Below are 116,711 nucleotides of genomic sequence, written 5' to 3' on the forward strand. Positions count from 1 at the left end.
AGGCCCAGGAATAGCTGGCCTGTTTTGACGGGCGCCGAAAGCCCACAAGAAAGTACATTTCCATGTGTGTGACACCCTTCTCTTTCCTCACCTACATCCTAGAGGCTTGTAAGGAAGTATTCAGCCCTACCTTTTAAAGCTATCTTGCTTGTGTTCTAGATATTGGATAAAGTTAAAAAAGAAAAAAGAATAACAAATGTTGGAAGAGATAAAATCCAGAGCAGTTCAGCTTTTCCTGCCTCCAAGATCTATGTGAGTTTTTTCCAGTTGCATAAATAAGTCACTGTGTTATCTGTAGTAGTAACCCACCACCTTTCCCAGTTCTTCCAACCACAGTGCCCTGGCACAGGCAGCCTGTAGGGTCCTCAGCATAGCCTGGTTTAACCCTCAGTTTGGGACTGAGCTAGCAGTGAGGCCTTCCAGAGTTTCAACTGACTGCTCTTCAGGCTTCTCAGAACATCTCGTAAACCTGCTTAACTGATTTTCCATTCTAAGCATATAAAATCATAATTGTGGGGGCCGGTCCAGTGGCGTAGCGGTTAAGTGCATGTGTTCCGCTGCGGCAGCCCGGGGTTCACAGGTTCAGATCCCAGGCAGGCACCGGCACACCACTTGTCAAGCCATGCTGTGGTGGTGTCCCATATAAAAAGTGGAGGGAGATGGGCACAGATGTTAGCCCAGGGCCAGTCTTCCTCAGCAAATAAGAGGAGGATTGGCAACAGATGTTAGCTCAGGGCCAATCTTCCTCACAAAAAAATAAATAAATAAATCAAATTGTAATTGTGATAAAGCAATAATAATGTAAGGGAAATAACAAAGATTGAATTTAATTGTTCATGCAACAATAAATGACCCAGGAGAGTAAGGATATGAAGTTATATATTCAATCCTTATTTAAATCTGGACTTTGAGGCAAAAGTGAATCATTACCTATTCTCACTATAACAAGGCAGTCTAGCCACCAAGAACATTCAGACTCCCTTTAAAAATATTTCTTTTCATCTCTTTATAAAAGCATATAAATTATTTTTTAAAAAGTTTAATGTAAAAGCAAAAGGCAGAAAATAATCACCTATATTCCCACTAGTCCACAATGTTAACATGTTAATGAGTACACATCCAATGTTCTTGTTGTTCATGGCAGTCTCTCTTTTTTTTTTTTTTTTTTGGTGAGGAAGATCAGCCCTGAACTAACATCCATGCCAATCCTCCTCTTTTTGCTGAGGAAGACCGGCCCTGAGCTAACATCTATTGCCAATCTCATCATTTTTTTTTTTTCCCTTTTTCTCCCCAAAGCCCCAGTAGATAGTTGTATGTCATAGTTGCACATCGTTCTAGTTGCTGTATGTGGGACGCCACCTCAGCATGGCCGGACAAGCGGTGCGTTGGTGCACACCCGGATCCCAACCCGGGCCATCAATAGCCGAGTGCGTGCACTTAACTGCTAAGCCACGGGGCTGGCCCCCATCAGTCTCTCTTTTATGTGGTTACGTGGTTTACATGTTAATTACCATGCTTATCTCTGTTTTTAAATTAGTATTTAATATTTAAGAAGCTTTAGAGTCCATTATATAATGAAACTAAATAAAACTAAATAGTTCTCCCAGTTAAAGGATTCAAGGCTGAGTTCTGTTTTGCTCATTGAAAGTGAATTATGAGACTTGACATTGACATCTTAGTGCAGAAGAAACATGTCACATGTCTAGTTTCAAACCAAAGGAATAAGAGATGGCAAAATAAAAATCTAATAATCAAATGTTTGTATTTTTCTTTTTGGTATTTTTCTATATTGAATTTAAAATATAATTTCCAGTTATAACGTAATAGTAGTGTAATTAGTATAATAGTTAAAATTAACATAAGATTATTGAACCCTTTCCCAATTGTTGGATATTTAGTGTTGTTACAAGTTTTTCACATTGGCAAATAACGTGCTATAAAAATATCTGCACATATTGCTGTTTTTTTCTTCTTGATTATATTAAAAATTTTCAGAAGTAGCACTCGCTTGGTCAAAGGGTATAATCATTTTTACATTTTACATACTTCAAAGATTAAATACTATACAAAAATATGTGGGTTTCTCCAACATGAGCTGTGTGATAAGGATGTGGTATGTTTATCATCAAGTTCTAAGCCAAAGTCACCAAATATTCAGCTAGGCTTCCTTGGTTTAAGAAAAAGATTCAAGGTAAAAATACTTCTTTCCTCAAATCAAGGATAACACTCCCAGACAAGAATTCTACTGCAGCCATTCACACTTTGGGATATTCTAGTTCTCAAACTATTTCATTCCTTGAAGTCAAGGATTATTATACCGGTTGCAAATGATATTGGATATCTAATATCTTAAGTTAGGCTTAAATTTAATGCAAGCATTAAAAGAATAAGACTTGGACTCTTATTTAGTTCTTTACGGAAAACCAGCACTTCTAGCTCTGGAATCCCTTTAATCTTAACATCCTTAGATTTACTCTTGTTACTGTGAAGATTTAATAAAATGAGAATTGGAATTCTCCATTAATTTCCTTTCTATCTTTATTTCCAAGGTCTGCAAGTAACAGCATAAAGATGGAATGCACCAAATTCTTCCTGGGGTGAATTAGGAAACTCAAAGGAATATAATCAAGAACCTTAACCAAGATACAATATGTACATGGGTACAGTGACGGCTGTTGTTTTGTTTGTTTGTTCTATCACACATGATTTCCCCAACATTCCGAACAGGACATAGTTGTCCATGACAATGGACAGGAATTTACCTTAATGAGTTGTTCTCACTTCAAGGAATGCGTAGATATAGCATAGCTCACGGTGAGTCGGTTCCTCTAGACCAGTGATTGTCAGACTTTTCTGAATGAGACCCAGAGTAAGAAATAAGATTTACATCACAATCCAGTATATGTATAATCTACTGTGTGTGTGTTTGTGTGTATGTGTCTATATGTGTGTATGTATATGTGTATGTGTATGGATGTATGTGTATGTATACACACACACATCAAGTATCACAAAACATTTACCTGATATACAATGCACTCTGATATTTTTCTATTTTTACTTTTTTAAAAATATTGGTTATCATCCCATGCCAGTGCCCACCTTCTACAAATAATGGTATTACCAGGAGTAGCAGTCACATTGAATAAATCAACAATTTACTACAGTATCTTTTTTGTGTGTTGTTGCTGCTGTTATTGTTTTTTGCATGTGTCTAAAACCACTGGATCATCATGTAGCTTATGTTGAGACTTTGTTACAAATAGGAGGTTTTTTCCTGTGTTTTGTTTTTCTCAAACCAAAGGTCTAAAGTCACAGAAATAAGTTACCTCAATGATATGTAATACAGGGGACCTTGCATTGAAAAGATCTGAATTGTGTAACTTTTTGAGGCCTCCTTCAATGCCAGAATTTAAATTATCTACTGTACTGATCAACTTTTTGTTTATTAATAACAAACAGATGGCTCACACCCCCTCAGTCCTTAGAAATATAAAATATATTGTTACATTAATTTTAAACGTTCTCTACAGACTCATTTGATTATCTCTCGTTATTTCTATATTTCTGACTAGCTTGCATTCTGATGATTAGGGAGTTTTTTGGTCACACACTACAAAAAAAACCAAACCTGGGCTCAAATCACAGTTATCCACTTAATAGCTATATGACTTTGATCAAGCTATTTAAAGTACTGATTTCCTCTTTTTGAGATGGGGATATCAACAGTACTTAGTATGGGTGTGTAGTATAGAAGAAGAATAAAGTCAAAAGTCTTTTTTTTTGCAAGTTTTTTTTTTTAATTTATTTTTTTTGTGAGGAAGATCAGCCCTAAGCTAACATCCATGCCAATCCTCCTCTTTTTGCTGAGGAAGACTGGCCCTGGGCTAAGATCTGTGCCCATCTTCCTCCACTTTATATGGGACGCCGCCACAGCATGGCTTGACAAGCGGTGCATCGGTGCGCACCTGGGATCTGAACCCGGGCCGCCTGCAACAGAGTGCGAGCACTTAACCGCTACGCCACGGGGCCGGCCCCCAAAAGTCCTAATATGGCCTCCATGGCATTCCCTGTTCTAGCTTCTGTGTACCTCTCAACCTTCACTTCCCATCACCCCACCCATGGCTATTCAGCCACTGAGGCTTCCTCTCCTCAAATGTACCAGGACCCTTCCTGCCTCGGGGTGGCCACACATGCTGCTCCCAGTGCTTGTAACAAACTTCCACAACGCTTCCCTTCAGATCGCTCCCAAAATCCCACCTCAGGGAGGCCCTCCCTGACCCCCCATAGGTGCTCTCAAAGTTCCCCGATTTTTTCTTCAGAGCACTCATCATAATTGCAATCATACCGCCACTCGCAGAATCACTCGGTTAGTGGGTCTCTGCAGCTAGACGACAAGCCCCAGGAAGGCAGGACCTGCCTCTGTGACTTAGCTACAAACACGTCCCTGCTAACTAGAACAGTGTCTGGCCCATGATGAACAAACACAAAAATGTTGGGTACTTTTTTATAAATAACTATTATATCAGGAATGAGTTCACATGCAAGCAATATATTATTGATTAATAGCTTACACTCACTGGGTTGTTTGTTTGTTTTTTACATAACAAAAAACTCCAAAGCAGGCATTCCAGGGTTTGTACATAGAGTTGTCAGATTTCGGGGGAAAAAATTTAGAGGACACAGTTAAATTTGAATTTCAGATAAACTATAAATAACTTTTTAGTATAAGTCAGTCCTAAACATTACATATTTAAAACTGCTGTTTTTCGGAAATTCAAATTTAATTGGATGTCCTATATTTTATCTGGCAACCCTACTTTAGCAGCAACACAAAAATGTCATGAAAAAGCCAGATCTTTCATCCTTGACTGTGGCCCTATCTCCTGGAGGTCACAGGAAGGCAGCGGAAGCTCCTGGCATAGTGTCAGCTATCAAGGCAGGAAGATAGCTGTAGAGAGGCACAGACAGCCACATGCCTTCCTAAATCACCCAATGGTGTCCTCAACACACTTGCCCCTATGTCTCAGGGGCCAGAACTGGCTCACATGGCCACTTCTCACTGCAAGGGAGGCTAGGAAGAGGATGTGGTGATAGATTTGGACCAATTATGATTCATTGCCTGGGGATGTTGCCACCGGAACAAAAGCCTCTTTTAGCAAGGAAGGAGGAGGAAATAGGTAAGAAACTGGCAGTGTCTACCACAACCTTTTTTTCTGCATACTCTCTCTGGCCATGGTTTTATCAAGCTTGGATTACTGTAATTCCAAATTACTGTTATCAAAACAGTAGGAATTTTTTTTTTAGAGTAGAAGTCTAAATATGATTTTTCAACCTTCATTTCCAAGAATTTCTGAGATACCTTCTTCTCCTCCACAGAGAGGCATGTCTCTGCTGATTGCAAATCGTTACCCTTGACTTTTCCCCCTGTTTCAGCATGTGAAAATAGGTCAGAGAAAGACTTTATCTTGGGGGGGGGGGCAACCTTAACAGATATTAAAAATGGAAACATTCAAATCATTTTGGGAAGAAATAAATCTTTTTGCTTATTACTATCAGTGAGAAATAAGTCCGGAATTTGAAATAAAGAACACCGGTGCTTCATTTCAGTATGTGCAGTTTCACATTATAGTTAATCTTATCAAAGCAGTTAAGGGGATATTGTATCTATTGAGAAAGGTACATGCTCTCTATATACTATAAGGGAGCAAATCTGCTGAAGTCTTTACTTTCTGTGCATAAATTTCCTCAATCCCTTTAGGATGAATTTGCTATAGGAAGGTTTCATTGTGCTTAATGTTAAACTCAGAGGAGGGAGTTTAAAAGAGGACCTCATGCATGGTCTATTACACTAAAGGGTGAGATTCAAGCCCCACAATTTACCTTTTAAGGATATGCTGGTGGTAGTACATCAAATCATAAAATGTTGGAGCAGTATCAGCTGGTCCAACGCTCTGTATTTCAGTATGGAAATCAAAACCAGAGCTGGTGCCCTGCCCAACCCCATGCAGCTAGTTAGTGGTGGGACCGGGGCCAGACCACAATCCCTACACCACACAATGCATACACACACATTTTTAATTTTAAAGCAAAGAATGGCAGAAAAATCGGCTGCTAGAATACATCATCTCTCCCTCTCTCCTTTGAAGAGAGCAAACTGAGGAGCCTGGAAAGGTGAGAGCTGTGTCAAGGAAAAATGAAGCTTTCTCTTCTGGGCTATGGCAGCCTAGCCAAGGAGGCAAGCCAGCTCATGAGGTTATCTGTGGAGCAAGGAGCAGCAGTGAGCTCGTGAGCTCCATGCCACTGTCTGGCTGTGCTGACCTTAGCTTTGTAGCTTCAGCTGTTCTTTCAATATTCCATCCCTGGTGGAGAGTTAGGAAAAAGCAAGGATATGGAAAAGGTTGAATAGGCATTACTCTCCACTTCTGTGCACACAGAAATAGATGAAAATTGCAATAGCAGCTTTGGGGTCCTAATCAAGGCAGCATGACCTGCAGATAAGAGAACACCAAAAACAGAATTTCTTACCAAAATGAGCATATCTATGCAGTCAGGCCCCTAAGTCCAGAAACATGTCATCAATGCAAAAATAGAGATATAATAATATGCTCCCTGCTAGCTTCCAGATCCCAGAGAAGTTGGGTTGTCTTCTTCAAGATTAAAAATTGAAACTAAAACTCATACAAGGAAAATCCTATTGACTCTTCCCTTCAAGCCTGCACAGCAAGTTCCTAGACCTTACTGTGACAACACTAGTGGTTCTCAAACCTCAGCATGCTATCAGAGTCACTTGGAGGGCTTGTTAAAACACAGATTGCTGGGTTCCAACCCCAGACTTTGTAATTGAGTAGGTTTGGGGTGGAGCCCGGAATTTGCATTTCTCACAAGTTCCCGGGTGACGTTGACATTGCTGGCCCGGGAACCACACTTTCAGAATTACTGCTGTATGGTGGACACATGGCAGCTTGCAGACCCAGGAGGGCCCGCACTGGCTGTTATTTGGACACTACCAGCCTGAAATTATCAGTGTTATCAGTCCCTAAAGATATTACAGAATCATTCTTGTGCCAATTATCGATTTTATTCACTCTTAGCTCCAAATTCCTCCTTGATGCCTCATCTGTAAAAATGCATCTGGGCCCTTTAAATACTTTTCCTTTGCCAAGTGGAACTAAGTTAAGCTTTGTCAATAGACAAAGCTGGAGAGACACTGCAGGGAAAGGATTTTGCAGTTTGGTTCCTGTGGGTAGGCAACTGTAGCAGAGGGCCTCTAGAGAAGCACCACCCCATGAGCGGCTTTTCCGTGGCACCCGAGAGGGTGGATTTCCCCCAAATTCCAGAGGGTGGATTTCCAACAGGTTCCTCCCATTCAGTGAGCCGTGGCAGTGCCTTCTCCAACAAGGTTTGGCTCTCAATGGAGGGGGAGCGGGGGAGGAAGGCCACACCTGTACCTTGGTGTTCCATCTCAGCCCTCAAGGATGTGGCTGTTCCTTATATCTATCTTCTTTAGAGTTTTCTTTACTTCCTAGTAGCCAATCTCTTGTTTATACTTTATTTAGATAATAAATGTGTAATTATTTATTGTTATTTATATGTATGTATTATATATTTATATTTTCTATATTTTATATTCTACACATTTAAAAATATATTTATATAAGTAAAGATATTTAAAATATATTTAATATATATAGTGATTATATATCTGTTTATTAAATTTATATACTTATTTATTAGATTTTTTTAAAATAATTATTTTATGTAAAGAATTTATAAAATTCTTTATATTAAACTTTTCTTGTTCACGTTACTCTGTGGTTTCTCTCTCCTGATTGGACCCAGATTGAAATAGCTATTGGGTATATCAATAGCTGATTTATAGAAGATGAATTTCGGCAACTGTGTGGCTGCTTTTTTTTTTTTTTATTTTGCTATCTCTTCTCTCTGGGATACTATGCTCACAGAATAAAAACATCTCGGCCAATCAGCAGGGCCACAGCCTGCAATCCTATGATCTTTATGTTACTATTCCTCTTTCTACCACAGACATTAAATGAGCTCCTGAGGGTAGCTTGGATATTCTCAATTTGATAGTAAAGTTTCTCAGGCAGGAAGAGAAGCTTGGTTTTTTGAGTGAGAATTTGAGGAAAAATTTTAAACGTGACTTGTCTTTTTTAACATAATCTACTATCTATTGGTCGGAATGTTATATAGAAGGATTTTCTTAAAACCTCAGAGTGACCATGATGAAATAATTCAACAGGAAAATAATTTCTGACAGCAATGATATTCTGTAATGTTCTCCCAAGACTTAAACTCTAGTAGTGTGTTCATCGTATTGTATGAACATTTGGACTTCTATCTAGTGGTCTAAAAGTTTACAATAATAACTCACCTTTCCTGAGCACTTACCATGTGCTACGAATGGTGTCAAGTGTTGTTAAGAAATTTTTCCAAAGCTTGGAAATAGGCAAAAGAGGTACTGCATGTCCTTCCCGGGTTATCTAAGCATTGTCTATCCTAGTCACCAAAGGATTAGCCAGTTCTCTAGGAGTATGTACCTTTGTTTGACTTGCTATTGTCTCTCGATTAGGATATTTTAAATCCCATAAGCGTAGATGTTATCTTGCAGAAACTGATGGCCAGGGTTTCTCAACTTCAGCACTATTGGCATTTGGGGCTAGATAATTCTTTTTTGTCAAGGGCTGTCCTGTGCATTGAAGGATGTCTAGCACCATCCCTATTCTCTACTTACCAGATGCTAGTAGCACCCCTCCCCACTTGTGACAACTGGAAATGTCTTCAGACATTGCCAAATGTCCTGTGGAGGGCAAAATTACCCCCCTTTGAGAACAACAGATGTTAGCAATGAAAATTAAATTTGTCCAGTAGAGATGCAGATGATTTATCTGGTAAAAAAAGATAACCCTAAAAGTTACAGTTTTATTGCCCTGTACAGTAACCAGTTTTGTATCTAAATTAGCTATGTTATTCAAGCCTTTTTCTTGCAGCCAGCATAAATGCTTTGCTCTCTCCAATTTTCTTTGAACCACTGTTACCATCTTGCCAGTTCCCTCGTTAACATGTTAAATGAATCTTTGACACATGCTCACTTTATATTTGCACAAGAGTGATGTTTTTAACTTTTTGAAAAGTATATTTTGACAGTATTTTACATACATTATTTTATCCTTATAACAACCATATAAATGTAAGGCTTTGAGAGGTAAGCTCACTACTCAAAGTCACACTGCTAACAGTTGTTGGGTCCAGGTTTGGAACCCAAGTTTTCATGACCCCAAATAGTGAGCTCTTATCCACCATGCTGTACTGTATCATGAGGCTAGTCCTAAGCTCTGTGGCCTGGCTTGCTGTTGTCACTGCTATTAGCCACCCAATTTATATACCACGAAAAGGCTTCATAGTTCACAATCCAAGAACCAGAGTAGCCTTCTAACTTTGGAATACTCTATGCTCACGTTATTACAATATCACGGAAGTCAACACAAGAGGAGGCTGAGAGAGGAATACATGGAATCTGTAGCTATTCAATTCAAGAGGCTATGTCCATTGTGCAGGCTTCTTGAAGTTGTCTCCCTGAGTGAGTTGCTGCTCTCTCTCTCTCCAGGCAAAAGAGAGACCCAGCAGACTCTGGGGACTTGCTTATCCTGGTATTCACTTTTTGTCTCTCTTCCTGTTTTACGAATGGGCGATGTGGTAGAATAAGGCGCAAAGGGAATGATGACATCAGCCCTTAAAGTTATTTTGTTTAGGTCAATGCTGATCTTCATGTCTTCTCTGTCTGGTCCGGTAATACTAATCACAGTGGGCAGCATATAAATCCCTTATTGGATTCTCTGATTAAACAATCATTTTCCTGAGTCTTGACATCCTTAGGAAGTAACTTAGCTTTATGAAAAATATATGCAAAAACTTGGTGTGTTTCCAGCTGCTGGCCTCATCCTGCACCCTCTTGTTCCCGCTGCTCCCGCCTCCCCTTGCGTTCTGCTCTGCCGTGCCCTGCTCTGAAGAGACACCTGCCATCTCCCCCAGCAAGCAGGTGCCTGCGGAGGAGGGCAGGATGAGGCTCCGCTATGCCAGGCTCTCGCAGCCACCACTGCTCTGAGCAGGAGGTCTGCAAGGGCCACAGGCTATGACCTGTACAGTGCCTATGATTATACAGTACCACCTATGGAGACAGCCCTTGTGAAAACCGACATTCAGATAGCTATTCCTTCTGAGTTTTATGGAAGAATAGCTCCACATTCTGGCTTGGCTGCAAAACACTTCATAGATGTAGGAGCTGGTGTCATAGATGAAGATTATAGAGGAAATGTTGGTGTTATACTGTTTAATTTTAGCAAAGAAAAGTTTAAAGTCAAAAAGGGCAGTCGAATTGCACAGCTCATTTGTGAACTGATTTTTTTTTTTTATTCCAGAAATAGACGAAGTTAAAGTTTTAGATGACACTGAAAGATATTCAGGAGGTTTTGGTTCCACTGGAAAGAATTAAAATTTATGCCAAGAAGAAAAAATGAGAAAATGTAGTTTTTTCTTAAAAGAAAGAGTTTTTGCTTTTAAAAAAAGAAAAATGCATGCAGTTATAAAAATAGCTATCACTTGTAGGGTGCTTACCACATACCAGGCACCATTCTAAGCTCCCTACATATGTTATCTCATTTGATATTCATTAAACTCTGTTAGAAGATTCTACTATTTTTCAGATGAAGAAAATGAGGCACAAAGAGGTTAAATAACTTGCCCAAGGCCACACAAGTAGTGGCAGAACCCAATTCAAATTTGACTTCTGAGTTCATTCTCTTAACCACTACACTCTACCGTGATAACAGGAATCGTTGACTATTCGATTGACAGGAGTGGAATGAGGGGGATAAGGGCTATGACTTCACTGAGGATATGACTGGCTGAGTGTTCTGGAGGCCAGGATATGTGGGGGATGTAAGACGAGAAATCCTCCAGACCTCTATTTTTATGTGGTCTTTACTGAAGTAGAGGTGGTCCAGGGCTCAAAAAAGGAGTCCCCTCCTATGACCACCCTGACAATACTGGATTGAGGATATATTGCCTAGCTGGTCCACAACTGCTAGAAATAGCAGATTTATTTGGTGGGAGAGTTGACGTCCATATTGGATAATTATAATTGCTTTTAGTAATAACAACATGGAGAAGTAATGTTTACTTCTTATAATTAGAAACCTTAACTCAATTCACTTATAGGCCTGTTGGTAACTTATAAGAGCAATTAGAAAGTTTGAGGCCTTTAGTAATAGAGATAATGTCTACTGCCTAAAAGTCATTTATTTCACTCAAACACATATAGGAACACAAAGTGCTTCCCATCTTTCAGGCCACCTATCCTACCACATCCATGAAAGTTAGGCTAACTGTAGGAATTATTACCCTACTTGAGAACACAGGAAAATGAGGTGCCAAGATATTATTTGGGACCACTCAAGTAGACTGCTTTGGAGCCAGACTTTTAACAAAGGTAGACATTCCTAGAGAATTGGACTTATTTCAGTATAAATTGTGAACTAGGTCTCTTTTCCAATCTAATATACTTTCCTCTGTCATCTTTTTTTCTTTCCAATAGGCTTGTAATGACGTGCTCACACACACACAGACACACAAACCATTCTTAGGATACAATACATCTGGGCCTGCAATTATAGGGTCCTCTGTGTTTTGGGGCATCCTACGCTCACAGGAGACAAAGATTAAGTCAAGGATGTAGCATGTGGAGAAAGCGGCAGCAATGATTGGTCATGCTGAAAAGTGAACCAGCCACGTGGAAATCATGGAGTTCTCATTCCAGCCCTGATGCTTGACCACGGGCATGTCATTTAACTTCTCTGAGCCCAAGGAAGCTAAGCCTCCCTCAAAGTTGAAATCATTAATATTGACCTCATGGTGTTTGGTTAGAAGGGTTAATAAATATAAAGCAGCCAGTCAAATGCCTGGCACCTGGTGAGTGTTCACTCTTATTAGCTCCATCTTTCAGTCCCACCCCTCTTGACTCCATCCTAAGATTGTTCTTAAGATCAAATAAGATTTATGAAATCAGCTGAGAAAGTCTAAAGGGCTCTGCAAACGTTAAAGATGTTAAACAATTATTAAGACAGATCTAATCCTATCACCATGGCTAGAAGTGAGTAACACATAACCTTTGGGGTTGGTTCTTAAAATTATTATTTTTTCCCTTTCAATCCTTCCCTTGATGCTCATTTTAATCATTTCACCCTATAAAAAAAATAAACAGGTATGGTGGAACATATGGTATATTTGCTCTAGGACCTAAAACTCTATATAAGAATGGTCCTCAGCCATTGCAACAATATGTCATTGAACCTATAAATACTATCCCCCTCCTCCGACTCAAAGACACCTTTTTTTGTGTGTGTGTGAGGAAGATCAGCCCTGAGCTAACATCCGTGCTAATCCTCCTCTTTTTGCTGAGGAAGACTGGCTCTGAGCTAACATCTATTGCCAATCCTCCTCCTTTTTTTTTTTCCCCAAAGCCCCAGTAGATAGTTGTATGTCATAGTTGCACATCCTTCTAGTTGCTGTACGTGAGATGTGGCCTCAGCATGGCCAGAGAAGCGGTGCATCGGTGCACACCCGGGATCTGAACCTGGGCCGTGAGTAGTGGAGCACCAGCACTTAACCGCTAAGCCACGGGGCCGGCCCTCAAAGACACCTTAATCCCAGCCGTAAAATTGTATCAAGCTGCTTCTGCCTTGCTCTCTTGGATTGCTCCATCTGAGGAAAACCAGCCACATACTGTGAGGATACTAGAGCAGCCCTGTGCAAAACTCCACGTGGCAAAATAGTAAGGCCTCCTGCCAACAGCCAGCACCAGCTTGCCAGTCCCCTAACTGAGCCACTTTGGAAATGGTCCTCCAACCCCAGTCAAGCCTTCAGCTGACCGAAGCCCAGCTGATACCTTGATTTTAACTTCATGAGAGACCCTGAGGCGGAACTATGAGCTAAGCCACTCCCCAAATCCTGATCCACAGAAACTGTACGAGGTAACTTGCTTTAAGCTGTTCAATTTTGGATATTTGGGTAATTTGTTATGCAGCATTAGATAACTAATACACAACTCACTCCAAATTGTTGGCTGAGGCTGATTCAATTTGCATTTCTGCCACTGCCAACCAAAGAAATTCTGAATAATACACCTGCTGTATCAGAATCATTTGGGATAGGTTCTGGGCATCTGTGTTTTTTAAAAGCTCTACAGATGATTCTATGTGCAGCCCAGTTAAAAACCTGTTTTGAGCCAGCCCTGATGGCCTACCGGTTAAAGTTTGGTGCACTCCACTTCAACGGCCCGAGTTCGCTTCCCCGATGTGCAACACCACCATTCATCTGTCAGTAGCCATGCTGTAGTGGCGGCTCACGTAGAAGAACCAGAAGAACTTACAACTATATGCAACTATGTACTGGGGCTTTAGGGGGGGGAAATGAAGAAAAAAAGGAGGAAGATTGGCAACAGATGTTAGCTCAGGGCAAATCTTCCCCTGCAAAAAAAAACACAAACAACAAAAAATCTATGTTTTATTGGGAAGTATAAATATTTAACATGTAATTATAACCCATTGGCTTCAAATCAGCTAAACTCCCTTCTTGCCTCTCTGATGCACTGTGCGAGTTAGGACCAGCTTTTAGGTCAATGGAAGCTCAGGTAGGCTTCTCCAACATTAGGAAAATCTGAGGGTTTTTTTTCCTCCCCTCTAACTCTAACATAGAAATGAGCAAGAAAGACTAATCTTCACTACTTTCCTCTTGGATTTCCATCTTGGCTTCACTGTTCTGGGTTAAAACCAAAGCGAGTTTATAAGAAACACTCCTGGCCAGAGAACAGTTTGCAACAACTACCATTACATTCTGTTGCCTTCCTTGCTCCTGACTCAGACATACAAACTCTTTCATGCAATATTCCAAAAATATTTATCAAGTACATATGAAAATTCCCTTTTACCCAGAGAAAATGAGGGCCATAATGAGACGCTGACGCTTCTTCCTAGTCTTCACTGATAGACATAGACCAAAGATGCTGCATTTCCAAACCTGAAATTTGAAAACAAGAGTAAATGAAGAGCTGAACACTTCTTTCTCCCCCTTTCTGTGTCTTTTTCACAAACATGCAAGCAGCCTCTATAGCAGCCACACACCAGCAAATTATTTTTTAAAAAATCTTGTTAGGGGATCTGAATTACAAAGATCTTGGCCACCAACTGATAATGGAGTCAACCTAATATCCTAGTAGTTATCCTCAATTCCTCTCTCTCCTCACTCCACTAGAGGAAACAGCCCCCAAATCCTTAGTTTTACTTAGAAATCTCATATTCAGACCTTCATCCCCATCCCTACAGCCAGAGCCTTTGTTCAGACTACCTTCATCCCCTGCCTAGTGTGTTACAACAACCTCTTATCTGGTGCCTTGACAACAACCTTCCTTTACTCCAGTTCACTGTGCACTTAGCTGCCAGAGTTATCTTTCCCAATTGTAAATTGTATCATGCCACTCCCTTGATTAAAAACATGCCATTGACATAGTGTACCCTCTAAAATGATACACCAGGAAGGGCACATCACTTCTCTGGTATTCTTGCAAAAAACGCACAGCCTCAATCTAATTATGAGATCAGATAAGCCCACTTGAGGGATGTTCTATGAAACAAATGATCAAGACTCTTCCCAAGTGTCAAGATCAAGAAAGAAAAAGGAAGACTGAAGAGCTGTCACAGACAGACACAGAAGACAAAGGAGACATAATGACTAAATGAAATGCCAGAACTTGGATTGGATTCTGGAACAATAGAAGGACACTAGTGGACAAACTGGTGAAATGCAAATAAATTCTGTAGTTAATCCTGCTCTACCAACTTCTTAGTTTTGATCATTGTACCAACATTACATTAGGTGTTAACATTAGAGGAAGCTGGGTGAAGAGAATATGAAAATTCTCTGCTCTACTCTTGCAACTTTTCTGAAGTCTAAAATTATTTCAAAGGTAGATGCAAAAGAGACCAGAAAAAAACCCCACAAATGCCATTGCATCAAATTCCAATGAACTATATAGGGTTATTGGAGAGGGAGAGAGGGATGGGGGCAGGGGGAAGAGAAAGAGAGAGACAGAGAGAGAATGCATGCCTGGCAGGTACCATGGGATGAGATGTGAATTTACAAGATCTCCCACCAGCACCCCAAATACACATATAGTATGAGCATTCCACAGTGCTAAATGTGGTTTGACTCTTTAGAAAATAAAACCCCTAAATGCAAGCCAGTTACTTCATCTGGTGCTCAACTGGAGAAACAGTGATCTGTTCCAACACTAGAGGAAAAATTGTGCTGATTTACCGAATGCGGTAGAGAATGCCTCCCAGTTTCCATCTGCCCCTTCTTCTTTAGCAATAAAAATCCTGGTTTTCAGGTTGGAACATTGTCACCTAGCTAAAAGAAATTTAAGAGTTTCTCTGTTTGCTTGGAAAAGAGTATAACGTGGTAATGAAAACCAGAGCTTTGATGTCCGTCATATAGAGCGGAATTATCTAGCTGTGTGAACTCAAGCAAGTTATTGTCTGTCTTGAGGCTTAGTCACCTTGTCTGTAAAATAGGGATAATGATAAACTTACTTTATAAAGTTGTAAATGAGAAACTTACTTTACAAAGTTATAAACTTACTTTATAAAGTTAATGATAAACTTACTTTATAAAGTTAAATTTTTAAGCCATGCAAATGCCATTTAACACAGTAATCTGCACAGGATATGTGCTCATTAAATATTAGCTCTTATTTAAAGACATGGAGAGAAAGTCTAAAATTTGTAGAAATGGAAGGTTAGTAAGAAGACATTAAAGTACAACTCTAATTGCATGCTCCATTAATCCAATAATCAATAGTTTTGAAATTGTGAGCTGGTACTTAGCTTTCTTTTTCCATTCTAGACTTTTACTCCCTTGAGAATTCTCACATTCTCTGTATTCTATCCAGCAAATCACTGAATCTCTCTAGTTTCCTAAAACTAAGAAGAATCCATCCTCTGTTCTAGCGACCAGAGAAGGGAAGCTGGAGAGGGAAGATGAATCTTTGCCTGAGTGCTAATGTCAGTCCTCTCCCTGTCAAGAGACAGCTTTATCTGTGGTACTTTTCATCTTTCTTCTTCCCTCTTCTCTTCCTTCTGCCTATATTTAATTGGTACCCCCATCAAAATGTCCTAAGTACTAAGATTAAATAGATATGCTTTTATTTTTTAAATAGCTGGAAGTTATAAACATGAGTTTCAGAATTCTAATTTATATGTATCTATACACCAGATCTTCTGCATCTATCATCCATTGATGGACAATTAGTTTGTTTCCATGTCTTGGCTATTGTGAATAATGCTGCAATGAACAGAGGAGTGCCGATCTCTCTTCAATACCCTGTTTTCATTTTCTTTGAAAAATTAAAAAAAAAGAATTTTAGCTGTATTAGGGGACCATTTAAAAGAAAAAGACAAAGAATATCTACAGTCTAAAAATATGCGTTTGCAACCTGCGGGTGAAAAACAAGGATGTTATTACTAATAAGTAGTGCTGGATTACATAAACTAAACATGAATTATGGTATCAGCAAATAAATTTCTAATGAGAAAAAAATTGTAAAAAATTCAATATTTATCATTGTAAAAAAACATCATGGTAGCATCATGTGACAAATCATGACTGTTGGACTTCTTATGCTTATTTTACCATTTAATATTTTTATTTGGAGTCATATATGACGGTGGAAGTGAGGTACCATAATCTTTCAGTACTTGGAACCTCTAGCATTCTTTATCCAGCCTAGTGATGGAAATCATAGGATGAGACTGCAGGCTTGTGGAATAGGGGCACTGGGAGGAGAAACCCACTCTCCTTACAAATTTCTATTAGTAATATCTTTGTAACTCTGGCTACAACCTTTGTCATCCCTTTTGATTCTTCTTTTTATTCATCTTCTATATTCAACTCTGTCTTTTCTTACTTTGAAAATATTATCTGGATTTATCTTAATCTCTTCCCTCCACTATTACTGTCTAGCATAAATTATTATGCCATCTCAGGATTATTTGAACAATCTGCTCATCTCGTCTTCCTGACAACAGTTTATCCCCTGACTGTTGTCTGATTAATCACTCTATAATACTACCTTCATCATATCATTCCACTGTTTCAGAATCTAAAATGAATCTCCATTGCTTAGCGACTCATCCAAGCTCTTTTGTCTGACTTTTAATGGTTCTAGTAATTTTATACCATCTGAATTATTGAAATCTGTTTTGCTCTATTTCTTCAGATGGATTATAATAAGATGGTCTTTGCCTTCCTCTCCACCTTGCTCATGCTGTTATTCTCCCACTACACCAAAGATTGTTGTACGTACTTTCCTGTCCAGAATCAATTTTACCTTTGGATAACATCACTCAGAATATCCTTTGGGAACCATCAGACCCTTACCTTCAGTCCATAGGTTTGGACTTCACAGCCAGCCTGGCTAATCAGAGAACCATAACTCCTTCGTCATAGCAATTGGTTCAACGAAGAGCGCATGACCCAATAGGGTCCAATGAGAGCTCTGGCCAGAAGCTCTGTTGAAACTTTTAGAAAAGAATAGTGCTCTTTTTTTTTTTTTTTTTTTTTTGGTGAGGAAGATTGGCAGTGAGGTAACATTTGTTGCCAATCTTCCTCTTTTTGCTTGAGGAAGATAGTCACTGAGCTAACATCTGTGGTAATCTTCCTCTATTTTTGCATGTGGGAAGCTGCCACAGCATGACTTGATGAGTGGTGTGTAGGTCTGCACCCGGGATCGGAACCTGTGAACCCCGGGCTGCCGAAGTGGAGTGTGCAAACCTAACTGCTACGCTGCAGGCCAGCCCCCAAGAATAGTCCTCTTGTAGCACTACTAGAAATAGCAACTGACAAATTCCTGATCATATACTTTGAGCTTCTGCATCTACTTCTGCCTGATCTTTTGGTTATAAGAAACAGTAAATTCTTTTTTTCCCTTTTGGCTTAAACCAATTTAAATTGGTTTGCAGAGTATTCCCACCTCTTTGCCTCTTCAAGTTAAATTCATCCTATGAGATCTAGCTCTCATGCCCCTTTCAAATTGTTCTTCCCTTTCCTTAACTCCCATTACACCTTACCTAACCCATACTGTTTTAACACTAAATCATATCAGTTGTTTAATATTTTCTAGTTTTGCTTCCCTACTGTACCATAAGCTTCTTGAAAGCTTGGACCATTAACTACATTTCTCTTGTGTTCACAACACTTAAGAATTTTTCACACTTAAGATGCAGATTGACTGATAAATTCTTAGGTAAGTTATTTTTCTTTAGGAAGTCAATGGTTAGAATCTCAAGAATAAATGAAACCTGGACAAATTGTTGCTAATCAGGGCCCGGCTATTTGGGTAATTCTTTTCCCAACTTCCTGATTTAAAAAGAAATATGGCAGGCCGGCCCTGTGGCTTGGTGGTTAAGTGCGCGAGCTGCGATGCTGGTGGCCCGGGTTCGGATCCTGGGTGCGCATCGAGGCACAGCTTCTCCATCCATCCTGAGGCCGAGTCCCACATACGGCAACTGGAGGGGTGTGCAGCTACGACATACAACTATCTACTGGGGCTTTGGGGGGAAAAAATAAAATAAATAAAAATTAAAAAAAAAAAAGAAATATGGCAGGAAAAAAGGAGAAATGATATCAGAGATGGTGGTATAAAGTCACACTTGGCATCACCTTCTGAAGATATCTGTTGGATCCTTTGGAGGGGCCCAATAACAGCTCCCTGTTTTGAAATATGGGTTTTATTTATTCATTTTTTAATGAATATTTTTTAATTTTGTTTTTATTTCTTTCTTTTTTTTTTTTTTTTTGGTGAGGAAGATCAGTCCTGAGCTAGCATCCGTGCTAATCCTCCTCTTTTTGCTGAGGAAGACCGGCTCTGAGCTAACATCTATTGCCAATCCTCTTCCTTTTTTTTTTCCCCCCCAAAGCCCCAGTAGGTAGCTGTACGTCATAGTTGCACATCCTTCTAGTTGCTGTATGTGGGATGGGGCCTCAGCATGGCGGGAGAAGCGGTGCGTCGGTATGCGCCCGGGATCCAAACCCGGGCCGCCAGCAGCAGAGCGCGCGCAATTAATGGCTAAGCCACTGGGCCGGCCCTGAAATATGGGTTTTATTATTATTCAGATATATTGAGGCCAAGATATTAGGAGAGAGCTGCCATTGAAAAGATAGTTTGTTACTCACAGTCTCTGAGAGGAGGAGGCACACCACACCATGCAGGGTCCCAAGAGGAAGTACCAGGGTCCTCGAGGAAGCAGAATGAGTGAGGGGAAAGCATGGACACAAGTCTTCATTATGGTTTCCACAGGAAAGACAAGGCAAGGCAGGGTAAGCAGGTTTAGGATTGGCTAGTTTGAATAATTTCAGCAGGCTCTGGGGTATAGGGGCTATCCTGAGTTGTCTGGTACCTGGCCCTGGGCTGATTAAGGCAGAATATTAGCTTGGTGTGTGAAAGTTTGATAAAGAAGGTAGTTGAGGGATATGGGTTCTGGATTGGTCAGTTTGCATATGAAAGCTGAAGGCGAGTTGTTTGCTGGCTCTAGGGATTAGCTAGCCCTAGCAGAGGCAGTCTCTCCTGAGCCAGTGAGGCCCTAGATGGCAGAGCATCAAGAATACAGAAAATAAGAAACTACAGTTAATACACTCCTCTCTTTCCCATGTGAATTCAGAACAATCTGAGCAATAAGACAAAGGAGAAGCAGATGACAGCAAAAATATCCCTTCTATTACTGAGAAAGCCTACCTTGAAGAATGTATCTTAACATGAGAGTGAAATCCGCCTCCTAACTCCATCCAGAATTAGTCAGACTTACACAGTCATAGGCAGCATTGGACCAGGACAACTTTTCCAACCGGGAAGGATTTTTTGGCATGAGTAACAGAAGAAATTGTGCTTACCGCAACAATTTTCCTCCCAAGAGGAAAATAATGAGGTCACGAGCTGAGTCGAGTGTGCCCAGTTTATTCTGCCCAAACGTATGGATCAGGTCAGACACTCCACCGTCCCCGGGCAGAGTGAGTAGAGCAGAGAAAGTCAAGGGGTATTGCTTGACTGACTTCCCGTTTCATGGATGGAAACATCACGAGTGGGAAAGAAACGCTACCTCCAGCCAAAATACATTGATTTTTCCAGAGATTTTAGGAAGATAGTGAAATTCTGGAAATTCCTTAGCTATGATTCTAGCTTCAAGTTTTACATTTTAAATCCAGAGTTTCAGCTAATGGATACTCAGAAGAATTGATTCAACCTCCTCACCCCTAGAGCTTCCTGGGTGGCTGCTGAGTCTGTAAAATTTAGGATGAACTTTAAGACTCTGGTGTGTGGGAAATATCCTGCTTATGGCTCTGGGTTGTGTACTGTCCTACCTACTTCCACTCTTTTTGATAGGACCAGGAAAAGGGTCAATAGGTCCAGACACTGGGGAACCATCATCTGGTAGATATATCAATAAAGAATGACCTAGAGATAATGTTTGAGGCCCACAGGGCCTTAAGGTGGTGTGGAAAAAAGGGAGAAGGATATTTATGGCAACATAAATGTTTATTCTTAACATTTATTCATCAATAACAAGGGTAGCAAATTACGTCCCACTGGCCAAATCCAGCCAATCACATTTCTTTTTTAATAAAATTTAATTGGAACACAGCCACACCTATTCCTCTACGTGTTCTGTGTGACTGCCTGCATGCTATAACAGCAGAGTTGAGTAGTTGTGATAGACTTTATGGCCTGCAAAGCCGAAAATATTTACTATTAGGTTGTCTACAAAAGTTTGCCAACCCTTGCTCTATCCATGTTCATTGGATGCTTGTAGATTGCCTACACTGTGTCAGACACAGTGCTAGGAACAGGGACAGTCTGTGCCTTAAACGAGCTCACATTCTGCTGGGGAACCAGATATTTTAACAACTAATTACAAAGCGGTGTGAGAAACTCAGTAACAGAGAGCTCTGAGGTTGTAGAGGAAGGAGTGACTCTTTGTGGGGTGATAAGGTGAGGGGGGTAGTAGGGGAGTCAAGACACATGACTAGAAAGATTGCCTGTGGCCCACTGGGAAGGATGTTATGTTATGTTAAAGAACCTAGACTTTATCCAATAGGAGGTGGAGCATCACTGAGGGATTTGAATCAGAAGAGCAACATAACCAATTCACTTTTGAAAAAGAAAATTATTTATTGAAAAAAGAATCATCTGAAGTCTTTCCTATATCTGATGCACTGGGGGGAGTCTGGAGGCTGGCAGATAAGTTAGGAAGTGTTGCAATAGACCAGATTTTTGACCTAGGCCAAACCCTGCCCGCAAATAATTGTTATGTAAGCATATTTATTAGCAAGTAAAATACATATCAGGATTTCATTTGGCATAGAGCATAGTGTACAAAAGTAAACTGAAGCCAAACATTAATTATATACACATATTTAGTTAGATATGCTTGTAGTGTGGGTATATATTAAATCAGAGATGATTTGTTCCTTAAAGAGGATTTTTGTCCCTTCTACTTTATTCTTTTCTGTTTAAACATGAAGAAGAAGTTATTATCAGTTGCCTTCCTAGCAGCAAACCCCCCCATCCCCACCACACCGTTCACCTTCTTGATAAGAGATAAAAAGAGGTATGATTGGTTTAGGTATCAGGTATCATGTGTTTCAGGATTATGAAGATGATATTAATTAGTCTAAGCCTGGCAAGGTAATTCTATATCCTTTGCCTATGATTACTTTAGAAATGGGAGTGTGCTGCACTATGGGAAGTCTGCTGGGAAGCTTCCAAGAAAAGCGTCCCTTCTGAAGAAAGGAGACAGATATAGGAGGAAACAGACTTTCTTCTTTGCTGGATTTGTTGTATCTGAGTGTGATGCCCCTGGAACTACAGCAACCATCTTGTGATTGTGAAGGATTAAGCTAACATGCGGAAAAGAGCAGAGCTGAAGGATGGAAAGGACAGGGTTGATGATGTGGATAACTCAACCTGGAGCTGTTATGCCTTGGAACTTCATGCTATTTAAGATAGTAAATGTCCTTATTATTTAAGCTAGTTTCAATCGAGTGTTCTGTTCATATTGCTAAGAGCATCCTACCTAACATAGGCCCTCAGAGAGAAAGAGGTTTTAATCTATCAGTAAAAGGATTCGTACTTGAATGTTCTGTGTTGTTTCTAAAGTTTCAAACTTTAATGTGCCTATGAGTCACCTGGGGATCTTGTTTAAATGCAGATTAAGATTCAGTAGGTGAGGCCTGAGATATTTCATTTCTAACAAACTCTCAGGAGATGTCAATGATGTTGGTAGCAAATATAGCACTTTTGAGTGGCAAATTTAGACAATAGGTATATATATACATATATATATATTTTTTTTTTTTATAATTTTATTTATTTTTCCCCCAAAGCCCCAGTGGATAGCTGTATATCATATCTGCACATCCTTCTAGTTGCTGTATGTGGGACGCGGCCTCAACATGGCCGGAGTAGCGGTGCGTTGGTGTGCGCCCGGGATCCAAACCAGGGCTGCCAGTAGCGGAGCACGCGCACTTAACCGCTAAGCTACGGGGCTGGCCCTAGACAATAGGTATAGATCATTAAAGGCTGGATAAAGGAGAGACCTCCCAGAGACTGATGAGAGTTTTAAAGGGAGAGCCAGGAGTCATGATGAGACGTAATTCCAATAGAATAGCCCAATATTATGCCTTATTAATAATTTCAGAAAAGGAACAGATGGTGAAACCAGGATAAGATCTTAGAGACGGGCTCTGCAGAGATGAGGGAAGCAGAAAGTGTCTTTCTTACTTGTATGAGGTCCCCAGACAAAGCACAAATCCAAGGTTCTGGCAGAGCCTTCAGATGACTTTAATAGGCCGTTTGCCCTGAAAATACCATGGTACTCCCATCTTCACCACTATAGGTAATTTAAACAAATAAACAAACAAAAATAGTCTGCAAAATAAGTATAAGGAAGTCCAAACAAGTTTTGATTTTTTCCCCATGATTACTTCTTTGATGCTTTTTTGGGAAGTAATAGATATATAACTCTTCCCAAAAGCTTTCTGGGTGCATTTGCTTGGCTTGTATCCTAAACATGCATGCATATGCCTATGGATTGCCTTGGCCCTGGATTTTCAAATGAGGAAGCACGGAATACTGTCAGTTCAATGTATCCTTTTAACTTGAAATGTTCCCCAATAACAAGAAAAAATGAGTAAAAGCTCATGGGTTGGAAAGAAATCTTTGTAGGGACTACTTTAGTGCTCTTGGGAAAAAATAGTGATTCCTAGAAGTAGAAAATCAATGATTTATTTTGTAAACTATGTTAGCACTTATAATTTACACAAAAATCAATTTTACTTAATTTTTAATTAAAAAATCAGCAATAAGGCCGGCCCCGTGGCTTAGTGGTTAAGTGCGCTTGCTCCGCTACTGGCGGCCAGGGTTTGGATCCCAGGCGCACACCAACACACCGCTTCTCCGGTGGTGCTGAGGCCATGTCCCACCTACGGCAACTAGAAGGATGTGTGGCTATGACATACAACTATCTGCTGGGACTTTGGGGGAAAAACAAATAAATAAATAAAATTATTAAAAAAAAAATCAGCAATAGTAATAGAATTTTCATCCCAAGTTTGAGAATAACTATTGAGAGCATTAAAACAATGTGTATACAAAATTGCAACTGGATACTGGCTCCTGTGATTAAGAATATAAAGATTCACTAAGCGTACAAAGAGACCATTTTACAGGAGTCATATCTCTAGTTCCATAGTGGAGAGTGTGTTCGTTTTGTTTTGTTTTTTGCTGAGGAAGATTCACCCTGAGCTAACATCTGTGCCAGTCTTCCTCTATTTTCTATGTGGGTCACCGCCACAGCACGGCCGCTGACGAGTGGTGTAGGTCTGCACCCAGGAACCAAACCCAGGCCACCAGAGTGGAGCACACTGAACTTAACCACTAGGCCATGGAGCAAGCCCCTGTGCTCATTTTTTTAAGACCAAATTATGGTGTCCTTAGCCTAGATGCAGCTATTAGAACAAAGTACAAAGGCAAAACTAGCTAGTTCTAAGTCAAAGACAGTACTTGGAAAGAGCAGAATTAATGGAGGTATTCCAAGAATAAAAATCATAAATCCTAGACTGATGATGATTATAAGGGAAGCCTGGTATTGAGCCAAAGAAGCCACTAGCTGCTTTCTCGTTTTTTCTTGAAGTCCTTAGATCAATAGCAGTTTGAGTCTCTGTTGACATAAAAACAAGATATTTGACATAAAGAGTAAGAAATAGTTTACCTCCATAAACATATTCCTTGGGCAATCTAGTCTCTCAGTTTTGGTCAGCAAAATACATATCTTTTCTCGCCCATGTGGAATTTAAATCACTGTAAATAACAATCATTTGCAAATTAATAAGGTTTCCAAAACTAAAAGGACTTCATGAAACTTATTTAAGGATAAGTTAAGATCAACTTCAGTAGAGGCAGTAGATCCAGTGGTTAATAGTTTCTTGGGCTTATAGACATGCTTTCAAATTTGGATTTTACCATTTAATAGCTGTATGACTTGAGTAGCTTCAAACAGAATCATAGTGATAAAAGAACATCCTTTAGCAGATTCGCTATTGAGAAGAAATCCGAAATTAAGCAAATTGAGTCCGAAGGCCTGAGAATGCGGAGGCTGATGGTATAAGTCCTGGGCTGAGTCTGAAAGTCTGAGAACCAGGAGCACCGCTGTCTCAGCTCAAGCAAACTTACCCTTTTTCTGCTTCTTTGCTCATTTTAGGCTCTCAATGAACTAGATGATGCCCACCCACAATGTGAGGACAATTTTTTTTTTCTCAGTCTACTGGTTCAAATGCTAATTTCTTCTGGAGACATCCCACAGACACACCCAGAAATAATGTTTTACCAGTTGTCTGGGCATCCTTTAGCACAGTTAAGTTGACACATAAAATTAACCATCACAGGAATGCAATGTCAGGTAGTGCTAAGTGCTCTGAAGAAAAACAAAAATGGTTAAAGGAGCTGGAGTGTACGTGAAAAAAATAAAATGCTTCTAATAAAAAATAAAGTGTGATATGTTTGTCTAAGGGATACCTCATGGTATGAAAATGAACAAACTACACTTTATACAACAACATGGAAAAAACTTTAAAACATAATGTGGAGTAAAAGAAGCAAGACATGGTACCACGAGAAAACAATCAGCCAAACCCAAAATATGGGATATTCTGCAGGTCAAATGATTGAGGAATAAAAGAAAGGAGTAGTCATAATGTTCTGATTTTTTAAAACTAACTATAAAGAGACATCTTTGAGGCAACTGGGGAAATTTGAATAAGAACTGCATATTAGATGATAAGATTTATTATTAATTTTGTTGACAGATATAATAATGATGGCTATCTTTAAAAAATTCCTTTTAGACATGCATAGTAAAGTGTGTATGGGAAAAATAATATAATGTCTGAGAATTGCTTTAAAATACCCCTACAAAAATTCATGAACAAACAATCAACAAGGTGAGGTTAGATAAAACAAGATTAGTAAATAATTGTTGATAATTGTTGAAATTGGGTGAAGAGTTATAATAACATAAGAGATTTCTTATGTTATTGTCTCTATTTTTATATAACTTTGAAAATCTCCATAATTCAAATGTTTTAAATGAGAAAAGTATTTAATTTACTTAGAAACTTGTTTTGGGCTTAAATGTAAAAATGTATCCATAAGAATAAAGTAGAAGTTACAAGTTTATGTGTCATTATACTTTTTATTTTGAGATAATTGTAGATTCATATGCAGTTGTAAGAAATAATTCAGACAGATCTCATATACCCTTCACCCCAATGTCAATATCTTGCATAACTATAGTATAATATCACAATCAGGAAGTTGACATTGATACAATCAACTGATCTTATTCAGATTTCACCAGTTTGATAGGTATTCATTTATGTGTGTATGGCGTGTATATTAATTTCTATGCAATTTCATCACATGCATAGATCTGTGTCACCACCACCATAGTCAAGATACAGAATAGTTCTATCACAAGTTTCCCTTGTGCCACCCTTTTATAGCCGCAGTCTACCCTTCCTCACTACCACCCTCAACCTGGGGCAACCGATAATCTGTTCTCCATCTCTATAATTTTGGCATTTCAAGACAAAATACGTAAGTGGAATCATACAGTATGTAATCCTTTGATATTGGTTTCTTCCCCCCCGCTCAGCATAATTCCCTTGAGATTCATCTAAATTATGGAGTCTATCAATAGTTCATTCATTTTTTATTGCTGAGTAGTATTCCCTTGTATGAATGGCCACAGTTTAACTATTCATTTGCTGAAGGACATTTGGGTTGTTTCCAGTTTTGGGCTTTGACAAATAAAGCTGCCATGAACTTTCATGTACAGGTTTTTGTGTGAACACATGTTTTCATTTCTCTGGGATAAATGTCCAAAAGTGCAATTGTTGGGTTGTATGGTATGCACATGTTCAGTTTCATAAGAAACTGTTATACTCTTTTCCTCAGTGGCTGTACCATTTCACATTCCCATCAGCAATGATGAATGTATGAATGTGTAGCTTTAACTGCTTAACTCACAGTTCTTCAGAATAACTAAAAAAAGAATTATGGTGTTTTGTGGTTACTAATTTCTGGAGATTAACTGACTTCCGTCTGATGAAAACATTCCAAAACTTTCAGCCCAATGGCTCCATGACTTGGGAAGATTTCTATAGGAGAAACTCATTGCAAAGAAGTTAGGTTAAGGAAGCGTTAAAAGTGTTTTAAAACAAGGCCAAAAACTTATTCTAAAGACATCTGAAAGGAGGAGAGAAAACATTTATTGGGCTGATATATCAGGCATTTGTCATTCTTTATCTCATTTATTCCTCCTCATGACCCTGTAAAAAAGTAATATTATATCCATTTTAGAAATAATACAATCGAGGCCTCAAGTAACTTTTCAAACAGGTCACAGTTACTAACTGGTAAAGCAAGAATGAGACGCCCATGTTTCCACCAGCTTCTAGCTGCCTTTAGGGCAGTACAAGAAACATAGGAGGCCATCAACACATTTGTTGAAAAGAATGAATGAATAAATGAACTTCAGCTCTGCTATTTATGTGTCCCTGGGCAAGAAAATTAATTTCTCTGAGTCTGTTTCTTCATTTGTTAAAGGAAGATAATAATAACACCTCCTTCAGAGAGTTGAATTAAGGAACAAAGAAGGGAAAACAATAGGGAAAAACAATTTGAAAAATGTAAAATGTTAAACAGATGTTAGACAGAATAATATTTTTTTGTGTGTGAGGAGATCAGCCCTGAGTTAACATCCTCCTCTTTTAGCTGAGGAAGACTGGCCCTGGGCTAACATTCATGCCCATCTTCCTCCACTTTATATGGGACGCCGCCACAGCATGGCTTGCCAAGTGGTGCATCAGTGTACGCCCGGATCGGAACAGGCGAACCCCGGGCCACGGCAGCGGAGCGCACGCACTTAACTGCTTGCGCCACTGGGCCGGCCCCCAGAATAATATTTTAAAAGTACAGTCAGTGTCATAATCAAATACTGATAAAATAAAGACATAAGACCTGGGTAGGTGGGCGCAGTGCCAGTAATTTACTGTGTGGCCCTATGATGATCACTTAATATGTCCGCTCCTCCAGTTTCTTCATGTACAAAATCACAATTGAGTTTAAAGCTGAGCACCTTAATGACACAGACCCTAAGATTCTCAACAAATTATGAAACAGAACCAAGAAAGCCTCTATTCAAATTAATTTGAAAATGTTTATTATACTTCCCAAGATGTTCACAAGTATGTAGCTGATTATCATTATCCACAGCATTCTGGCCTTTATCAATTAGGTCATTTGGACCTATATCAATACATATCACAAATTATGACATGTATAACTTGCGTATGTGTATATGAAAATAGTATTGGTAACAATTAATAATATGAGAATTTATACATAATTTCCAAGCACCAGTCTCTAAGAAAAATAGGCACTGGATAGAAAAATCTGGAAGAATAGAAAAAGAATCAGTATATTGTCTGGGGAGGGGATATGGGTGGCTAGGGACAGGGATAAAGAAACTCCACATTTGTAACCCTCTGCACTTTCCTTTTGAATTCTGAACTATGTATGACTTCATTACTATTCAAAAATAGACTGACATTTTATAAAAATTTTGTATAAAAATATAACATTAACATGGAACCACCACAGTATATTTTTAGCATTGTCTTTATTTCACTTAAATCGTGAAAGTATGAAGGCACTTTATTTGCAATATATCTTTTTAACAGAAATTGTGGTCCCTATGCATGTTTAACTCTTTTAAATAAAACACTCTTTCCCTTTATTTTGTGAGACTGATTTAATTGAATGGAATGAGTTATTTCCTAAGAATTACATTAAATGCAGGTAGGGCAGCCGTTTTAGCCCCGGGCCCAGAGAGAAATGAGGCAAAAGGTGAACGCAGGTGAAGAAGAGAAAGAGGTTAAGCCCGGCATCGCTAAGGGCCACGGTTAGATGCTAGTGGATGTCCCTGCGCCAATGCTGGGGCATTAAGACTCCTGTGCGCTTCGAGGGTCCTCCCCAGCACGGGTACTGGATAGAGTTACATCCCTGCATTTTCCTCATCTGCTGCCATCAGGGCAGGATTGGGACTTTGGCAGGCTCCTAAACACTGGAAAGATGATGGTGTCTCTCTCCCCGTATGTAATTAAAAATAGAAGTTTATTTAGGAAATAAAACTTAATTAGGATGAATGCAACACCTTCCTTCTAGACTTTCTGAAATAAAAATTCCCAATAAATTCATCAAAGCTGAACTTTTTTTCTGCCTTTCCCTCCTTTTCTAATACTTTAGCCTTACTCCAACTGCCTGCTCCAGAATCCAGCCCTCGCAGGCTGTGGAACCCCACCCACCTGGCTGCTCTCAGGTACCAGCCCCACCCCACCCCACCAGGAATCTCCTCCTTCGTTCCTCCCACCTGGCCATTAGCTCCGCCCACTGGGCGCATCGTCGTGACGTCAGCGCGCCGTCGCCGACGCCCGGCAGCAAATGAACGCAGGCGGCCGCGGTCCTCCGTCGTACCTTGGCATGCGCATGCGCACTCGTTCCGGGCGCTCTGAAGACCTGGCGGAGCCCGGCGCGGAGGGAGGCCTGAGGGTGGCGGGGGCGGAGCGCGCTGCGAGCTGGGGGCATGTCCGCGGCGGGCGCCGTCTAGAGGGAGGCCGAGCAGCCGCCACCACGCTTTCAGTCGCGGCGAGACGCAAGCGAGCCAGGCCGAGGGCCGCGGCGGCGATGCAGCGACGGCGGCGCCCTCCGCCGCCCGCCTCTCGGCTGCCCGAGGGCTGCGGAGGCGGCGGCGGCGGCCGCAGTGGCGGCGGCGGGAGCGAGGAGGTGGAAGTGCAGTTCTCCGCCGGGCGTTTGGGCTCCGCCGCGGCGGTTGCGGCGGCGGCGGCCGCGCGCAGCACCGAGGAGGAGGAGGAGAGGCTCGAGCGCGAGCACTTCTGGAAGATCATTAATGCCTTCCGCTACTACGGGTAAGGAGCCCGGGGCGGACCCCGGCCTAGCCCGTGGGGGCGCCCGCTGGTTGCGGCGGACCCGCCGGGACGATGGCGCCAGCCGCGCTCGCTCTCCGGCCGCCACGCCTCCGGCGCCCGGACCGGGCCGCCTGAGCTGACCTCGGGGCCCCGAGTCACCTTAGCGCCCCCCTGCCCGGGCCCTGCACGCTCGCGTGTCTGCCGCGCCGTCTGCTGCTCAGCCTCCTGTCTTCTAACCTGAGGATCAGATTAGCTCTCTTGCCTTCCACCCCTCGTTAAAGGTTTGGCTTTGAGGCCGGTGGGGTTTACTGGAGAAGTGCTATAACAATTTCAGGTAGAAGATGATGGTGGTAAAATCGTCCAGGGCACGGCGTGGTGTGTATGGGTTGTCTCCAAACTGAACACACGGAGAGCCCAAGTTCACCTACACGTGGGATGCTGTAGGACGTTTTTTCCCAAACTGTTGCCACTTCTTGTGAGAGCAGCTTAAGATTTCCACCCCACCCCCCACCCGCCTTGGCGCTGTGAACGTACAGGCACATTTGTGGTGAGCGAGTGAATGATCCCGTTCAATTTCTTTAACTGGTGGGTGAAATTAAGGTCAGAGGTGGGCCGGATGTACTAAAATTTGCTTATTATTAAGGAGGGAAATGAGAGAAGATGCAGTAAGAGTTGCCTTTATGATCTTTTATTTTCAAATATGTATCGAATTCTCACTGTGGGCTGGGCACGGTGGTAGGACTTTTAAACTTCTTGATTTCCACTTTTCATCTTTTTAGATAGATGTTAAAATAGCTTAGTCGCAAAATTATAATTTCAAGATCTGAAAGGGACTGAAATCAACTAGATTTTCGGGTTAAAGATGGCACTTTTATTCGTCTAAGACATGAGTCCGCCGACGGCTGTGTTCTGAGTCTGCCATTGGAAATCAGACAGACAGGACCTCCTACGCAAGTTAAAACTGTTCCCTTAGATGGGCTCCTGCTGTGCTTTGTGCAGACTTTTTTATGTTGCTTGACTGTGACCTCCTCAGGGACAGGGACTGAATCTTATTTACTTTTTCGTCGCCAGCCTTTGGCGTATGTTGTTGAAGCTCTGTTTTTAACAAATAAGACAAATAGTAGCAAAGAAATACGTTTGTCATTGCTAAATAAGTAGCAAAGAAATACATTTGTCATTCCTCAATAGTCTATTTGTGACTAATGGGTAAATTAGTTTGTTACTATTCTGAATTTAGAAACTTGGTTAGTAAAAGCTTCAAGTTATTTAGAAATGACATGAATTTTTGAAGTTCGAAGATCTTGATGAAATAGTTTACTCATTAAACCCAGGCCTGGGAACTGTGGACTGCATTACTTATGGAGCCCAAAAGGGAATTCGTAGTATTCGTAGTATTTAGTATCAACAGAGGGAGGAAGGCAGACAATAAGAGAATTGAATTTGATGCAAGTTTTGTGCCTGGAAGAACCAGGCGGGCAAGGAAAGTAGCTGACATTAGATAGCTAAGAGTGGTAGGTGCAGAAAAGTCGGGTACATTTTACTATAGAAAAATCTAGAAATAATATTGGAAAATGTCTTGGGAATATAGTGGACCCAATTAGTTAAAATGTGTTTGTACTCAGTTCTAATATGTTAGGACTAATTTAGAATTGATATTTGTGATTAGGTATTAGATGGGCCTTTTTTTCGGGGGTGGAGGTGGGGGGTAGCAGGGGAACTTTTACCTGGAACTGGGACCCAAGTGTGGCAATATAGAAAAGAGTGCTTGTGTGAGCCTTCTAGTGGATGTGATACCGTTTCCTATACTCTCATCCCTCTTCTTTACCAGTTAATGTGGGGTTGAGGAAAATTTCATTTTTTTAAAACAACCCTTTTTATTTGCATGGACTCTCTTGATGAAACACTTCAAATTCCTAAACTGAAAATAGTATGCAATAAAAAATATGCTTTTAAAATATCAGTTAAAGGACTGAGAGTGTGGAAAGCATTGTGTAGCAGAAAACACACTGGAATTGTTACATTCCAACATTTTGTGGTTTTCTAGATCTGCACTATCTCATACTGTAGCCACTAATAACATCTGGCTAAATTTAAGCTTAAATTAATTAAAATTTAATAAAATTTACAATTCATTTCCTCAGTCTCACTAACTACATTTCAAGTGCTCACTGGCCACATGTGGCTAGTGTCTGCTGGATTGGATAGTGCAGGTGTAAACCTTTCCGTCTTGCAGTAAGTTCTGATGGACAGTCCTATTCTAGACTTTCAGCGGGTACTTCCAAACTTTAGAGAGTTTGGTTTTACTGCTAAATGTCTTTTAAGATTAAGATTATAGGAGATTAAGATTAAAGGTCATAGAGCAAGAAATGTCCTTTGATTGATGTTTTCTCTTTCCAATGGCTTCCAATTTTGTACTTCCTACAGATTTTGCTTAGATGATGTATTCTGACTAAGGTAAAAATGATTATAGCCTTGTACTGAATAACAAAAACCGTTTGCCTTAAAATACCCCTCTTGTTGAATGAAGATACCTAGTCACATAGAAAATACTACAGTTGAAAAATCAAAGGTCTTGTCAGAAACATCCTACTTTTAGAAATAGTGGTTAGATGAGATGTTTAAAATTGAGATGTAGAGTCTATTTTTACAGGTGAGGGGATAGGCATATAAAGAGGTGAGCAACTTGCTCAGGGTTACACAACCAAATTGTGGTAGATTCTGGCCTGAAATTCAAAATTGTTCACTAAAATTTTACCCTTATTAGTAAGTAAATTACTAGTGTTAGTAAGTAGTGATAATAGTAAGAAAATTTTAACTTTGGGTATGTAATAGATATTTAAAATGGGATTGGACAGACGTTCCTTCTGAAAAGATATGCTTTTCTGTTTGCAATTCTAGAGTAGTTCAACAGGTGCAGAGGAATGGGCCTATGACCTTGGACCCTGGCTCAGACCCAGCATTGGATTGACCCTGATGAAAGGTGACTAAGTCAGAGTTGGGGTCACTGCCAACCCTTGAGGAAATATGACTGCTGACTCTACTGTATTCTCCCCTTAGCCAGCAGAGGATGTGGCCACTTGATGCTGGCTGACTTCTGAACCAAGGAGAGTCTGAAGGTTGTAAAACATTCCTTTAAAGCGGGGTTGGCAAACTTTCTTTAAAGGGCCAGGCAATAACTATTTTAAGCTCTGGGGGCTAGGTGGTCTCTGTTACAACTATTCAACTCTGCCCTTGTGTGGAAGCAACCATAGGCAATGTGTGAACAAATGGGCATGGCTATGTTCTAGTAAAACTTTCTACAAAACGGACTGAGTAGCCAGTGGGCCGTAGTTTGCTCACCCCTGTCTTAAAGCACATTGATAGCATAAGCATTTCTAGAATAATGAAGTTAGCCCCAATTTTAATAGTGTAGTAAAGATTGGACTCTTTTCTCAACTTTGATAAGACCTCACTTATTTCAGAAGAGTCCCTGTGGACATATGTTGTGGACAGCTTTGCACACCATTAAGTAACCAAGGGTTAAAGGATATGCTGCATCTTATCTTGCTTTTTGTAGTGCCATCACTTGTGTATCAGGAATTGACAGCAAGTATGTGGGGGCCTCTTCTGACCAATCCATAACGTATCTCAACTCCCCTGCCGTCATGGAAATAAGTAGTCTCCGTGGAGAACCAAAAGTGGCACTTCGGGAGCCTAGCAACATTTATCAGTTGCTTTTTACATATTCTGAAATATGGAGTTAGATAGTCACAAAGATGAGACTTGTGTTTTAGAAGAATTCATCTGATTGGAGTGGCAGGGGGAGTTAGGTTAGGACAGCATTCCTAGGTAGCAGGCCTCTCAGTAATCTTTGGGAGACATAATGAGGGCCTGGGGTAAAGAGGAGGAATAATTTGCAGCTAGTTTTATGAAGTAAAATCAAAAGGATCTCAGGCTTATTGATTGTGTGGGCTATGAGAAGAGGCATTTTGGGATGACTCGTTAGTTTCTGACTTGAATGGATATATAGTGTATCATTCATCAATATCAGCCATAGAGGAAGAAGTGCAAGTTTTTTTGGTGGGATGTGTGGTAAGTGCAGCTGAATGTGTTGAGTTTTGAGGTGTGGTGAGAGGGAGGTTGTGGGGCATCCAGTGCCCAAGAATACTAGAAATGAAGTACTATGAGACTATTTGACCTTTTGACAGTGAATTATAAACTGTTGGAACTCTTCGGTTTGCCTAACATATTATGGCGGCTTTAAATAGTTCCTTTAGTGTCATTCTCTACTGCTAGGAATGTAAATTGATACAATCTTTCTGAAAATCGGTTTGTATCAAGAGCCTTAAAAATACTTATCCTTTCTGACCTGGTAATTCTTTTGGGAATTCGTGGTAAATTTTTTTCGCTAAAATTTAGACAGATTTTGAACACAAAAAGTTCATCATATAGACAAGTGAAAGTATCTAGATGCCCAGTCTAGTTTGGGAAATAGCTAAGTAAATTTTGGTTCCATAAGATGGATGATGAAGAGTCATTATAGTCATTTGTCATATAGTCATTTGAGAACTTTTTTCTGACCTGGGGAAATTCTTCTAATAAGGATGAAGAATTACAAGTGCTTCTAAAACTTGAATGTGCATGTGAATCGTTTGGAGATCTTGGTAAAACCAAGGCAGATGACATTTCAGTAGTCTTGGGTAGGGCCTGGGATTCTCCCTTCCTAAGCACTTGCAAGTCATCTGCTGTTATGTGAACCACGTTTTGACTAGAAAGGCGCTAGGTCACTTTGTCATAAACAACAAGAACAAAACAAAGAGAAATATGCCAAAGTTAGAAGTGGTTGCCTCTAGAAGAGAGATTTTTAGTAGCTCTTTTCCCCTGAGTACTTTTACTTTTCTGCATTTTTCATATTCTCATTGTAAACATATTAATTGTATAAATTAGATATACCTGCTATCTTTGAGTGCTTGCTGTGTTTTCAGGCATGGGGATCAGTGTTTTGTGTGCATTTTGTTACATTTTTCAGTGAAACTCCATTGGGTAGGCAGAGGAGTATAATGATACCTACCTCATTGGGTTTTATGGAGATTTTTCAGAGTAATCCATGTTAAGTGACTTGGTTTAGTGCCTGGTATTTATTAAATCTCAACAAATGATCACTTCTGTAATCATCATCATCATTGTTGTTGTTATGTATTACCTAGTTTTTGTATGAGATGGTTGGGGCACAGAGAAAGGAAGTAACTTGCCAAGGGTCATGGAGCAAATAGGTGGCGTAACCTGGATTTCAATCCAGATCTGTTTGACTCCAGAGCTCACTATTACAGTATCTCCAGGGTGAAAAAAGCAAAAATCAATGCAGCCTCTGCCAATTGATCTTTTCGCATTACCCCAGTCCCCCCAGAGGATCATCGCACATAAGCTTCGAAAAACATGGCCAGATTTTTGCTTAAGTTTTGTCAAGAGCTTCTTCAGAACTTCTTTAAATATTACTGTTCAGAAATTAGACAGTGATTTGGCGTAAGAAGGTAAAAATGAGAGAATTATTTGGATGAATAGAGATTCAGGCAACCAAATGAAGAGGAGTGTTTTTCATTTTCGTTTAATATTGAATAAGTGCCAAAGAACATTTAGAAGACACATATACATTTATTTGTTTGTGTACGTAAAATGTAAAGAATGATACAGTGAACACCCATGAACCTAGCACCTAGTTTAAAAAAAGAACATTATCCTATCCCTTTCCCCTCAAAGAATATCACTTTCCTGAATTTTCATTTCCTTGCTTTCCTTGTAGTTTTTACATATGTTCAGTCCCTACAATATATTATTTTTACATAAGGTGGAATTGTGCATTACGTATTTTTCTGCAACTTGCTTTTTCTTTTCATTTTTTTTTTTTTTATGAGGAAGATCAGCCCTGAGCTAACATCCATGCTAATCCTCCTCTTTTTGCTGAGGAAGACCGGCTCTGAGCTAACATCTATTGCCAATCCTCCTCCTTTTTTTTTTCCCCCAAAGCCCCAGTAGATAGTTGTATGTCATAGTTGTACATCCTTCTAGTTGCTGTATGTGGGACGCAGCCTTCAGCATGGCCGGAGAAGCGGTGCGTCGGTGCGCGCCTGGGATCCGAACCTGGGCTGCCAGTAACGGAGCGTGCGCACTTAACCACTAAGCCATGGGGCCGGCCCCTGCAGCTTGCCTTTTCAACAAATATTTATGTTCCTGGGTTTTATCCATGTTATTATGTGTAGTTGTAATTTATTAATTTAACTGCATTCCATCGTATGGCTGTACTGTACTTTTGTCATTCAGTCTACTGCTGATGGACCTTTGGGTTGTTTCCAGATTTTTTGTTTATTTCTAACAGTGCTGTGATGAAGATTGTTCACGTTTCCTGGTGCCCATTTGCAAGAGTTGCTTGAGTATGTGTCCAGGAGTATAATTGCTAGGTTGTAGGGAGTGTGCATATTAAGCTTTACTAGGTAATGCTAAATTATTTACCAAAATGCTGATTTACTAATTTATGCACTCACCATCAATCAGTATATAAATATTCTAATTACTCTACATTTTTACCAACATTTCATATAGACAGGCTTTTAAATTTTACCCATTTGATTGATGTAAAATGGTGTTTCACTGAGTGTAATGTTTAACTTTTAAAAATGATGTTTTCAGATTTTGTAAATAGGTAGTCCCCAAAATGACTTTTAGAGTTATCTGGAAGCTTTTGGATGCAAAATGTGAAGGTGGTTGTATAAAACACTATAGAATTTCAATTTTTTATTTGTTTACTACTTTTGTAGTACATAAGATCTTTAATGGTATTTTAAAAAATTCATCTTGGTTGGCTCTTACTTAATTTCAAGGCACATTTTGTGTATATTCTAAAGTAATTTCAGAGCAGCATTCTGCTATTTGATGGAGAAATCTAAAGAATTCAGCTGGTTTTGCTGAAAATTTTAAGTTTGGAAATTGAAATCATAAAAATAAACTTATTGTACGTTAATCCTCTTTATGTTTCTGTTAATGCTCTTTATGTTTCCTTTTTTTCCCTCTTCTAATTGGTGCAGATGTTTACTTTTACTAGTTATAAAGTATTTGTCTTTTGTTTGGTTGCTTAGAGAATTTGTCATAAAGTGAAAACAAAAACAACTTTCTAAGTTGATGTCCTTTAAGAAACCAAAAGATTGTAAATGACAGGACAGTATTCAACATTATAAGGGAATAATTGTACAAAAAGACAACCTTAAAATAAGATTGTCGTCTGGTGAGAATTCTTTTGCCAATTTAAAAAACACCTTTTATGTTTTAGCACCAGTATGCATGAGCGAGTGAACCGGACAGAAAGACAATTTCGATCACTTCCAGCTAATCAGCAGAAACTACTTCCTCAGTTTCTTCTTCACTTGGACAAGATCCGGAAATGCATTGATCATAATCAAGAAATACTACTGACCATTGTGAATGATTGCATACATATGTTTGAAAATAAAGAATATGGAGAAGATGTATGTGAAAGTTTGTTCTATTTGTTTTTATTTTAGGGTTTAACCTCTATGTTTTGAGGTCTTTATCTTTCTGGATTTCATTTTTGTAGTTTTGCACAGGTCATTTGCTCTACTCAGAGAATGCTTTCACTTATATGTTCAGTCATTTGAGTAGGCTTAATAGAACAGCATTCCAGAAACTGGATTTTGTCACTGGTTTTTTTCCTTTCCTAAAAATACTGAGATAATTGTTGGCATTTTGATATGCTTTTCATGTAGTGTTCCTACTGTTCCGACATCTAGAGTTAGTGACTTAAATTTTTATAAACAACTTTATTAGCTATGTAAAATTAATTTCCCTTGCTAACCTCATTATTTTCAGTATCTTGTGTCTATTGATATTCATCTTTAAAAAATTATTTTCACTTAACAGATCTCAAGGGACTGGCAGTAGTAGAAACGGAAGTCCTCTTTTTGTATGCACGGGATGGATACGATTGGGCCACTCTAGTGTGAGCCTCTCCGTGCTGCCCCATCACTGATCAGGAGGGACTTTTTTCCCTGTTAGAATGTTCAGTCTCCATAGAGCTCAGTTCTGGTCTTCTCCTGAGTAAAGACTGCTTAATTATATGGTGGTTTCATGATTAATGGACCATAATCTATTGAGGGTAGAAGTGAGACCACCAAACTTTTCATTTAGGATCTCAAGCTGCACTTGAACCCCGGTTGGGGTAAAAGTCTAGTGATTTATCCACTAAACTGTCGGTATAGCCCCATGTCTATTTAACCATATTTAAGATTGATTACTTTCTCAGAAGCTAATAAATTTCTGTTTTTTAAACAGGGGAATGCAAAGATTATGCCAGCATCTACATTTGACATGGATAAGTTAAAATCCACATTGAAACAGTTTGTGAGAGACTGGAGTGAAACTGGGAAAGCAGAAAGGGATGCCTGCTACCAGCCAATCATTAAAGAAATTTTAAAAAATTTTCCAAAAGAGAGATGGTAAATAGTGCCTTATTTTTAACCACTTTCTTTAAGATATGTAAGCATTGAGTTTCTCTACAAGGCATTTCACAGTCTTGATTCATTTCTGTTGCTGCTGTGTGCCTGTGTTTGTTCACGTGTGGGGATGTGATGTTATATTTTGTTTTTGGATGCTTTGTGTGAGGTTGCAGTTAATGTTTTCAATAATTTTTGCTCTAGCCCTTATGGGAAATTACTCTATCTAGAAATTAAATAATGAGGTTAGATTGAATGTTCATTATCAATCATGTCTACCTTTTTATAATTTTCTTTATAGTAAAGCAAAAAGCTGCGAACTGTTTTAATTTTCCTCATTATGACATACTTGTAAGTAAAAGAGGGATCTGTAGCTTAGAGCAGAGATTCTTAACTTTTTTATGCCATGAAAACCTTGAGTAGTCTGAAGCCCATGGTCTGCTTTTTGGAATAACATTTATAAATGAATAAAATAAAATATATAGGATTACAAAGCAACTATTTTGAAATGCAGTTATCAAAATACTTAAAAAGCAAACTTGTGATACAACCTGCTTTTTATCATGTATCAGATTAAATAAAATCTAGCAGCAGGTGTTACTATATTTTGAAAATACTGAACAGTAATATTTTGAGAATCTCAACAACTAATGTGAGGTGAAAATATATGTGATTTCTATTGGTGATAAAGTCCCAGGTACTACTAATACTACTATTGTTTGCTGTCTGCATTCATTGTTGAAGAAAAAGTATCAAAGGTTCCTGAAATTAAAATGTAACTTTTTTCCCATCCCCTTCATAGATCCCGTGAATTCTGTCTGTGGGCCCATGGATCCCGGGTTAGGGACCCCTGACTCAGAGGCTTTACATTAAAGAGAACCACTGGATGGAATTCAGTCTGTCATTTAAAGGATCTTTGTAGAGAGGGTCCTTTTCCTCATCTCCTGCCTCTCTTCATTGATTGACTTCTTTAAGTTTGGGTATATCCTTCTAGAAATTTCAATACATATGTGTGTATGTCTGTTCTCTCTCTCTTTCTTAAAAACTTTTTATTTTGAAATAACTTCAAAATTACAAATAAGTTGTATGAATTGTTCAGGGGGCTCCTATATACTCTTACCTAAATTCACCAATTCTTAGCATTTTACGTATGCTTTATTATTTCCTTTTCCTACTTCTCTCCCTCCTTCCCCTACTTTATGTGTGTGTCTAGAACCACACATGCACAATTATCATTTAAACCATTTGAGAGATCAGTTTGTGTATATCATTTTTTTTACTGCTTAATACTTCAGAGTTTATTTCTTAAGAGCAATGATATCCTCTTACATAAACACAGTGCAGTTACCAGATTGAGGAAATTTAACCTTGAATACTGTTTTCCAGTCTACAGTCTGTTTTCAAGTTTCATAAATTATCCTGATAATGTCCTTTATAACACTTATTTTTCTGTCCAGTCTAGAATTCATCCAGGATATTGTATTACCTTTAATTGTAATGTCTTAGTCTTTAATCCGGAACAGTTCTTTGGCCTTTTTTTGACTTTCAAGACATTGGCATTTTTGAAGAATACAGAGAAGTTATTTTATAGAATATTCCTCAGTTTGATGCTGTCTGGTGTTTCTTCATGATTAGATCTAGATTATGTGTCCCGTTTCAAAATAATACATAGTTCATGTTGTGTCCTTTTCAGGATATCACATTCAGAGACATACAGTGTTTGTCAGCCCATCACTGGTGATTTTAATTTTGACCACCCATCAAGATGTTATTTGGTTTTCCCGCTGTTTAGTAACTTTCTCTTCTTGCAACTAATAAGCAATTTCTGGGGAGATGCTTTGAGACCATGCAATTAATATCCTACTCCTCAAACTTTCCCCCTGCTGGAATTATCATCCATTGATGATTCTTGCAGGAAATAACCTGTGTTAGGATGGTTATGGAATGGTGATTTTCTAACTCTACAATTATCAGTCAGCATTCTATTGTATCTGTATATCTAACTATTATCAGGGAGAACTCATCATTCCTATTTTATTCAAGAGGTTATAATCCATTACTGTTGTTTTTTGTTTTATTGTCTGAATTGCCTCAGATTTGGCTGGAGGAGTCCCTTTAGTTGGCTCCTATGTCCTTTTGGCATGGCATGCCCCAATCATTTTTTTGAGCACTTTTCTTAGTTTCTGGCACGATAAGATATTTCTGTCCCATCCTGTATCTTCCCTACAGCAGTTCTGTAATTGGGTATTTTTCCAAGGACCTTTTCCTGGTTCCTTTTAATGCAGAATCATATGTAGAAACAAGGATCTGGCCCTAGGCACGTTAGTTGTTACTAAGAAATCATTGCTTCTGGACCTTTCAGTGGACAGTACACACACACATTAGAAATCGTGAGTTCGTACTGATACCTCCAATTCCAATCCAAACCCATTGAGTTTCTCCTTGTCTTCCCCCATTCTCTACGTCTGTCTGCCTTTTTCCACGGTGAGAACCCTGGCTTCTGACAACATCAGTACATTTACTCGTTCATTCAATCCTATAATACAAACAAAATTGTTTCAGAATTGCTACCTCCATACCACTATGAAAAACAGAATTACTGGAAGGAGTTCAGGATTTGCTAGCAATTATTTTTCCCCCTAAACCAAGGGTATTTAATAAAAATATTCTTCATAATTTACTCAGATCAGTCCCCTTCAACCCTTTTACCCTCAGTGTGGTTGTGTTTTTTATTTGAAACTCAGTACATTTAGGTTTATGTGTTTCTCTTTGCTTTCAGTTTTAGAGTTGTCTGTCCCCCGGGGCCCGCCCCATCCTTATTGATTTATTTTTGTTTTTTGATTCGTGGACCATCAACTAGACAAAACTAGACAAAAAAAAAATGATATTCAGAAAAAGTCACATTCCCTCCCCTATTCCTTCTGTACTCTATCTCACCTCCCACCCCCAATCCCACACTCCATGTAGGTAGTAGTATCATTGATTTTTCGTTTATCCTTCTTGTTTTTGTTTTTTATGAAAGTAAGCAGATAATATGTTCTTTCTTTTTAAGTACCCCTTTTTTCATACATGAAATGTGGCATGCTGTATATTTTATTTTGTACTTTGCTTTTTTCACTTAATGATATATCCTAGAAGTAGCTACATATCTGTTCATGGAGATCTTCATCGGTCTTTTTTTTTTCCTTTATAGCTTCAGAGTACTTCAACCAATCTCCTATATTAGGTTATTTAAGTAATTGACAGTATCTTGTGATTATAAATAATGCTACAGTTAATAACCTTGTGATATGTATTTTTGTGTTGTTGGAGGTGTATCGTCAGTATAAATTCTTAGATGTGGGATTGCTGCATCTGAAAGGTAAATGTGTTTGTAGCTTGGTTAGTGGATTAGTTATCTATTGCTGTGCAACAGATTGCTACAAATGTGATTGTAGGCCCTGCCTTTTTGTTAACTGTGGGCTGGAAGCCTCCCTCATCTCCTAGAGGCCTCTCGCAGTTCCTTGTCTTCTTATGGGCTTTCACAAATGGCCACTTACTTCATCAAGCCAGCGAGGAAAATCTCTAGAGCAAACAGGCTGTAAATGGAGTCTTTTATAATATAATCACAGGCGTGACATCTGTTAGTTAGAAGCAGGTCATAGGTCCTGCACACACGCAAAGGGAGGGGGTTATAAAAAGGCGTGAACACCAGGAGATGGGGGCCACTTTAGAGTCTGTCTGCCACACTTGTTGCCACATACCCTATGAGGATTGTACTGTTTTGCCTTCCTGTCAGCAATGTGTGGAAGTGCCTGTTTACTCACAGCCTTGCCGAGCATATTGTGTTATCAAGCTTTTGAACTTTGCCAATCTAATGGGTAACAAATTGTATCTTAGCATAATTTTAATTTGCATTTCTCTTATGGGTGATTGTAACTCTTCCTATGTTTAAGGGTCATTTTATATATTTTTTTGTTTTGAAAATTATATATTCATATCTTTTTTTCCCCTCATTTTTAGAAATTGAGGTGAAATGCACATAACAAAAGTAACCATTTTAAAGTAAACAATTCAGTGGCATTAAGTACATTTCACGATATTGTGCATCTATCACCTCTGTATAGTTCTAGAGGATTTTCCTCAGCACAGAATAAACCCGTACCCATTAAGCGGTGATTCCCCATTCTCTTCACCCCACTCCCCACCTTTGTCAGCAGTTTGACTATGAGGTGCCTAGGTTTGGTTTTCTTTGTGTTTATCCTACTTGGAGATTGCTTTGCTTTTTGGGGTTTGGGTAGATATATATCACCAAATCAGAAATTCTTTGCTCTTATCTCTTCACATATTTCTCCTGGCCTTTCTCTTTTTCTTTCTTTTCTGGGACTCCGGTTAATATATACTAAACTGTTTGGTGTTATCTCTCAGGTTTCAGATGGTTCTTTTTTTATATTACTCCTCCCCCCTAATTCTTTTTATACTTTAGTTTGGATAATTTCTATTGACTCTACTTGAACTTTACTGATTCTTTATTATGCCAGTCTGTTGATAAGCCCATTGAAAGACTTCCTTATCTCTGAAACCATATTTCTAAAAAAGTTTCTAGCACTTCCATGTATACATATATTTCTCTGTGTGTGTGTGTATGTATGTATATGTTCTCTCTGAGAAATCTGGCTGAAATTTCTCGTTTGTACATGTGATCTACCTTTTCCACTTGAAACTTTAACAGTTTTTATGGCTATTTTAAAATCCCTGTCTAATAATTCCAACATATGTGCCATTTGTGGGTCAGCTCTGTTGATGGCTTCCTCTCATCACAGTGGGTTGCATATTCTTGCTTCTTTGGATGTCTCATAATTTTTTGATTGAATGCCAGACGTTGTATGTAAAAGAACAGTAGAAACTGAAGTAAATAATATTGACAACCAGAAAAAAGGCATTCCCCTTCTTCTGGCAGGCCGCTAGTGTGTGTGTGTTGGGGGGGGGGGGTGGTGAATCTCTCAGGTGTTTTTAATTTCTAATATTATATGTATTAGCTCCTTCAAACAATCACTTAAGAAAAATTTGTATGTAACCCTTGCATCTAGAAATGTGGCAATGTAGCAATATTGTTGCTTTCTAGAAAATGAAATAGTTTCTAAGTTTTCATCTGCATCTCACCTTTTACTTGCTGCACATTGATTTTAGCATCTTTCCTCCAGTAGATTAATAGGAAGATATTTGCAATATTAAGAAATGCTCAGACTCTCAAAGCATGAAAATATAGTTACTTCTTCAGCAGTAAATGAACTACTGTGTCCACAGGAAACCATTGATATATTGGTATTGTCGTCTGCAAAGGATAGGATTGAGGCTCTTTTGTTGTTTAGTGAGGCTTTAACATATAATGGCCGCTAATCCACCTTCTTTGAATACCTATATGTCTGTCTGCCGGGTACATTGTCTTCAGCTGAGTAAGTATCATGAAAATCACCCATTGTATTTCTACTTATGGCCAGTAATTTTTTGACACGCTGTGCTATAATTACCTTCTGAACACACAGTTGAAGGAATAATAGATTCATTATATACTTGTGATTCCTGTATCACTTAAAAGCGTTCATTATTTTTATTCCATTGTTGATCACAGTTATGACACTTTACTGATTTTCGATTCTGTGAATATTTCTTCAATCAGATTTACAGTGTTCTGGGTGTGAGACCCAGAAATAGCTCGGTAAGTGAGTAACATTGGAAGCACAGTTGAATTTATTATTCCAGCCATGTTATCGCTCTTGAAAAAAAAAGACCACTGCTTATTTCTGCATGTCCAAACATCTGGTGTACAAGATTCAGAAGTAGAATAGGTAATAATTCACTGACTTTTTTTTCTTGTGCCCTACTGATATAATTTAGAGAGAAGTGTTTTAGTGACGTGTTTTTCTAGAAAGGATTTTTTCATAGCCTTCAAAGCTAGGCAAATTTCAAATACTTCAACTACTGGAAATGCTTGACATATATAATGCTCATTTGACAAGCTTTTAATTTACATTTTTAAAAGTGTCCATAGACTTGAATTTTGTATTCAAGTTTTGTTAGTGAGGACACAGTATGCCTGGGGTTCCTAATTGTTTATATAGCATTGTCTCTTTTCTTCATGCTGTTTATATTCTTAATTATGTCTGGATTGAAGATGATTTGTCAGAGATGAGATTGTGTGATCTTTGACTCTTTTTTTACATGTATTAATCCTTTGTCAGATATATGATTTGCAATATTTTCTCCCATTCTGTAGGTTTTCTTTTCACTTTCTTGGTAATGTCCTTTGAGGTACAAAATTTTATAATTTTGATAAAGTCTAATTTATCTGTTTTTTCTTTTGTTGGCTGTGCTTTTCATGTCATATCCATGAAATCATTACTACATCCAATGTCATGAAGGTTTTCCCCAATATTTTTTCCTAAGAGTTTTATGGTTTTACTTCTTAAGTTTAGGTCTTTGATCTATTTTGAGTTAATTTTTATATATAGTATACCGTAGGGGGTCTAACCTCATTCTTTTACATGTAGATAACCAGTTTCCCCAGCACCATTTGTTAAAAAGGCTGTCCTTTACCCATTGAATTGTCTTGGCACTGTTTTTGAAAATCAGTTGACCGTATGTGTGAGGATTTATTCCTGGGCTCTCTATTCTATTTCATTGGTCTATATGTCTGCCCTTATAACAGTACCATACTATTTTAATTTCTGTAGCTTTGTAAGTTTTGAAGTCAGGAAGTGTGAGTCCTTCAATTTATTCTTTTTCAAGATTATTTTTCTATTTGTGGCCCCTGGCAATTTCGTATGAATTTCAGAATCAGCTTTTCCATTTCTGTGAAAAAGACCGTTGGAATTTTGTTAGGGATTGTGTTTCATATGTAGATTGGTTTGGATGATATTGACATCTTAACAATGTTAAATCTCCCTATCCATGAACACAAGATGGCCTTCCATTTATTTAGATCTTCTTTAATTTCTTTCATCAGTCTTTTGTAGTTTTCAGTGTACATATCTTTTACTGCCTTGGTTAGAGTTATTCCTAAATATTTAATTATTTTAGATGGTATTTTTAAATGCAATAGCTTCTCTTCTCTTAATTTCCTTCTTGGATTGTTCGTTGCTGATGTATAGATTTTTCTGTGTTGATCTTGTCCCCTGCATCTTTGCTTAATTTGTTTATTGGCTCTAGTAGATGTCTTGTGGTTTCTTTGGGAATTTCTACGTATAGAATCATGTCATTTGCAAATAGAGATAGTTTTTACCTCTTCCTTTCCCATTTGAATAGCTCTGGCTAGAACTTCTAGTACGATATTGAATAGCAGTGGTGAAGGGGACATCCTTATCATGTTCCCGGTCTTAGAGTGAAAGCTTTCAGTCTTTCACCATTGAGTACGATGTTAGCTGGGGGGTTTTCATAAATATCCTTTGTCACGTTGACAATTTTCTTTCTTTTCCTAGTGTCCTGAGGGTTTTTATCATAAAAGTGTGTTGCATTTTGTCAAATGCTTTTTCTGTGTCAAATGAGATGATCGTGGTTTTTTTCCTTTGTTCTATTAATGTGATATATGTTGATTGATTTTTTTTTATGTTGAACCACCCTTGCATTCCTGACATAAATCCCACTTGATCATGGTGAATAATCCTTTTAATATGCTGTTGGGTTCAATTTGTTACTATTTTGTTGAGGATTTTTACATCTATATTTATAAGGGATACTGATTTCTTTTTCTTTTGTGAAAATTCTTGTGAATTTCTTTTCTTGTGGTGTCTTTATCTGACTTTGCTGGGCTCCTAGAATGAGGTAAGAAGTATTCCCTCTTCAATTTTTTGGAAGAGTGAGAAGAATTGGTGTTCATTCTTCATTAAATATTTAGTAGAATTCACTTGTGAAATCATCTGATGCAGGACTTTTCTTTGTTGGGAGGGATCTTTGCCTCTTTGCTCATGGAATATTGAGGTGGCAACCTTGAGATATGCTTTTAATTTTTCTTTATAAGATATGAAGTCTTCCTCAATAAGACTTGTTTTGAAGACTTGTGGCTTGAGTTGGAATAAATAACTAAAAATTACATAGTTCTTAAAGGCTACCTTTGTTTACTTCAATAAATGCTGCAGTTTGTTAATTTTTATCAATGGTCCTACATTAAATATTCTACAACTATTAAAATTACGATCTAATCTCTTACATTTTCTGATTATTTATAGTTTTTACAAATAACCGGTTTAACTTTTATGAACTTTTATAAACATTGTTGCTTCAAAAGGGATATTCTTAAAGTTTCTAGTTGGTACTCTCTCTCAGTGTGTATATTTAGTGTTCTGCTCTATAAAATAATAGATAATAGTTTAGTTGCTTCTATAAACATTAAGCCCAGGTATTTCTCAAAATTCAAAATGTCTTTGTTTCTGACAAGTAAGTTGTGAGGTAAGACTCTTTACAGTTGGAATGTACCCAAGTTTGGGTATATTTGAAAGACTGAATGTCAGACACTTACGTCAGTATCATTTCTAGCACTTTAAACGTGATTTTATTCATACTCATATATTACCATGGTATCCAGTCAGCATAACAACGTCAGCCATACTGGAAGGGTGTGCATGTCATTGTTAAAGGTACTTAGTGAGCTAGCACAGAGTATTAGTTTTCTGTTATTTATCTGCTGTTATTTTTACTGTTGACAGACTGTGGACTGGTGAGAAAAGGATGAATTAATTCTCAATGGTTTTAATAGCTTATTTTTTTTTTAAAGAATAATTAAAAAATTTTTTTTAAATAGGTAAAACATTTCACGGGGTTCAAAATTTAAAAGTTTTCAAAGGATATAAAGTCTCCTTCCCATAACTGTTGCCCAGCCACCCATTTCCCTTCCCTTAAAGTAATCAATATTATAAAAGTGGACAGGATATATAAACTTTAAATGAAGCATGCCAAAATATCTATCAGACTCTTTTTTGCCGTTCTTGGACTCAATGGGAAAATTACTTATTTCTTCCTATGTCATTTGTTGTGCTTGTTTAATTTAGATTAGTTTCCTTATAGTAAATAAGATAAGCTATCAAAAAACCTTTAAAGCTAATCAAACACAATAAAATCCGTATCCATATTAAAGTCATACCTTTGCCATAAAAAGTAAGACCCAAGTCCTGGAAAAGGGACATTAATTATAGCCCTTCAAAATCCAAGTTGATTCTAGATAAATACTGGTCAAGTTTGGGTCTCAGATAAATTTCCAGGATCCTTTGTTTGTGCACAGCAAGCACATGGGAATTTGATGTCTTTATACTCAGACTGGATTTGACTCAAATTTATGTCGGCTAGCCTTTTGATTGTGTTCTTTTCTTTTTGAAATTTTAATAAAGCTCTTTTTGCTAACTGAGCTGTCTATAAAAGAGAATATACTTAAATATGTATAGAATTAACTATACTGTGAAAGTACATTTGTCTTATCAATTTATCCAGTTTGTCCCTGTTCAGGATTTTTTAAATGCTGGAGTTTCTGAGCACAAGCAGCTTTGAAGCCACAGATTGACGTCTGCATTGGGGTCTATTTGTTAATTAAGGAAATGCTGTTTCAATTGTGCTGAATGCCAAACTCTTCAGTAGTTATTAGCCTCTGGTTTGGGTTTTAAATAGATTTGGACTTTGCTCTAGTAAGCAGTTGCTCATTGCCATTAGCAATATAATTTTTCTTAATTTTAAGTGTGAGCTCAGGATTTAAACCTTTTTCTCAAATATGAACATAAGTACAATAACTTCAGTTGATGGTCTGAATAGTATTGTATTGAGAGTTTAAATTTTTTTTTTTTTTTTTTTGTGAGGAAGATCAGCCCTGTGCTAACATCCATGTAAATCCTCCTCTTTTTGCTGAGGAAGACCGGCTCTGAGCTAACATCTATTGCCAATCGTCCTCCTTTTTTTTCCCCAAAGCCCCAGTAGATAGTTGTATGTCATAGTTGCACATCCTTCTAGTTGCTGTATGTGGGACGTGGCCTCAGGATGGCCGGAGAAGCGGTGCATCGGTGCGTGCCCGGTATCCGAACCTAGGCCGCCAGTAGTGGAGCGCGCACTTAACCGCTAAACCACTGGGCCAGCCTGAGAGTTTTAATTTTTCAAGTGACTGTCTAATCACTTAAATTTAAGAATTTAGTGCAATCAAGTTTATAGTTGCTAAGGAAAGAGAGTCTTACATTTGAGTCCTATCTGAAATGAGAAATCACAACCATGTAGAATCATATTCTCTTATGAATCCTGAAAACTGCTGGACGTATTTTTTTTAGATCTTAATTTTATTAACTATTCTGTTTTAGAAGAATTTGAAGTGATATTTTGTTTATGGGGTAAAAATCCATCATGTCTTGGCATTTCAGTATATGTCTAACACTCTGAGAAGATACTGGTAGACTATTGACTAATTGAATGTATTTTTTCTTTTCTATAGTTGGGCATTAGGAAAAAATATGCTGGGTTTTAAAGAAATATTTTTCCATTTAGATTAAAATAAAGAATATAAATTATAATTTATGAAAGGATTCTTTTAGCTTTTAAAAGAAACCGTTTTAAAAGAGAAAATGGAGGAAATGTAGACTGCCAAATAATGCAAGAGTAGTTTAGAGACTGAAAATAGATTTCTCCCTCGTCTTGAAAGCCCTCTTAGACCAAAGATATATATTTCAGATTTCTTTCAAATCAAGATCTCAGGCTCCTATAATTTCAGATTGCAAGTGCATACAAATCTTGAGTAATAACTCAGTGGAAAAACAATTCAAGACTAATAACCTAGTAGAAAAGATGCTCAATCTCATGAGAAAATGTAAATGTGAAAACCACACTGAGATGCCATTTTTCACCTATTACTTTGCAAAGATTTAAAAGTTATATAACTATTACTGAAGGTGTGAGGAAATTTGTATATGTTGCTGAAGAAAGAATAAATTAGTAAAATCTTATGGAGGGTGACTTCGTAATATTTAACAAAATTTAAATGCATATCTTTTGACTTGCAATTCAATTTTCAGGAAGCTTTCTACAGATATACTCCTGCGTGTGGAAAATTATTTATTCTAAGGATATTAGTTTTAACATTATAATAACAAAAGACTGGAAACAATCTAAATGTCCTTCATTAGAGCATTTTGATACATTATCATACAGTCGTGCAGTGGAATATTTATTCAGTCATAAAAGAGGTTAAGGACGCTCTGTGGCTGATAGGGAAGGAGGTTCAAGATACTCAGATCAGGGGTTGGCAAGGTTTTTCTTAAAGGGCCAGCTGGTAAATATTTTAGGCTTTGCAGGCAGTGTGGTCTCTGGGGACTGCTCAGCTCTGTTGTCATGGGAATGCAGCCATAGTCAATACATAAATGAATGGGCACGGCTGTGTTCCAGTAAAACCTTTTTTGTAAAAACAGATGACTGGCCTGTGAATCGTGGTTGCTGACTCCTGTATTAGATGAAAGGAGCAAAGTAAAGAACTTGGTACATAAACTGTAGCAGAGGTATGAATGAAGTACTAAAAGCTTCGAGAAGTGAGTTCAAGCCTTGCCTGGGATAGTTGGGAAAGACTTCATAGATAAGGTGATAATTTAAACTGAATTTCTGTGGGTGTGTAGGAGCTCTAAAGATTAAGGTGAGAAAATGTTTTCTGGAGTTGGTGAGAAGTTGTCTGGCTGATGATGTGTGCAGTTCTTTGTTGGGAGTGGATGATGAGGTAAGTTGGGACCAAGGAGCTAGACACTAATCTGATTTTTAACCAATTTTCTACTTTGATAATTATTTCAACACCTAGCTCTATTAAATCTTGACATTTTGTCATATTTACTTCAGATTTTTTTTGTATTTGTTTTAGAAGAAACATTACAGATGCAGTTGAATCTGCCCTGCAAACCACACAGAGCACATTCTACTCTCTCTCTTTCCAGAGATAGCAACTAACATGAATTTGTTTGTTATTCTAGTCTTATCTTTCTACATTAACTACATGTTTATATACCCCTAAACAATACATTGTGTTCTGTATGTTTTAAAAATTCATATATTGGTTTGTGGTGTCCTTTCACAATTGTTTTTTGCCAAAAATAGTGTTTTTACGATTTCTCTGTATGAACCAGCACTATTCAATAGAAATATAATACAAGCCACATATATTATTTTAAATTTTCTAGTAGCCACATAAAAAGGTAAATAGAAACAAGTCAAATTAATAATATACCTTAATGACCTAGTATGTCTAAAATATTATTTCAACATATAATCAGTATATGAGAGTATTAATGAAATATTTTACATTCCTTTTTTATTCTAAGTCTCAAAGTCTGGCGTTTATTTTACACTGACAACACATCTCAATTAGGACTACCCACATTTTAAGTGTTCAGTAGCCACAAGTTGTTAGTGGCTTTTACTATTTTGGACAGTGAATTGCTGTGATTCAAACAGAACCAAACACTTTTGGTGCTTGAAAGTTGTGCATCCTGCTACCACCAGGGATCAGCTAAATGTCATCATGTTGACACAACAAGAGAAAGTTTTTTGTTGGAGTTTGCTAATGTGCACCTGCAATGCAAAGATCGTTCTGTGTACGGTAAAGGAAACGTTTCTCAGGAACAGCATTTACTGCTTGTAGAATAATTGGAGCACAAAGGGTGGTGCAAATGTGACCCACAGCCTCTTCAGACGCACGGACACTCTCTCTTCTGTCCTTAGAGATGTACTCTTCCTTCTCCATTCTTACTTGTCTTGAATAAACATTTGAAATTTTTCCTGCTGTTATCAGATAGTGTCACATTTGTAGTAAATATACTGCTTCTCCATTGTTGGACCTTAATCACTTAGGTAAACTTGTTTGCTTGCTTATTGTTTTGTTAAGAATCTCAAGCAGGCAATTTGATTACTGAGCCACATATTATATGCCTCTATTCCTGATTTTCTAAGGTTTAGCCAACTCACCATAAAGGGTTATACTTAGATTTATATTTCTCTTATTCTCCACAGAAATACCTTCATAGAAATGCCCTAGACTTTATATGGATTCATAGCAGAAAGTGCCTTTTGGAGTGCCTTAGTTTCATACCATTATAATTAGAAAGACTTTACATTTTGTTGATAATATCCCTTATATAAAGACCCAATGAAAAAAAATCTAGCTAAGAACGAAGATTTAGGGGAAAATCCTCTCCGTATCACCCATTCATTGCTTGATTCTTGATCATTTTTATAGTTCTAGAGAGTTTGTTTTAATGTCTCCTTTTATATGCCCACTGAAATGCCCCTTTTTGTCATACAAATAATTTGTAGATCTATAGTAATCTCTACTAACTCTTAAAATGGGGCTTTGATATATTCTGCATTCCATGGCTTGACGGCAGCCTTTTAATAGTAGTTTTATTCAGAAACTTTCTGCCACAAGTTGGAGATAGAAAGTTCATGGGTCTGATTAGTTAGGGAGAGTTTGATAGTAACAGTCATAAAGTTAACTTTCCATATGTTACCAAAAGGTACCATTATTAACACAACTTTCCCTTGAGATTAGCATGATTTCTAATTTCTGCGTGATAATTTTTGTGTGAATTACTTCCACATCATTCCAAATTACTGTGAATTTACTTCCAAATCATTTTGCTTTCTGTTGTATTACTTTGATTTTTTAATCTAAACTGAGAACAACCACTTGGGAAAAGGCATGTTTTAACTGGGCAAATGGGAACTGAGAAAAGAAAAGAGGTAATTTGGGAAAGGAAGGGTTTTGGTGGGTCTGGTAGGTAGTGGAAAAAGACAGAGGCCTGGGTGGGGTGCTGTACTGTTGTCCTTTACACAAGGGGTGGCAAAGAGTCCTAGAATTTTCAAATTCTAATATTAAGAACATGTATATTCTTGTTACGTAACTGATACAGATAGGCCTGAACAAAACAGGAGGATGTACCCATTCTGTTTGTTAAAAATTTAACTATTTACACACACAAACATTGTATGTAATCTGGAATGAGAAGAAAGCATTCTATTTTATTTTATTATATGGCAGCTTGGCATCAGTTTGCCCTTATCAAGTGTTAAAGAAAGAATGTCTTACTAATCTTAATATCTATTTGTCAGAAATTATTTGTAACAAATTTGGTTTATACCTTACTGTATATATAAAATTCAATAGTGAAGCAAACTAAATAGACTTTGTTAATGTTTTTATACAAATACATGTTCCATTTATAGATTTTTAAGCCTGAATGACCCTGGGCAGATTCCCATGTTACTATATTTGTAGACTAAATTTTCAAAAGCCCCATAGTTCTGTTTCTTTTTCCTTTCTAAGTGGGAAATGCAGAGGCTATAATATGAGCCACTAATAAAATGCCCTCTTACTGTTTGGAGCCCACCAAACTTAAAGACCAGGCAGTTTGAACATAAAAAAGAATTGTATGTGGGATTTGATTTATGAACTAAATTTGGGGAATACAGATAATAGTGAAATTCCTTTTTAATTGATATGATACCAGCTGATTATACACATTTTCTTGGTTTCCTGTAAGAATACCATTTTAGTTTCCTTAGGGTTATATTGATTTGCCAGAATTCCTTAGAAAGGTCCTCGCCTTGCTGAGGCTTTTTAGCAGTTTGAAAGTGGAATGGCCATGGGTCTTACAGCAAAGGAAATTTGTGATGGCAGTGTGATGCTAATAACTAGAGAACAGTTTGGTTATGAATCTCTGGTTTTGTGTGATATATTTGCCATTGTGTATGCTCAATTAGAAGGCAATTCCCCATTTCCCCAGGAGAATATGCCCCCTCCGAATTCTTTTGCCAACTGAAATATATAAGATTTAAAGATATACGTGACACGTTGAAACCTACATATATTTCATCTATTTAGTTATATAAACCATTGTGTTAGATATAGAATTTAGAAATAAATTTGTTTTACTGTTTCATATGATAAAATGATTTTGTTCAATCTTTTTGTATGTATTGGGATCCCTTTGGGATAATTTGTCTTCCCAGGACAGTTGTTCAGGTGACAGCTACTAGGAATATGAGTGTCTTCATAAGTCTTCAGATATAAGGCAACTCCCTTTTTTCTGAAAAATAATATTTTGGGGGAAAAACTTTTGTCTGATATCTGAACATATGATAATTCCTTATATTTTTATTTTTTGTTGGTAGTTAGAAGTATTTCTCAATTTTAAGAAGTCAGAGTCTTGAGTGAGCTTATTCTTACTGAATATCTAAGATTTTAGTTGTTAATGTGGATTTTGTATTTTTTTTTTTTTCTTTTTCTTTGAGGGGTTGGACATAATTGCCTTATTTCATTTCAGGGATCCTTCTAAAGTAAATATTCTGGTACCTGGTGCTGGACTAGGAAGACTGGCCTGGGAAATAGCTATGCTAGGTTATGCTTGTCAAGGAAATGAATGGAGTTTTTTTATGCTCTTTTCTTCCAACTTTGTACTCAACAGGTATTTAATTTACTTTTTGCTGGAAATAGTAATTTCTCAGAATCAGATTGACTTACCTATTTTTGAACAATTCTGAATTCGAAGATAAATACATAGTGTTTAATTATCATATATATCATGTTTCTTAAGTCAAATTGCTTATACAAATTACCGTTTTAATCAGTTGCCTAGTTAACAGAATGTTGAAACAGAATGGGTAAGTTACTTCTTAGACAGTAATTGGGCATTCTGTGAAAATGAAATGATTTCTGTCCAGAATTTCAGGGCTAAGTATGATCCAGGAAGGAGTATTTTCTCATTGTTCCTTAAACTTCTTCACCCACTTGTTTCTTCAGTGGAGTAAGAGCTCAGTGTAGCAATCATTACTCTTTTTATCAAATTCCTAGAAAATGGCCAATTATGCTCACATGACTGAGTTGGAAAGATCTCGTAGAACTTCTGTGGCCTCTTTTAGAAGGCAGTGGAAAAGAGTTATTTTTGAAGCCAGAAGAGATGTGTTAGGGAAAAAATAAATAGCTGCCTTGTTTAAATAATATGTTGTCTTGGTGGCAGTATGAGTTAGGGGATGGTGAGAAGGTAAAAAGGACAGGGTGGTACAAAATAATTAAAATAGATAACAAGCAAAACCAATACCAGTTTTTGAAAAAATAGTTGGACTGTTTTCTACTTGAGTTTGAAGTTTGGAAATATGTTTTTAAAAATTTGAAAGAACAATACATTTATATCTCTGAATTTACTTAAATTTTTTTTCTGTTTTTTAATCCATGATTAATTACTCATCTGCATGTATATGTGCATTTTCAGATAATTGGATGGAGTGTAGTGGTTACACTTTGTGTTAATGAATTATATAAATAAACTTTCAATCAAAGAGATTATGTTTTAGTGTTTAAAGTAGATTTTCTTGGTAAAATGTTTAGTTAACACTGAATTTTATGCTCATATTTTGCAGATGTTCTGAAATTAATAAATATAAGCTTTATCCCTGGATCCATCAGTTTAGCAATAACCGGAGGTCAGCTGATCAGATTCGACCCATCTTTTTCCCTGATGTTGACCCCCACAGTCTTCCTCCTGGTTCTAACTTTTCAATGACAGCTGGAGATTTTCAAGAAATATACTCAGAATGCAGTAAGTCCAAAGCAAGCATTTTAAATGTCTTGTCCTCTATTCTAAATTTAATGAGCTAATTTTATACTAAGTCAAAGTTTTAGTCAATCATTTTGATGGTGGAATATCAGGTATACTTAAGTGACAATTTAGAATATTTTCAAGGTCACGTGTAAGGCAATGATAGGAAATATAAAGAAGTATAAGATCTCACAGTTAAGAAATTTAGAATCTGTTGGGTCTATTAATATGACACCATATAAACAAAGTTCAAATGAGTGATGCAATAAAGATGAAAGTAGGGTAGTATGAGAAGGAAGTTCTTTGTGGAGAGGCTGTGACTTGAAGGATAGGGAGGAGGCACTCTAGGTAGGCAGAGGTACCGAGATGTGAATGAATAGGTAATTGGGGATGAGAACTACTTGACTGGAAGAGAAAGGGAAGTTTCTTTGAGGGTTTAATGGGACATAATGGCCAGAAAAGTAGATTGGTTCCAGATTGTGGAGGACCTTTATAATCAGGCTATGAAGTTTAGACTGGCAAACTCTTGAAGAAATTTGAGCTAGACATTAGAGAAAGGGAGATGGTAATGGGGAAAGAGGAGAGGGTGATTGGCAGTAAAAGGAAGAAGAGAAATAGAATGCTGAGGGGTCACCAAGATCATTCATTCAACAAATATTTGTTCAGCACCTGCTAAGTAGCCGGTGTGTGCTAGGCATTGGAAAGAGAGCCATGAGCAAAACAAAGCCCCTGCACACAGGGAGCTTATGTTCTGGTAGGGAGAGAAAGGCAATAACAAGTTAATATTGTGAGGAGGGAAAATAAGGCAGAGGAGAGGGGATAATGAGTGACTGGGGAGGGGCTGCTGTTTTATGTAGAGTTAAGGAGGAAGGCCTTTGTAAGAGCAGAACCTGAAAAAAAAATGTTGAGTAGAGAACCTCAAAAAAGTGAAGAAGCAAGCCATTCCGATATGTGGGGGAGAATGTTGCAGATAGAGGGAATGGAGAGGGAAGGAGGACTAGAGGGTGGGGAGGGCACTTGTTCTGCTCCAGGAAGAGCAAGAAGGTCATTTTGGCTGGGATGTAGTGAGTGGTGGGCACAGTGGTGGGAGATGAGATTGGAGAGGGTTTGCTGAGGCAGACTTGCAGGCCATAGCAAGGACTTCGAATTGTACTCTGAGAGAGATGGGATACCATTGGAGGGATTCAAGTAGAAGAGTAGCAAGATAGTCAAGTTTTTATTAATTTTTCCCTGAACTCTGACATTGGGAAAACCTGTACTCTGAAGGTAGAAAGAGAGAGATGGAAGATGTTAGGTTTTGGGGATAAGTTAGGGAGCAAGGTCTCAAAATAAGAGTGAAGTAATGGAAAACATCACTTCAACAAGTGAAAGTGACTTTCTCCTGGAGCAGGGTTTGAGAGAGGAGATAAAGGAAGTAATCTGCGCTTGGGTCATGTGCCTTTATAGCCCCAGCATGTGTACACTTCAGTCCCGTCTCTATCCCTGTGCCAGGCTGCAGCCTCCAAGAGGCAAACAGCACTGTCTGCTGGGTGCCCACCCACTGCTTCTGACTGCCCCATCCTCCCTTTTCGAAGGAGATTCTCCGAAGTACTGGTGGATGTTTAAGTATTTTGATGCCCTTCATTTCTCAGTTGGCCACAAGTGCATGCAGTCTTTCTGAAACCTTCTAGAATTGGTAGTTAATACTGGTTTAAATCATAATTTAAAATTCAAATGACTATTATTTCATCTTAACTGATGTTAATGAAGGCTAGAATTTGAATAGATTATAAACAAAACTCCTATAAATATCATTTGGTAAAGCTATGTAGTGATATAGGTGATAAAAAATGATTTGCAAATTGATTATCAAATTATTAATAAAAACTTTTATGAGTTGCGAAGTGTCTCATAAATGATTATTTGGTTACCCTGATTATAATAGTTGAGTGGAGGAGTTTAGCTTCTATATCCCTGTAGTTAAATATTCATATTCTGTAAGAAGTAACTGGTACATTTATAGAATTAATTGAAAGGCAAAATAACAAATGTAGTAATTTGATTTTCCTTGAATAGATACCTGGGACTGTATTGCAACCTGTTTCTTCATAGACACAGCTCACAATGTAATTGATTATATTGACACAATATGGAAAATACTCAAGCCAGGTGGAATTTGGATAAATCTAGGTAAGTTCCTCAGTGTTTATTAGAATTTTACATATTAATCTGACTACTTATAGCTATTCTACATTTGGTAACTTCACAGAACCAAATGTTCATGAAAATTATAGTTGTGTTGTACATGTTTTAAAACTTCTTCCGTTTCCTCCAGACTGCATCCTAGTTAGTGGTGCAGTTCCTCCAGTCCTAGCTAGTTCCTCCAAAAGTAGTGGAAGCCCCGAAACTTGTTTATTCGTACTATTCCAGTCTCACAGCAGTCGTAATTTCAAAGAGTACTATTATTAATCTGATGATAATCATCCCCTCACTTTCCCCACCCCCCGCTCCGTGGAGACAGCAGTCTGTTCTGTTAAGAAGAGAGTGTTCTTTTTTTTCCTATAATCAAACATTTGAGGGAAAGCACTTACCTCTCCCATGGAGACCTCCCCAGTACATGTACATACTGGGAAAAGAGTAGGTATGATGACTTTTGTGACTACCTTAAGTTTAAGAAAGAACAGAAATACAATTCCATTTATGCAAAGACTTTACTGCCTCCTACTGCTAGGTGCTAGAAATCAAACGCTGAGTATGACTTGGTCCCTCCCATGCAGAATCTAAGGGAAATTGCTAGTTTTATCTTCTTTCTTTAAAATAAAAAGAGAAGAATGATAATAATCAAGGTAAATATACTTGTCTTATTTTAGTGAGGTATATAATCCATGTTAAGAAAAACATGATGGTTATTATACTACATAAAAGTCAGATATACATTGTTTGAGTCTTTGGCATTCAGGATCGGTCTAGTTTTGGTGATGGGTTCTGTCACCTGCTCTCTTCTTAATGATTTGACATTATCAGAGATTCTACCAGTAGGACTAAGCCTAGAGATAGTAGTAGGTCTTTGCCAAACTTCTCTTTAGAATTCTGCAGGAAAGATGAGAGCAGCTATAAAATCTAACCATAATACGAAATAAATATCTCAAACCTTGGGTCTTCTTTAAAAGAAAAGTATTCCTTTTCCCAAGGAATGATTGAAAGATAACATTACCTACTGGGTATTTGCTCACTGTGGGTTAGGGATTGTGTTAGGCACCTATAATACCTCATTTAATCTCAAACAACCCTACATTTAATCTCAAAACAACCCTATATTGAAATGACATTATTGCTATTTTATAGTTGAAGAAACTGAGTCTTGGGTTAAGTAACTAGCAGAAACGTCCTGGAGCTTCTATATGGCAGCGACAGGTTAGAGCCCAAATCCAACCTCTTGAATGCCTAACCAGCCAGCTCTGCAGGCTCACACTGGGTCACTTTATAGTTTAGCATTAATCTGACCGTGTATTTATGTGATTAAAATTTTTGACCTCAGTTACTGTGTTATGGTAAGGTTTTGTGTATTTCCAGAGTGTTTGACTTCACTTTCATAGAAACAACTTTTCTTTTTGAACATTTATTTTATTGGTTTATTGATATTTTATTAAATTATGTAATAACAATAATTATAACTGCCTGGACCAAATGAAATTGGCCCTTGATAAGCATACTGTTTGATAAGAGTAGACATGCTGGGGCGTGGCCTGTGGTATGTTGTCATCATCAGAGGTAATGGGGCATGGTGGTTAATGGTCAATTAGGAGAGCGTCTACTCTTAGGTCACAGTTTCAAAATGATTTTGAGCACTGGAATAATGGAGAAACAGAGTCCTTAAAAATAGTTATTTGGAATGTTAGTACTTTCCAAATAAAATCCTTTGCATGTATAAGTTAAAGAATTTAAAAAATAATAATCTCAGAGTCAATTTTCCCTTAAATATTGGTGTGCTCCAGGTATCTATTCAGTGTTTTTCACTTTTTATGCCATGTGCTCATCCTTTACTCCATGTCACTCCTACCCAATCTCATGGCTTGTCCTACTCTTTCAATTCCCAGTGTGTAGCTCTGGTCCAAATATCTCTCTTATGCTCCAAGCCACTGTTTCCAACTTGGATGCACCACAGATACTTCCATATCTGCGTGTCTCAAAAAAATGATGCTTCCTTCATGCCTTTTCTGTTCCATCAGCTACTCAGATTCCCCCAACCAGAAAACTGGGAGTCCTCCTTTAGCCTTCTTCTTACTCACCATCTGCACCCAATCAGTCTACAAGTTGTATCTCCTAAAGCTCCTTAATAGCTCTTGAATCTCTTTCCCAGATTTTCTCAGCTGTGGCACTGTTAACATTTGGGGCTGGATCATTCTTCATTTGGGGGTGGGGAGGGTTGTTTTGTACACTGTAGGATGGTTAGCAGCAGCATCTTTGCCTCTACCTACTAGATTCTAGTAGTACTTCCCCACTTGTGACAGCCAAAAATGCAAAATCACCTCCAAGTGAGAACCATTGCTCTAACCTCATGCTGGTACCTTAGTCCAGGCCCTCATCGTTGCTTGCCTAGATTACTGCAGTCGTTTCCTTAAGGCTGTCTCTGCCTTCAGGTTGTCTCCAACCCTCCATCCCCTTTCAGTTCTCCATATTACCATTAGAGTGATCTTCCCACATGCAAATCTATTCCTGTCAGACTCCCTGCATGCAAGCAAGACTAGCTTTCTTGGTAACCTAAACTCTTCAGGATATATACAGTGCCCTTTGTGATCTTTCTTCTGTCTTATGTCTCAGCTTCATTTTTTTAAATTGAGGTCTGTATAATTGAAATACAGCATTATATTGGTTTCAGATGTACAACATGCTGGTTCAGTGTTTGTCTATATTTTGAAATGATCACTGCAGTAATTCTAGTTAACACTCATCGCCATACATAGTTAAAAGTTTTTTTTTCTTGTGATGAGAACTTTTAAGATTTACTTTTTTAGCAACTTTAAAATATACAATACAGTATTATTAACTGTAGTCACCATGCTGTACATAACATCCCCGTGACTTATGTGTTTTATAACTGGAAGTTATAAAGTATCCATGAGCTTGGAGGGTTTTTTTTTTTAGATTTCTATATATAAGCGAAATCATATGGTATTTGTTTTTCTCTCTCTGGCTTATTTCACTTATCATAATGCCCACAAAGTCCATCCATATTATTGCAAGTGGCAAGATTTCATTCTTTTTTATGGCTGAATAATATCCCATTGTATATATGTCCTGCAACTTCTTTATCTATTCATTCATTGATGGACATTTAGGTTGTTTTCATATCTTGGTGATTGTAAATAACGTTGCAGTGAACATGGGGGTGCAGATATCTCTTTGAGTTAATGTTTTCATTTTCTTTGGATAAATATCCAGAAATAGAATTGCTGGATCATATGATAGTTGTATTTTTAATTTTTTGAGGAATCTCCATACTGTTTTCCTTAGTGGTTGCACCAATTTACATTCCCACCACCAGTGCAGAAGGGCTCCCTTTTCTCCACATCCTTGCCAAGACTTGTTCTTTCTTGTCCTTTGGGTAATAGCCTTTCTATCAGGTGTGAGGTGATACCTCTGTGTGGTTTGGATTTGCATTTCCCTGATGGTTAGTGATGGTGAGCAGCTGTTCATTTATCAGCTTCATTTTTTTTTTTTTTTTTTTTTTTACCACCCCTGCCCTGACTTCAAGTGTCAGTCCTCTGACCTAGAAAGCCCTCTCTCCTTCCCCTCTATTTTCATCTGGCTCTTTCTTGTGTACTCTTTAACACTCAGCTCAGGTGATCCTTTCAGGTTAGGTTAAGTATTCTGCATTTCTCTTTTAGGTTCTCACAGAATCTGTCAATAGCATTTAACACATTATGGTGTCGCCCATGGTGTTGTCGCCCATATATTTTTGTTTCCCCTCCTAACCTCTGAGCTCGATGAGGGCAAAAATCTAATGCTTCCTTCTCACCTGGTACAGAGCTTGACAGCTAGTGGGTATTTGGTGACTGTTATGTGCATGAGTGAATACATAGTTTCGAAATTTGAGAGAACAAAGTAATGTTAAAATGCCGCAGAAATTGCCAAAAGAGACATGATAAAGTGGTGTTTATATTCATAAATTCATAACATTCCCATGGTTTTGGCTTCAGTCATGTGGACCTGGAAAATTAATTTTATCTGTAAACTGAGAGAGCATCAGCCGCCTGGGGATGATTTCACCCTAACCATGCTTACATAGACCAGAATGTCAATATATTTATTTATAATGAGAGATATAACTGCAAGGCATTCTGAATACTAAAAAGTTTACATTGGAAGTTAAATTATACTGAAAATATTACCCACATTGTATAAAATCAGAGTTGGGAATATTATTAACTTATAAAATGCTCTAAGGGGGTTTGAGGTACTCTTTAATCTTCCCCAGGTTAGGGGAAATTAGTGAGGAGCTATTATGTATATGTCCTTTGGGAAAGGCTATGATTTGGCAAAATGCAGAAGAGTGGCTGTGCCTCCTGTTTTTCAGTTTTTCATAATGACCATTACCCCTTAAGTGCATTTATGTGTAACTTATTTTAAAAAGCGGGGATGTGGGGGGGTTGTGTGTACGTGCACTGATAGATTTATAGTTGGGTAATGGAGAGCAGGCAGTTAGCAAAGTGAATCGAACTTCATCTGGAAAAATAAACAGGTTAAAGTACCAAAGGAGATCTTAGTAAAGTGTAAGGAGAGACAAGTCTTCACAGATTTTAAAGCATTAAAAAGCTACAGAATTTTTAAAAACATGAGAGATTTCCTATAAAAGGTGCATGATTGAACACATATATTATCTCCTCATTGAGATCTTGTTACAGTGGTAGTAAAAATATAAGAAGGTATAAAACACATGGGCAAAGAATGGCAGGGATGTCATCAGAGGACAAAAGAATGTAACAGTTAAGATGGGGTAGGTGGGTAAGTTTTGCAAAGTTTAGATAAGGTACAGTGAGGTAGGCCATGCTTACTTATATACGGCTAGTGGGAGTATAGTCGTAAAGCTTTCTTCAGGAAAAACAATTTGATATATATGGAAAAATCTTAACAATTCGTACATTTGGTCAGGGTTTGGTAAACTACAGCCCACAGGCCAAATCTGGCCTGCAACCTATTTTCATATGGCCCACCAGCACCAGCTAAGAATATTTTCTACACTTTTTTTTTTTTTGCTGAGGAAGATTCGCCCTGAGCTAACATCTGTTGCCAATCTTCCTCTTTTTGCTTGAGGAGGGTTTGCCCTGAGCTAGCAACTGTGCCAGTCTTCCTCTATTTTGTACGTGGGTCTCTACCACAGCATGGTCACTGACGAGTGGTATAGGTCCGCACCCGGGAACCGAACTTGGGTCACTGAAGTGGAGTATGCCAAACTTAACCACTAGACCATGGAGCCAGCCCATTTTTTACATTCTTAAAGGGTTAAGGGAGGCAGACACAAATAAGAATACAGGCATGCGTTGCTTGACAATAAGGATGTGTTATGAGAAATGCGTTGTTAGACTATTTCATCGTTGTTTGAACATCACAGAGTGTACTTAGACAAACCTATATGGTATAGCTTACTACACGCCTTAGTCTATGTGGTACTAATCTTATGGGATCACTGTCATATGTGCAGTCCATCATTGACCAAAACACTATTAGGCGGCACATGACTATATGTGATTGAGACTATGTAGCCTTCGAAGCCTAAAATATTTGCCATCCAGCCTATTACATAATTACATTCACTATTACATACATTTGTTAGATTAATTATACTTGTAGAAGTCTGTCAGAGGGAAGTAATTAGATATGGGCAAAGACTAAAGACTGAGTAATGGACAAACATACTCAGCAAAAACTTAGATTGAACCTAGATTTCTAATAGTAATGGAATGCATAAGTAGTCATGGGATAGCCATACAGGAAAACCATTCTCCAGAAATAATTACTGAAATAAGAAAATGTTCCTAATGAAGTGTAAGATGCAAAATTAGGTATGTAATATCTCATACTAATGCGCCAAGGAAAGACTGCAGGAAGATACATTAAGTTTTCAAGTGGTTATCTGTGAGTGTAGGATTAGAGATGGGTTTGACTTTATTTTTGTGCTTTTTCATGTTATCTCAGCTTTGGGTTCTGAGCTTACATTATATTTATGGTCCAGGAAAAGATATTTCTTTGCTCCTTCTGTTAGGTCCACTAAAAGAACATATAGAGGGGCTGGCCGGGTGGCGCAAGCGGTTAAGTGTGCACGCTCTGCTGCGGCAGCCCGGGGTTCGCTGGTTCAGATCCCGGGCACACACCGATGCACTGCTTGGCAAACTATGCTGTGGCGGCGTCCCATATAAAGTGGAGGAAGTTGGGCACGGATGTTAGCCCAGGGCCAGTCTTCCTCAGCAAAAAAAAAAAAAAAAAAAAAGGAGGAGGATTGTCAGATGATCTCACAAAAAAAAAAAAGAACATATAGAGACATGAGAGTTGAGAAAATAAAGAACTTTTTAAGGAGTGTGTCCATGTTTATTCATCTTTATATCTCCAGTGCCAGGCATTTGCTAGGTGCTTGGTGAACTTTCATTTAAAGAATGAGCGATTAGGTAATGAATATGGAAAACTGCTCAGCCTCAAGGAAATGCAGATGAAACTGTATACAGCCTATCATTTTCCCTTTTCCAAATTAGCAAATATTTTGTTTAATGAAAATGCTTACTGTGTTTTTTCTTAAGTCAGATTTTTTTTGGAGGTATAATTGACATATAATAAAATTCCCCCTTTTTTGAAGTGGATAGTTTGATGAATTTTGAAAGCTGGATAATCATGTAACAAATACCTCTATCAAGATAGGGAATATTTCTATCATCCCAAAAAGTTCCCTTGTGCACCTTTGTAGTCAGTGCTCTCCTCTTACCCCCAATACCTGATGTCACTATTCTGTTTTCTATCACTACAGTTTTCCCTTTTCCAGAATATTATATAAATAGAATCATACAGTAAGTTACTTTTTGTATTTGGATTCCTTTATTTTGCATAATGGTTTTGAAATTCATCCATGTTGTTGCATGTACCAGTGGCTTGTTTCTTTTTATTGCTGAGTAGTCGTTGTATGAACACACTGTATTTTGTTTATTCACTCATGGTTGATGAACATTTGGGTTGTTCCCAAATTCTTATGATTATAAATAAAGTTGCTGTAAACACTTGAGTACAAATCCTTATGTGGCCACAAGTTTTCATTTCTCTTGTGTACTTACCTAGTGGTGGAATTGCTGGGTCGTATATGGTGTGTGTTTGTATAACTTTATGAGAAGCTACCAACCTGTTTTCCAAAGGAACTGCACCATTGCAGTCCCACTACTTGCTAAGGTGTTGAAACAAGTACTCATCATTGCGACTGTGAGTGAAAACTGTTCTGTCTCTTTTGGAAAGCATTTTGGCAGTTTGAATAAAGTCAGTAAAAATGTTGATTCTCTGTGACCTGGAAATTCCAGTTCGAGGAATGTCTTTGTAAAGGAAAATCTGAAATATGCACAGAGGTATTAAAGTACCATTTGTAATAGGAGACTGTAAAAAATTGCAGCACAACTGTACTAGTTGTCTTTGGGTGGTAAAATTACAGGTGCTTAACTGGACATGCAGTGCTATGCTGGAAATTATGATGGATTCAAAAGAAACATAAGACACTTGTGTAGCTTGTAATCTAGTTAAAAAACAGTACTAATTACATGAAAAATAATGACTGAGCAGTCAGTGCCCCATTGCATTAAATGAATTTCAAGTGCACTATATTAAGGGGATGAGCAGTAGATTTGGAAACTCGGATGGATTATATTAAAATGATTTCAGCAAGGTTTTGGAGCATGGCTAAAGCTCGAGTTGAGAGTTGCAGCTTTCTGGGTGGAACACAACATGAGTAGAGGTAAAATATGGTCTGAGTATGTAAGAATCATTGGAGTGTGTTTATGTAGATGTAGTAAAACAGTATTGTGGGAAGCTCTTAAAATAATTGAGCAGGAATAGCATACTCATTAGAGCTGTAAAGACTTTGCTGTGAGGTTCTGCATTCTTATTAAAAAAGCTTCGGGTTGGTCTAGGACACAGCAGGTGCTCAGTAAATGGTAGCTACTGTCATTTTTACTAGTACTAATAAAACTAACAAGAATCTAAGCTTGATAGAGTAGTTTGGTAGGGAACCATTGTTATCTTTTGAAAAGAACACTAATATATAAATTATATTTGTAGTCATTTTTTCTATTGGTTTACGTAGGGTAAAAAAAGAGGGGAGAAGAAGAAGAACTTCTGAACTCTAAGTATGTTCCAGAGTGGTGAGCCTTTGGGAGCAGAAACTTGGTCCTGGTTATTACTTTTATCTCCTATGATTAGCACTTTGTATGAGGAGTGGGGATGGGGTGGGAGTGGTGAGTTGGTCCCAGGATTTATAATTAACCCAATGACAGGATTAATAAAACTGTGGAATGATAATGTTGTCTGGATGAGGCTGATGGATTGGGCAAAATGTGAGAGATTAAACAATTGGAAAATCTGATTTGAGTCAGATGATAGGTGTTTGAATATATGGAATGAGAAAATAGTAAAAGAGGACTGTCATAAAAAAAAGTTGTAATAGGTATCATTTACTTAGTACCTTCCATGTGTATCATCACATTAAAGTCACGTTACAGATGGGGCAGAGGTAGTGACTTGTCCATAGGCACACAGTAGATGTTAGGGTTGGGATATGAACTGTGCACTTAAAAAGCCAGCTCTGAGTCACGTCTTCCTTCCGGAGAGCTTTGCCTATGACTTCCCTTCACGCCGACACTCTTTCCTACCCAGGCTAGCTTGAGGACCCTTCTCTGTTTTCACATGATATCCAGTTTGTAGCTGCTGTTTTGTATTTACTTATGGAATTATAATTACAGTATACCTCTGGAATTGGGAGACTTAGCATTCTCTGATTCAGCTACTCCTTCAGGGACTTAAGAGTTACAGATGTCAGGCCCATGACATGGAGAATCACAATGCAAGGCTGGTATACCTGAGGGACTCACTCCCCATGAATGTAGGCCCAGCACTCGAATGTTAATTACTGGGCCAGAGTTTCAGGGGTCTGGATACATGTCCTTAGCAAATGTAAAGGTTCCTTACTTCTCTTTATATCTGTTTTATCCACTACCCAGCTTATTATTTAACTTGGAGTTCAGTCTAACACAGCTACTAGTGCATGTCTATATTCAAGTTAATTCATTCATGGTATCTTTAAACCATAGGTCCTCTGCTATACCACTTTGAAAATCTGGCAAATGAACTTTCCATAGAATTGAGCTATGAAGATATAAAAAATGTCGTTCTGCAGTATGGATTCCAGGTAGAGGTAAGGATGAAATAAGTATTCCCAAAGTTTAACTTCCAAAACACTTAAATAGGAGTGGCAGTATTATGGCAGTTACTGGATTTACCGCTTGACCTCTCTATTTTCTCATCCATAAAGTAAAAATAATCATACTTAGCTTTTAGAATTATAAGGGTTTGGGATAATGTGTACATAAATGGAAAAGTATAATCCCCGGTGTAATCACCTTTCAGTAAATGGTAGCTGACCATTATCGTAATATTGGCCTTTGTAGACTGATAGATACCTAGTATCTAGATATCTAGTAGGCTCTGGAGAAGCAGACATGGGGTGGGAGGGCAGGTGTAAGAGGGATGTTGTTCATTATATGTACTTTTGTACTGTTGAATCTTTTTTTATCGTGTGCATTATGAGGTTTTATGATACTTTGTGTTTTAGTTGTATGTTTATTTAGAAGCATTGCATTGATTATAAAAATAAACAACAGATTTGTTCTTAAGGAAAAGCAATATATTACGGTAGTTTAGAGTTCAAGTTCTGGTGTTGGACACTGAATGTGAATCCCAGTTCCACCACTTATTAGTGGTGTGACCTTGAGCTGCCTGTTCTTTGTAAAGTCGACGGCTAATAGTGCCAATTTTATGGGAGTTCTTGTATGTAATAAATGAATTAATATATGACATGTTTAAAATAGCGCCTCCTCCTCAAAGTGCTCAGTATCTGTTAGTGTTATCATCATGGTCATCATCATCATCGTCATTATGATTATTGTTTGCATTACAGGTGGAAAAAGAATCTGTCTTGTCAACATATACTGTGAATGATCTCTCTATGATGAAGTACTACTATGAATGTGTCTTGTTTGTGGTCCGTAAACCACAACAATAGTCTCAAGTGATATCACCAGGAAAAAAGTTTAATAAGAGCAATTGCTGAAATAAACAACTCAAAATCAATTATCACATTGACAGGACACAACCTCAAATCAGTGGTGCCTTCTTATTCCTAACAAAATTTAGAAATAGCGTCTATTTTCTTAATCTGTCTATTGCTTTTTCAGAAATATACTATGCCATGCATATTTGTACTACACAAGTAAAAATGGAGAAAAGGTCTTCAAGTATACTTTTTTCTTGAAACCCAGAATTGTCTTTCAGTAGAAAAAACTTTATCTCCAGTGTCTTCATGAAGCTGTCCGTTGCAAGTCTGCCATGCTAATGACTAATAGTATTGAAGTCCACAATAATCTCCTTTTGTGTTGTTTTGTATGCATTGCACATGTTATTTTTAGAAGAGTCTAAGGGTCCTCGGTCACATTCAACATCTGGAATTGGGACTTTTGTTCATTTTGAACCCAAGCAATCTGTACATGAAATGTGTGTCTGTTCTCTTACGATTCAAATTATATGATTTTATTTTTTTCTAGCTCAGCTGAACTTAGAGAAGCATCAGACGTTTCATTTTTATGAAATGCTAAATTCAATAGGATCATGAGGCTGTAAAACACATTCAAGTAACTGAGAAATTAGTAAGTCTTTTGGCCACACTAAACTGAACATTTTTTAAAAGCATACTCCTCATGGACCACTCTGAAATGTATGAGATCTCAGCATCTGAGAGGGACAAAAACCTTTATTAAAGGCACTAGTAGGAATCTGGGGAAATAAGAATAAAATCTGCATATTTGAAATGTATGATGTCAAACTATAAATGAATACACAATTTGTCAGTGAGATGTTTACAATAATGTCTTTTCTTTAGATGACCTGGATTACAAAAGCAAGCACTTTTTTTCATTAAAACGATTATATACTAGTAAAAACTGTCATGATGGTATTAATGTGGGGGAATTTTGAGTATGAAATTCAGGGATAAATTACTGCCCGTGGTCTGTGTCTTCAGTATCGTAAGCAGCAGCCATTTATATAATTTCAGATTAATACCAATTTTGTTTCCTGATAGCTGGAGCTAAAACAGTATTTGCTGCTTTAAATTTCTACCTCTAGGAGATCTTTATTGGAGGGAATTTTCCTTTGTATTTTTTTATGTTTATTATTCTATTTCCAGTACCTTGGAAAGAAGAGATGATTAGTTTAATGTTTTAACCTTTTCTTGGAGAAAAGGAAGTACTCTTGAATATTTTCACAGATGATTGTGATGAAATGACCTCTGTGGCAATTTGGATTAGATAGACTTAATCTCAATAATGTGCTGGTAGCATAAATGTCATGTTTTAATAGGAAGACTTACTTGTAAATCTTCAGACCTTTATTGTCAGGTTGAGGGAGTCATTATGTGATTTGGCATCTTACTAGTAGGACTTTTTCTGCATACACCACAGGAGGTCTTGTGGCCTTTACGCCATTGTGCAGTAAAGGATTCCATGAAGTAAATTTGACTTGTCAAATTATGGAAGCCTGTAACCTGTTGAGTTTTTTTTAAAACTACTTCTCTTTTTTATGTCCTTCAGTACTTGGCAGATGTTTATATAATGAGAATTCTTATTACCTACCATATGAATGATCTTGAAGTTAATTGCAAGGGGGAAAAAACCCCCAAAATTATTTTGATTATTATTATTTTTCTTAGAAAGAAAAGAAACTTAAAAGGAGCCTAAATATTTTAAAAATCCATTGAAAGGAAAGGAAGGCATGCTGTTTATGCATAATTTAGAAAGGCTTTGAATTCACTGACTAGTTTTCATTCTTTTACAACTTGTCTCAAAACAAATGATCTTGTTTTGATCATGGAAGCAACAACAGGTTAATACCCATGGGTTGGCATTATTACTTAAAATTTTTGCCATCAGGTTTTATTCTGTAATAATGTTACTTAATTTCTAAATTACAGCTTACATTTCAGTTAATTCTGAAATCAGTTATTTCGTTTATTTTTAATTTCTCCCTCATATCATGAATACTATTTTTTAAATGTGCTACACAAATTTGCATCACTTTTTTTCTCTCATAGCTTTTGTAGTTTATTCTAAATTTGAAAATTGCATCCATTAATAATAGAAGTGTCACTGGAGGATTTAATTTTGTATTTCTTAAGGTGTAGTCCTAGCTACTAAAGTGTGTAAGCCTTAAAGTTTTTTATATTTTTCTTTAATTAGCTCTATACACAAATGTTTTCATTCATTTCCATAAAGTGGGAGGAGACAGGTCATTGTGCTTGCTTTTTTTTTTAATTTCCATAATCCGAAGTGGTGCAGTCTAAGGTATGTTAATCAAGTGAGCAAGGTGAGATGTGTAAAATATAAAGAGAAGCTGTATAAGCCACAATATGAAATTATGACATTTGGGAACTGTAAAATGTATTTATATGTAATTCTAAAAGTTGCCACAAAGGCTGAATTGGAAGCTTCATGTCTGCATGAAATTTCCTATATTTTTAAGGTGTATGATGGACTTAATTTTTCATGAATATTAAAGTCTGCCAATTGCTATGAAACAATATTTGCTTGGTTGTTTCCGTCTAAATTATTGATAACCATAGACATGGGAATTTAATTGAACGCATATAATTTTGAATCCTTCAATTGCCTATTTTTATATGCTTCTTAGAAAGTCAATAATATGAACACTTGGTCTTTGAGTATGCTGGGCGTAATTAATCTTGATCTTTGGTTTTGGTAAATAATAGAAAAAGAATTATAAAGGAACCAGTAGATGAGAGTTCTGGGACCACCCTAATATTAGTAGAACAAGCACTGAACTGGCACTGAGGTACTCTGGGTTCGGTTTCCTGAACTACTGTTGGCAAGACACTCGGAGTTTATTTCCTCATCTGTAAGATAAGATTAATACCACCTGTTTCAAGGGGTTTTTATGAGATCATATGAGCTATATGTAAAATAGTATATGTGAGTTATTTGAAAGCACATGGTAGACAATTAGATTTCAGTTTATGTTGACTGCTGTATAGTGATAGAGATGAAGATTGGTAACAGGACATTACTTTTAATAATGTTATGGTGACCCTTTGAAAATTTCAGTGCAATCCTGGGGGAAAAAGCCAAAGATGACAGGTTTAGGTATAGATTCCAAAACTTTGGTGGGAATTGTAAAGAAATATAATAGTAGGTAATGTGAGAGAGGGCACAAGTAAAATTTAGTGGAGGGTTACCCTCACTTTTACAAACAGGTTAATACACACCTCTTACATGTGTTTGATTATTTCTCTTCAATAGCTGTTTAGAAGTGGAATCATTCAGTGTGTATGTGAATTTTTAGTCAAGTTGCCTTTCAAAAAGACTACCAATTTACTTTCCATCAACAGTGTTTGAGAATAACTTTGCATCCATTCCCTGGCCAATACTGGATATTGCTAAGCTTTTCATTTTTGTCAATATGATCAAAACTGGTATCTAATTTTAATATTCATTTCTTTAACTATTAGGGAAGTTGAACAATTTGCCTAAGTTTAATGGCTAAAGAGAGGTGTCTAACCTGCCTATCTATAGGTTTTCATCTGGCAGACCAGGTAGGCCATTTGGCAACAACCTAGCTAGAAGGCGAGAACCCAAAAGTTAGTACGACTGTAGTGAGGCTCATCAAGGGGAGGATTGGCCAGAGTCCTAAGGACTGCTTTGAGTTCTGTCCACTGAGAGGAGCGACCACACCTGCTTTTGGTTTTACGTAGCTGACGGTGAGGCTGAGCAGCGGCAGCAACCTGTTGGACTCCATTAGGTCTCAGTTTAGACAATCGGTGGTCTAGGCCCAGGAGCTTAGGGAGTGTTTGTGGGTCAGGGGCACCATTAGCCAGCAGCTTTACTTTAGGCAGTAGAGTGGGTCATAATGTTTACTCCCAAAGGAATAGCTGCCACTTTTTCAAAGCACCAAAAAGCTGCTGCATTCTTGATTGCGCCCTTTCCATTTGACTTGCAAGGCTTGTTGGGTCCTTTTCATCTTGTTAGTCATCGAGTCCAAGTTGACCCACCCCAAAATGGGGATGTCAAGCCAAAGAGTTACAAGGCCTCCATGAGGCATGCATTCAGTTTCAGCAAAAGCTTAGTAGCAGGTTAAGAGCTGCCTCCTTTTGTACAAAGGTGTATCTGGTGATCATGTCAGGCAGTTGGTGCTGTTGTAGTACCTGGCCATGACTCTGAGTACTCGGGCAGCCATTAAGTCTTTGAAGCTGTGGTTTCTCTTTGTCCTCCTGGGGTTCTATATTATTTCCGCTGGGCAGTCCGTGCAGTGGTCCTTGAATGTGACACTTGGGGGAAGGGAAAGTGCAGGCATATAATACATCAGTTCCATTATACATATATTGAATTAGTTCAGAGGACCTTGGTGACAGGTTATTTTTTGAGAGATCTGGCTCCTGGTCAGAAACCTTAGTGTGGTTTTTCAGGCCCAAACATAGGTGATTACAAAGGCTTTACCTGACACGCTGATGAGAGAAAGCTGCCCTCCAAGAAAGCTGCCACTGCACTGTAGTCTGTGAAGGAAGTTAAAGTCAAGGACCCAGGGCCCCCTCCTGCCGGGCTTTTATGCACAGCTGCAGTCCTAGCTCACAGGCCTACCCTCAGAGGCCTCTTTCTCAAGGGGCCTTTAACAGAGGCCTTCCTAGGGTGCCTCTGCTGAGACGTGCTTATGAGGAGGAGGGGAAGGGGGGAAACTTGAAGACACTTTTCTCCACTCTGACTCGGTACTTTTTCCACTCCTAGCCCTTCCTCCTCTCTCTCACCCATCTCCAACCCCGGGTTCATAAAGCTGCAGGAGCCTTTTCAGAGTTCTCTCAGCTGTGAAACGGCCACAATTTCTGTGCTGGTCTACCTGACCCTTGGCTGGTGTGCCGTTCTGTGGGGGAAAATGGAACAGGGAGTCCATGCTTTGTCTGGTTTAGCTTCTTGCTTATACTATCGTGGTACTTGATGGTTACTTTCAGTTTGGGTTGACTGTTATTTTCATTTTGGCTTCTTGTTTTAATTGGCTATTCCAACACCTGGCACCTCAGCTCTCTCTGGCTCAGACGAGCCGCTAACAATTTCAGTTTCCCTTCCCCACTACAAACCTTGTCCACACACTATGAGTTAAATTCAAGTGTCATTTTTCCTCTACAGGAACGTACACCAAAAAGTTTAACGTGCATCAGGGGCTGTAGCACAGCTTCCAAGAGACCAAGTTACCCCCAGCTGGGAGTGCAAGCTGGCGGGGGAAGCTAGTCCATGGAGAGTGGGAGCCATGGTGGTGGGGAGGAAATGTGATTGCATTGACTCCTGGCTCCAGGGTTAATGCTGAGCGCCTCTGCTGTTTCCTCTCCCAGCATCCAGGGCCCCTTACTTTCTGCCCATGCAGTTGTCACTATGTTCTGGTCCGCAGTCTTCCAGCTTTGGCCACCCATAGCCATGGCACCTAGAGCCCTGTCCTCAATTACCAGCCAAGTTGGCTGTGGCAGGAACCAGATACTCGACATTGCACTAACAGGCAATCCTTCACTTTTCTTCACTTTCACTTTTGAGTTGCCACCCACACTCAGTTCCACCAAATGAACTTCTGTTTTTAGGTCACTCAGAGCTCTATATTGAATAGTAAAGACCTCAACGCTGACATTAATGTCAGTTTGGGAGATTCCTTGCCTCAGCAACCACAGCCATACTGCCTTGTGGCTGGGGCCACAGGGCTTGCTGCTTTGTTGTTATGATAACATCCCTTCCTCTTCCTGCCTAGAAGAGTAAGCAAAAATCAAGGTACCATTTGGGTGACTGATTTCAATCCTACCTCTAGCTGCTTAGCATCATTAAGAGGATGTAGGAGACTCACTACTTTCCTGCTGCATGTACCTTTGGGGCAGGAACATTCACTACTGGATCTCGGGGAGACTTACATTCCTTGAACTGGCCTGTAGGGCCTTGTCCCTCCTAACCTGGAGAGACCTGTCTGTCAGCATGCCATCCTTGTCAACAAAACTGCTGAGTGTGGCATTTGATTTTACCCTATTTACAAGGGAATGAGTTAGCCTGTTACGGTTCTGTGGATGCTGGCAGAAGATGTGAAAAGTTACACAAACAGTAGAGAGTTCCTCTGTACCCTTCATGCACCTTCCCCCTAAAGTAACATTTCATCAAAACCATGAAATTGACATTGGTATGATACTATTATTAAACAATAGGCCTTGTTTAGAGTTTACCAGTTTTTGCAGGTACTCATTTTTTTTCATCCTTTTACTTTTAACCTATCTTTTCTTAAATTATGTTTAAAGTGGGTTTCTTATTGATGGTATATACCTGGGTCTTGCTTTTTTATTCAATCTGATATCTTTTAATTGGGTGTTTAATGCATTTACCTTTTAATATTATTGGTATGGTTGAATTTACGCCCACCATTTTGCTGGTTTTCTACTTGTCCCATTTCTTCCTTTTTTATTCTTTTCTCACCTTCTTCTGGACTGAGTATTTTCTTGATTTCATCTCCACTATTGGCTTATTAGTTATAGCTCTTTACAAAAAAAAAAAGTTTCAGCGGCTTCCCTAGGATTTACAATATACACCTTTAACTTGTCACAGTCTACCTTCAAATGGTAATATATTCTATATATTCGTGTAGAGTTACAAGAACCTTTCAAGAATATACTTCCTAACACTGCTGTATGATATAGAGGAAAGTTAAGAGACTAAATCCTAAGCGTTCTCATCACAAGGAGAAAATTTTTTCCTTTTTTTTCTTTCTTTTCGTTTTATTGTGTCTATACGAGAAGATGGATGTTAGCTGAACCTATTGTAATCATTCCACGATATATCTAAATCAAACCATCATGCTGTATGCCTTAAACTTATACAATGATGTATGTCAATTATTTCTCAATAAAACTGGGGAAAAAATCTTAAGGAAAAAAAAGAAAGAATATACTTCCAATTACTCTCTTTTATCATTCATGCTATTGTTGTCATACAGTTTACTTTTATGTATGTAATAAACCCCCAAATACATTGTAATTTTTGCTTTAGACTGAATTCTTTTAAAGCAATAAAAATAACAAAAGTGTCTTTTATATTTATCTTCATTTTTATAATTTCTGGTGTGTGGTGCTTTAAAAATATGTCCACAAATCCTTTGATACTCCTCCCTCTAGGACAGTCTTAATTCTCCCCCCTTTGAGGTGCAGGCAGTAGTGACTTGCTTCTAATGAATAGACCCTGGTGGAAATGTGTGATTTCTAAGGCTAGGTCATAAAAGAAATTGCAGCTTCTGTTTTTCTCTCAGATCCCTTGCACTAGGGGAAGACAGATGACATGTCATGAAGATATTCAAAAGCCTTATGGAGAATCCCACATGGTGAAGAACTGAGGGCTCTTCCAGTTATATGAATTGAATGAGCTTGGAAGTGGGTCCTCCAGCCCCAGTCAAGCCTTCAGATGACAACAGCCCCAGCCAACATCTTGACTGCAACCACATGAGCAACTCTGGCCAGCAACCCTGAACCACCCAGCTAAGCTGATGTTGAATTTCTGACCCACAGACTCTGAGAAAATGTTTGTTATTTTATGTCACTAAGTTTTGTAGTAATTTGTTATATGGCCCTCTTCAGTTCTTTGTGTGCATCCAAGTTTCCATCTGATATCATACCTATACCTGAAGAACTTTCTTTAACATTTCTTTTATCATAGGTCTGCTGGCAATGAATTTTCTCAGGTTTTGTTTTTTGAAAAAGTCTTTATTTCACCTTTATTTTTGAAAGATGTATTCACTGAGGACAGAATTCTGGGTTGACTTTTTTATTTCTTTAAGATGTCACTCCATTGTTTTGATGACTACTCTGCTGTAATTCTTTGTCCCTCTGAATGTGTTTCTTTTTCTCTGGCTGCTTTCACTATTTCCTCTTTAATTTTCAGTAGTTTGACTACTAGGTGTCTGTGGTTTTGTAATTTTTGTTTTTGGAATTTATCCTGTTGGATCTTTGGTTTGATGTTTTGTTACTATTTCTGAAAAATTCTTTGCCCTTATCTCTTCAAATATTTCTTCTGCCCTTTTTTCTCTTGCTTCACTTTCTGGGACTTCTATTATGCATACATTAGATTGTTATTGTCCCACAACTCCTGGATGCTCTATTCTGGTGGTTTCTTATTTTTTTTCTTTGGTTTTTCCCTCTTTGTGTTTCAGGCTGAATAGTTTCTTTTTACCTATCTTCGGGTTTCTTGAATCTTTCTTCATCTGTGTCTATTTTACTAATGAACCTGTTGAATTTTCATCTCTGATGTCATGCTTTTTATTCTTAGCATTTCTATTTATCTTTTTTATAATTTTCACCTCTCTGCTGAAATTCCCTGTGTGTCAATGCATGTTGTCTGCCTTTCCCACTATATCCCTTAATATATTATAGGAATTTGAGTCCCTGACTGATAATCCCAATATTAGGGTCATCTCTGAGTCTAATTCTGTTAATTGCTTCATCTCTTGACAAGGTGTATTTTTTTTTTCCTTTTTTCCTGAGTCCCATAATATTGAGTTCAATTTATTGTATGTAGGAAAAAACTCACAAAATGAGGTAAACAGTGTTTATGCCTGGATATAAACATATGCCTGTTAGGCCGGCGTGGGAGGTTGAGTCAATCTTGCAAGAAGTTGAGTTGGGTTTGTGTTTTGTCATTGTTATCTGCAATGCATCACAGGCTTCAAATTCCACCAGCAGGGAGCTGTTGTTACCTTGTGCTCAGAGTAGATGATAGGATGCCAGAGGGTTTCTTCCCCCTGGTGTTCCTGTTCCCTCTCTAGCATTCAGCTGTCTCTGCATGCCTGTGCCACAGAGGGGTTCTTGCTCCATGATCCTGCCTCTCTCCCAGGGGTAGACGTTCTTGCTCCATGATCCTGCCTCTCTCCCAGGGGTAGACGACTGTTCCTCATTGGTCTGTGCTAGGTTCACGATAGGGACAGTGGGAGTTCTTTGTTGTCTTAGTCTAGTCTCAGTCTTAGGCAGCCTCTGCACACCTGGGCTTCATAAGTAGGTCTTTCTCAGCATTACCATCCTCCTTTTCCTGTATTTGTGGTTTGTCTTAAGTAGGAATTTCTTGCTCCCCCAGGAGTAGTATCAGTGGAGGATACTAGGTACCAATTTTTTTCTGCTCCTCTCCCCAAAATGTTGATTTTTGCTTCTACTTTTCTTCCAGAAATAAAGGATCTTTGCCCTTGTCTTGGGGATGAGAGGGTTTCCTACCCCTCCCCTGAGGTAGAGGGGGTTTGCTTCTACTCCTCCCCCAGCAGCAATGTCTGTGCCTGATAGAATGGTTGCTGACCCTCCATCAATGGCTTACAGCTTTTGCTAACAGCAGAGAATGGTCCAGGGAAACAGGTGGGCTTTTATGCCTGTCCCACCTCAGCAGCAGCTATACTGTACATCCATGCCTTCCAGTCTCCTGCCCTGCCCCAGTCTTTGTCCTGAGCACCCAGTGGAAGGCCATGAAAAAACCTGTGAGTGAGCACTAACATCCCTTATGTCTGAGACATAAGGGGCACTAACATCCCAGCTATTCCAGACTGAGATGCTAACCCACAATTGCCAAGAATATAAAAATGTTTGCAGATTACTACTTAGCAGCTTATAAAACAGCCACCTCTGCACTCTGGCAAATGTGAAAAAGTCATGTGTCTTTATCTCTCCTTGGAGACGATTGTCCCTCTCTAGCATTCAGTTTACTTAATTGCCTTGCAACATCAGTTCTGATAGGCTTAAGAAAAATTATGATTTTTTTAGATTATAAAGAAGAAGCACAGATGAATGAGGAGAAAATACAAAGTTGTTTGTTACCATGCCAGCTACTGCTTCACAACGAGATAGGGTCACTTAGTTCCCTGGGGACATCTCTGGACAGTCTGGAAAGAAACACTGCCTAAGAATAGTCCGTCAGAAGGAGAGAGAGAGAATTTTTGTACTTTTCACAGTTTGCTCCAGGAAAGATAACTCCTTGTGCTTCAAGATTGTGCCATTTGGCTCAGAAGCTACGGATGAGGTCAGGTCCATGCCCTTCTATGTGACTCTTCATCTGAGGCTGAAGATGTTACTTATAAAGGGGCTGAGACTGTACCCCACTGTCAAGCTAGGAAGTTAGTCTGCCACAGTTTCAGGAGTAGTAGAAGCACAAAACTCCTGTGTCAAAGTCAGAGGACACTTTATTACTCACAGCAGGAATAGGAGCCAGAGTGCTAATCTTGCACCACTTCCCTGAGGCCCAGATCTCACAGAGTGACACAAAGAGTGCTGGGTGACGCCTGCACATGCATTGGGTTGTGTTACAGGAGAAGAACCTTGAGTTTAGGAAACCATGCTTTATGATGGGCAAGCAGTAGGTGCGCCAGACTCACTGTAGTCGTGGAAGACACACTGGATAGTAAACAAACCTGCCCTTTGCTTCAGAGGGAGACACTATCTTTACTTTCCAAGCCTATTCGCTGTATGCACATCCTTGAAAAGATCATCTGGAAGATATCAAGAGACCCATGGAAAATTATCTCCCAACAGAAAATAATAGAAGCCAGAAACTAAGTGTTGGCCTGTAGTGAAGAAACTTGTAACCTACACGAGACACCAGTGACACCAGGATCGTCTGAAGTGGCCCAAAGATGTGTCCCATATGCCCTCTGCCCATATTCCTCCATATCCCACCCCACTGACTGTTGATAACAGTATCCTCCCAGGAACATTCTGTGCAATACTAAAAAAATACACATATGCACATGTACATGTATATAATATACATATTATACATATCCTCTGCTTTTTAATATATTTGTGGTCAATATATACTATTGTGCACTTTGCTTTTTTGACTTACCATATTTTGCCAATTGTTCTATATTCATACACAAATTTCCTTCATTTAATAAAAGCTGTATGGCATTTCACTACACTATACACACACACACCAGACTTTACTAATAAGTAACATTTAGGTTGTTTTCAATCTTTTCCTATTTAGCATTATATTACAATGAGTATTACAATGAGTAGTTCTGTACACACCTCTTTGTTCACTGTCAGTACTAAATCTTTAGTATAAATTCCTAGAGGTAGAATTGCTGAATGTGCATGTGCATTTTTGAATTTTCACAGATGTTGCCAGATGGATCTTCTTAAAGGGTTACACTTTAAAACACTTTAAAGCAAGGAAAGTATCTATTTCTCCATATCTTCACCAACACAACCTATTATTAAACATCTTAATGATGGTCGATCTGATATGTTGAAAATTGCACTAAAATCTTTTGAAAGATGCAATGTCTTTTTTTCTTTTCTTTCTTTCTTTCTTCTTTTTTTTTTTTTTTTGGCACTTTACCATCACAGACAGCCTGGGGAAAGATAAAAGAGAGTGGAGGAAGATAGGCCCGGCCAGTATCGCAGCCTCACTATTTACTGTGTGGTCTTCACTTTCTCATTCATTTCACAAATATTTGTTGAGAACCTGCATTGTGTCAGGCACCAGACTTGGTCCTGGGGATTCAGAGGTCAACAAGATAGATATAATTTCTCCCACCACAGAACTTATATGGCAGAGGAAACGTGTCAAACAAGTCATTGCATAATTGTCAGAATTGAGGTAACCATTTTAAAAGACAGGCCAGGGTGCTCTGAGCAGTAGGGGGTGTTGACTTAGAGAAGACTTCCCTGAAGAAATGACATTGGAGCTGAAATCTGAAAGATGAGCAAGACTTATCAAACACACCTACAGATACAAAGATCTACATTTCATTTTTTTTTTTTTTTTTTTTTTTTTTTTTTTTTTTTTTTTTTTTTTTTTGTGAGGAGATCAGCCCTGAGCTAACATCCGCCAATCCTCCTCTTTTTTTTGCTGAGGAAGACGGCCCTGGGCTAACATCGGTGCCTATCTTCCTCCACTTTATATGGGACGCCGCCACAGCATGGCTTACCAAGCAGTACTTCGGTGCGCGCCCGGGATCCGAACCAGCGAACCCCGGGCCGCCGCAGCGGAGCGCGCGCACTTAACCGCTTGTGCCACCGGGCCGGCCCCCTACATTTCATTTTTTAAGGATTCTTTTTACAATTTACCTTGCAAGGTACAATTACTTGTACCTTAATTAATGCAAAGAGGAAAACAGGTATTTTTCCAGTCTTTAAGGAAATTTCTACAATTTTCTTTATACTGGTTGAGTTCATTATAGAATAAGATCAGGCATGTCATAGTCAGTGGTTTGAATATTACAAGGTTGATGAATAGATTAAAGTTCAATTTCCTACAATATATAATGAATAAATACAATTTTCTACAACAAATAAGGAAACAGGCATCATATCTCAAAGTTAAAAGTTATACAAGTAAAATCTTACAGGAAAGAGTTTTCTGCTTCTGGTCAAGATGGAGTAATGGGAACCAGATTTACCCTCTTACCTAAAACAACCAAAAACCTGGACACAATACGTAAAGCAATGGTTTTCACAACACTAAACATCAGCTATCAAAGTACAGTATCCCTGAGAGACACGAAACAAGGTGAGGTCTACTCACTGCCTTGAGAGTTTCCAGGACATGGCATTGTGAGGGGAAACCCAGGCAAAGCCTGGCAGAATGCCTGAATTGAGGAGACAGAGTTGGCAGTCCAGAGAGAACAAGGCAGCTAGAGTTTGCAGAACAGAGTACCTGAAAGGAGAGAGCTGCACATGGAACAATGGAGGTCTGAGGATGGTCCCCCTGGAGTAATCCACGGTGCATGTGTGTGAGAAAACTAACTCCACAAAGCCAGAGAAAGAAGCACCCAACAAAGTAAAACTCATGATATTTGGTATCCAATCAAAAATTACCAGATGTGCAGAGAAACAGGAAAACAACTCATAGGGAGGAGAAAGATCCAACTAAAACCAACCCAGAACCTACACAGATGTTAGAATTAGCAGAGAAAGACATTCAAACAGTTAGCTTAACTGTATTCCATATGTTCCAAAGGTTATGTAGAAACATAGACCCACATTGAACTTCTAGAGACGAAAACTACATTGTCTGGGATGAAAAATCCAGTGTACAAGCTTAACAGCAGATAAGGCACAAGAGAAGAAAAGGTGAGTGAACTTGAAGTTATAGTGATAGAAACTATCCAAAATGAAATACTGAGAGGAAAAAGGCCATACTGGCTTTGCTGTCCCAAGCTCATGCCAGGCTTGCTCTTGCTTCAGATGTTTGCATTTGCTATAACCTCTGCCTGCGATCTCTCCTCATATATATACAATTTGCCCCTCATTTTCCTCAGGTCTCTGCTGAAAAGTCTCCTTATTAGAGAGACCCTTCTTGACCATCTTATATAAGCCTTCCTATCATTCTTATCCTGCTTTATTTTTACTTTTCCTTAGCATTTGACAGATGTACTTGTTTTTTGTCTATCTCCCCCAGTAAAAGTTTCACTGGGAGTCATGGGGCAGGGATTTTTGTTTTGTTTACTGTTGAAGCTCCAGTGTCTAGAATTTTGCCTGGTCCATAGCAGATGCTCAAAATATTTATTCAAAGAATAAATTAATGAGTGAACATAAGACTGTGAATGGGTACAGTTATACTTCTGATAGGAGTACCTGGATGAATGATGGTACATAGGGGACACTGGAGGACAGAGTATGTGATGCCTGTGAAACATCCAGGTGAAAATGATGGAGAGTCATTCATTCAACAAACACGTACCAAGCACCTAATACATGCCAGGCACTGTTCTAGGTGCTTGAGTGTATCAGTGGAAACAAAACACAAAGAACCCTACCTCAAGGTGCTCACTTTCTAGAGAGGGAGACAATAAGAATAATAAATAAGTGAATTATATAGTAGATTGGGAGGTGGTCAGTGCTATGGGAAAAAAGTAAGAACAGGCAAGGGAACTCGCAAGAGTCCCAGGCAGTGCCGGGTGAGTTGTGATTTTAAATAGGGTGGCCAGGGCTGGACTCATTGAGAAGCTGACAGGGGTCTGATGCTCAGGGGTGAGGTTTATCTGTTAAATTGGCAATAATATCTGCCACAGAGTTTTTAGGATTAGAGGAGATATGTAAAAAGTCTGGCAAATAAGTATTTGCTAAAAATTTTTAAACCACTTCCGCACCCTAAATTGCTGTGAGGCTTCTGTCAGTCTGAAACAGGCAAGTTTAAAAACAGGCATAATAAGTTTGTGAATGTGCGTTCCTTCTTTACCAAGAAGATGCTGAGAAAAGTCTCCCTTCTTTGTTGCTTTGTTGTTACTAATGATGAGTTTTGGGTCATTATACATAAGAAGTGTTGAGGAAAGAGGTCAGAGTGCTTCTTATACGAAATTATAGGATAGGTAGAAGATCCTATTGGGTCAATATAGAAGTGCATCTGGACAGGGCATGGGTAGGAGTGAAGGGTTACAGGAGGTCTGCTTTACATGAAGTGGTACAGTGTTAGTTAAGTAGACTGAAAAGTTGCAGATGCATTTTGTAATCCTTAGAGCAACCACTGAAAATTAACAGAAAGAAGTATAGCTAAAATGCTAATAGGTTAAAATGAAATTCAAAACAGTATTCAATTAATCCAAAAGAAGTCAGGAAAAGAGGTACAGAGTCAAATATGAAAGGCAACAAACAGAAAATAAATAGTAAAACAGTAGACCTAAATCCTGCCATATCAATAATTTATATCAAATGTTAAAACAGTAAACATTCTAATTAAAATACACAAATTGTCAGAATGTCAGAAAAAGCAAGTCCCAACTATATATGTTGTCTCCAAGAGACACACTAAATATAAAGATTCAGATAAGTTGAAAGTAAATGGATGGAAAAAATATATACTATGCAAATGGTAAGCATAAGAGGACTGGAACGGTTGTATTAATATCAAATTAAGATGACTTGAAAATGAAGAGCATTAGTAGAGATAAAGAGGGGTATTTCATAAGGACAAAGGGTTAATACATCAGAGACATAACAATCATAATATGTGTGCCTAATAACAGAACTTCAAAATACATAGACAAAAATTGATGGAACTTAAGGGAGAAACAGAAAAATCCACCATCATAGTTTGAGATTTTAACACCTCTTTCTCAGCAATTAGTAGAACAATTAGACAAAAAAAAAAAATCAGTAAAGACGTATAAGATCAAAAAAAAAAAAGTCACCACGTTGACCTAAGCAATATTTATAAAGCACTATGCCCAACACCTGCGGAATATATATTCTCTTCAAGAGCACATGCTACATGCACCATGTTAATTCATATGCTGGGTCACAAAATAAATCTCAATAAATTTAGAATGAAAAAATTACACGGATTATGAATTAAAATTACATGGATTATGAATTAAATGAGATTGGAATTAAACTAGAACTCAGTAAGAAAAAGATGTCTAGGAAAACCTCAGATATTTGGAAAATTAACACACTTAAATAATCCATAGGTCAAAAAAGAAACCAGGGAAATTAGAAAGTATCTCAAATTGACAGATAATGAAAATACAATAATATCAGAATTTGTGGGATGCAGCCAAAAAAGTGCTATAGGGGAATTTATAGCTTTAAATGTTTATATTAGAAAAGAAGAAAAGCTAAGATCAGTGACCTTAGGTTGTACCAAAAGCACTTGAGAACGAAGAGTAAAGTCAACCCGAATTAACTAGAAATCAATGAAACAGAAAATAGAGAAACTAAGAAAATATTATGCCAACAAACTTGACAACTTGGTTGAAATGGACAAATTGCTTGAAGAAATGGATTGGGCACTGTTTACAACTTAGGGTAAAGTAATTTCAAGTTCTACTTCCAAAGCTTTTTAAAGACAGCCCAGGAGTAGCAATGATAACTCAGAAAATGTCGGGAAAAAAAAGGGGAGGGAGGATATTATCTACCAAAACTGTAAAGTGCCTCGGAATAAACCTAACAAAAGATATATAAGCTCTTTATGGTGAGAATATAAAACTTTATTGAAAGACTTTTAAAAAGACCTAAATAATCAGAGAGCTATATAATATTCTTGAGTAGGAAGTGGGCTCCATATTGTAAAGATGACAATTCTCTCCAGATAGTTGTAATGCAGTTATAATCAAAATTCCAAAAGGGTAACATAATGTTACAAGATGATTCTATATGGAAAAGCAAGGGGCCAAATAGAGCCAAGATACTGCTGAAGAACAGATGTGGGGGATTGGTCGACAGATATCAAAGACTCATTACAAAGCAATACTCATTAAGACACTGTTATATTGGCCCAGACAGCAAATAGACCAATCGAACTGAGTAGAGCTCCCAAACAGCTGTGTGTATTTATGAAAACTTGACTTATGAGAAAGCAGGTACTGCACAGCAGTGAGATAAGGACAACTATTCCATATGTGGTCTTGAGAAAACTAGTTATTCCATATGGGGAAGAAAAATGACTGTGAGTCTTTATTCACACCACCACACGTACACACAAATCAATTCCACAAGGAGGAAAGATTTAAATGTGGAAGCAAAAATCTAAAACTATAAAATGTCTTGAACTTGGGACAGAAAGGGATTTCTTAAACAAGATGTAATATGTGCAAACTAGGAAAGAAAATATTGATAACCTTGACTACATTAAAATTAAGGTAATGCAGACCATGAAAATACAAGACACAAACGGAGAAAAGATACTTGTAATATTTACAACACCAATCACCCACAAGAACATTGCTTTCCAGGATATTAAAAAACTTACAGACTGGTAAGAAAAAAACAGCCTACTCCATTTTTAAAAAGGGCAAAAGTTTCAACAGTCCTTTTACAAAAAGCTGGAGATCCAAATTAGGCCAAGAAGAGACTGAGGTCAGGCAGGGTGGTCTTGAGGGCGAGGTGGTGGTGAAAGGGTCTATGCCTTAAACAAGACAAAAAAAAGCATAAACTAAGGTAAACAAAGAGAAGATTGATAATTTAGACCACATTTAAGTTTAGAACTTGTTTGACAAAAGATACCGTGAAGAGTAACGAGCCAGGATTACTGCTCCAGAAATGGTCCCTAAACATATAAAGAGATGCCCAACTTCACTGGGGAGATACAAACTGAGGCCACAATGAGATACCATTTCACACTTCTGAGGTCAGAGCATGCTACGTTTGTTTATTGGTGAGGATGTGGCAAAGTCCTTTCTCATCCACTGCTAGAAGGAGTGTAAACTGGTCAAAAGCACTTTGGAAATCTTTGGCATTACCTAGTCCAGGTGAAGATGAACGTACTCTACAACTCAGTAATTCCATCCTATATAGACATTCTTCACACGCGCCTTAGAAATCACGAACGAGTATGTTCACAGCACACTAGTTGTAACTGCAAAAATCTGAAAAACTCAACTGTTTATCAACAGTGGAGTGGATTCATATGACGGAATACTATACTCAACATAAATGAATGAAATACCATCACATGCATAAAAATATAGCATGTAAAATAAGGAAAATCAGAAAGGAAATGAGGGCCGGCCCCGTGGCTTAGCGGTTAAGTGCACGTGCTCTGCTGCTGGCAGCCTGGGTTTGGATTCTGGGCGCACACCGACGCACCGCTTCTCTGGCCATGCTGAGGCCGCGTCCCACATACAGCAACTAGAAGGGTGTGCAGCTATGACATACAACTGTCTACTGGGGCTTTGGGGGAAAATAAATAAATAAATAAAATCTTTAAAAAAAAAAGAAAGCAAATGATCCAATTTTTAAAGTGGGCAAAAGATATGAACATTTTACCAAAGGAGGTATACGAATAGCAAATAAGCACTTAAAAGATGCTCAACATCATTAGTCATTAGGGAAATGCAGATTAAAATTAAAACTAAAATGAGATACATGAAATATCTATTTAAGAAGATTAAAATTAGTCTGACCATACCAAATATTGGAGAGAATGTGTAGGAAATGGAACTCTCATACACTGCTGGTGGGAATGTAAAATGGTACAACCACTTTGGAAACCAGTTTGGCAGTTTGTTAAAAAGTTAAACCTGCGCCTACCATATGATCCAGTCATTCCACTCCTAGGTATTTACCCAAGAGAAAAGAAGGCCTGTGTCCACACAAAGCCTTACATACAATGTTATCTGTAACAGCCTCAAGCTGGAAGCAACCTACATGTCCATCAACAGGTGAATGGATAAACTAATTGTGATGTATCCATACCCATACAATGGAATGCTACTGGGTAATAAAAAGGAAGGAGCTGTAATAACATGGATGAATTTCAAAATAATTGTGCTGAGGGAAAGAAGACCAACAAAAAGAGTATATATTGTATGATTCCATTTATTTAAAACTGTAGAAAATGCAAATTAATCTACAGGCATGCATTGCTTAATGAAGAGGACACATCCTGAGAAATGCATCATTAGGTGATTTTGTGGTGCAAAAATCATAGAGTGTACTTATACAAACCTAGATGGTATAGCCTACTATACACCTAGGTTATATAGTACTAATCTCATGAGACCACTGTCGTATATGCAGTCCCTTGTTAACCAAAACATCCTTATGTGGCACACGACTGTATAAAATAAATATAAATAATTAAACCTTCAAATGATCTTGGGAGTAAGTCTGTAGCACTTATTTTTCTAAAGTTAGTGAAGCTTAAACTGCATAAAAGACTTTTGGGACAGCTACACACACACACACACACCCTTTGACAAACCAATCTGGTATTTTTCAAATGTAGTCCCTGCCCTTGACATCAATTTCCTAACAGGTATACAAATCTCTCTGTTAGTCATTGCAGGCTGCTATAAGAAAAATACCATAGGCTGTGTGGCTTAAACCATAAACATTTTTTTTTTTAAGATTTTATTTATTTATTTATTTTCCCCCCAAAGCCCCAGTAGATAGTTGTATGTCATAGCTGCACATCCTTCTAGTTGCTGTATGTGGGACACGGCCTCAGCACGGCCGGAGAAGTGGTGCTTCGGTGAGCGCCCAGGATCCAAACCCCAGCCGCCAGCAGTGGAGCGCGTGCACTTAACCGCTAAGCCACGGGGCCGGCCCTAAACCACAAACATTTATTTCTCACAGTTCTGGAGGCCGGGAAGTCTAACTAAGATCAAGGCACCGGCAGATTCAGTGTCTGGCGAGGCCTGCTTCCTTGTTCACAGACAGCTGCCTTCTCCCTGCAACCTCATTGGTGGAAAAAGAGGGTGAGGGAGCTCTGTGAAGTCTCTATTATGACGGCACTAACCCCATTCATGAGGGCTCCACCCTCATGACTGAATCACCTCCCAAAGGCCCCATCTTCTAATACCATCACATTGGGATTAGGGTTCCAACATATGAATTGAGGGGGGACACAAATATTCAGTCCGTATACTCCCCAAAGGCTGGGATAGGTTACACTGTGCTAAGCTGTTGATCCCCTCAGGCCTTGGGTGGCAGGATGGGACCTTGGAGTGTCAAAGCCTAGGGCAGAATCTAGTCTTGAGCAGCCTCACTTGATTGCCCTTGTGGGCCCTGTAAATATAGTCTTTTTCTAAGAGTGCCTTGCCACGAAAACAGGCTGAGAAGCTCTGCTGTATATGATCATCCCCACACATGTTCAAAAATCAACGACCTGTCACACTTTTTTCAGGCTCCTCGTCAGGTCTAAATAATCCCAGTATTTCCCTCCTCTTTTCCTACATCTTGTTTTGTAAACTCCTTATCTTCATGACAGCTGTCCTCTGACCTGTCTCCTGATTTCTCATGTCTTTCTTAAACTGTGATGCCCTTGCTCTGACGCCCACAGCCCAGCACTGTTACCCGATCTCCTGTGAAAGGGTGAGGCAGCCTTCACTCCAGCAGAGTCTCCTTTCAATTATGCAGGAACAGGTACCCTGCCTGGAGGATAAAATCTGCCACCAGGCGCCACTTCCTCCCTGCCTTGATACGCAGCCTCAGCCAGGTTTTCATTTAATAACATTTACTGCTGGAAACCAGGAGACACAAGTACCTGTAGGTTGTGGTCTCTGTCCTTAAGGACCTCATGGTGTGGTTTTAGGGAAAAGCCCTGAACAGGACAAGAGTCACACAACTGCACAGGAGAGGCCCTGGCACCTTCGTGAACTGCCAAGGAATCTCTGGAAGAGGTCAGAGAAGGGACAGATACTGTGGGTGACACCTGCTCAACACACCAGGCTCCTCAGAAAGGCATCCCTGCAGGTCTCCCCTCTCCAGATTCTGACACAAATTAACAAAGATGGTCACACAACAGCTTTTCTCCTTTAAAAGGGCATGTGTTGGCTAGATATCCTTAACATACATTGTGTGCCTTAAATTAAAACCTACCAGAACTTTCAATAAAAAGGCTTTTCCCCAAATGCTAGTAAGATTCCTTTTCTGAACAAGGAACAAGACACTTAAGATGCAACTTCTTTGTTTTTTTTTCTTTTTGTACCACCAAAAATAAACTCCATTGATGTTTTGTAGGAGAGGTTCATGGCACTTCCCCCTCCCACACTAACATCGACTGTAAATAATAAACTTACGCGTCTAATTTATAAAGCATTTTACTTTCAGCGATCTCAGTGGATTTTCACAACCACCCTGGGATGTAAGCAGGACAGGTATTATTGTGCCCCTTCTATCAATGAGTAAAACTGAAGCTCAGAGAGGGTGAGGGACTTCCCTAGGTCATTCAGCGAGTGAGTAAAAGAGCCCTGACTCCTAAATCCCCTTCATCCTCAACACATCTATTTTAAACAATATTAGTAAGTGGCTTCTTAAAATAGAAAGTGTGCACTAGTCTTAAAATTAAAGCAGTTGTGTGGCTAAGAATATTCACTTTCTCCATTAACTCTGGCAGATGAGGGAGGTAAAGAAAACTATGTTTATTATTCTACCACCTCTAAGTTACCTTTTTCTTTTCACTCTCAGCACCAGTGTCTTTATAGGTTTTCTCTATTGTCCTCTTAAAACCTGCTTTCAAGAACTATATTTCATGTGACTCTCGGTGAGGTATAAATGGATAATAACAGTTAAAATGTCACCCCTCCAGGAAGACACCTCACACATTTTACGTATATCTCCCCCCTAAGCCCTGTAAGAGAGCTCTCACCAGAGCATTTCAGGCAGCCATGCGCACGTGGCGGAGATGGCTTTTGGTAGAGTGAGATCTTCTCCCCACAACACCATGACATCTTCTCAATTGACTGAGGTCACCACAGAAGGCTGGTCCCGGATTTCAGACTGCACTTGGTTATAAGGTCTCCAAGGAGGAGCGTTTTCCACAAGCTCTACTAGAAGAATACGCTGCTATCTGAGGAGACTCAATAGAGAGAAGTCATTAGTTTAGGACTCACATACGTTTTCAGTTTTCTAGGGACAGTCCTCTCACATCCTGACCACTGTCCCTGGGATGAACCTTGTGGAGGCAGCTGTTTGCAGGATACCAAAAAGCCTGGAGAAGAACAGATTCTGGGGCAAAATCCTTTAAAATTGCATTTAAAACAGAAGCTTTAAGATGTCCTTCATTCACATAACAAACCTTTATTGAACTCTACTAGGTAATATTTCTAGTAGAAATATCAACAAAATAAGGCAGTGCCTCTGCCCTCGGACAGGTCATAGTTCAGTCAGTGAGACCTGCAACCAACTATAATAAAGTGATAGGAACTGTAAAAGAAGTAGGAATAAGAACACAGGGAAAACACAGATAAAGGAGCAATTACTTCTCCTGCCTGGAGGGAGAGGAGAGAGGGGTCAGGGAAACCTTCAGAGTTGGTACCAAGTGAGAGGGACCTTGTGAGGTCACCTTCCCCTCCTCCCCCTGCCCTCTTCCTTTTCTCCCTCCTCTTCCCCTTCCTCCTCGCCCCCCCTTCTTCTTCTTTCTGTAGATTTTATTTTTTAGAGCAGTTTTAGGTTCACAGCAAAACTGAACAGAAAATGCAGTTTCCATAATCCCCTGCCACCCCCTCAAGTACAACCTCCCCCACTATCAACATCCAGCACCAGAGTGGGATATTTGTTACAACTATGAACCTACATTGACTCATCATTGTGACTCAAAGTCCATAGTTTACATTAGGGTTCACAGTCTACAGTTTGGACAAATGTATAATAACAAGTAGCCACCCTTGTAGTATCACACAGAGTAGTTTCACTGCCCGAAAAATCCTCTGTGCTCTGCCTATTCATACCATCCTCCTCCCTAACCCCTGGCAACCATTGATCTTGTTACTGTCTCCAGAATTTTTCCTTTTCCAGAATGCACTAGAAAATATTTCTGTTTAGCACTGAATAATATTCCATTGTCTGGATGTACCACAGTTAATTTGTCCACTCACCTTGGACATCTTGGTTGCTTCCCAGTTTTGGCAACTGTGAATAAAGCTCCTACAAACTTTTTTTTTTTAAACCACATTACTGAGACATAATTCACACACCATATGATTCACTCATTAGATTGTACAATTTGATGGCTTTTAGTATATTCGCAATGTTGTGTATCCATCACCACAATCAATTTTAGAATATTTTCATCACTCTAAAAAGACACTCTGTTCCCCTTAGCCTTCACCCTTCAATCTTCTCATTCCCCCCAGCCCTAGGTTAGCACTAATCTACTTTCTCTATAGATTTGTCAATTCTGGACATTTCATGTAAATAGTATCATACAACTTGTGGCCTTTTGTATCTGGCTTCTTTCACTTAGCATAATATGTTCAAAGTTTGCCCATGTTGTAACATGTATCATTACTTCATTTCTTTTTATGGTAAATAACATTCCATTGTATGGGTATACCACATTTTGTTTATACACTGATCAGTTGATGAACATTTGGGTTGTTTCCACTTTCTTGGCTATTATGAATAAAGCTGTGAACATTTGTGTACATATTTTGGTGTGGACGTATGTTTTCGTTTCTTGCATATTAATTTTTGCAATAACTTAAAGTCACATTTTGTCTAAGTTTGTTGCTTTCTGAGATTTTGGTAGAATAACCATGTTAGACTCCCTGTGAAATGAGATCTTTGGGGGATAAATGCAGTTTTTATCAAACGCTTTGGGTGCATCAATTTGCCCTCTTGTGAACACTCTCAAAATCAGCCCTCGAATCAGCAGGAATGATAGTGATGCATAATGCTTAACATTTAAAAATAAAGAACACCTTATGTTCTCAAGGTTCTATTCTTGGAAAGTCAGAAAAGGATTTGGGAAGAAGTGCAATCCAGGCAGAGGGAACGTGAGCAAAGTTGTAACATATATGAAAGTACATGTCTGGTCACACTAAAGCATAGGGTAAGTGCCTGAGGATAAGAGTAGCAAGAAATTAGGGTGAAAAAGTAGAAGAGGACTCAATTGTGAAAGACTTTGAATGACAGTTTAAGAAGCTTGAACTTGCGCTGAGGGCAATGGGAAGCTGGGTTTTCATAACCAGAAAAACGGCATACCCAGATCTGTGTTCTGCAAAGATGACTGGCAAAAGAGAAGCTGGCTGAGAGTTCATGGGAAATATGCAAATTAATCACTGTATCACATAAGACTCTTTCTTTTACAGAGGATAGAAAACCGGATGAATTCTGGCTTAAGTAAAAATTTTAATTTATTGCCTTATATTTCTCCACAATTCAGGAGTAGGTTTAGCTTCTGACTCGCCATCCCTTGGTTCTGCTTTCTCAGTTTTAACTCATTCTCAAGCCACTTCTCTTGTGGTCCCAAGATGGTATCCAGCCAGGAAAAACGCAGAATTGTTGTCCCAGTGCTCTCAACTAAAGTCCCAACATTCAAGTGAATGGGACCCTCTCAGGTCATAAGAACTCCCCTGAGATAATTACTGGGAACCAGAGAATACTATTGGCCTAGTCTAAGCAAGTGCTACTCAAAGTCTGGTCCATGGACCCATACCTGTTTGCACATTTTTGTTGCCATCTGCAACAAGATAAGTACAGAAATTGAGGATGGCTAGAAACTTTTATTGCAATTTGATAGAGTAATTAAATCTAATAAAAAAAAATGAGGCTTGTATTGTATATATCTTTGTTTTGTGTGTCATTTTTCCAGTGACATTTTTATTGTGTTTTACACAAGTTTCAGACCACAGTGGGTGGGGATATGGGAGAAGAAGCAAACTGGTCCTTCGCCACAGACAGTTTGAGAAACTGTGGTCTAATGTACATGCTCCACTGTGAAGCCTGGGGGCAAGTCAGCATTCTGGAAATACACAGGGGGACTTTGGGGAGATCTTTCCCTCTTGGCATGAGAGGAGGCAAAACCAAATGTCCACTATAATCCTGGGGGACTTTGGGGAGATCTTTCCCTCTTGGCATGAGAGGAGGCAAAACCAAATGTCCACTATAATCCTGGGACCTAATCTGGAGAGAGGACACTCCTAGACTCACTTTAGCTCTCCTATTTTCTCATGCTTTTTTCCACGTTGACCCGCCCCTATTCAGAGTCCCTGTAAGCTTTGGATGTGGCCATTTTAATAGGCTCAACATTACATGGGCATACACTTACCCTCCCCGTTGGAACTTTTATTACTAGAATCACATCATTTGAATGGCTTTCCTAAGCCACCGAGAGAAAAACAACTTTGAGCGAGACTAATACAAGGTAACTGCTAAACTGAGGCGAATTCCTTTGCCCTGCTCTTGACAGTGAGGTATGGAAATTCCAGAGCCCTCGAAGAGGTCTGAAGGGAAAACATGTTTAAGACAAATTTCAGGGATCTAAGTTTCTCATTAAAAATACATTTTAGAAAATTGTTTTAGGTTAACTTGCCAGGGCAGTTGTATGGTGAGGAAATGCGTGAAGCAATTTGGCAAATCGTGGCTTTTGTTTCTCTTTCAAAATAAAATGGAAACAATAAAAACACAATTAAAAATAAAATTAAAAAAACAGAATCTGAAAGAGTATTTTGATTCTTTTTCTATTAAAGCTCTGCAATTAAAATTTTTCTGGAGAGCACCCTGTGTTAGCCCTCACGGAGGGCTAACACAGGCACAGGATCTGAGAGGTCTGCTACCCTTGGAGCTGGAATGGCCATCAAGAACCTTCCAGTCTGGCTTTCTCTTTTTATAGAATGGAAAGTGAGGCAGGGCAGGTTTATTTCTTTTCTCCTTAATCCTTTCTTTTGTGTCTCTGTGTGTGTGTGTGTGTGTGTGTGTGTGTGTGTGTGTGTTTTCTCTCAGAAGGCTTGGAAACTTGGTGTCTGCACAGTTTTAACATAATTTAGACACTCGATGTGGGACTTCTTTCTTTCCAGGGCCCTAAATCATGTTCCAGTATGAAGGTAAGGACTCAACAAGAGCCAGATTTTATCCAGCACTGCCTCAAAATGTGCAATTTTTGCCTAAGTGAACTTTGCAAACAATTGAGATAGTGATGCTTTTTTGTGAAAATCTAATAGAAATAGTCTATGCCTTCATGTCTTCTGCAATAAAATAAGCTGAATGTAACTTCGACATTCCCTGATGACCGAAGCTTAGTCTAATGCTCAACTGCGGTCCTCCAGAGGAGCAGGTGTAGACGGTCTGAGACATAGACACAAATGTGCATGGACTCCAGCAGTGGCCCCAAAACCTGCCATCATTACAAAAAAAAAAAGTCACTTCTATTTTAGGAGTTTACCTCTTTTTCATATAAACACAATGAATGTTTATCAAATACACACACACAGTGCAAAACTGACCTGTGACAGAGCTGCCTTTAGCAGCTCACAGGACCACCCTTCAGAGTTAATGTAGTTTGGATCACTTTCATCCCCTCAGGCTGCGAGGGAACCATAGGGAGGAAATGGAAAAGAACTAATATTTGGTGGGTAGTTACTTACTATGTGCCCCAAACTTTCTCTTTTCATTTCTTAACTCTCCTGTGCGGGAAGAAATATTTTTCTCATTTTACAGGTAACAAGACTGAGCACCAGAAAGATTAAATAACTTGCCCAAGGACACAGAGCTCAAAGTGACAAAGTAAGGATTTGAACCAAGCTTGCTTTGCCCCCACGCCTGCGTCTTCACTCTACACGATGCTGCCCCGGAGAGTAGAGTCACTGGGTCTTGATCCCAACTCTTCTCCTCCATTGTCACACCAGCAGCTATCTTTTGCTGTATAACAAACCACCCCAAAACTTAGTGGCTTAAAACAACGAGCATTTTATTTGCTCACAATTCTGCAGTGTGGGCTGGGCTTAGCTGGGTGACTCTTCTGTTGATCTTGCCAGTGGTCACTCCTGTGGACTCATCCAGCTGGTAGGTCAGCAGGGGACTGGGCTTGGCTGGGACACTGGGACAGCTGGGCTTTTCTCTCAGGGCCTGTCCCTCTTACATGGCTTCTCCTATGGCCTCTCCACATAGCTCTGGCAAGGTAGCAAAATTCTTATAAGGCAGATCAGGGATCCTAAGAGCACAAAAGCAGAATTTAAGGGTTAGACCAAGAACTGATACAGCATCACTCTGCCACTTCTGGTTAGTTAAAATAAGTCACAGTCCCAACTCAGGTTCAAAAAGAGAGGACCACACAAAGGCAAATACTGGGAGATGTGGATCATTGGGGGCCAGCAATGTGACAGTGGTCACCATAATCTTCTTGAACTTTGGCACCATAGACTCTGAAGGTTGCTGTTTCTTCTGTTCCTAACACTTTTTTTACGTCCTGTTTTTCTCTCTGCTCCTGTTTGTTTTTCTACTTTCTCCTACCATTTCTCAGCTTTTCTGCATTGTAACCGGCCTTCCTTAGCCAACCACAAATAAAGGATTCCTTTCCTTCAGATCAGTGAACTGACAATCACATCGTGTCAACTCTATTTATTCTTCAGGTCTACAGTCTTTGCAGCTAAAGTGTTCTATTGACAGAGAATCCTTTGTCTGGGTTGTTGTCCTGTTTTGTTTTGCTTTTACATCTGGGTTCAAAGCTGGAAGTCTAGTTTAAAGGGAAATAAGACATTACTGCATCAAGAAGCAACTTAAGTAAATACACTTACATGCTTTGCCCTTATAAGTAAAATCTAGAATCTGTGATTCTCCCCTTTAATTTTACCTGCAAGAAGGCAAGATGTCCAGATCAATGGCCAAGTCAACAAATCGACGTGTACAGTGTTTTACATGCTTTAAATTCCTTTAGCAGTCATATATCAGGGCAGAGAAGGGAGAGAGACCTGCAGGATGATCAGATCGTTCCCAGCATTCAGTTCTTGTTCACAGCAGTTTGCTTCTTACATGTGGCTAAGATGAGATCAGATTAAATTTCCATTGAATCATCCAACCTGTCTGATCACTGCTTTCTACTGTCAGGAGAGATTCAAGAGCACCAAGAAATAGCCAGGGCCAGGAGAACCAGCTGTACAGATACCACCAGCATAAGGAGGGCAAAGAAAGCAGAAATAAAAAATTTATAAACACCCAAGGTGCAGATTCTTACAGAAAGGGATCATGGGTTTCCATTTGAAATACTAAGGAATTAAAATAAAAGTTGAAATGGGAATTACTCTTTACGAGTTTCTAAATCCATTCGCTGACAATGTTTATCATTGTTTCTTTTATTCCGTTCTCTGAGGCCAGTCATTGGATCCTTGATTGTTGGATTACATCTGGACCAGACATTTAGGTGCAAGAATGAAAGAATTAAATTCAATTTAGCTATTTATACGTCTAAACTGCTAAAGTGAAGGAGGCAACTGTCATAAAATGTCTTTGTTATTATTTTAGACCAATTCATTGACTCTAATCTTATCTGCGCTCTATAGTCACAACCATCAGAAGTTGATTGAAAATGTGCATAAATCCATACCAGAATGAATTATACTTAAATTCATTACAACACACAAAATGATTTACACAAAATCCAATTAACATTCTGTGAAAACTTTGGCAAATCTGACCAGATTCTGAAGTTCTCAGGAAGGAAAAATAGTTGAGTTTATCAAAGAAAATTTTGAATGAAGAATATGAGATAAGACTAGCCACGCTAGATATTTAAACATATGTAAGGATATGATAATTAAAATAAGACACTACTGAAAGAAGAAAAAATACATGGATAAAAAACACAGACTAGATAGTTTAGGAACTGATTTTGTTTTGTATAAGAGTTTGCTAGAAAATGAAAGTGACATCACCAGAAAGGAAGAACTCTTCATTAACTTGTGCAGGAATAACTGGGTAGAAATTTAAGGGAAATAAAATTAATTTAGACCCATCCCTCATAGTGTATAACAAAATAAATGCAAGATACATTAAAAAGTTAAATATTTTTAAAACATGCTTTTCCAAATGCCCACTCAAATAAGGTATTAGATTTGTGAAATTTAAAACCAAGAACGGGGCCGGCCCGGTGGCGCAAGCGGTTGGGTGCGCGCGCTCCGCTGCGGCGGCCCAAGGGTTCGCTGGTTCGGCTCCTGGGCGTGCACCGACGCACTGCTTTGGCGAGCCATGCTGTGGCGGCGACCCATATAAAGTGGAGGAGGATGGGCACGGATGTTAGCCCAGGGCCGTCTTCCTCGGCAAAAAAAAGAGGAGGGGGGGCCGGCCCGGTGGCGCAAGCGGTTAGGTGCGCGCGCTCCGCTGCGGCGGCCCGGGGTTCGCTGGTTCGGATCCCGGGCGCGCACCGAAGTACTGCTTGGTAAGCCATGCTGTGGCGGCGTCCCATATAAAGTGGAGGAAGATAGGCACCGATGTTAGCCCAGGGCCGTCTTCCTCAGCAAAAAAAGAGGAGGATTGGCGGATGTTAGCTCAGGGCTGATCTCCTCACAAAAAAAAAAAAAAAAAAAAAAAAAAAAAAAGAGGAGGATTGGCGGATGTTAGCACAGGGCTGATCTCCTCACAAAAAAATAAAAATAAAAATAAAAAAATAAAACCAAGAACGGCTTCCTAAGCTTAAAATTCTTTTAAGAAATCATAAAGCAAAAGACCTACTGCACAGATTACACATAATTTAAAACTTCTATTTGTGAAAAGAAGTAGCATAATCAATTTTTTAAAAAAACAACAGCAGATTGGGAAAATTACGTTCACAAAATATAGCAAAAAGTTAGCATCTTTAGAAAATGCATTATCTTATTACTATAACAAGAAAGAACACTTTCACATTTATTATTTGTCGATGATTTTTTTCTGTCCACAGGCTTTGTTCAGGGCAGCAGAATTAATTTCCTAAAACCTTGTTTCCTTATGACATTTCCTTGTTTCAGGAGTAGAGTATGGAAATTAATAAACAGACACCTCGTTAAAATAGAGTCAGGAGGCCAACAGGGGGAGCTCTCACAGCCTACGTCATAGCCTAGCCCAACAGAAAGAGGAAAGACTTCTTGACCAGCAAGCAGCTCAGTCAGTGAGAGACTGCCATACCTCAGCCAATGAAAAGCCACTGCACTTTGAACTCTCAATCCCTCCAATAGACTCTTTTTTTGTAATAACCCTCCCAACTTCCTCTTCCTCTCTGTAATTGAGTTTCTCCAGACTTCTTTGCTGCTAGGGACTTGCACATGGCTTGCTATGGTTGCAGACCCCGAATTGCAATTCTTTGCTAATCCTGAATAAACCCATTTTTGCTGGAGAAATAACTGGCTGTCATTTGTTTAAGGTCAAAAATAACAATTCTCTGTTGCTTATGACTTTCTAATCTCAGTCATTTCAGTACAACCTTCATATACTCACCATCTCCATATACCATCTGTGCCCAATATTTATTTAATAATTTTCTTTAAATCAACTCTGTTTTACTTAAATAAATTTACCTTTCTTCTAACCAATAATTTCTGTGAAATCAGAAGTTTTATGTAAATGAAATTAAAATATATAACACAAATGTAAAAACACGAATCTGTCTGCCACCATAAATTACCTATGCAGACTGTGATGGTTAATTTTAATGGGTCAACTTGGCTAGGCTACAGTGCCTCATTCTTTGATCAAACACCAGTCAATCTTTCAGTTCTGGTGTTTTTTAGATGTGATTACCATTTAAATCACTATGCTGTGAGTAAAGTGAGTGACGCTCCACAGTGTGTGTGGGCCTCATCCAATCAGTAGAAGGACTTGAGAGAAAAGACTGAGGTCCTCTGAAGAGGAAGAAGTTCTGCCTCCAAACTGCCTTCAGAAACAAGACTGCAGCATCAACTCCTGCCAGAATTTCCAGCCTGCTGGCGTGCACTAGAGATTTTGAAATTGCCAGCTTCCACATTTGCCTGAGACAATTCTTTAAAATAGATCCCCACCGCCACCCCTCTTTGTGTGTGTGTGTGTGTGTGTGTGTGTGTGTGTACACACACACTATCCTATTGGTTCTGTTTCTCTGGAGCACCCCAATACCCTTACCAGCCTGTGGGAACACTGACTTTCCAAATCACATTCAAATGTCTCGGCCTGAACGCCAATGCCCACCTTAACCTGGCTCCTTCCTCCTATTCCAAGTTCACTGCCTGTGACTTTCCAGTGCACACTCTGCTTTTCTCCATCTAGTCACCTCACACCTTGATTGTGCTCTGCAGTCTGATGAAAATGCCTTGGTTTGCCAGGCCTCCCCAGTTCCCGCCTTCAAGGTCTGGATCAATTACTACACGAGGAGCTAAGGAAGAAATAAAAGGTGGAATTAGATTCTCACATTTAGAAATATATAAAACCAGCTTTGGAACGTAAGGTTTCATCTCATGTGCCAATTCTGACTAATTGGTGGTAACTACTTGGAACATGTTAAGAAGGATTCTGAGGCTCTGTCTGAAGAACGCAGTGATTTATTAGTGATGCCTGACAGCAGAAGGGTGATAAGGGGTCAGAGTGGTAATAAACTTAGTATAGATTTGCCACCTCTGGCTTGGTTATTAAGGAAATGAGCCAAGAGTATTTCCTAAGGCCTTTCCAATTCCTACTCAAACGAGGTATTAGATCTATGAACCTTTAAAAAAAAAACTAATTTACATTCCAGTCATTTCCCAGACTTACATATGTAGGGAAAGTCAACCAAGAGTATTCGAACAAAGGTAGAAAGAGTACAGAGAACAGGCTACATTTGCTTCCCCCAAACCTCCTTTTTCATGTATTACCAAATGTCAAAACAGAATTTTCCTGCTGGGATGAGTGAGTGGGGACATGAATATCCCAGCATACCTGCTTAGCTAGTCCCTGCCCAAGCTGCCCAGCACCTGACACCAGGACATCCTTACAAATACACGTGGGGAATCACTAGGTATGAAAATGCTCTTGGGGCAGAAAGGTTGCATTGGCCCTTCCCTCACATTCCTGCCTTCTCATCCCTGGATTGCTGGAATGAGAACAGAAGCAATCCTTTGCAGCCCACCAAGGTCAGTTTGCCCTCTTGATACAGATTTTCCTGAAAATCAATGCAAAATTGTCCTGACAGGAAATCACCCTATGCCTGGTTTTCAATGGTTCTTTCCCATATTCTTTAAGGGTGGGGGTGAGGCGAACATGATTATTTATACAGATGGATTAGGTTACTTTCATTCTTTCTGAACTTGGGCACTTCTTTCCAACAAGACAGTGTGATAAGCAGTGAAGATGCAGAGAGAAATCATATTTGGTCTGTGTTTTCAAGGAGCTCAGAGCTTAATTGATAGTCAAAGAATATATAGAAACATATCGTAGACCAGGGTCGGCAAACTTGTTCTGTAAGGGGTCGGACAGTAACTGTTTTCAGCTCTGCAGGCCTATGTTCTCTGTTGCAACTACTCAACTCTGCTACTGTAACACAAAAGCAGCATGGATAGTACTTATGTGGATGGGCGGGGCTGTGTTCCAGTAAGAATTTTTTTACAGAAAAAGGCTACTGGCCAGATTTGACTTACAGTTTGCTGATCCCTGATTTAGACTCTTTTAGACAAATTAGGAACTGAGATGAGCATCTCTCAGAGGAAGAGGTAAAAAAAATTGGTGGATCAAAATTTGGTTAGTGTGGTTGCTTGAATAATTGGAACCTTAGTCCTTGGTGGTGATTTTTTTAATTTATTGAAACTCCGAACTCATCTCTTGTGAATATATGAAGAAATAAAGCAGTTACATTTAATAACAGAATGGCTTTATTTAAAACTATTTTTAATACAAGATTTGCCATAGCCACAATTCATTCAGTGAGGAACAATTGCCAAATATGAAAATGATGTTGTAGAAATCCACAGGGCAGAGTGCAGAAAGCCCTAGAGGGAAATAAGAAAAGTCTCATAGAACATGTGAGTGCAAATGTGCCCCTGTCATGCATAGAGTTCTTAATTTTCAAATCATCATGGAATATTCTGGAAAACCACCCTCACCCCAAAATCTCAACAAAGAGTCTCTTTCTCATTCATGTCCCCTCCAGCACCTAGAAATTTTTTGAGCAGTGGGGCAAATAAAGAAGTCTGGAAGATTGGATGGAAGATCAGAAAGCACTATTTTAATATTAGGTACACTGGTGTTCTAATGAAATCCTGGCCTTACAAAAGGAACTTGCTTCTGAAAAGCTGATTTGAGAAGTTCATTAAAATACAAAGGCTTTGGATAGATAGTGCCACCAGCTCAGCTCGAATGACAGAGCAACGTATCTCCCAAAGTCCACTGCACCGCCCCTCGTGATATCATTAAACTTCAGTGTCCTAGAGGTTAGGGAGAAAAGTACTGTGTTTTATTGTGATGCCAAAGTCCAGACAGATTCAGCTACAGTCAATAGCACAGCCATTGCCATCTTCTCAAAATGAGTTTCATTTCTAAAAGCAAAACTGAGGAACTGGCCACCTGGCAGACTTCACGTCCACATAACTGATGCCCCTGTTCTATCCCCAGTACAGTCGTGCACTGCATAACGTTTCAATCAATGATGGACTGCATATACGGTGGTGGCCCCACAAGATTAGTACCATAGAGCCTAGGTGTGCGGTAGGCTATACCATCTAGGTTTGTGTAAGTACACTCTATGATGTTCCACAATGACAAAATCACCTAACAATGCATTTCTCAGAATGTAGCCCTGTAGTTAAGGGACTCATGATTGTACATATATTTCCTTCATATTTGAATCCCCATTGAAATATCCCAAAGATGTCAGTTGATATACTGTTTTTTTTTGTGTGTGAGGACAATTGGCCCTGAGCTAACATCTGTGCCAATCTTCCCCCACTTTTTGTATGTGGGATGCCACCACAGCATGGCTTGACAAGCACTGTGTAAGACCACACCCAGGATCCGAACTCTCCAATCCTGGGCCGCAGAAGCGGAGTGTGCAAACTTAACCACTATGCCACTGGGCTGGCCCGTTGTTGATAAATATTAATATATCTCTTACCCCCAATTAAGTATTCACATTTTTGAAGAGGACTCTTAAAGACCAAAGGGTCTTTAAGGCCCTAGTAATGATTTTGTAGTAGTAAAACTTCAAGCATCACGAGTAATAAAATAACTTTATTGGACAAAGGAAGCAGGTTCTTCTGAAACTAACCCTGACTATTAGCTTCCCAAACACTTAAGAAACAGTCTTTGTTGATTAAGATAATAGTGGCTAACCAGCTGTCCATTCACCATATCAAACATATTTCTCACAATTTTATCACAAATTGTTATGTCATTATAAGAGATTGAATGGATTTGGTTAAGTTCCTTTCTAAGTGTGTTTATGTAAAGCCCAGCTCTCAAGAATCCGAAATAAAATGGGAAACATACATCTCTTGGTCACCCACTCTATTTATTGTGTGGTGCTAGATGCTGGGAACACTGAGAAATATGAGACATGGTTCCTGTCCTGAAGAAGTTTGCATGGTCAAAACAAAAATAAATAGTAAAGCAAATCATCATTTGCCCAGAATAAATCCCCACAAAAATGCAATAACACACTCACCAGCATCACTCTGTTTTTTACTGGTTTCCCACTGCATTTAGAATAAAGACAGGACTTCCTCGCAGGACTATGAAAACCCATATGCCCTATGTGACAGCATTTCTCTGCCATGAGTCCACTTGCTCTCTCTGCTCCAGACATACTATCCATCTTTCTGTCCCCTGTTCTTTCCATACTCCCTCCCACCCCAGGGCCTTTGAACAGACCTTTTCCTGAGGTTGGAAGACTCTTAATTCTCCTTTCTCCCTAGATAATTCCTTTTCATAATCAAAACTCAGATCAGTTGTCACCCCCACCCCCAATATATGCTTTCATTGCCCCCATATGCCTATCCTTCTTGGTATTTTTCACTGTAGAAAATCTTTTATTCATTACATAATTACTTGATTAATATATTTCTTTCCACTCAAACCTCCTTGAGGCAAGGATCATGTCTAGTTTTTGCTTATTACTAATCGCTAATGCTTAGCATATAATAGGGCTTCAATAGATATTTGTCTCAATAAATGAATGAATGAATGAATATCTGGGCTTATATAAATAAATTAATCCATATCTTCTTTATTTGACAATAATCATTTAATACATAGTTATTAAAAATCTAAAGTTCACTCAGCAAATAGTGATAAAATCCCTACCATGTACCTGGCACTCTGCTAGGCACTGTAACGCAGAGACGAGGACATTGTTCCTGTCCATGCTGCCTCCTGAGAGACAGACAAGTGAACAAATAATTACAACATGACCTACATTACAGGTGAGGGAAATCCAGAGTGTTGAGAACGGAGGCAAGAATTAACTCCGCCTGGGGAAGTGGCAGAAGACAGACTTCTAATGGAGGTGACCTTTGAGCTCTTGAAGAAGAAATAAAAGTGCAGTGAGCAAAATAGTGAGAGAAGACAGTCCATACACAAAATGGAATGTGAAAAAAGTCAGAAGGTTTGAGGAGCTTGGTATATCTTGGAAGCGCAGATAGTTTGTGACTGAGAGTGTGTGGAAAGGGAATGACCTGAAATGGGGTGGGAATTGTAAGCCGAGGTGAAGAGACGAGGACATGATAAATCTGAGGTAAGAACAACACCTCGAGTGGGACTGAATGGCAGTTAGTGGGATGTACAGAATGAAAGTTTTGGAAAGTAATCAGAAAGAAAGAAATGCATTCACAGGAATGATGGGGGATATTCAGGAACCAGGGACTCCCTATCTCTGATCACTTTTTCAAAATCATACTTTGTAGGGCAGTGTTTCCCATACCTAAGGAGAATAGTCACATAGCTGTTAAAACACATATTCCAGGACATAGCCCAACCCCCCAAATCAGCATCCCCAAAGGAGACGCCTACAAATCTGAATGTTTAACCAACACCCTAGGTTGCTCTTATTATCGGGGAACCTTGAGAAACATTTTCAAGGGGAACTCCCATTCCAGCCTCAGGGAAGCTCACCATCCTTTCCCCAGCACTGTCTGTTGGCCTGTCAGGGATGTGGCTGTCCAAGAAAACATCAACTTCAATTAACAATTAACATAATGACCTTTTTCCCCAATATAATGATAAAATATGACTATGCTTGCCCAGGGAATATACAAGTGTGGTCAGCATATCTTTGGGAGCATTGCACATGCTACTGGAGGAAAATTTCAGCCAATCGTGCTCAACAGACAGAGAAACTGGGCTCTCTGTGCAGAAGGAAGAAAGCCCATGAACTTCTTCCTTGAGTGCAGTGGCTATGGGTGATTTCTTAGGCCTCCAAATCCATTTGTTTCTCCCCAAGTCACTATCAATTAGATCATCAGTTGAGGTCCCAAGAGCTGAGTGGCTGACTACAGAACAACTGAAATTCCTTCAACACTTGCTTGTGGGGTTTTTCACTGACAGAGAATGAAGAAAGGATGTATAAACATAGCACAGCCCAGTCCAAGTTATCTCACCCCCTGTACTGGAAAAACATTCCTTCTGTGCTATTGAGAAATTAGTGTTCGGAATTTGAGTTGGCCATTCTGTAATCATTCGGATAAGAACCCTAAAGCCCACATACTTCCTGTGACCAGCTGGGTCACCGCTCAACTGTCCACAATGCAGATATAAATGGAAACTTGGTGTCGGGGGCCTGAACCATTGCTAATGGAAAGCCTTTGCCCTTCTTGGGAATCCAGCTGGGTAACTGTCCCCAACTTCAGAACTCCTTGAAAAGCAATGCAGTGGAAACTTGGGTTGTTCACACAGTTTCCTTCATGGTTTTAGTTAAATAATTTCATATCTCTGTGCCTCAGTTTCCTCACCTGTGATTCATCACAAATGCTACCTTTTTGACTGGTATCATATAATACTGTAAAAATAAAAGATGATTTTAAGAGTTTGCTTCACAGCATATCCAAATTACTTGTTGGCATCAAACCATATTGAAACAGAAGCCTTTTGTTTCAGCACCCTATTTGAGGCAATAGCAACTTGCTAGGAGGAAAAAGATTTGTTCAAAAGCAGGACACCTGAGAGGTAAATACTACTATGTCTATACTTTATCTATCTTTCCTAATGACCTTTGAATGTAGAATAAGATGTTCTTAATAAAAGATGACTTGTTTTCCAAAATGCTGTACTGCTGATTTGATAAGAGAGATATTGGGGAAGGAGAGCTATGAAAATGAAGAGGAAAAAAGAGTAATTCCTGGGTGTTACTGAGCTGTAGACAGATTTCTAAAAGTACCAGAAATGGTACTTGGTACAATTAGGCCAAATAGATGTATTTAAATGAGGATCCCAGGAAATTCTGGGCATTGCTTTCTAAATAGGCGTCTCTATATTTAACGGATATCATGTCCAGTCACGAAATGATCCATGGGGTTTTCCAAGGTTTCTTGCCCTTTGGTCCACAGTGGAATTTCTCAAAGAGTGTTTACAGTGGATGATGATAAGAATTATGTAGAAAAAATAAAATAGGAGGGTCATGTTCAGAACCCATGTATATGTGGACACTTGATTTATGACAAAAATGAAACTAGAAACTACAAGAAGTGGGGAAAGAATGATAATTACAGTAAATAGTGCTGGAACAACTGGATGCCTATGAGGGGGAAAATCATGTTGAATCATGATGTCAGAAAAAAAGTAATTCCCACTGTGTATTTGACATCTCATAGTCTAGAGCAGTGCTTCTCATAGTGTGGCACATGGACCACTTGCATCCAAGTCACCTGGATGATACTTAGCGATATAGATTCCTGAGCCTGCCTTAGACTTGTTGATTCTCCAGGAGTGAGATCTAAGAATCTGTATTTTGATCAATCTGTTTTTAGTATACTACAGCTGGAGATTCACCAGCAGAGTGTTTTGCGGTTAGGAAAACCACTATCTGAATCCTAGCTCTGCCACTTATGGGCAAAATAATCAATCTGTCTAAAGTCAGTTTTCTCAACAGTAATGTGGTGATAATAATAACCTCATAGATAGGTTGTGATGATTGAATGAGATATCGCATATACAGTGCTTGGCATAGTCCTCATTCATAGAAAACACTCAGTAAATGTTAAAGCTACCCTCCATATCCAGTAAACCTACTAGAAATGAAGTGTTGTCAATCACAAACAAAAATTTTTAATTGTAAGATTATAATTTTGCACTAGTATTGCTGTATACACAGGACAATACCTTAGTCAATTGTATTGATGCATCAGTGAAGAGCATTTGATCTTGAGGACTTGTTTGGAGGTACTACCTGGAGAACATAGCTAGTCATTCATACACCCCCACCAATGAAATCGTGGTCCCATCCAGAAGATGCCCCTTTAGGACTCATGCATGTGATGCAGGGAGGGACATCTGCCCAGTGGCCCTGATGAGCTAAATTACCTTGGTGATCAATGCAATGGCAGATCAATTCATTCAGCAAACATTTCCTGGAAGATTCTGATGTTCTAGGCCCTGTACCAGACGCTGAGCATTATGAAGAAAAACATATGGTCCTTCCCCTCCAGTAGCACATAGTTTATGAGATATTGCAGTGTATCATCTGCACATTTGCATGTAGTACACATGCAACCAATTTTTTTACACAGTAATTACACATTAACCAATTATTTTGTTAAACAACTAGAAAACAAGAAAGGCTTGGTTTTATGGACAGGGTATATTTGGCTATTCTTTCTGAATCGGGGATAAAAGAAAGATATTAAATAGCAAATGCATCTAGCTTCCTCTCCTCCTCCTGTCCCCCAAAGCAAACATTTTTCTTTAGAACTTTGAAGACATTCCTCCATTTTCTTCTAGCACCCAGCACTGCTGATGGTAAGTGGGATGCAATGAATGAAGCAAGGACACGACTCTGGTGAGATAAAAGCTGCCTTACCACCTCCTGGTTGTACATTCCTCTGCTAGCTCTTCAGCGCTGAGGGGCTGACTACCACCCTGGGAAGCGGACAGCGGCTGCAGAAAGTAAGGAGCAAAGAGTCAATGAGTCTGGGCCCAACAGTGCCCAGAGAGTCCTAACCAGGGACACCTGAGATTCAGAGGAGACACTTTGCAGAGTCTGGACTAGGTTCCCAGGGCTGCCATAACGAAGTTCCACACACTGGGTGGCTTAAACAACAGAAATTATTTTTTTGCAGTTCTGGAGGCTAGAAATTCGACAGCAAGGTGTCGGCAGGGCTGTACTCCTTCTAAAGGCTCTAGGGAAGAATCTGTTCCATGATCTCTCCTCGCTTCTGGCGGATGCCGGTAATTCTTGGCATTCCCCGGCTTGTAGCTGCACCACTCCGATCTCTGCCTCCATCATCACATGGCCTTCTTCTCTCCGTGTCTTCTGTCATAAGGACACCAGTCCTTGGATTAAGGCTCACTCTACTCCAGGATGTCCGCCTAAGTTTGACTAATTACGTCTGCAAAGACCCTATTTCTAAGTAATGCCGTTCTGAGGTTCCAAGTGGATGTGAGTTTGGGGGAGACACTGTTCATCCCAGTCCAGTCTCAGCAGAGCATGTCTTAAGAGAAGGTGATAAGGGTCAGTTGACGTGCAGGCAGGGGAAGGGAGGAAAGGCAGGGAGACAGAAACAGCTGCACACTTAGCATCCAGCAGTGCTGAACCACAAGTTCCTCCCTTCACTAACGGGGCCCATGTGTCCATGAGGCACAAGAGGCGCAGGGCCAGGGTACTTTTAGGCGCCCATGAAAATGTTTCAATCTCTTTCAAAATCTAAAGAAAATCCAACCTGGATTATATTCATACTTATACCAATGCAGTCATAAAATGCAATTTTTATTTATTTATTTTTTATGGAAGAGGGAGCCCAGGAGAGGCCGAAGCGCCCAGGGCACACAGAAGTCATGACGCAGCCCTGTGCACCGATGTTCACGCTAGTGCTCTCTGCCTGAAACTTCCTCCTCTCCCATCCTCTGCCTCACCCTTCAGGACTCAATGTACGAGTCACTGCCTTGGAGAATGTTCCTTGACAACCACCCCTGTTTCCCCTCCACCACCTCCCCCATGTGCTCAAGCCTGGCTTGGTTTATCTGCTCCTCCTGTGCAGAGTGCTATCACCACCTATTTCTATGGAGTCACTCAGAGACTAAGCACCAGGTATCATGGTGCAGCAGACGCTCTTTACGCCCCACCCAGATCCTTTGTCACTGGGGTGCACTCACCCCCAGATGTCAGCGGGTTGGCCGCTACTGGCTCACACCTCAAGTCTCCAGAGGAACTGTCCTTGACTGACAGACTGTCTGGGGCGCTTGGGGGTTTACAGCAGCCTCCACCCATCCCACCCCCAGGGTGTCCATAGCCATCAGTGCCTGGTAGCAGGGGTCTGACAGCCCAGCCCCAGTGTGATGGAGAGAATAACCTGTATGTACAACTCACTCTCCAGGTGGCCCCTGAAATCACTCCAGTGCCCAGCTCTTCCCCTGCCCTGTGCTGTTTCCCCCCTCCCTTTATGGCATTCCCTCAGTGTACCACTTGCACAACAATTCCCATCTCAGTCTCTGCATCTAGGGAGCATGACCTAAGACACTGAATCTCCATGACCAGCAGGAACACCTGGCAAAAATTCTCTAATAACCAAGCATATTGAACAAATGCATGAATAAATGAAAGAGTAAATGTTAGAGAGACATGGAAGCAAGAATCAAAGACTTCCTCGGCCCTTACAAGGGCTGAACTAAAAATAAAAGAACTTCAGTCCTTGATAAACTAAAGACTTGAGCACAGAGAGAAAAGATACAGATGTTGTTCTAGAACAGCAGCACCAGACAGTGGGTTTGCTCACAAAAACTAGGGAAGAGTCTAACAATTAGGCCTGAAGAACAGTGCCTACTGTGCGCCAGCAAGTCACTGTCATCTCCACCAAGGGACTAAGATGATACTGAGCTGTCAAACCTGATAGAGGTTTCCTTAAATTCTCTCAGACCTGACTGGACCAGTGCCTGGGACGGGGTGAGTTTTCAAGGATAGATTATGAGGTTGCTTCGGATGAATTTTTGTGAACAGTGATCTGTTGATGAACGAGCTGCCTTTGAAGACCTGGTACCTTGCGATAGTCCCCTGGGGAGCCTGAAGGTGTGGTCCTCTGGAGCCAGTGCGCGACAGCTGGGAAAAGGAGAGGAGATTTCACGGCGCGGAATGTCTATCACAAGTATGGCTCTTGGTAATTTAAGCAGCTCCTCTCAACCTCTGGAGCAGTTTCGGAGCCGAGCAGATGGCAGGGGAGGGCTTGACTAAGTGGTGAAGTTTCAGCTGCAAAAGGCAATTCCTAGAATGACAATTCAGGAACTCATTTCCCCCTACACTGACCATGTTGGCAGAGGGTTCGTGAATCTTTTTAGAAAAATGAGAAGGAAGCAGTGCATCAGAATAAGGCATTCTGTGTTTGGTTAGGTTCTGTGGAAGCAACCACCACTGAATCCAATGCTTCCCTTGTGCTTGCTATTCCCAAGGCAAAGGGCCAGACTTGTCTGTAAATTAAATAATACTGAAAAGCTAAAGCTTAGGGCCTGCAACATAACAGACCTCCAGCACACGAAGCAACTGCTGACGGCATTCTGATGCCAGTGTATGATGGTTTCAGCTAAGTTGCTCCAACCCTAGCTGGCATCACAGACTCTGTTGTGAACAGCAAGGTTGTAGAAAGAGCATGATCTAGACTCAAATCCTGCCTCTGATACTAAATAACTATATGATCTTGAAAAAATCACTTTTACTTTCCAAGCCCGTTTCCACAAATGCAAAATGGAGAGGGCGGGGGAGAGGATAATAGCAACCTGAAAGGATTATTGTAAGAACTCAGTGTGATAATGTACATGAGAGTAACTGGCAAATGTGTAAGTAGTAGACCTTAAATTGGCATCAGTTTTCCTTCATTTCTATTCTGCCAGCTTGGCAGAAGTTTATGTCAAAGTAGCTGTCGTTCTTTCAGGCTATTTCAGCTCTGGCTCATCTATAATTTTTCCTTTATCTTCAAGCAACTTTAATATTAAAGGTTTGTTTTCCTTGAAATTTGTAGCCCTTTTTCTGTGTGAATGAGGCAGTGAGTTCAGCTTTTGGGATTTTAGTTTTGATCCTTTACGATGTGTATCTAACAGAAACTATAAATGTATTTGATATCCAGAAGCTATAAATGTGTTGTCATTTAATGAAGATTGTTTTAATTCAGTTTAAATTACTCAAACCAACAAAAATATTATCCGTTGAGATTATTTCTGTGGCAAATAACAGGAAAGCTATTTAACTGGCTTAAACAATTAAGGGAATTGACTGGCTCCCGTAACTGAAAAGTCCATAGGATTTTCATGGTTTGGTCCAGGCTCTGGCTCAGTTTTTATGCAGTTCTTTCAGTTCTGTCTGCCTTCAAATGTTGACTTTGTTCTTCGGCTGGCCTGGTAAAAAGACTGCCAGCAGCATTCATGGTGGCGGCTCCGCACTCACATCCAAGGGCAGAGCAAAGACCTAGGCCAGTTTTTAGAAGCATCACACAAAACTCCAAAGCTTCATTCTGATTGGACTACCCAGATACAATCTCTGCAGCTAGGGGAATGTTGTGATCTGATTGGCTTAAACCTGCATCAATCACTATGACAAGGAAATAGGATTATTCTGAGTGGTTTAGACCAAGCAAGTCCTTCCTCTGGATCTGAAGATAAGGTTCATCCCTCCTAAACTTGGTGGTTGTCACTCATGGAAGCTGAGATGGATGTTAGATGAATACTTTCAATGTCTGCTACAAATAAAAAATAATTTTTAGCAATTTAGTACAGTGTTCCTAAATGCCTATTTTTCTTTTTGAAATTATTACTTATTTCACTACATTGAATTCTTTCCAAATGAAATATATTTTAGCATTCAAGGGCAATGACAGACCAAGAGTCAACAAGACAAGACATTAGCAAGAATTTCCAGACATCTAGGTCAGGGGTCAGTGACTTCCTTACAGCTAAACTTAATGGACACCTTTCCATCTTTGTCTCACTTGGCCCCACAGCATCTGTGGATGATGATAGCTTCCTCTTGGAGACACTCTCTTTACTAAACTTTCATAACTCAATAATCTCGTGGTTTCCCTCCTGTGTGTATTCAATTGTAGTACATTGCCTTGGATTTTACAAAGGCATCCAAAATGCAGCACTCCCAGACTGAACTCACAGTCTTTCTCTGCAGATGATTTTCCTCCTATGCTCTCCTTCAAAATGAGTGCCTGCCATTCACATGGATGCTAAAGCTCCTTCACCTCACATGATTTCCATTTTATTGTTGTTGTTATGGTGAGAACATTAAAGCTCTACTCTTAACAACCTTCAAGTATACAACACAGTATTGTTAACTACAGTCATCATGTGTACATTAGATCTCTGGAATTTATTCATCTTATAACTGAAAATTTGTACCCTTTGACCACCATCTTCCCATTTCCCCACCTCTCCATACCTGGCAACCGCCATTCTACTCTCTGTTTCTATGAGTTCAATGTTTTTATCTTCCACGTATAAGTGAGATCCTAGAGTATTTGTCTTACTCTGTATGATTTATTTCACTTGGCATAATGCCCTCAAGGGCCATCCATGTTGTCACATATGGCAGGATTTCCTTCTTTTTTATGGCTGAATAATATTCTGTTCTATGTATATATGTGTGTGTGTAGGTATGTATATATATATACATATCACATTTTGTTTATCTATTCATCCATTAATAGACTCTTCGATTGTTCCCATGTTCTGGCTATTGTGAATAATGCTGCAATAAACTTGAGAGTGCAGATATCTTTTGGAGATAGTAATTTCATCTCCTTTGGTTGTATACCTGGAAGTAGGATTATTGGATTATATGTTAGTGCTATTTCTAATTCTTTTAGGAACTTCCATACTGTTTTCCATAATGGCTGCACCAATTGACATTCCCACCAACAGTATACAAGCTTCTCTTTTCTCTACACCCTCACCAGCATTTGCTATCTCTTCTTTTTTTGATAATGGACATTCTAACAGGTGTGAGGTGATATCTTATTATGGTTTTGATTGGTCTTTCTCAGACGATAAATGATATTGAGTACCTTTTCATATACTGGTTGAATATTTGTATGTCTTATTTGAAAAAATGTCTATTTGGGTCCTTTGCCCATTTTTTAATCGGGTTATTTTTTTTTTTGCTATTGAGTTCTATGAGTTCCTTATAGATTTTGGATATTATCCCCTTATCAGATATGTGGTTTGCAAATATTTTCTCCCATCCCATAGGTTGCCTTTTCACTCTGTTGATAGCTTCTTTTTTTGTGCAGAAGTTTTTTAGTTTAATGTAGTCTCACTTGTTGCTTTTTCTTTTGTTGCTTGTGCTTTTGGTGTCATATCCAAAAAATCATTGCCAAGACTGCTATCAAGGGTTTTTACCCCATGTTTTCTCACAGGAATTTTATGGTTTTAGGTCTTATGTTTAAGTCCTTAATCCATTTTGAGTTAATATTTGTGAGTGCTATAAGAGAGGGGTCCAATTTCATTCTTTTGCATGTAGATATCCAATTATTGAAGAGACTATCCTTTCCTCATTTAATATTCGTGACTCCCTTGTCAAGGATTAGTTGACCGTATATACATGGGTTTATTTCTGTGATTTTGATTCTGTTCCACTGGTCTATGTGTCTGCTTTTATGCCAGTACCATACTGTATTGATGGCTGTAGCTTTGTCATATAGTTTGAAATCAGGGAGTGTGATGCCTGTAGCTTTGTTGTTTCTCAAGATCACTTTGGCTATTTGGGGACTTTTGTGATACTATACAAATTTTAAGATTGTTTTTTCTATTTCTGTAAAACATGCTACTGGAATTTGGATAGGGAATTGACTATATAGATGGCTTTGGGTTATATAAACGTCTTAACAATGTTAACTCTTCCAATCCATGAACACTGAGAACACAGGATATCATTCCATTTATTTGTGTCTTCTTCAATTTCTTTCACCAATATCTTATAGTTTTCAGTACAGATCTTTTACTTCCTTGAATAAATTTATTCCTAAGTATATTATTGTTTTTGATGTTATTGTAAATGTGATTGTTTTCTTTATTTCTTTTTCAGATAGTTCATTATTAGTGTATAGAAAAGCAACTAATTTTTGTATGTTGATTTTGTATCCTGTAACTTTATTGAATTTGTTTATTCTAACAGTTTTTTGGTGGAATCTTTAGGATTTTTATATACAAGAAAATGTCATCAGCAAACAGAGACAATGTTACTTCTTCTTTTCTGATTTAGATGTCTTTCATTTCTTTTTCTTGCCTAATTGCTCTGGTAAGGACTTCCAGTACTATGTTGAATAGGTGTGGTGATAACGAACACCCCTGTTTTGTTCCTGATCTTAGAGAAAAAAAGCTTTCAACCTTTTACCATTGAGTATGATGTTAGCTGTGGGCTTGACATATATGGCCTGTATTATTTTGAGGTTTATTCCTTCTCTACCCAATTTGTTGAGAGCTTTTATCATGAAAAGATGTTGAATTTCATCAAATGCATTTTCTACATTTATTAAGATTATCATATAATTTTTGTCTTTCATTCTACTAATTTAGTGTATCACATTTATTGATTTGTGTATGTTGAACCATCCTTGCATTCCAGAAATAAAGAAATAAATTTCAGTTGATCATAGTGTATGATCCTCTTAATGTGCTGCTGAATTCAGTTTGCCAGTATTTTTTTAGGAATTTGAGAATTTTTGCATCAATATTCATCAAAGTTATTGGCCTATAGTTTTCTTTTCTTGTAGTATCTTTATCTGGCTTTGGTATCAGGGTAATGCTGGCCTCCAAAATGAGTTTGAGTGTGTTCCCTCCTCTTCAGTTTTCTGGAAGAGTTTGAGAAGAATTGACATTAATTCTTCTTTAAATGTTTGGTGGAATTCAACTATGCAGCCATCTGGTCCTGGGCTTTTCTGTGTTGGGAGATTTTTGTTTACTAATTCAATTTCCTTACTCCTTATTGGTCTGTTCAGATTTTCTATTTCTTTGTGATGTGGATATGATAGGTTGTATACTTCTAGGAATTAATCCATTTCTTGTAGGTTGTCCAATTTGTTGACATATAATTGTTGGTAGTATCCTCTTGTGATCCTTTGTATTTCTGTGGTATCAGTTGTGATATCTCCTTCATCTCTGATTTATTTATTTGAGTCCTCTCTTTTCTCTAGAAAAAAGCTGAAGTTTTGTCAATTTTATCTTTTCAAAAAAGTCAACTCTTAGTTTAATTGATCTTTTCGGTTGTTTTTCTATTCTCTATTTGATTTATTTCTGCTCTGAACTTTGTTATCTTCTTCCATCTGCTAACTTGGGTTTAGGGTGTTCTTATTCTTCTAGTTCCTTGAGGTGTAAAGTTAGATTGTTTATTTGAGATCTTTCTTTTTTCTTAACGTAGTCATTTGTCACTATAAACTTCCCTCTTAACACTGCTTTTCCTGTATCCCACATTTGTTTCAATTTTCATTTGTTTCAATATATTTTTTGATTTCCCTTTTGATTTCATCTTTGACCCATTGGTTGTTCAGGAATGTGTTGTTTAATTTCCATTTATTTTTGAAATTTACAGCTTTCCTCCTGTTATTGATTTCTAGTTTCATACCTTTGTGGTCAGAAAAGATACTTGGTATGATTTCAACACTTATAAATTTGCTGAGATTTGTTTTGTGACCTAAAATATGATTTCTTTTGGAGACTATTCCATATGTGCTTCAGAAGAATGTGTATTCTGTTGCTATTGGATGGAATGTTTTGTATATGTCTGTTAGGTCCATTTGGTCTAGGGTATAGTTCAGTTCAATGTTTCCTTATTGATTTTCTCTCTGGATGATCTATCCATTATTGAAAGTGGGGTAATGAAGTCCCCTACTATTATTGTATTGTTGTCTATTACTTCCTTCATATCTGCTAGTTATTTGCTTAATATATTTAGGTGCTCTGATTATGCATGCGTATATATTTACAATTGTTATAAACTCTTGATGAATTGACCCCTTTAAAATTATATGTTTTTTATATATGTATATGTCTTGTAACGGTTTTTAACTTAAAGTCTATTTTGCCTGGTACAAGTATGGCTACCTCTGCTTTCTTTTATTTGCATTTGTGTGGAGTCTTTTCCCACGTCTTCACTTGAGCCTATGTGTGTCCTTGAGGTTGAAGTGAATCTCTTGTAGGCAGCATATAAGTGAGTCTATTTTTTTTATCCTTTCAGCCATTCTATGACTTTAGATTTGAGAATTCAATCCATTTGTATTTAAAATAATTATCGATAGGTAAGGACTTACTCTTGCCATCTTGTTCATTGTTTTCTGGCTGTTTTGTAGCTCCTTTGTTCCTTTCTTTCTCTTTTGCTCTCATCATTTGTGAATTAACAATATTCTGTAGTGGTATACTTGATTCCTTTCTCTTTATCTCGTGTATATTTACTATAGGTTTTTGTTCTGTGGTTATTCTGTGGCTTATTTGAAACATCTTATAGATAAAACCGTCTATGTTAGGCTGTTAACAACTTGACTTTGATTGCATACAAAAACTGTACGCTTTTACTCCCCTCTCCCTCATATTTTATGTTTTTAATGTCACAATTTACATCTTTTTATATTGTGTATCCATTAACAAATTGTTGCAGCTATAGCTATTTTTAATACTTTTATCCTTTAACTTTTATACTGGTGTTAACTGGTTAACATACCACCATATTGCAGTATTAGAATATTCTGAATATGACTATATACTTATATTTACCAGTGTATTATATCTTTTCATATGTTTTCATGTTACTAGTTAATCTCCTTTTGTTTCAGTTCGAAGAACTCCTTTCAGCATTTTTTGTAAGGCAGATCTAGTGGTGATGAACTCCCTCAGCTTTTGTTTTTTAGCCAAAATCTTTATCTCTTCTTCATTTCTGAAGCACAGCTTTGCTGAGTAAAGTATTCTTAATTGGCATTTTTTCTTTCAGCACTTTGAATATATCATACCCCTCTCTCCTGGCCTGCCAAGTAAGTGTCTGCTGAGAAATTTGCTGGTAGCCTTATGGGGGTTACCTTGTATGACAATTTTTGTTTTCTCTTGCTGCTTTTAAAATTCTCTGTTTGTCTTTGATTTCAGAAGTTTTATTATAATATGCCTTGGAGAAGATAATTTTGGATTGAAATTTTGAGGTGACCTATTGGCTTCATGAACTTGGATGTTCAAATCTCTCCCCAACATTTTAGAAGTTCTCAGCCATTATTTCTTTAAAAAAGATTTCTACCCCTTTCTCCTGCTCTTTTCTGTCTGAGATTCCAATGATGTGTAGATTGCTTCTCCTAATTGTGTCTCATAATTCTTGTAGGCTTTCTTCATTCCTTTTTATTCTTTTTCTTTTTGCTTCTCCGACTGGATAATTTCAAATGATCTGTCTTAAAGTTCAATAATTCTTTCTTCTGCTTGGTGCAGTCTGCTGTTGAAGCTCTCTATTGAATTCTTCAGTTCAGTCATTGTATTCTTCAGCTCCAAAATTTATGTTTGGTTCTTTTTTATGTTTTTCTATCTCTTTGTTGAACTTTTTTTCTTGTAATATTTTCATGATTTTGTTAAATTGTTATCTTTGTTCTCTTGTAGCTCTCTGAGCATCTTTAGAAGGATTATTTGAAATCTTTGTCAGGCAATTCCTGTATCTCCATTTCTTGGGGTCAGTTACTGGAAGTTTATTATGTTTCTTTGGTGGAGTCATGTTTCCCTGATTCTTTGTGAATGTTGTGTAGGTGTCTGTGCATCTGAAGAAACAGTCATCTTTTCCAGACTTTATGAACTGACTTTGTTAAGGAAAGATGTCCACTTGTGGGGGTATGCTGGAGCATGGTGTGACCCCAGGTGTAGTGGTGTGGGGAGCCAAGTGCAAGGACATGTGGTGGTTCCAGTTTTTTGAGGGGTTTGTGCTGACTTGCTGGCTCAGGCGCTTCATCCTTGGTGTGCAGTGCAGGCAGTTCATAGAGGCTGCAATGGCTGTTGGGGTCCTCACAGGCACCTCCAGGTCCTAGTGCCTGCAGCAACTAGGGCAGGCAGCAATGGTAGCTGGAGCCAGTAGTACGTACACACTCAGCTTCAGGGGTAGCTGTGGGTGCCTGTGTAGTGGAAAAGCTGGTTGCAAACACACATGTAGTGGTGGGGGCCAGGGTAAGCAGCAAGGGTCGAGGCCAACTTTGGGCACCTTGGCAGCTATGGGAACCCCGGCTGTCAGTGTGCACTACCATGGCTGCTGGTTCTTGCCACAGGTGCACAGCAGTGGAGGCCAGTGTTGAGAATCAGGCCAGAGGCATACAAGTGTATAGCTGGAGGGGCTAGCTGCAAGTGACCCCAGTGGTGCAGGCTAGGGACAGGAAACAGGGCCAGATACAGGCCTACAACCAACTATGGGGGCCCTGGATGTTGGCTTGCGCTCCTGTGGCTGCATAGTCTCCTCATAGACATGCATATTGCAGTGGAGGCCAGGGACAGGGGTCAGGTTGGGGGCATGCAGTGCACAGCTTAAGGGGCTAGCTACAGATAAGCCCAGTGGTGCAGGCCAGTGGCAGGCGACAGGGCTGGATCCAGGCCCACAAGTGGCTGTGGCAGCCCTGGCTGTTCGTGTGCACTCTTGTGGCTGCATGGTCTCTCCACCGGTGTGCACATGGCAGTGGAGGCCAGTGATGAGAGTCAGACTTGGGCTGTACTGTACAGGTGGGCAGCTGTGGGGGCTAGTTTTAGGTGAGCCCGTGGTGCAGGCCAGTGACAGGAGATAGGGCCAAACCTGGGCCCACAAGCAGCTTTGGGGGCCTTAACTATGGATGTGTACTTCCTTGGGTGTAAGATCTTGCTATGGGTGCACACAGCAATGGAGGCCAGTGGCATGTAATGCGCAGACTGAGGCACTAGCGCTTAGTACAAGAGCAGTGGTGAAGGTCAGCCACGGGGGTCTAAACTTTGCAGCCTCAGAGGCCTGAGCTGGCTGCCTGTATGGGTCCCAGGCTCCAGTGGGAGTGGGAGTGGGGAGCAGTGAGGGACTCAGGTGGCTGGCAGCAGCAAATGCGATGATGTACTTGCAGGGCAAAAACCAATAAATTCTGCTGGGTGTTTGCAGTGGCTGTGCTGCCATTGGTTTCTTCAGTGGTGAAAGTTGCTGGGGTGATCTACAGAACAGGTCACAGAACTGTAGTCTTTTCCACTGTGTGGCTGATATTGGTAACCCTGCTCTTCTTCCTTGTTCCTAGCCATCTCTATATGTCTCGGCTTTGCCAGTCTCTGGGTGGGATAAAATCGAAGTGGGTGCTTCGTGTATGCCCTGGAAGGCTGGGAAGCTGGTTGCTTACTCCACTCTTCCTTTCCCTGAAAGGAGAACTCTTTCTAGCTGAGGAGGTCCCTCTTGGCACTGAGCAATGCCAGCTCACAGGATGGGGTGATGCAGGCAAAATGAAGTTG

At 38.9% G+C, this 116,711-nt stretch overlaps 1 protein-coding gene and 1 pseudogene across 2 annotated transcripts; both read left to right on the forward strand.

The window, feature by feature from the left end:
• Positions 1 to 10,066: 10,066 nt before the first annotated feature.
• Positions 10,067 to 10,513, forward strand: LOC131419767 (deoxyuridine 5'-triphosphate nucleotidohydrolase, mitochondrial-like; annotated as a pseudogene).
• Positions 10,514 to 29,322: 18,809 nt separating this feature from the next.
• Positions 29,323 to 75,903, forward strand: CARNMT1 (carnosine N-methyltransferase 1). 2 transcript variants are annotated; one of them, XM_058565637.1, is made up of 8 exons: positions 29,323 to 29,670; positions 36,971 to 37,166; positions 37,990 to 38,153; positions 53,453 to 53,593; positions 54,546 to 54,724; positions 56,780 to 56,893; positions 66,037 to 66,140; positions 74,327 to 75,903. In XM_058565637.1, the coding sequence occupies exons 1-8, from the start codon at positions 29,429 to 29,431 to the stop codon at positions 74,408 to 74,410; spliced, it is 1,224 nt and encodes a 407-aa protein (XP_058421620.1). In that variant the 5' UTR covers positions 29,323 to 29,428; the 3' UTR covers positions 74,411 to 75,903. The 2 variants fall into 2 exon arrangements, with proteins under 2 accessions (XP_058421620.1, XP_058421619.1); XM_058565636.1 differs by lacking the exon at positions 74,327 to 75,903 and adding an exon at positions 66,903 to 69,577 and having other exon boundaries at positions 29,326 to 29,670.
• Positions 75,904 to 116,711: the final 40,808 nt, after the last annotated feature.

This window comes from Diceros bicornis, chromosome 22 (assembly GCF_020826845.1).
Source record: "Diceros bicornis minor isolate mBicDic1 chromosome 22, mDicBic1.mat.cur, whole genome shotgun sequence".
NCBI lineage: Eukaryota > Metazoa > Chordata > Mammalia > Perissodactyla > Rhinocerotidae > Diceros > Diceros bicornis.

What these genes read in the sequence shown, in the direction of transcription:
- CARNMT1 (XM_058565636.1), top strand. Translation starts at nt 29,429, where the DNA reads ATGCAGCGACGGCGGCGCCCTCCGCCGCCCGCCTCTCGGCTGCCCGAG. An exon ending in AATTTTCCAAAAGAGAGATG is followed by an intron (nt 38,154 to 53,452) that starts GTAAATAGTGCC and finishes ATTTCATTTCAG; the next exon opens with GGATCCTTCTAAAGTAAATA. An exon ending in AGAAATATACTCAGAATGCA is followed by an intron (nt 54,725 to 56,779) that starts GTAAGTCCAAAG and finishes TTCCTTGAATAG; the next exon opens with ATACCTGGGACTGTATTGCA.